The sequence below is a fragment of the Daldinia decipiens genome, assembly GCF_022478715.1.
Source record: "Daldinia decipiens strain CBS 113046 unplaced genomic scaffold F4813scaffold_5, whole genome shotgun sequence".
Classification (NCBI taxonomy): domain Eukaryota; kingdom Fungi; phylum Ascomycota; class Sordariomycetes; order Xylariales; family Hypoxylaceae; genus Daldinia; species Daldinia decipiens.
In genome coordinates this window covers 783851-885581 of record NW_026054548.1, presented here as the reverse complement: position 1 = coordinate 885581, position 101731 = coordinate 783851, and the positions used below count along the sequence as shown (strand labels likewise).

The window sequence follows — 101731 nt, the reverse complement described above, 5'->3', positions numbered from 1 at the left end:
CGCCGCTTACGCCAGCGTTGGGTCGATAACGAACTAGCTTAATATGTTTCTACTCCCGACTTATATCACTTCCTAGGTTAAAGAGCCTTGGTTGCCTCAAACATATCGCCATGAGGCTTAGCGGTGACATACAAGGTTAACTCTAGGGATTACTATGGAATAATGGCTTATACAGGATAACTTCTCTATTCTCACAGTGACAAATCATCCAAATAAATCTTCAAAATATTCTGTCTGATATTCTTATTGTAATCGTATTACATGACTTCGAAATAAAAGACTGTACCTATATAACTCAGCCTGGAAGATAAGGAAGATATATGTGACATCGATTGAAGCTCACATAATATTAGTGTAAATCATTGCACAGAGGTTCCCAATATGTGTCAATAAGGTTATTAATAGGCTACCATTAAAGTGAGCCTCAAGGATGACATAATTGCTGACTTCATCATGATATTCTGGCCCTTTTGGCTACGTGAGATATTGCAGCTCCTAGGTAAGATCCAATCCGAGTCTGGCAAGGCGGAATAAGTAAAAGCTAGGAATGATAGATCATATGGCCAAGTCTTGCTGAGCTAATCCGCGATATTGGTTACAATATCCAAAAACATGCTGACCTAAGTGAAGATGAAGAACAGCCAGTAAGCTACCAAAGGACACATCGGGGAAGAAACAAGCCCTGTAGCGATTATTTGTGCGGCTATGATTGCCGGTCAGAGTTACGGACAGAACACGGGGAATAGAGGAGCCCATACGATATGTGGCAATCCCAACCCACCTGGCCACGAGATGCAGTCATGCAGATTCACACCACAGCACTGCCGGCAATAAGCTCTCTTTGGGGTGGTAGACGAAGATAGAGTGGAGGACTACTGAACCACGACTGGGGATGGTTGTACACCTAGGTGGCAAGACATAGGACTCGAAGAAATATAAAAAGGGGCAGGTTGGCAACCACAGAATGAAGAGAATCACCACTCACAACATCCACAATCAACAACAAGTCTCAATCAACACTCTACTACACACTTTCCACCACTCCTCAAAGTTTTAAAAATCAGTCACAATGGGTTTCACTCACTACTCCGGCCCCGCCTCCAGCTTCCCCGGCAAGGACCAGTGGAAGTCGTTTGAGGAGATCTTCAACGCCAACAAGTCCGCCATGGCAGCCACTGGCGACACTGGCGAGGACATTGGCCGTATCTGGAACGCCGTTACCGAATGCGCCAAGATCGGTGTTGAGGAGCGGTTAGTTTATATTTCTCCGCTTTCCCTACCTTTACCTTGAGAATATATCACTGACTAGCCTGATATCAGTGTCATCTTTGCCATCATCATGCAAGAGAGCACCGGCAACGTCGGTGTCCGCACCACCGTAAACATGGACGGCCACTCCACCGCCGGCCTCATGCAATGTGACGGCAGCCCCGGCTTCCCCGGCCAGCACGGTCTCAGCCAGGTACGTAACTCAACCATAGCAAAAGGGGACAGGCACCTAAAAAGGGGATCCCTCTACATGAGATACCCCCATATCCACCTATCTCTTATTACTATCTCGCTCGCTCCGGGGGTTCAAAATTACAACTACTAACAATACCCCAGGACCAAATCACCTCCATGGTTCGCGCCGGTACCAACCACTTCAAGCAGAACCTCAAGGACTTCGGCGACGCCGACACCGCCGAGTGCATCTACAAGGCCCTGCGCGAGTACAACTCGGGCTCCGTCAACCCCAACGACCTCAGCGATGGCCGCGGAGCTACTCCCAGCTACGTCTCCGACATCGCCAACCGCCTCCTCGCCCGCACCAACTAAACTGTTGTTCTGCCAATGCTAAAAGGGGGTGAAAGGAGGATGCGAAGTATACAGGGGGGTTTTGAATATATGTTGGAGGTAGAGCAATAGTTTCAATCATATACACTTAGAGCACATTCATTTTTGTATATAGCAGTCTAAAACAATCTCTTCTACCGCTTTAAAATATTTTCAACTAAGTAGTATTGATTCTAAATCGTCCTTTGAACGTATATTTTTAATATTAGAACTAGGTGCCCATTTAGTTAAATGGGAGATAAAGGATATCTGAAGATCAGGAATATTGGATACTCACCTAGGTATCTCTGGGCTATTGACATAGAAAGACACTATAAGGTCTCTATAAAAATACTACAAGTCTTATAGTTATATACTGCTATTATTAGTCCGTTACCAGCACGTCTTGATAAAAGGAATATATAATACAAAATCTTTATTTCGCATTTTAATCAGTTCTATAGTAGGCTAATTGGCTCCATAAAAGTAATGGAGGAATTAGGAGATCTACTAGTATATAGCCGGAGTAGAGGCAGTAGCAACAACTTGCAAACCTCGGAATAACTCCATACTATCTATATTAGACCATACCATAGCGTTGGCCCATCTATAAATATTTTCTTACGCTGCAGATGTAAGTGCAGTAAGACCCAACTCCGCATAAAAAGCGTCACTGCTAGGTTTTCTACCAAGGAATTGTTCAAGAGTCGTCATTTCGTCCTGGCTACCTCCGCGCTCTAGCACGGTATGGCGGTATCTACGGCCCTCTTTTCCATTCATTGGATCTTTCTTGAAGACGGAATAGAACATATCGGTGCTGTAGACCTCCGAGGATAGGTAGCCGTAGTAACCTGCGTCGTAACCCCCTATGAGATGACCGAAGGTTGCCTGTCCATTACCCCAGGTGCTATTATCCAACTGCAGTTAGTTACATGGTAACCACGATCCAATACACATTATAAGGGGAAACGTACCTTGGCTCTCCAAGAGCTTCAGGGCCCTTAAGGCCAGCGATCTGGGTCCGTAGGTCGTTGAATAGGGCACTGAAATCAGTCTTTTCTAGTTCCTCGTGGGTAGCAGGGGAGTGCACTGTCATGTCGAAGATACCAAAATGCAATTGCCTAAGGTTGAATAGCGCGTCATTGACGTGCTTGGTTGAGATCTGCTTCTCGATCAATTCGTCGGGGATCTTCTCGCCAGTTTCATAGTGATTCGAGAGGGCCTTGAGCTGACTAGGTGTCCAGCACCAATTCTCAAGCATCTGACTCGGAGCTTCAACGAAGTCTCTAACTGTCGCCGTGCCATGGAATCTACTGTACGTAGTTCGGCCAGACAAATCATGGATACCATGTCCAAGCTCGTGGAAAAGGGTTACCACTTCGTCGTGCTTCAGGAGAGAGGGCTTCTTCTCCGTCGGCTTAGAGAAGTTACATACGAGGGCAGTAGCAGGATACCTACGCGTTCCGTCCTTCTTCCGGAAACCGGGTTGCAAATTGAAGTTGGCAGCGTGGCCATACTTGCCTTGCCGTGGGTGTAGATCGAGATAGAGATAGCCAACAAAGCCATCACCCTCGGAGCTGTCATCCCAGACGGAGAAGAGAATGACATCTTCATGCCAAGCAATATCTTCGGCCTTACTGGTCGGAGATAACCTCTTACGCTCGCTGGGGTCTAGTTCCACGAAAACTAGACCAAATAACTCTTCAAAGATGTGTAACATGGCTCGAACTGTGCTTTGCAACGGGAAATATTCCGCAATCTTGACCTCGTCAATGTTATATTCCTGCTCCACCATCATGCGGTCGTAGAAGCGATGGTCCCAGAGGTAATAGTTTCCATCCGGCTTAAGACCTCTCGACTCCTCATCTTTTTTCTTCAGTTCAAGCAAATGATTCGTTTCCTTCTCACCGCCCGGCGCGAGGCGTTTTCGAAGATCTGATAAGAAGACGTTGACCGTAGCTGGCTCCTTAGCCATCTTATCTTCTATGCGGAAAGCGGCATGATTGGGGTAGCCTAGGAGTCGGGCACCTTCATCACGCAATAGAACAGCCTCTTTGAAGAGGGCGACGTTCTGGTTAGTCTGTTGTAGTTTATTAGCCAATATCGTCCGAATAAAGCTTTTTTACTAGTACGGGTAGCAAATATCGGGGGATAACTGTATAAGTACCTTGTTCTCGTTTGCAATGAAGACCTTCTTCCTCGTTTCCGGGTTTTTAGCGAACTTTAAGGTAGGGAAAAGGTCAGGATACTTAAAGCTAAGCTTCAGTTTTCCCTCGTTCTCCCCTGTTCCCTTTTCTAAACCATCGGTCACGTCAGACGGAACGCCGTCTAATTCTTCCTTGGTGAACCATAGCCCGCCGTCCTCTTCATTGAGATTCTTTTGGAACTCGATACCTATCTGGCTTAAACGTTTTTTAATCTCCTTAAAGCGATCTCGCTGGGGACCCTGGGGTAGTCCTAATCCATTCCTGATATAACCCTTCCGTTCTTTTTCGAGTAGTCGCAAGCTTTCGGCATCGAGATCGGGCTCTTTACTCTTCTGAGCCTGGAAGGCAGCATCGACAAGTTTGAAAACATCCTCGCGCATGTTGCACTCAATAGAGAATTCATCCATGATCTTCTCCGCCTCGGTGGAAGCATTTCTTAGGTCAGCGTCGCTCGAAACATACTGGTAGAAGCCGAGGATTCGAGTGTTCAACTGAGACTCGTCCTCATCTCCTGCTATGGGTGCTAGGACCGAAGCAAAAGTTGCGGTTGAGGCAGACACATCAGCAACAAGCTTGTCTAGCAAAGACCTCGTAGTGTCGCAAATGGTCTGGGCGTCTTTGACAATAGACTCCTTGGTACCCGTGAAAGTCGGCGGTGCCTGGGGAGGGTTCTTGTACTTATCCGGAGCCATAGTGGCGGTCACAATTGATCGATCTGGAGAAGTTGAGCGTGTGAAGGGGAAGAGAGTTGTTGAGGGAATAGTCTTTGGTCGTATCTGGTTAAGATACGAGGTAAGACGGGAAAGAGCTCGTGGGGCAGCCAGATTGTAGGCTATGGCGAGTAGGAGGATGAGAAAGGAAGCTACAAGGAAGAAAGAAGGACGGTGGTAATTTCTAGTGGAAGTAGCTCTGCTTGAGTTCGCCAGTATGTATCACGAGGGGGTTTGAGGGGTCCAATGGGGGGTCAAATACAGCAGGACCGACGCGGGGCTTTTATGTACTTAAGGTATTACCTGGGAAGGTACCTAGGTATTAGGCAAACAGGCACATAGAAGCCTAATTGCGGGTGCGTGTATCGGAATCTTCCAAGATTGAATCTTATAGGTATTATCAGATGCAGGTGTCCACATTGGATAGGTACGTGACAATGTAAAGTTGAGCGTTCAAACGGTCTGATTGATGCGTCTAAAAAGTTGTATGGAGCTAAAACGTATGCTGATCGTGACCAAGCCAAGACGCCTGCGAGTCCCACCAATCTTTTCTAGATTGCGGGGGATCACACTGTAACCTAGGGCTATGGTAACTACCTGGAATTAGGTACTGGCATTCCGGGCGTTACGGGCCAATTAAAACAGGTACCTAGCCTCTCATCTGCAAAGCCGAACGCAACCATTGAAATCCGTTGTTCTGGATTGAGAAGAATTTTTGCATTACGTACAGAATCGGTGAAAAGCAAAGGGGTTCCGAATTGCCCACACCACCATACGATCCTATTCACCTCTCCTCCGTATCTGACTTATGACTATCGTGAGAGACCAAATAGGTCAATCCAGTTTCACATAATCCCGTTAATGAGCAAACGCCATATCGTCCTCCCAGTCATGCCTATGATGTGATGTATTGATACTCTTCTTTTATGAAAAGTTTCGTCGGTGCATGTAATAATTTCTACGCCTCTAAACTCCAGCTTCCATCAATGCTCGTGAGGGTGAACTGATCTTAATTGGCTAGGATGGTTCGGACAAGCTCTGCGCCGTATTAGTTATTGCTTTTGCTCTTTTCCCAACTATTAGTTTATTTTAAAGATCCTGTACTTACCGGTATAGTTGACTTGTCCTGAGCTGGTGTCGACAGCCTTAAGTAACTCGTCCACTTCCTCATCCGTCATCTTTTCTCCTAGATTCGTCAAAATGTACTTGAGTTGACCAACACCAATAAAGCCAGTCATGTCCTTATCGAAAACTTGAAAGCCGCGGCAGTATTCGTCAGGTTCGCCGGGGTCACGGAAGCCACCTGGTCGGTTCAGGATTTTCGAGAAAGTCTCGAAGTCAACTACAACGTTGTGGTCGTATTAGCTAACTGTGTTCTAATTATTTACATAACGCACCTAGCGCTCAATTTCTAGATACTTGTACATTGCGCATGTACACAGATATTGACATAGAGGCGTATCAGGTAATAGGGGTTACTCACAGTCACCACCAACATTACGCTCCAAATCTCTGATCTCGGCTAAGGTAGGGTTCTGGCCACAGGCACGCAGGAGGTCACCGAGGCTGTCGAGGGAAACGCGGCCATTGCCTCGCTTGTCGAATAATGAGAAAGCCTCCTTGTAGTTGGTAGAAGCCTGAGCATCGTTAGCGGCCATATCGACAATTTCTTTAAAATCTCGGTTAAACGCAGATGATATAAAGGCGAAGTAATTGAGATCCACAAAAGGAGTAGATATGATGAGACCGTTGCTGTTGCTTTATTTTCTAAGAATCGAGTTGCTTCGGAGAAATGGTGAAAGGATCGCGAATAGCAAGTCTTGGGTGCGGCGTCGCCGCTGGCTACATGTTGCTAGCTGCTGAGAAAGGATTCTGCTGACTGGTCGTTTCCCATCGCGTAACACCAACACTAAGCCAGGACTTAGGGGGTTACGAGGGGCAGCAGCAAGGAAGCCCTTTGTTTATTTTCCCGTAGTACACATGTAGATAGTAAATCGAAGCAAACAAGAGCAACTCACCATTTTGAGGTATTAGACGTTGGAATCGTAAGTAGATTGGGTCAGGAACGGCGTAAAAACGGAGTCGGCGTTTGTGATGATATTTTCTGGAGTTGTGAGGACGATGGTTAAGGTAATAAGAAAGTTGAATAACAGAGATGAAACAATGTAATTGAATTACCCCCCCTACCTTAGCGTAGTCCATGCGTGCTGGCAATTAAGTGGATCAAGTTGGGCTTTCGGATTGACGGGGCAACGGCGTAACCTAACCTTGTCCATTTTAGTTACCTTAGGTACTCCCGTCATATGTACCTAGGTACACATTGGACTGAGCAAGGACGATTTGGTTGGTTCCAAATCCAGAGCGGCCAGAATTCACCGCTGAAGCATTGAACCAATGAGCGCTCTAGAACCACTTACATATATCGTTGCTATTAACATAAGCTTGTGAATGTTTACCATACTAATTCTGCCAATGCATAGATGCATATTCGCCTCAAATAATCCTTCTAAGTATCACTGCATGCAATATCTGGGTAGGTAGGTAGTTATACTTACCAAATATTTTAAAAAGACTTCTTTACTTTGTTAAGCATTTAGGCTATCCTCGACTTTATCCTTGACGAATAGTCCGTGGAAGAGAGCGGCGATAATGAAGCTGAGAAAACATCCTCAAAATGCTATAAGACCATCCCGATCCTTGTGATCATGACATTGAAGCACCAGTGGTCCTACCGTACATCACCGACGCCTAGCCATTAATATATAAGTACCCCAATCATTCTCAACTTCAGCCTCCCGCCACCGCTCTCCCATGGCCTTCCATTCTGGTACCGCATCGACCATGCGATCCCACATGATATCAAGTATATCTCCATCTCCGCCATCCGCTCTGCTCTTCGCCTCAGGATGAGCCTCTTTCCAGCCGTTGAAGCAGCTAAACGTCTTCACATAGCCTTCTACCTCACCTAGCTTCATCTTCTTCCTCAACCAGCAGGTCTCGTCTGTCCCCTCCTCGCCGGGCTCGTGTTCTAGCCTAGTAACGTCCACCCAGTCTGTTTCGGGTGGCTGCACGCTACGTAGGAGATTGCGCAGGATATTACGCCCAGGCTGTTCCCAATACGGACCCATTCCTTCTACGCCCGGCGCTACTTCGCCGAATCCGTAGACGAACCGCTCCATGATTTCGGTAGCCTCTTCGGCGCCGATAAGCACGTTATCCTTATACCCCCAGAAGGCGACTGTGCCGCCGGAACGCACCACACGGGCGAGGTTCGGCCAGACTTTACCGTAGTTGAACCAATGCGCGGCCTGACCCGCAACAGCCATGTCTACAGAACCATCAGATAAGAAGTCCAGATCCTCGGCACTACCTTGACGAAACGTAATGGTAGGATCTGTCGTTGTTTGCTTTGCTTGCGTTATCATCCCTGCTGACGGGTCGATCGCGATGACTGATTTGAAATGCGGTCTGAGATAACGCGCGATAAGGCCATGGCCGCACCCAAGATCCAGTAATGTGCCGCTGGATGCGGGTAGCTTGTGGTAGTTCAGCACGGTACGGAACAGTGATGGAGGGTAAGCCGGCCGAAAAGCTGCGTAGGCTTTTGCTGAAAATGTTGATCGGCTGTACTTCTGTTAGCGAGATGCCTTCTTAAAGGGAAGGTCGCAACTAACGCAAATGTCGCCATCTCTTGTGCAGCTCAAAGTCTCAACTAACGCGAATAAATTGGGGCTTTTAGATCTTAGTATATCTTAGTATGAGGCGCATTTGTTAGTATTATAGAATAGCCAGGAGTAAGAAAAGACAAGGGTTAAGGCTATGTAGAAGTACGCTCAGCTAGAAAAATGTCAGCTGCAGTTGCACTGATCTAATGAGATGACACCCGGTGAATTATACGCCATTGATCAGCTCCGATTGTGCCAAGACCTGGTATAAGTAAGCCTCGGGATGTCAACCTTGAAGGTTGATAAGAGAACCGGAACACTACCTAACCTACCTAACATCATTCATATACTTTGTGCTTCTCAACGATTTAACTCAACATTACTCAGCTAGAACTAGCAGGTCGTTCTCATTTAATAGTTCATTTAATAGTAACAAACAAACCTACCTCCTTCTTAATACTCTTTCACCAAACCTACCTTATAAGTTATTAGACTACATTTGGCTTATTGTCCATCTATTAATGCTCAAGATGACTACCGAAGCCACCGTCCGAACTTTCTTCAACTCCCCTCAATTCGCTGTGGTGGGCGCAAGCACAAACCCCGCCAAGTTCGGTCATAAGGGTAAGAAAAACCCCCCCTGGTTAACACTCCGCTACCCTATTCGTTCATCTCATCAATGGTCGCCCCGATCTCTCTCAGCTGCAAGCGCAAAGTAACAAGTGCGCGTCATCCGGAGGCTCAAGTGGCCTGTTGTATGCACATAAGATACGACATAAATACGACTTCATTCTACATAAAAGCATAGAAGTTGCTAACGTCCTCCCCCGCGTTTAAGTCTTCACCTGGTACCATGCACACTCACTCCCCGTGACGCCTATCAACCCGGCGAGCGCCAGCATAGAGACGCCTTTCGGCGTGCACCCGACCGTCAAGTCTCTCGCCGACCTGCCCGATCCGCAGCACACCTCGCTGTCGGTCATCACGCCAGCACCCGTGACCCTGACCGTGCTGAAGGAGGCCAAGAAGCTTGGTATCCCCGCCGTGTGGCTTCAGCCGGGCACTTGGGACGATGCGGTGCTCGAGTATGCGCGCGGCGGCGAGGAGGGAGCGGAAGAGGGTGGCTATGATGGCGCCTTGGTCGCTGGGGACGGCGGCAGCGGCCACGGCGGCTGGTGCGTCCTCGTCGACGGTGAGCGTGGCCTCAAATCGGTAGGAAAACTGTGAGTCGATTCGTGCTGTACCTCTACGAGTTGAGAGTCGACAAAGGCTTAAATTGCTAGGAAGAGGCGTGGGGTGGGAAAGCTTATGGGAGCGGTGTGCGCTCTAATGTAAGCGCGACGACTTGCGCCGATATCATATTTCGACAGATGAATCTTCGTTACTAATTGATAGAATCCAATTACATATTTTAAAGTCATAAATTTGCTCAGCCCCTATCTTAATATCTCCTTGCTGCTAGCATCCCGTCTCACCCAAGCACTGAAGCAGTGGTTTGCTTGCTGAAGTAGGTTTTCAGGGTATTTGATTGCTTCGGAGCAGCGGCCTTCTTAACCTTCTTCGGACTTCCTCCTCCGGGCTTCTTCCCGATTTCTAGGATGTCCATGAACTCTTCAAACTCTGCCTTCGGAACAATGCCTCCACTAGCTTCTTTGTGTCCCCTCGCAAACGACTCTCCAAGTCTTTCGCGTAAGGTCGGATTTGGCGCCCTCGCAGCGATCTCCTTCAGTACTTTGATAATGTTTACAGGCGGGTCCCTTGCCCTCGCGCTCCGAGGAACCCGGCACGAGAAGTTGACCATATCCGGGAGATAGCCTTCGTTAGCTACTAGGATCACCTCCAACTTTGGCGACTGTAGGCACCCCGCCCAGCGCGTTGCTATCACTGGATGAACTTGCGCGGCAGAGTTGATGCGGAAAACAGCAATCTTGGCATCACTCGAAAACTTCGGGGCCGTGTGGGTGCACCGTTTTACCTCGGCGTTCACTTCAGCTCTGGCGGCAAGGAGACTCTGGTTCTTAAGAAGTTTCGCGGGCGAGCTGGCAGCTGTTAGAGCATCCCAGGCGGCGGGAACGCCATAGGTTGCTGTTCGACGGGGAGCGTTGATAAGTGACACTGCATCGTTCAGTGCCTTTTTGGTATAGGCCTTGAAGGTAGCCTTCATATCTGGAAAAGGCGGCTCCCACTTCAGCGTATTGCCTAAGTCACCATGAGTACCCATTACGCATAACCAATCGCATTTTTTCTGCACTTGCTCATGCAACTCATTGCAAATGTAGTAGGTAAGGAGTGAGCTCGTAGCGACTGGCGGAGAGTTGCACGCTGTAACATGCTCTGAGCCCTCGGGGAAATCGTCCTCCAATGCCCAGTGATGGTCTATGATTAAAGCTTTATGAGGGGCGTCTATTACCGGAGGCGAATTCCTCGATCCTTGATCCAAAACAAATATGTATTCGGGACTATAAGCAGCCATAGAGGCACGCTCATTCTCGTTATGGATATTGTTGCCTTTTTGAAGCAGATGGACCGATATGAGATGAGGCTCTAGACCAAGTAAGACGAGAGTCTTCTGCAAAATAGCTCCTGATGTTAACCCATCTGCATCTTTATCGGGTATAACCAGGGTCTTCTTTTTTGCGGAAGCGCTATATTATAACTATTAGTTTAAGAGGTGGAAATGATATAGATCACAGAACATGCCACTCTAGAATAAAATCTCGAGCGCGCTCGATCTGCGCCCTAGGAGCCGGCCATACGATTTCGCCCGATTCTTCGTCTCGTACCGAAGGGGTTAGATGATACTCGGGCACTTCCGGTCGAAATTTCTTAGCTCTTGGTGTGGCTTTTGATACTGTTGACGCACTGCGCTTCATCTGAATTGTAATCGGTGCTTTGGACCCAGTAGGTCGATATGTTCTAAAGAGATAGTGACTAGTAAACCGGCCAGCTATCTGTTTAGCAGTACTTGCGCACCCTCGGGCAAGAAATGTCTCAAGTGCCCTTGATATATTGACGTAACTGACGTTTGCATTCATCAGATACACCAAATGATTATATACCAAATTTTACTGTTACGGTTATCATCAGTTGAAGCTTCAAATATTGAGACATAAAGGAGTCGAGTCAATGTATGTATTGATGACATCAGTGTCAGTGACGGTGCATTCCCGGTACGCGAATTAGAGGCTTAGACATCTGGCCCCCCCCTTTTTTGTAGTCCTTTGCTAACCTCTACTTCGAGCTTGGACGAGGCGGCTTCATGGCGGTTTGTATATTTTAGCCCCGTTACAAATTTTATTACCACAAATAGCTTATTTTACCTATGGGCAAAGTGGTTTCTCAATATAATAGCTGAAGTCTTCACATCTAGGTATGCTTGGTTTAAAGGGTACTCTAGTAATCTATTTCAGCTCGACACCATTATAAATTAATTGGAGACTTACTCTATGATATTATTAATTTAAATCGAGTACTTACTTACATGGGGTTCTAGTAAGTATATGAATACTGAGAGTATAGCTTTTCTTTGGCACTCCTAACCCTTACTTGATTCTCATTTCATCTCATGAGCGGTTATTACCGTAATGGAAAATGTTCGTTAAACTACCTAGGTTACATCCATTAAGATCTAAACCTAGTGAATTCATTATATATTACATTATCTTTATAACAAACAAATAATAAGATGCAATACAAATCACATTATAAGTCACCCATTATATTCACAATCCAACCTCTGTTCTCTGGGGAAATATATAAATTCGATCTCCCCAGTATGTTAGGCTTACTCCTCGACACCAAAACCCAATCCTACCTGGCACCTACCACAACAAATTAAACATCACAAGAACGATACGATAGTTCATTTCTGCCTCGACAAATAGCCCACATCCAAAGGCTTTATCATCATGTGCACCTTAGTAGATCATTACTGCAAAAGATGCAGAGTTCATGTTTGGGGGCCGGAGTATGTTATTACGTGCGCCGACTGGAAAACATGCATGTCAATGCCGTCTCGGAAATACGATGTGTATTGCACGACGCATGAGCCACAAAAATAGCATCAAGTTGCCTCTCAATCTTTGTTGCTATTGGTCTTTGGATCATACTAGACACCGCGCCGCATAGTCATAGGAGATTCTCGAAGTACCCAGTGAATCGAAGCGGGAGAGCGTTATGGACAGGACCAAATAGATAGTTTACCTGACTATATCTGAGAATATATTCACCTTTACATACCTATTGGTGTAACCTGTGGAGTCAGATTTATTGAAAATGTTCTGTAACCCCCCCCCCCCCCCCTTCTTTAACGTATTACTATGTTTCAACGTGAGAAAAGAGGCAGAGGGGTAAAGTGAGCGCCTATGATTGTTCATGTAACTGCTGGTTTGGCGGTTTCGATAATCAGGAGCTGGTTTTAAGATAAACTGGATAGAAATGCTACTGTGGTTATCAGTTAGGATATCGGATATCGTATATCACAGAGTGAGAGGCAGAGGTTTAGTTATTAGTATAATAGTGTATTAACCCATAAATTAACTCCTTGTAATGCTACTTGACATAATGATAGAATATTTCTAAACGACGAAGATAATGAAGTATATTATACCAGTCACATGCATTCTCAAATTTGGCGAGATACTGGCTTTACCTTGGTCCTCAAGTCATCGTACACACTATAGTCATACGCTAGATAAAAATAACTAAAAATTTAAGTAGATACCCGGGCATCTAGATAGTTTTCACACGTCCATTGAATGTTAACGAATTTGCTATCACCACTAGTCACATCCACGCATAGACTCGACACAACACCTTACAATATTAACATGAATCATGACAGCTGAAAGACGTTACAATAACCACGAAGGCCAATCCAAAATCATACACATCACTTGCTGAAAAATAGCCACTCAGAGATTCGACTTTGTACCATCCACTTGGCTACCTGTCCTTTACGATAGCCTTTACAAGTGGCCCCGGTGATTCACATCAAGGATCTTATTTAGACGAATCACTTATATATCATCTTGACCCTATGGCAAAAGATGTGACGCAGAACACATCAGAGAGTTTGACTTCCCAGTATATGAATGAGTACCTAACCTACCTAGACTGTATGCCCCAATACAATATATAAAATCAACCTCACCCTCACCTTGGCCTAACCCCTTCATTCCAAAACCTAACTCTATCACCTACCTCAATTTCGAGTTCGAGCACTCCCAGAACGACGAAACTTTTCGCATCCAAAACTGGACCGCTCTTCATCTTGAACAGCACCGGCATCATGACCAACACCGGTACCATGACTAATACCGACATCATGGGTAGATTCAGGGGCAATCGTAACGCTGAGCCTCGCATGCCCAATCCAAGGCCACCAAATCCAAACCCGAGGCCACATCCGAATCCCAAGCCAGCTCCCAAGCCGGTCCACTAAGGGGAATCACAATCAGGAGGATCAAGGTCAGAACAACAAGTCGTCTCTTAAGCTTTGAGGCTGTTAGTCTGTGAATCGCGAGGGGCACCAGAATATTCCTGGATTGCCAAGGGTATTGCAGTGGGAGGCCATAATGGGCGGGAACAGATAGGTAGGTAGTTTACCAGGCGACCCCTGGCAATATACTTACTCCTGCCTACCTATAACTATTGACGCAACCTGTAGAGTCAACTACATTAGAGTGATATCCTATGCTTTCCCCTGGTAATCCTATGCCATAAGGTTAGGTACCTACCTAGGTAGATATAGTAGGACACCTAAAGTTATCCTCCCATTAGGTTGAACGCTTGTAGCTTTAACGAAAACGAGAGCTGCTCCTTTGATAGCATAATGGCCGAGTGTTACAACATGCCAATCCGTTAGAGAGCCGATTTCAAGTCCAGATGGTGCCGCGGAGTATTGGCACATGGGTGAAACCACAACACGATCGCGAAGAATGACCCCGTGAATTTGGAGTGGTCTGAATAAGGTGAGTTTCTTTGAGCAGAGCTCTTTTAGAGTGACGGGCGAGTGTAGATGTTGTGGTGTAAAGTAAGGAATACCCGGAACGGGGGTAATGAGGTTAGATAGAGACATCGTGGTGATCAATTAAGTGGTTTTCATGCTTGATAAATGCGGTCTACTGTCTAGTAAAAGGAGAGGTACTGAGGGCTTATGTCTTCTCGAAGGAAGAGGGTACACGGCTATATTTATAGAAACGGGTACCTTACAGACAGTGTAAAATTCTACTAGGACATCAATACCACTAAAGAATAATATTACAAAAGCTATCCTACATTAGGCACCTTAGGTACATAACATTTATGGAACAGTCTTCATACCTTCGTTAACTTCTCGAAGGGGAACGAGGTGGTACACCGTACGGAACGGCACGGGGTGGGACCGCCTGGTGGGACTCGACTTCGTTTATTTCCTCAAAGGGAACGACCAAGAAGGTCTACTTTCTTCCTATTGGTCATGGTCTTTTGAGTACGTGCAGTTCCAGTGTTATAGCAACTCTTCCTCTTTACCCTCTCGATGGTGGCCCGTACACAAATAGCAAAATATATACCAAAGGTTAGGTACCTCCTAAACCCATATTCATATTATTTTCTATACCGCCAAACATTATGGAAGATAAGGCAAAAGCAACTCAGACGGCCCATAGCAGAGGTTTTATATTTATCACAAACGGTAGACCCCTAATAGAGACCAGCTCCCGTCAAATCAGAGGGGGAAAAAGCGACCGCATTACAAGAGCCGCCATGGATGTCTTGCTTGCAAACGTCGAAGAGTTAAGGTCAGTTAGGTAGTACACTGGTTAATATCCGTCTACTTAAATAAGACGATATGCATACCAAGATAGATCGATGCATTTGTTGGTTAACATGTGATTCTGCAGTGTGATGAGCAGTTCCCCGGTTCGAACTGTTTAAAGAGGAGTGAAAGATGCATCTACTCAACAGCCGATATACACAAAGGCAACAACAGGTTGAATTCATGCATTTCTCAACCTACTAGTCATCCTATTTTAGATGACGCCAAGGTCAATTTACTACATTTAGAGCTATTCTATCATTTTTGAAGAGACATCAATCTAACTATAGCGAGCACCTGCCATCCCAGAGGCTAATGCGCCTTCAGCCTGACATTGAACGTTGTTTCTTTACCTTCCCTGTTCTTTGTAGCGTAGTCTTCCGTGAGCTTGCTCTCCAGCACGACTCCAGGGCCCTGGTCATACACCACTACTTCTATCAAGCCGCACGTATTTTGCTTACCAGCTCGACATCTTGGTGGGCCCGCCAAAAGAGCCGCATCATTGAGTCCTTAGTTCTACAAGACTTGACATCGAGGGAGCTGCAAACGTGTATCTTGGGAGAAGCGAGGGACGGTGAGCTAAACTGATAACCACAACCAGGTTACCTGCTCTTGTGAGTCAAAATGCTTCTACCACAGCCTCGAAGATATATGGGTAAAGGATGTGGTGTTACCCGGAGTCCGTTATGAGGAGCCCCCAATGATAAATTGCATAACTAGATAGGTACCTACCCAACGCAATATCGTGTTGCCTTGACTTGTAGTCAAAGGAGTAGCCTGTTTTTCTTTTCTTTTTCGACCGTATGAGTGTCCCATCTTCCTCTATTTATAATTTAAACATAGCGGCTCCCGACTTTACTTCAATCATCTCTAATATGACTTCCAGCACACCGTATCTTTATTTCCCTCTTCCTCGCCAGACCACAAGCACAACATTGAGAGCCTTAGCTAAAAATAAGCTAGCGATATGGCATCATCCAGGTATTTCAATGTAAGCTAGTCTAGATCTTCCTCCACGGGGGCTTTCTACGTATGGTATATTTGCCGATCTTGAGCTTAGGCTAAATCATTTCGCGACCACGAGTTCACTTACTCACCCACCTCTTTCCGTACCCGACGCAGTAACACGGAAGCTATATTGCACATTAGACAAGCTAATCCACCGGAAGACTTGAATATATTCCTGATGAACCTAAGACGGGATAATCATTGCCAGAATAAATACTACCTACCTCCAGCACTTTGGTAATGTAACTTCACATCCTTGTCTTCTAGTTATCGCACCTCTTCCAACATCGTACCCGTATCTATTATCAAAAGTGCTTTCTAGCAAACGGTCATTCACAATATCTCAAAGGCAGCATTACGCATGATGCTGTTCCAACCTTTTGCAGTTGCACTCCTTACCACAGTCGCCTCGGCTAGTCCCGTAGCTCCGCGGCAGTCATCAGGACCTGGCACGACACTACAGTCAGGATGGTACTGGGTTCGCGCGGTGGCCTCGCCCAATTTCCATAAATACCTCCAGACAAAGCCAGCCAATGCGCCAGGCACGGCCGTACTAGAGAGCTACAAGACGGCAGGGCAGTACAATGTCAAGGATGGGCAGCTGGTGGCTAATACGGGCGAAGGAGGGGCGCCGCTGTATTTACATGTCGAGAAGCCAGCAGACCTAGCAAACCCGCCGCGAACGCTCGCCACCTCGTTCAACACGACCGAGAATACATTTGGCACCTTTGTCTTCCAAGGAGACGCTCTTACTTGGAGCGTGCCGGACATCAACCGTCAGAACCTGGCTGCCTGGCTTGTCTGTAAAGACCAGGCGCTATTTATCAACACCGGCGCCTACGGCTATCAAACCCCTAGTGGATGCTCAGATCAGACTGTAAGAGATTTCTTTGTTCTCTCGGCATCTTAATTCGTCCCCTCTGTAATACGGAAATTAGCGTACTAACAAAGCCATAGATCCATTACTACAATGACGCGCATGCAAACGAGTGATACACATAGCCTGTTCAATTGAGTAATAGCAGGAATCTGTATATAAGTATCGGGCTAAAGTTGAGTGATGCGCATCGTCTGTCGATATATGATATTCGGAATTGATGGTGGTGTGAGTTTATGGTATTTAATATTACCAAAGGTTCTTCATTAGCATTTATATAGCATATTGAACCTATCCAGTTATGGTAAACCTTGCTACTCAATAAGTAGAGCGTGGTTAACAATATTTCAATGTATACCTAATGTTACAAATATAGGGGTACTATTACACGCAAGCACAATCTTTCAACTAATGTCGCTTCAGAGCAGTGCATCATCAATTATCAGCAGCTGATTATGTGTGATACTTTGACAGACATAATCTCTATTTACTTTGTAAATCAAATAATAGAGGAGCCTCTTGTTCTATGCAAAGGCGACTCAGCTCATGACAAGGTGAAACCCAAAGGGAACAAGCGGCAATGCTATTATCACCTAGCCAAACAAAAGGTGTCAAAGGCTCCTTGTACAAGGAAAATAAGCACCAAGGAAGCAAACAATCGTGATACACGGGAGTTGGATCTTGACCTTGTAACCCCGACGGCGAAATAATGAATTAACATAAACAAAACGGACAAGTAACCAAAGGGATTTCGACGTCAGAGTCGAAACTCCTTAGAACTCAATTCTATTCAATACCAAGAGCTTCGAATAAATTTCTCGCAGCCATGTTTACTCTTCCATTGCTTTTCTGACACTTTAGCTGTGCTGTACTCTATCATCTCTAAGGTCTCTACTTCTGGCTTCTCAACAGGCATACGTCTTTCTCTATCACTAAGAAGCAATCTGTTTATTCCTTAGCTGGACTTCTAAGGAACAACCTCGACGAATCCCGCGATATCAGAGCCGACACGCTTCAGCGCACGTCCGAATCTACCATCATGCGTTTACGGATAAACATCCGAGGGCTCTTTATGGAGTGGCTCCCGCCAATATGGGAACGGAACTATTTGCCGTTCTACAGGCGCATTTATGCTGGCCTCCACCTCATCGTAACGACGTACCTCCAGCTCCTGCTAGAATTCGTAGATTATAAATCCGAACCGATCGTGATATTCTCACAGCGAATCGCGGATATCTTGCGAGTGGTCTTTTCTGTGCTAGCTAAGCTGGCACATCGCATCACGTACAATTACATCGTAGAGCTATCCGCGGCTATACGCCAGCATGCGCTCTCCGTTCTCCTCTTTTGTCTACGCACGGTGGACAGTGAACTATACCGAGTCATGCACGCCGTAGCAGACATACTGATGATCGCCCTGCAGGTAGGCTTTTGGTTGCTGTGTCTATATTCGTTAATGGAGACAACGGTCGATTCTGACGCGATACCACAACCAGACCCGCTGAACTGGGCCGCGGAGAATCGTATGAACCAATATTTCCATAACGCGGAACGACTGGGGGATAAGTTGCGATGGAGGCATATGGCGGATGGCAATATTGTAAGAATACCAAATTATATTTTTGATTGATTCGTTGGTCTAGCTTAATGTATGAAACGTTGGCATCTTGCTTGGGAAAAGGTAGGAATGGGGGTATATAGGCTAGGTATATGTAAATAGATTTCAAAATGTTTCTCGGTTTGATGAAGATATTAAACGCCGGTCCGATGCTATGCGATATGCCGTAATTTTGGAGCCGTATGCAATGCTGTACCATGTCTCATATGCGTCGTTTATTTCGTGTCTAGAAGCCCATCTCCTCGTCGCTGTCCTCGGCTCCTTCGCCGTTAGCCCTTTCTTCTTCCTCTTCCCTCCTACTCGCCTCGGCACTCGCGCCTAGCTTCCGCACACCCTCGACGACTCCTAACACAAAGCCCCTGCTTTCAGCTAGTTCCATTGCTCCGACACCTCGCAACTTAAGTACACCGCCGCCGCCTTCTAGATGTACCGTACTACTGCGCATTTTCGCCGCACGCACCTCTTGTAGATCCCGCAGTAACGTTCGAACCTCAGCGGCGCTGGGTATATCGTCAGCGGCGTGTGCGAGTAGAGTCTCCGAAAGCTCCAGCCAGTGGTAGGGCAGGTAGCCTGAAGGCGCCTCTTGTGTACACGAGGGGAGAAAGGGTGGTGACAGTAACATCTCCCCCGGCTTCAGCTCAAACGAAGATTGCGCGTATGGCTTCGCGCCACCCCTGCCGTCGGACCTCATAGGCGGTGGTGGAGGTGGGGAGAATGCTACAGGATCGATGTTGGTCTCGTGATTGATGATATCCTTGAGCGAATCTGGATATAGCCAAGGCGGTGCGACGATATTCGCGCGCCGTTGCTTCTTAAGTAAAATCGCAAGCCACAGGGGAAGCTGTGCGCGATGGGGTGGGCGTAAAGCTGGAGTTTTGCCCTATATAATGGAATCATGTTATTAGTAGAGCTACTTGATGATGGCGATAACGATGGAGATGGCGATGGCGATGGCGGGGTGGTGGGGTTAAATTATTTGAAATATTTGGATTATTTACACCAAGTAACGGAATTGACTCGAGTCTTTGGCGAGGAACAACCGTAACCATTTCCATCTCGCAGAGGAAAGCTACTTCGGTTGGCACAAGGCCAGGTGGTAGCGGGAGGGCCATATTATTTATTGCTTAATTAAAGGAATTGGTGAGACTTCACTGTGAAGCGAGGCCACAAAAGAGACGCGACAACGATATGAAAAGTGACGCGCATTCAGGCACTTGATTAATAGGTTCCATAATTGGACATGGTTGTGGCTGTACCGATCCGTATGGCGGTGCAGAGCTGTGGCGTTTTCTTTTTTTGTTCTCGCGTTGGCGCGTTGGTGGAAGGTTCTTTCAATTCATTAGGTACATACCTACAGAAGCTACATACCTTATGTATATTTTCGTCATGACGCACATGTATTATTTAACGTCCCCGCAAAGAACAAGGAATTAACCTAGGCAATCTATTATTTTAATGTTTCTAAACCATCTAATGAATAAATATCCCCTAGTATTATACCACCTTTAACCGAAGATTCTACTACTTCCTAGAGCAGCAGGGTTGATGAATCGCAGGTCAATGTTCAGAGAAGAGATTTGCTTAATCTCATCCTCACTTAGGTCGAAGGAGCAGCACTCGAGGTTCTGCTTCAGTCGCTCGACGCTATTCGACTTGGGGATGACGATGATGTTGCGCTGAGTACACCATCGAAGCAGAACCTGTCCGGGAGACTTGCCATGCTTCGCCGCGACGCTCTTCACCACATCCGTCTCGAATAGAGGCTTAATTTCCTTGGCCGTAGCATTGCCCAACTCGATGAAGCTCTGCGGGCCAAATGTCGAGTAACCAGTTACGGCAATGTTGTTTTCTTGCGCTAGGGCGATAAGGCCGGGCTGCGTTAGGTACGGGTGGTGCTCGATCTGCAAGACACTCGGGTGGATCTTCGCATACGACAGCAGGTCGTAGATTAGTTGGGGCTGGAAGTTTGATATACCGATACTCCTGACGAAGCCATTTGGGTTCTCCTTAGTCTGAACCATATCCTCTAGAGCCTTCCAGGTCTCTGAGATTGGTACCTTTGCCAGCGGAGTAACCTTAGTCTGCTCCTTATCAGACCAGAAGCAGGGAAAGCGGATCTTGTCGAAGGGGATAAACTCTAGCGCAATGGGGAAGTGGATCAAGAATAGGTCCAAGTATCCCAGACCCCACGCCTCGTTCTCCAGCTTAGCCATCTCGAACGCATGTTCGCGAGCGTGGTAATTGTTCCATAACTTGGAGGTAATGAATATGTCTTCTCGCTTCACGATGCCCTCTTCGATAGCCCTCCGTACACCCTTACCGGCCTCGGCGCTGTTCGTGTAGTCCCAAGCGCCATCAATGTGTCTATAGCCTAACTTGATAGCATTATAGACTATCGAGTAGCGAGTCAAGTGTCAGCGACCGATGAGCCTACCTACATATGGAATATTTGTTGAAAGGCTACAGGAGACATACCTTGATCAGCGCAGGTATCGTTCGGCACCTTCCAAATACCAAAGCCAACCAGGGGCATTTCCTATTCCTATTAGCCTCGGCCCACAGAAGCAGATGGGGGTCACGTACATAGCCAGAGGCTAGTTTTACGGTGGGTGTTTTCGTCGCCATAGTTAACAAGGAATTGGTAGGTTATTTCTAAATATTCAGGAGAGAAGAATCTGAGGGACACATCCAAAGAGGCGAAGGGGTTCAATTATATACCAGAGAAGGCGTTGAATTTTACTTTGAAGCTTCTCCACCGGCAGTTTTAGCAATTGAGTTCGCGATGAGGGGTTGGATGGCTGAGGGGTAATGAATCCATGTCTATTACACCATAACGTTGGATTTTCTCTATCCCCTTAACTGGCATAAAACTACACCTCCACTATTTTTAATACAATACTACGAGATAATCTAATTTTAAAGCTATCGACCAATGAAATCAAACTACTTAATTTTACACCTAATTTAGCTTATACCAATTGTACCAGCATTTTTTTGAGTTATAAATAGCTATTTAATTTATAAATAAAACTATTTAAAACCTTTTCATTTAAATCAATTAATTTTCAATAAAATCGTTCTTAACAAAGCGATGTTATTTTTAACGAAATCGTCCCTAAATAATATTGCTTTTATAGGCTTAATATGTTAACAATGTTATTACTTTTTAACGTTATTTTTAAGCTTTTTTAACAAGCTTTAATATCGAATTTGTATTTTTTTAATCTTATTTTTAATAATATATTTATTTAATCTTTTAATAATTAAATAAGTTTTTAAATAAAGTTATTAAATAACTTAACTATTTAAGGCTTAAAATGTATACGTACTTATATTAAAATTAATATAAACTTTTAATTATTTAATTATAAAGTTTATTTTATTACTTTATATAATAATTAAGTTAAATTAAACAGTAATATTATTAATATTAAGATATTATAAGGTTATTTAGCTATTAAAAAACATTAAAAACAATAATAATACGTTAAAAATAAGTTAAAAATAAAATTGTTAACATATAACAATTTAAGGCTATTTTAAAAAAAATAATATTGAAAAAAAGGTAAGATTTTAAGGAATTAACTTTATATCTTTTCGTATCATCGATTATAAAAGGCCTCTGGCCAATTAGAGGTTTTGGGTTTAAATAAAAATGGATCTATTACGCGTATGTTATAGGCTGACTTTGTACAATACCGATTATAGGGGGGGTTGTAGTCTTATGCCAGTTAAGGGGATAGTTTGACGGCTTCTGTGGGGCCCGACTCTTACACTTAACTATTTAGGATGGCGCGCCGGTCCTCAAAGTCTCTCCTCCGTAGGCCCGGCGCAGCTTCCCATTGCAGCGAATGTGCGAAAGCCCCCTGTGTATCATACACTGTGACTAAAGGAGGTTGTCAAGGTACAGTGCTGACTGACAAATAAGCTATACACTATGACTTATTATACTTTGGGTCATGTAGGCATATATGCAAGCATGCCAACGGGGGATATCTACGTAGTTAAATCTTAGACGGTATTATGACGCGGTCAAGCTAATTTGATTATATCTTCACGATTATATATCGTGATTATAAAGTACTATGATGTCTAGTACCAAGGATTGCCAAGTTGCGTGGTTGGATTATACATGTAAAGTTCCAATCCATTGCACTAACCCTAGGTAGGTAGTCAATATGATTGGTGATCAACTACAACTGCATCAACGAGGCTAGTAAATTGTTGACCTTGTTGGTCTAACAAGGCCAAATCGGGAAGTTTCCTTTAATATCATTGGCTATTCTTCATTATTAGTGTCATTTCGTAAGACGTGCACACGAAAACTGATCAGATAGATACCAAGGCAACTCTCCAAGAGTCGATTAAAACCGGGGTTCGCTTGTTAATAATATGCCAAAGAGATAGAGGAAGCCAAGACGTGTTAATAAAGCAGTTCGTTTATTTTAAGTATATATATGTTAGCTAAGGGCTTTCCTACGCTTTAAAAGAATATATCTTCGAACGGGCTCGGCATTAATGACTTGGAATGAAATTTAGGTACGTAGTGATTCTATATGTAACTTCTAATAACTTGTTACTAACTAGGTTAGAGGACTATTGCCAAGTAGCATAAATCAGGTGGTACCTAAAGAATAAGAGTCACGTAGGTTCGAGTCCCCTCTTTAAGGATGTTATCAAGGCCAATATATATTGAGACCTGGTCTAGTACAACTACATCTATGAACATAGCCTGAGGCACTGAGTAGTTGAACACATGTTAGAAACAATGTTGTAACATTAAATTGGCTGGACAAGAGCTCAAACAAGTAAATGGGGTTGAAGCTCTCATTACCTTGGTTCTCGGGAGGTAGATAAATACGAGCTACGCCAGACTTCGCTCTCTCGACGGGGAGTCATCTAGCTACCTGGTAAGACTAAATATACGCAATAGACCTACACGTAAACTTAATGACGAATATTTAAATAAGGAAAATACCAATCAGAAAGTACTTCTATATAAGACTGTATCAAGGATTTTGCTATGACGTTGAGGCGGATGAGGCTCAAAGAGAAAGGGTCTGATGCCATATGGATTACCTAGGTAGGTAGGTACCTAGATTGTCGACTCGCGACATGACGGACCCATAATCGAACTTCCTATTGTAAGGCCGAATGACTCTTGCGGAACTTGAACTGCATGCTTGTATGCAACGAATGCAACTTGAGTTGGGAAATGACATATGATTACCTACCTGTATGAGGCTTTTTCACCCCGGCCTTGCCAGTTCTGCAAATGCTAACAGCCGATATCTCCTTGATATTTTGGGGCCACATAAATTACCTATTAATATATAACGTGAGTAAAGACTCTACAACACCTTTCGGCTTTTACCCTGAACTCCTAAGTTAGGTTAGCGGCGATCCGATCTGACAGGCTATTATCCAGTTGTGACGGCCTTGCGTCTAATTGTTCGAGTATTATGTAGGCTTGCTAACTTTTGTTCGCTAAATATTAGACCGAGCATTTTGTATTTCTCCTTTCCCAAAGGGGTCTGATGATTGTAGGTTTAAAGACAACATCATTCTGGCTTGTTGTGCTTGATATGACGATCTCGTTAGACGTGGTTGAGCAGTGAAGAAAAAGCCGTTTGACCATTCACATTCGCGCTCTCCTACATAATTCAGGGACCCCCCTGTCTCTTCCCCCACAGACCAGGATTCCGGGTGGCTACCCTCCGCCTTTTGCACGTACAGGGCGCACTACTGTAATGCCCTGCTACTCGATCCACACTAGCTAGGAGACTTACAAGCAAGCACATGATGCCGACGTACTTATGCCACGGGTTTCGCTGGCATCGCCCAAGCATACGATATTTTGTCGTTATCCAGAACGTTGATGACGTCGCGTCGGAATGGATCATAGCGCGGCAGAGTCCCGTCGCCCTCCTTAACCAATTCTACGAGCTATTCGACTTCCTACCTCCTTGTCCCCGTCTGGCACGAAATCTGAGCCCCTCACCCCATCATCATCACATTCGCAATGACTCCCCAGCCATAAACGGGCATGCTTATTCACGCACGCGTTCATACAGCGGTCAAGGGTACAAGGAGGAGATTGTCCAATTTGAAAATAGCGAGAACAGAAATGGCAGCCGACAGAGCAAACTGTCTAGTCGCAGCAAAGCCTCGGAGCAGCTACCGACGACCAAGCAACGCGACAAGTTAACTTTATTCCCAGCGTCGGAACCACCAGATCTTAACGACGACGACATACCGTTCAATGATTGGTCTATAGTGAAATTTTTGGAAGAATTTGATCCGTCAGATTTGACCACCGTAAGCGGACAATGGGCATATGTGGCAGATTATGTGGTACGCATAGACACTTCAATTTCGGTTGCAGAAGAGATAAGTCGATATGAGACGCGGATGAAGACGGAACCTTACAAGCCCATGAGCGGTATGAGTGAGGAAAACTGCCATAAGGTAAATACGTACGGCAACAAGAAAGCAGGTTGGTTTGAGAAACTTCGCGATCAACTACAAAGAAAAGAGAGTATCCGGTGGTATGTCGTGGTCTGTGGTGATGAAGAGCGTATCGGTATCGGATTCACTGAGAACCAAGAAGCGAAAGATGAAAGGGTTAAAGCTAATAGTAGCGAGAGCCAATCATCTCAAGGATTTATCGAGGATGGATTTGAATTCCGTTTCCCGGAATTGTTAGTATCACGCCGGGTCACAGAACGGGGGCCGAGACGTCGAAGAGTTGAGAAAAGCGTGACCAAACAGAGTCAGACGCCTTTGCCGAACAATGAGCAGCCAGCTACCTCCATTCCTCCTACTTCTCTACAAGTAACTCGTAAAATGTCGGTGGACCATACTATCAAGCACACGGGTTCCAGGTTCAGCAGCGGACTTAGAAGGCTATTCCTATGGCGGAAAGCTGATAGTCTAACCTAAAATATGTGCTTGAGGGTGGCCTAACAATTAGTCCTTTCAATATCCCAGGCCGCTTTCTCTCTCATCGCAATTAACTGTCTCGATACTCAGGGAGACGCTACGAGAGATCAGTATGACTATCCACCATACATCAGTATTTCTCTACGAGACCGCGGTATTCCATAACGGCATCATTATATCGCTCTCCCTACCGCTTTGACCAGGTTTCCGCTTCGTCAACTGCAGTATAGCGAAATCAGCATTGAGATTAGCGATATTTATTTTAATATGGGCTTTCCATATACAAGTTCGCATTGTCAGTTCATGCACCTAGTTATGTCTTATCCATCTAGGTTCTTTACATAGGTACCTAGGTTCTTTTGAAGGAACAGCTTAGTGCTTGCCATCGTAATATCGACTAATAGCCCCTTCTTACCGGAAAAAATCGAGAGTAAAGTTAAGTATTAGGAAAGAGCCCTATGTGGCACCTCAAGAGCCGGTTTTAGACAGGAAGATCCAGCAGCCTTTTTATCTTCATTCGCCATCTTTTCCTAATTTCTTTAACTATGCCCTGAACCGGTCAAAGCAAGTCGCGAGACCATCCATCCTATCTCTATTCGCAGAGTCAGGTATTATTTATTATATCATACGCTCCAATAGTAGTAGTGATGGGGGGGAATCCGACACAAACTCCCGTCGTTCAGTCCCCAAAGGAAAGAGATAACGATACTGTTGATGAACCATGCGGCCAATTTCAACAGCCTCGTCTTAGCCATTCACTACCTACCGAGCTTTTATTATGTATCGTTGAGTGTTTTCGACTTCCAGTCCAAGACGTAGCCTCCACACTACCCGCGCCTGAGTTCCTAGTAAACCGCAAAGTCCTCTATAATCTCTGTCTTACCTCCAGTGTCTTCAACGACCTTGCGAAGCCGCTCCTTTATCAGACGGTCATCTTTGTCCTCGACTCTCGGGACCATGAAGATCACCTTCGCGCCCTCGCCTATGGCGGCCTAAGGAATTTAATAATCCTAGTGCGAACTCTGCTTTGGAAGGACGAATACTGTAAATATATCAAAAATATACTTTGCCCGGGGAGTTTGAAGCCTCATGACTGGTTGATCGCAGAAAATTCACAAGACCATGTTACCAGGTGAGTAGCATTTAGACTTGTTTTCACTTTTCCTGTTTTGCCCTGAGGTTCTTTATATGTATCGGTCAAGTTGTCGGTTTTGAAGGGGTTATGATGCTTGTCTAATTACCCTGATAAGTTGTAGAAACAGATACTAATTTTAGGGACTGTAGCAATATACGTGCCCTCTTTTACAGCTTGCCATCCGAGGATGACCTCTCAGACCGCCAAGTATTTATATTACGTTCGGCTCGTTTAGATCGACATAGTCTACGGATTGCCTAGTTATCTACCTTGACCCTGAGGTTCTTAATGGCTCTTATCTGTCTATCTTACAACCTTAGACTACTCCTACGCTGGACCGAAAGTAGTCGTTATCAGACACTAGATTATTACCTACGCCAAGCAAAGATGCAAAGCAGATACAGCATCATTCCTCAGCTACGGACACTGTATATTCAACAGCTCGAGTTTTCTAGAACATTCTCTAGATCCAGCATGGAAATAGCAACAGAGCTTCTTGAAATAGGAACGGTCCATCGACTCCATATCTGGCGTCACTACGGATATCTTGCCTTCCCAGAAGGTCGTGACGACTCGTGGATTGGGAGATTAAGGGAGCTGAAGTTAATAGCCTGTGGTAAGTACCAGCCCAAGCCCGTCGCTCGACCAATCTCTAGTATATATCGGAAGAATCACCACTCACTGCAGGTCTTGTAGTCGATGCCGAAACACTATTTCGTATCTTCGAGTCTGCTTTCAATCTGGAGAGTTTCTCGTTGATCGTGGTGAAGTCTCGTGATTTACACCGTCCTCCGCCGCCGACAGGCAGAGATCTCAACCACGCACTGGTAATTCTAGCCGGTACTTTAAAGGTGTTGGAGTTAAGGATCTGCCAAAATACTTGGTTTCTAGCCCAGCTTGGATCCGCTCAGGTTCTTGACTGTTTGCCTCAACTCGAGAAGCTTGAAACACTAATGACTGAAATACCGCTTATAACTGGAACCCAAGCCAATACACGTGATATCTGGATACTTGAAAAACTTCCACCGAACCTCATCTCGCTTGACGTGGTCGAGATGTGGCGGAGTCTAGAAAGTGGCCTCACCTGGAAAGAGGATCTCATGATGGCTTTTACTACTACGTTCGCTTCCGAGCTTCGCAGCGGGTTGTTGCCTAGCCTGAAGTACGTTCGGTATATTCCTTGCGTTGTAGAATCCTGTCTCGGCCCGCAACAGCTCGACGCAATTAAGATTTTATTCGATACGACTCGTGTGTCATTCTCTTACGAGGCGGATAGCTTGCCAATGCGGTTCTTTTATATAGCTGGGTGATAAATATGGTATATCCCCTCGCGGATTACGTTCACTGGAGATGTCTGGGCAAGAATGCTTAATGTAGCGATGTTAGTTCTCGCTCGTTTACGGGGTAGTTGTTTTAGCTGTGTCTATTGGACATAAGTCTAGCGTGTTTAGATGATAATAATAACTTATACCATATCGTTATTTCTACGTGGGAGCCAAAACGTAAATTTCGAGGACACGAATGGGAAATGTCTAACTTTCAATTTTAGCACTTCTATACTAACTATTAAATGATGTCTCTCTTTCAAACGCTCGTATCAAAATATATAGATGATAAAATTCGAGTGATATTTTGACTACCAATACCTGTTACCCGTCGCCTCATCAGCTATAAAACTAATGTATAGTTTGTCTCCGCACCCCTACTTCCTTTTCCTTCCTAGCTCATCACGAGCATATCCGTGCTAGACATTTTATGGACACCTACGAGTTTACTAATGTAATATGTAGGTTAGAAACTTACATTCGTGTATGTATGTGGCCAACTGCCAAGCTGAATGCCGGCAAAGCCAGGGGCCCCATTCGAGGACGGGCGACGGACGGGGGTGGGTTCCTGGCAGGGCCTGCCGCTAACCCGCGATCCCGCGTACCTATGAAAGAGGAAAGAAATCTCCGAAGGAGCTGCTGTCTCACACCGCGATTTTTTTTTCTTGTCTGAATCCTTCGTCCCCGTTCCCTGCTGGCGGCGACATACCGCAGCTAGGCAGGTGGGCAGGTGGGCAGGGCTGTCTACCTTGTGATAGCTTCGGTATAGCAATACGATTCCTCGGGGAGGGGAAACGGGGGAGGGTCTGTGGTTGAGAGCCTATAGGTTAGGGGGACTACGTAGGTATGTAGGTGTGCATGAAAGGCACATGCAAGTAGGCAAATGCGGAGCCCCGCAAAGGACCTCGACATCACGAGATCCCAGGGGGTGGAGGGTTATTTGTTTATTTTATGGCTTTTTTTTTCTTTTTTCTTTTTTATAATTATTCTATTTTATATATTTCTTGAAAAATGCTTCCCTTTTATAGAGCCCCCTCATCTACCTAGCGGAACGAAAGCCTCCTGGAAAGTGCTTGTAAGTAAGCCTGGCAGATGGCAGTGACTGACATGCCGGCATAGCATTTATATGTTGGACATCTGGACTACGCACTTAATGAAGCCGCTCAATTGCATCTCGCTTATGTCTTCCCACGTGCTAAATGGGGAGGCTTCTCTATCCAAAAAGGTGTGCTGGATCTCTCAAAATAGCACGCGATATTTATAAAGGCGAGTAAGTGGGTAAGTGTATAAATAGAAGTAAGTAGGTACTCATATTAAATATATCTGAAAATCGATTGGGTAGAGATGACGACGTAGTTATCTCGACTCATTAATTTTTGTCATTGCCTCGTAACCTCCCACCATCAAATATGAGCTACTCTACGAGATATACATAATCTCCCGTTACATCTTCTTTCCTTTGAATTAACCATAATGATGACGCAGCCTCCGTAGACCAAGACGCTTGGGAATAATGCCGGTAGCGCCGAACAACACTCTCGAGACTGCATCCGCTGGGGAGCTGAATAGTACACATTGGTTATACCCAACCAAGAAACATACATGCAACCAAGTGTAGACAGTTAAAGGATAGGTAGGTATACAACAATGTAAGGATGTGAGATGCTAGGGGGATTGGGGGCTGGAAGGGCCAGCCAGCTGGCTATGTCTTCTTCGACTCAAGATCTTCCTCCTTGCCGATGACTTCATCGGCACTCATGATGCCGTTCTGGATGGTAATAGGGTGCTGAGTAAGGTAAGGTAAGGTAGTATAGGAAGATGAGAAATGCCGCGCATGTCCTCAGATCGAGATACAACGTATAGGAGAACGTCCGTAGACATTTCTCCAACTCTAGAAACACGAAACACGAAACACGAAAGATTTGGCGACGGCTGTAGAATCCGACCCTTCACCATCGCATATTCGGTGATGGGGAAATTATGTGAACAGGTATGTGAGCAGGGTTGTCGGGAATCCGGACCGCAAAGCCTAGCCATCCAGCCAACCCCCAGACCCAAGAGTTTTCCCCGCCAACCATGCTGGACCAGTTCACCCCCAGGATGCAACCCCAGGGCACAGCAGTGCTGCCAAAGCGGTGCAGCCTACTACTTTGGCCGCCCTAGGCCCTTTTTCAACGGCCTTGTTCCTAGGGGTTCGTCAATCATCTAAGAAATCAGCCACGGAGGGACTTGATCCCTAGGGACCCGACAAGGCTGAAAAGGAATACGGTGGCTAGTCGCACCAAGTTGGTTGTCATAACCTCACCAATTTGGCGTCGTATCGCAGCTTGCATGCCGCGGGAGAAGTCCTCGTGCAATAGAGACAGGACGTTTCGAGCATAGCCGAGAATGCTGGACGGGAATCTCTGCAAGTGCCTGCACTCGTTCCTAGATACGCGAACCGGCCGGCCCAGACAGCGGGTAGATATGACATCGTAAAAGCTAACACTTCCATGCAGGCTGCAGTTATAGAGGTGGTGAATTTTCGGGGTCAAGAGTACAGCATCCGATCGTCGTGGCCTCTAAAGCATTCGGACCGGCCAATAACCATCATAACATACCCATCAGGACTGGCGCACTGCGTCATGCTCGACCGTGTATCATCCATTCAGGTATGTTCGCCTGCGGACCTCGGCCTCCTTGATGATCTCGGCAGCTAAACTCAAGCTGGGTGCCAGTATTGCCATCCTCTCGATGTCCATAATTACGTCATTGATGATTTGATCGATGACTTCGCGGTGAGGTACGAGCGTCAATAGTATGTTAGATAGAGACGGTGACATGGTAGCCCCCATAACCAGCAACGTCTGTGAAACAATAGAGAGAGCGCCCTGCCAGAGGTAGGGCATATGGCCGGCGTGACTACGGTCAAATCGTTAGATTGGGTCAAGAATTTGAAGAGCCGGGAACAAGAGCATGAGGCTAGGGAGATTGTCCAATCATAAAAGGGGGATTCTACTTACTGTGCAGATATGTGCTCCAATTGCCTGATTGAGGCTTCGAGGCACTTGTGACAGCTATCCCGCACTGAGGGGTCTAATACGGCCTGTTCGTTATCCAGCACCGCCAAGATATACGGACGGTAGATGATGGTTCGGCAAGCAAAGAAACGTAATCGTAGCACCGTTTGCACCGGGTCCGGTAGAGTCGTACGGGTGAACGGGAACTGAAGGGCCAAAGGGAGACTTTCATACCATTGCGTAAGCTGAAAGTCCAGCTCCGCGACGACAGGCTCTAGACTCGTAGTTGATGCCATAGAATCCTTGGAATAAATGAGTTGGCTAACTCGATTGAGAAGCCTTCTTAAGGCGATTTCAGCTAGGAAATACCAGAGATCATCTCGACCGACTGCTTCAGATTCTTCTCCTTGAAATCCGCCAGGAAGTCCCACGTTTTCCTCAAATTGAACTACTCCGGAATGAGGCAAATCCAACTCCGCGAGAAGGTCGCTTTCGAAAAGGAGAGCATTCCAGTAAATTCGTTCTAAGAGTTCTCTCTGGTCTTCCGGTACGCGAATCGGAGTCATAAGTAATAGTTGTAGTTTGCTGCTCACCGTGCACAGCAAATTCCACGCTTCCAGCGGCCGTACCAAGTAGAAAAGATACGCAGCGGCTAATAAATGGCACTGCGCAGCTAGAACGCTATTCGCAGTCATCATGCCGGGTAAGAGTGACCATGCAGCCGTAAAATATTGCAGGCCCGGGGGGTCTTCCTGAGGCACAATCCTAGATATACTACCGCGCAAGCTCGCCTGGCCGAGTGAAAGCACTAGTAACACGATGCAGCTCTCTGGACCTTCGCGAAAACCAGTCGATAATGCCGTACGATAATGACTCCTCCAAGTAAAAGGATTGACGCAAGCGTACCATACGTTCACCCTCTCGAAGTAGGCTTCAATGTAAGCATTAGTATTCGATAGATCGACACAGGGCGTCTTAGCCAAAGAATGTAGTGGCTCTCGGGCCATCTCGAGCTGTAGGATGATCTGTGGGTCGTACGGACGTCCGATCAGATCCCGAATCAATGGCCATTGAAGCAGGTGAAGCGCGGCGTTGGTGTGAACTTTAGGCATCGTAGAGATGTTAGTACCTTGGGGATGACTTGTCCAAGTACCTAAGCCACCGCTCGGTATAATAGAGACAAAGTTACCGGATGAGTTTTGAATCATAACATTATCGCCGCTAAGAGCCGTCCCGTTACTTATGGGCGGGGAATCGTGGGTAATCTGCATTGCGTTTGGGTGGCCGTTCGTCAAGTTGATTTGAAGAAGGCTCTCGATTCGATTCAGTCGCTCAAGAATGAGCTTGTCGCCGGCGTCGAGCTTGATCCCGGGCTCTCGATATATACACTCAGCCCCAAGTTCCGTACACAGCTTACATTTTGGTTTCGTGCCGTCACATCTTGATTTCCGAGAGCGGCAAACTTCGCACTATTATTACTTTGGTTAGAATCTCACCTAAATAGCCTTTGCTACCATCTGACCTACCGCGATGGTGGCTCGTCTCCGAGGGTAGTCAACAGTCGCATCCGTATTTCGCCTCTTTAGCGGGTTCCCCCCTTCGTCGCTAGATGCTTTCGACATGCCATTGGTGATTTGCTCAGTACGGATCTCAGACGTCTGAGAAAGATTCCGGGCTTTTTGTGCCGAACCTAATATTCCTTCCCGGCTGAAACTTGCAGTGCGCTGAGCCTTGTTGACGGCCGTCGGAGACTTTAGCACTGAGCCGTTGGTGGCCGGGTTAAGTTGCGGCGAGGCAACCTCAATAGAGAATGTCTCTCTCGAGGGCAAGGGGAAAGGCCGTCCCGAATTGCTCGCTGCGCCGGCGGAAAGAGGCGAATCACCCGTCGACGACGGCGACATCTTTCGAGCCAACAAACAGGTCACCGGCACCTCTCCGGTGTAGTCGACGACAAGCACTCTCGCTTAAGTATTAGACGATGTTGTTAGCTTTTCCTATAAAGTCGTGTAACCGGGGACCAAGAGAAGCATACGACTTCGGTGAGGAAGTATTTATCCAGGGCGCCGTGCAGAGGAACGAGATTCGGACAAAAATGACGGGAGAGGGTATACGGGTCTGCAAGGCACGGGGCAGCGAGCTTATCATATTTTATGAAGGGAAACCGTAGGAAAGATGGAGGATTCGACAATGGTGTCTCCTCCACATGGTAACACTCCTGCAGAAGCGGCGCAGAACCGTTGAGCCCCTAGTAAGAATCCCAGTCTGTCTAGAGGGTCTAGCATACATGGTATGTAGAGTAGGCCAGCCAAAAAATAAACCCCAGAAAATTGCTTCCCATCGTGGTTTAGATCTACCGTCGTCAAAGGGTACTTACTTACTAAGGGTACAGCATAGCATTGGTACTTACCAACAGGGCAAAGGTAGCATTCGTGCCCTGTCACCTCACCCCTGATTGGAGCCCATCTTCTGGAAGCTCGCGGTACGATACTGTACACAAAGTTGACCGTTCAAATCCATCTTCCGTGCAAACGGGCTGTCTGTGGTGTTGTGTACAGCTGACATACTACACGTATAGTGTGCCAACCCCATACGGACTAAATAGGATGGAGCCTCTTTATACGGGCAATAGCTGACATAGCCGAAGCGTTGATATCAACGGAATTTGGGACTGCAAATACTTCTGTGGTATGTAGGTATGTAGACTCTTAAATCCCCGCTTCTTCTAGGATACCATAGCATAACTTCGCGCCTAAGCCAGGGTCGCAAAAAGTCCACCAGAATACAAACACCCGTAAGTATTCTGAAGGGTCCTTCGGCTTGGACTTAACATACCACACCATTACACTAGAGGGGGTGCAGTGGCCTCGATGATGAGAAAATAACTGAAATGGGCATATATTTCTCGTAGCATGGGGAAAATGACTTGTAGGAATAGTTACAAAATACCTACCTAAGGGTGCGGGTTTTGGGGGAGATCTGGGGTGGCAGGGGTCGGATGAAAGGGAAGATGAAAATTTCCGCGGGAACGATTTAGAGAATATGAATTAATAAGAGCATACAGCCATAGCACTATGTATCCGACATAGGAAATTAAGAGTGTTTACATTATACTAACCTAGGTCACTACCCAGATGCCTCCACAACATATAATCCAGAGGGGGGATAATTACATACCTTACTTAGATACTACATAGCAATTCGGCTAGCACTATAAGTATAAGTATTCCAATACGTGTGGGTATAATATATCCCTACGTAGCCTAAGGTACTTAAGTATAAGCGCCTGTTCTCAGTTTGAAGACATAAAGGAGCAACATGAAGCCGGCATCTTTAAGAATCGCATATACGCCGTATTCGCAAGGTCCTATGCAATTTCCTATGGTCACCTGAATGCAGATAAAATTATGCCTTTTAGTTACCTATATAGGTATATATACATAACCTAGCTTGGACCCTTAACTTCTTCCAACCGTTAGGTACTCCGTAGATATTAAAGAATTGTAACCTGTTACCATTATTAGAGGTAGCTAGGTAATCCTTGTCAACCCCATCTTCAGTCTGCCCGGTTGTACATAACACATGGTCCATGCAGGATACGTACAATACCTAGGTATGTTAACTGACAGCCGAAAACTGACAGCCGAAAACTCACCCCCTCATCATGATTATATGATAACCGTCCCGATCTACAGCGTCACTTCAGATATGACGATTATATCTCTGTTCGAAATGCCCTCTATTTACTGCTGGTGGCGTACAGTAACCCTATCATCAGGCATTGAGATGTGTGCATAACAATACAGAATGGCTACATTTACTCAACCTAACTAGTCGAAGAAAGCATTATAGCTTCAAACACTTAGATACAGATATCCCCGAAATATAACTCTTACATATGCATTATCGCCTACTTAGGTACACTACATTATATTATGCTATACCAGCTTGTGATACACTCAATTATGGGTTTCAAACTCGTACAAGAACAGGCTGACCACCGAAATGACCCTACATACCTCTTCATGCCATATGTGACCCGTCATTGGATACTATCGCTGTAGTCAAACCATCCCGTTAGCTCCTCGGTGCGCTAGCTTAATAACTTGCCTGCGCACACGTGAAGAATACTCCAAATCTTATATATCAAAGTTGACCAAGGGTCTTGGTTGTCATTTAGCGGCCAGAACCGATTTGCTTACGGCGTCTCGCTTGAGTCACGAGGGCCAGTTGTTCTACTACATCAATATAAAAGCGGATGACTATCTCTATTTACGAAGGTGGCTGACCTTCCTTTCTGGAATTCAGTTATGTTCTTTTACGACAGACCTAGGTTAGGTACTGTACTTCCTCGTCGTCGCTCCGCTAGCGTAGAAGGAACAAGACGATCAATTCTCGCTACCGGGCAATGCTTCACCCTCTACTATAGTATATACACGGATAACTAAGAGGCTGACTGAGAAATCATTCAGGGTTTGCCTCTTTGGGTTTATAACAGGACGAGTTCATCTAAACTGTGGACCGGTCCCTTCAGGCAGACTGCGGATTACTACAGCGGACGTGAAGATCTAGCAATATTCTGGAAGACTCGTGAAATGAGCCCGGTTTTTTCCCAGGTTAACCAAATTGATCAAACTGAAACCTATCATCTCTGGTGTTTGGATACCCCGTATGCGGTATGCCTGCCTACCTACCCCACAACATATCTGCTAGGTATCCCTCCTAAGACTTATTAAGCCTTACCGCGTGGGAGAACTCATAACTGCTGCCTCGTCGGCTGTTGGCGTTGACAGCAGCATGCATGATCATATCCGTTCAACGGGCCGAATACTAAGTGATAGTGCTGGATGTGCTGAGAACGCGGGCGGCCTTGCGCCAACCGCACGCCATATTGGCATATAGAAAGATATCCTTACACTTAATCTTTACTTATAAGCTCGGACCGGGCTTAGCATTGTCCTAAATCGTCTGTAGATCATTTCTGCGGGGGAAGGATTTCTCAAACCCAAACGGCTTCACCCGCAGGCTGAGAAGACGGACAGTGGGGAGGAATGTAGCTTGAAATTTAAAAATTGCTAGCTCTATTATGCGGCTTCATCATACCGGCACTTATCCTTTTTATTCCAAGCCTTCATGACTTTCAGAAAGGCCAACGTCCCTAACGCCGATATCATGTAAATAATAATTAATGAGTATTAACTAATACGGGACGTCACCAGAGTGACGTCTGGGCATCTCGTAGTCAGTGTAAAGTCGTATTAAAACTAACGGCTTACCTCGCTCATACGATAACTGAGAAATTTAGAGGCCGTTTCTTCGAAGCTCCGCTACTGCTCCCACAGCCCTGGCCCGTGGATAGCCAGAGTTACTATGCTTGTATGTATAGAGAGGTAGGTGGTTATACTACTTTTACTTTCTCATATCTTCTTGTATTTAATGTATTAAGTGCCAAGATATGCCCTAATCTAGCGGAGTGGGAATTTGGTTGCACTCATATCGTCGCCGACCTATAGCGAGATTTCGTTTACGAACTACCCCAAATGCTCACCAAAACTTCAGCACTCTTCATCATCGTGAGTTTACTAAACAAGCCCAACCGCTCGGAGTTGTTCCGTACCAGGTAATTCTAGTATAGATAAGCATTTCCTCTCCAACGCAAAGAGATGACCACATTATTCATCTACGATGCCGCCGTGGCACTAGAAGTCTAGGACGACCTTCGAGGATCGAGTGACATGATCTTCTGTGCATCTGCCAGGCGTGCTCGGACTCTCGCTAGCCCATGCCTGCCATGCTGCTCCCCAGATCCCGCAGGGTAAAGTAACTTAAAAGCGGTATTCTTCAAACATGGAGTACCTACAGATGGACCCCCTCTCCAGGGCCAGCTTACCTGTGAGGCTACGTACCATGAGTACGGTTGCCCCGGCTCGGCCAACCAGCTTCGCGAACGAATTCCTACGTCGTTGGCGCGAAGAAAAAAGAGGAATTGATCGTGACAGTTACCGCCCCCGACATCCATCTGCGAAGAAGGGCGCACAAGAAATTTACGAAAAGGCCGTGCGCTTTTGGGGAAGACTACTAAACGAGTGCAACGTCGGTATTACGCTTGACGTTCGACACAATTCTCCTCCGTCGGAAAATATACGATCGAAGTCTAGACGGAAGAAGTCTAGCTAGGTGAACCCATCGAGACCTTACTCACCGGGCCCGAAATGGTATTCCGCGCACAAACCGTATCTAGGTTAGTAATCTCATCTGTGATATACTACTATCTGTGATGTCTTCTGTCGAACTCAACTGCGTAGCAGCGGTTGCCGCTATGGACCTACATATCTCGCTTCTTGGTACTATGTAGTACCTGTCAAGCGCCGCAGTCTGCCATCCTGATGTGTGACCAGGTCACTACCTACCTACCTTAGTCGGAGCTGTCAGTCATCGAGGATGCACGTACGCCATGTTAATCTAATAAGCGGTTCCAAGTTTTCTTGGTTCTGTCATCAAGAGAATAATATACTCCATGTTGGCGTATGCTACGTAATCGTAGCCCTAATTTGTACACTACAGTATTCGAACAAGTCTGCCATACCTTTTCCATTCCCGTCGATCTCCCGTATCTTACTCCAAACGGTCTACCCCAAGCATCCCCGTCTTCGTCGTCTTTCCGCCCTAAAGAGGCTACGACAAGGACGACGATACGACTTATGAGTCCACGTCAACAACTTCGCCCCTGACCAAGAATCTTCCATATATGATGCATATTAATCTTTCTACCAAATAGAATGCCCGCCCTGTTGTTAGCTCCGCGGTGATCCCTTTCCGCAGCATCTACCCCATTCCCAGCTGGACCAACCACGTATCCCGGAAGACATGTTCACGAGGTTGCTGCTATTTTTGTCATCCGAGGCAATCTCACCGGTGGCAACCTCATATATTGACCTACGCACACCTAGGCTCTCCCCATCCTAGCTTACCAAACTTCAGAGAGCTTACCTACGTGTTTATATTAAAATCCACCTACCCCCGCACTCTACCACTGACTCCTCTCAATTTATATTGTATAAGCCCATTGAGAACCCCGCATGTGCCCGCACCACATGCTCAGAGTCCCCTGGATTTGCGAATGAGGCTCTAGAAGATCTAAAGATACCTATCCAGCTGAAAAATCATTCGGTGCCGTGGCCACATGACCTAGGAACTATAATCAACCCGCTTCCCCTCGGATATTGCTATTATTCGTATCACCGTATATTAGCCCCTGAGTCTTGCCACGCGAGATCGGTATGCGAAAAGAGTCACTTGTTCTATAAGTCGTACGAGATCTATACGTCTACTCTATTCGACCATGGGGCCTAGGCTTTTCCCACAACACTCCTAGGTTAGATTGTATGGTAATCCTCGCGGAAGATGGCCGCAGTCACTTCGCCTTCAATATCCACATGCGCGACGTAATCCTTGAATAACCCGGTCTCGACATCGCGATCGATCACAACGACGCGGCCATCCCCCTGTAGTGACACAGCCGCCAAGTTGCCGTCTGCGTTGATCGAGAAGTGCCGGGGTACCCTACCGCCAGCTGCGAATTCCTGCACTTTTGTCAAGTTTCCAGTTGCGCAGTCAATCGAATACTATAGTATTAAGGGTTAACACCATTCAACGTAAGGACGTAGCTATCAGCCTTGAGCACTAGGAGAACCTAGGTGAACTCCTAGGAATTATTCCCCTTGAAGGAGGGGAGGGACAATAGGCAACTTTGAAATACTCACAGTTATGAGTGGATCCGAAGGAATCTCAGTGCTGTTACTAGGATCGAAGTTCGTGATATTAAACGAATCCTCCCAACGAGATGACACGATCAAGAACTTCCCATCAGGCTTTATGTCGTGTTAGTATTGTCTTAAATCACGGCCGTAGCATTCAACGCCAAGAACTTCGTTGTTACACTTACCGACACGAGAATCTCAGCTGCGCCCGTCTTTTCTGGCAATACCCTCTCTTCGCCGTGCGTAGGGATGAAGAATAACTCGTTAAAGCTGAGAGTCTTATTTTCGTTGTATGTGACCTCATACCCCGTGATCGTGTTGCCGAGTTCAGAGACCAGGTAGAAGTAAGTCTTGTCTGACGTTACCCTGAATGCGCCGTGCCTTGGCCCAGATCCGGGCCGTACGGCAAGAGGGGCGAGAGGTGTCAAACCGAGGGTACTAGCGTCGGCTTGGTAGATACGGACAAGGTCGGCACCTAGATCTGGTACCAGAACGTACGACGCGGTAGGGTCCAAGATGGCTTCGTGTGGATGAGGCGCCTCCTGTCGTTCGGGGTTGGGACCAGGTCCCTCAAGCGTATAAGTTTCGTTGTGTACCAGAGTAAGATTGCCCTCGGCATTGAAGCCAACGACGCTGACGCTAGAACCAGAACTAGATAGAATTGGTCAGAGATGATGCTCGTGATTTGATATTGCAAAGACAGCCAAGAAAAGGGCATGGACTGCGAACCACCGAGCAAGTTCGCCGCATGCGGAGAAGCTGGGTGAAGGTTGGCTTACTAGTGTGCTATGGCAAGTCCGCTCCCGCCAACACCGAACTCAGCGATGCTAACTGGCCCTTGTATCACATCAAGCTTGTCCAGCGTGGTCAGCGTTCCGTCATCATTAGTGAAGAAGGTGGTCACTCCTCCGTAGGGGCCGTTGAAACCCTCATCCAGACAGAAGAGGAAGTCTTTGGAATAGTCGAGTGAGAGCCATGACGGATTCGGGCCACAGCCCGTCGAGTTGGAGATACTCTCAAGGGTAGCAGCAGCAGCGGTGGCGGAGCTGTCGTCAGGTAGGGTTAGACGTAAAGTCGTGACGGTACCAGCATAGGAGGACACATAAAGGAGGGTAGCGGATGCCTGGCCAGCTAATCCTAGGGACAGCAGCCCTGCGGGGGAGATGTCTTTCCACATGGTTGGACGCTTCAACTCGTCGATCGACTGACTGGTCCGAATCAACTGATGGGCGAGGATGAAGAAGGCAAACAGAAAAGTCACGCCAGCGGTGACTATTAAGCCAACGCCACGGGCTCTCGCAACCCGCCCACAGTCTGTCATCATAGCTTGTATCCTTTTCTCCCTCGGAGGCATACAAGATCTATTGACCTCAAGCGGTAACGCCCATCGCCAGTATCCCTGCCTCCCTAGCTAAGTTGGGTTTATCCGGAGGGACCCTGCGGTCTATCCTGGTCCGGTACTGCATGAGATCCGGAAAAAATAGCTAGACGGCCGAGACTATTATGTACGTATTATTTATGTATAATACACAGGCGCAATGGCCAAGCTACTGGTGTAAAAGAGCATAACAGCATATATGGGACCTTTTGTTATGGAATTATGGTCCTCTGGTTTGTATGATGACAAGTTTTTCAGTCTGCTGCAGGGGCATGGGGAGAGGAATTGGAGGAGGCCTGTGAAAACAGCATAGCAAGCCCTTCCTTTCATGCCCAAGTCCAATGAACGAACTCGAAGAAGTTGGAGTAAAGAATCTAGGCTGGTGACACACGGGAGATGGCGTTGCAATGCGGAGGGAAAAGGGTGGAGAAAAGACGGGACGGTTTATTACATAGTGAGATGAACTGGACTTTGAAGCTTTCCGGTAGGGGCAGACAGGGGTAAGGCTTTTTCATACCGGGGTCGATCCAGGGCTTCCCCATCGATGTCTATCATGCTCCGTCGTCTCAGCTTTAATCTTTCCGGGGCAATGTGGAGGACCAACACGATGGTTTAAGACTGTATACTTTAACTGATATAACTATATCTACCTAAGGTATGTATACGCACCTAATTACAATAGGCATCATCGTTAGCGAACAAGAATCTACTCTCCCTCTTGCAACATGTATATTATTTTATGCGAAATGATATATTATTACGCTCGGAGTAGAGAGGGGAACTGATAGCTTAGGGGGGTGTTAGGGTGTCATCTCCCTGAAAGTCAATTAATCGTGTCGCATCGCTAAGTCCCGAACGCGGAGATCACTTGAGCTGTTCTGATGCGACCTTAGGCTTCAAATCAAGGTTCTGCCCTGCTTGCTAGGCTCAACCAACGCTTGTACCATGTTAGGTATCGGTATCCCGCAATTGGATATTCAATGTCATCGTGGTAGGTAGCTTGCTATGCCGTGTCAAGCGTGTCTAAGTCGAATGGACTACTACTCTGCACGCTACCCCTGCGTTGCTCTCGAAGACACTCATAGGAAGAGGCTACTGCAAGAAAGTCGACATAGTCACAACTGTAACCTCGAGCGTAGCACTAAGAGACGGGAATAGGGCTTGCTATTTTTCAATACCCCGACCTGGAAATCTAAGGACAAGAAAGGCTACTCTCACGACATAATAGGATAGGAGTTAGGATAGGAGTCATTTATCACTTACAGATATGGGTACCAGAAGACCAATCAACCGAAGCATGCCCACTCACCCTACCTCTGCCAGATATGTATATGTTATTCTCCGTAATGCTTTAGTGCCTTACGCCGTATCTACTGCTATGTAGCTGGTCTGTCTGGCTGAATCGACCCGGTCTCCGAAATTCCTATCACCTAAGTACTACTCTCGTTCACTCAGACCGCCAGCTTTGGAAACTCGGCCGACAACATGGATAACGATGCTAGCAGGAGGAGAGAAAAAAAAAAAAAAGCCTTGGCATTCATCTGATCAACTACTATGGAGACGACTAGTCCACCGGTGTGCTTATGTATATCCAATCTGAGTTAAATAAATCCACCAAACAGCAGCAACAGAAAAGCTGGAACGCTTATTTGGACCAAAAGAACTCTCCTAGCTACATACGCCCATGAAACCGAATACGGCAGCATTAAAAGTCCATGCAAAGGGACCTTGCCAAGAAATAACCCACATGGCTGGCAGGCTTCTACCCTCGGCGTAAATCTCTCTACCGTCACATAACCCAATCTCACTGCGTAACATTTACGTTTCAGGAGCACTATATGCAGCCGTAAGAACCGACTCCCACGCCGAGTTCTTATCATGAACGATTGTTATTAGGTATGCCCAGCCTACAGCATGTCATTTAGGCCGACGTACGAACGGATACCACCGACGTGGAACCCGAAATATACTACTTCCCAAACGAGAGAGATCGACAGTGTTACCTCGCCTCGTGGCCAAAAGCAGAAAGATAGAAGGGAAAGGGGGCTAACCGCGGTTAAAAGAGCCTCACCCGGAAATGCTTTGCTTCCAGCGCTAGCAGCTTAATATGCACTGCGTCGTCTCGCTGCTGTGAATTAAAGTATAAAAGTTATTCAAGTGATGATCATTGATAATTCGGATGTTGATCCGACACCGAACCTAGGCTGTGTAGCCGATTCAAACACGTACTTTTTCAGGAGTTAAAAGTGCTAATGGCATACTACAGCTGTTGATGGTTGGAAATAACAGTGAACATAAGATATTTCGTAATCATTGTATCAAAAGGACTATATACACCATCGGTTCCTAAAGTAATCATCTAACCTAGCTAAACAGTGTTATTCATTCTGTTAAATATTCATCCATGAATTTATCAACTGTAGTGTAAAATATATAACTACCATCTAGGTAGAGTTAACGGTAATGGATAAATCTCTATACCTAGGTACCTAGGTAGTATGATAACAAGACAAGACAAGACAACCGTGGATGCCCCCAGATGTCCCCCAATGCATCCCTTAGTGATATGATATTTAATATCAAACACTTGCCCCTAAACGAGAAAAGCGCCAGTCGGAATGAAATAGTATCGACACAGGCTCGAAGGCACATATGGGTTCCCATTGGACCAGAACTTTTTCCTTTCCAAACCATCTCCGAATCTAGAAACTAAATTGATGCAATTTTAGCCCGTAGTGGAAAATCCGTAGTCATCTTGATAGTGCCAGAATGGAGCCCAGCAGATTGACAACAGTATAGACATTCACTTTCGTCCTAGTACTGTCCTCGTTCTTGTAGATCATCTCGTTGGGATCCTTGTTGGCCTTTATTTGTTGACACACCTCCTGGAGCATTCTGTTGCTCTGCGTTTCGGTGCTCTTTAGCATCATGCGGAGGCGCGCATATATTCTTCAATCGTCGAGTATGTCTTCATCCCATTATATCTTTGATCTCCCGCCAGCTGGGCTGTAGACTTGTGTGCTTTATCACGATCTGCTCTCTTATTATCATGTTGTCTTTCTATCCTGTGATCTCCACGAAAAGAGAAGTTATAGCCTTAACTCTAACCTAGTAAGCTGACCATTGGTTCAGGCCAGCTTCCCCAGAGAAGGGGCCTGTCCCCTAAGCGAGCGCTGACAGGAGCTAGAATCTTGAGCTTCCGTCGCTTTTCATCGACCTCGGCCACATATACGTAGCCCATAACGTTGGAATCGCGGATTGTGTCTGCTGAGTCGTGGACCGATGCGTAGATAACTGATAGGACGCAATTTTGTATCATAAGCGACGGCTCGATCTTCTCAAGCATCGTGTCGCTATATATGTCGTCTTCTAATGTCGCCGAGGCAGATGCTATTTCTCCATTAGTATAATTACTCTTAGGGTAAACCATGTGGAGTGAATATATACCTTGGTTAACTTTCCAGATCGACAAAGCTGAAAAGTCAACTTGCTGCGTAAAAGGACTCAGTGTAGTGTTCGTATCACCGAAGAAATACTCCTTAATAGCTGCTTCATGAACATGTTGTAGGAACCCGGTATCTCTTTCCACAACGCCACCAGATTTATCTAGACTAACAACGGTGATCGGTTCATCTAGACTGGTCTTCTGCCCAGCAAATTTCTTCTGTATCTCGCTGCTGATACGTTCTGAACCTATCACGAGCACAATATTGACAGAGAACTCAGCGACTATATGTGCTATATGATCATAGCCTCCCTTAGAAACATTGACCCCGCCGGTGTCAATCAACAGTCCTGCTGTTTTTACATCGGGATCCTCAGTAAGTCGCGAGGTCGCTGTTACAGCTAGTCTACTCAATAACCTCTTATAAAGCCGCATATTTTCTTCAGGTTGTCCTAATCCGTAATTGTATACCAGCGGCAGTTTTACCGGCACAGCACTTGGCCCGCTACTCGGTGTGTTTCCCCAGTCCGTTGTGATATCAATAATGGTCGCGAATACAGCCGCGCTCAGCGATCCCGGTAGAGCAAGCATGCCCTCGCGACAATCTGTATTCACCACGAGGGGCTGGCGGCCCATTCGCGTTGCCCATCCTGTAAGCATCTTCACTAAACTTGTCTTGCCCGCGTTTGGCGGTCCCATGACAAGTATTCGCGGCCCCATTTGTTTTGTCTTATCCGCAGCTGTGCGAAGCGCCTCAAGTTTGAAGTGCAGGTTTAGGTAGCTAACCATGGGGGTCTCCTCTGCTGTCGGCTCTGAGGTGTAGGCATCGTAGTTACCGGTGGGAGAAGAGATTTCGAGTGTACATCCATGCCAGGTATTTATCTTGGACTTCGTCGCGGTGAAAGTATAGGGTGTATTTGGAGCAAGTTCGGTGCCGTCCTTCTCTGCGGTGCCAGATGTTAATTTTATGTCTAGAGTCGAACCATGAGGGACCTCGAAGCGATACTCCCAGAAAGGTGCGAGAATCTCTGTTGTAGTTGGTGCCGCGGCGGAGGAAGATGTTATAACCGGGGCTGCCTGTTGAATATTAGCTAATTGTTCAAAATGACCCAGATTGGAGCGGCTTACGGCCGACGGTATCTCTCCTAGTCCTGGTATTGACATATTTGCGTTGACTTGTTGGTAGACTGAGATCACTTAAGGGAGAGAAACTGGTATTAATTAGATGGGAGGCAGAGGGTTGGAAGCACAACATCAAAAGCTTAAAGCTAAAAGCTAACGTTATGTACCGAGCTACTTAACTGTACCTAAGGTACCTACTTCGTATTGTACCGTGCCGAACTTTAAATATAGTGGGCCCTCTGGCTTCTTTCTTCTTTGCAGTTTCCATAAGAGGGGCATCTGCACGTTACCTACCTCCTATGCAGGTACTTAACAGATAGGTCGACGTGGGGTAAACCACTTAGAACCAATGAATTAACACCACCTATTTTACATACCTAGGTACCCAAGGTACATGTATCTAATTCAAACCTCCAGCATGCCCAATTCCTTAGGTACCTACCTATTCAACTGCTCCCTTTTAATTCGATACCTACGGTAGGTAGCCTACGTGAATATGGAATGAAGATAATAGATGGAATTCACAATATAACATGCAATTACTCGAGTACTAAGATTATGTATATAAGAATAAGATACCTATAGTTAGTGGTATAAATATGCAGTTCTGTTTTCTCACCTCTTTCAGTATATAAAAGGCATCATCTGGCTACTATCAATAAGAAAGACTTAATTTCATTGCAAATCGTGAGTGAGTCCCGAATAGTGGTACTCTATCTACGTATAACTGGAGTATTGTAATGGGTATATTGAGACAAAACTCCAGATATCCCCCCCTCGAGACGCCAGATGGACCCTTTCTATTTCATTCATTCGTCCATACAATGACTGAATGAAAGATGCTGATGCTGAATAATGCTTCCGAGTCATCCATGCGATCCTCTCTATTCCTCTTTCAAAGTCACAACTCATCCAAGCGTCACTCCGACATCTCCTCGAAGATATCCGCGAGACTCCTGACTCCAAGTAGCACATTTTCGTCCGGCCCTTGACCAGGCTTCCATGTTGCATGCGCAAAGTCGATCAACTTTAAGGTGTATATATGCGGAAAGCTTGACTCCTCGTCCGAATCGTCCTCTAGCTCGTCAAAGTCTTCCGCCATATCGGGCTCGTATAAGTCCTCCTCGGTTATACCGATACCGCTATCCACCCTAAGGTTAGCAACTGGAGCTCGCGAGGTGCCTCTTTTGTGTTCTGGTATAGCGGCAGTAGATTTTGCCTCTTCGATGGCCTCTCGTAGAGCTACACCGTCGCCTTCAAATACGAAAAGCAGACTGGAGGAGTACATCCGGGTCTCCTCTTTCTCAAGTACTTCTTGCACTTTCCGAAGGTCCTGGGCGAATAGCCCAGCAATAGTCTTGCCGAGATCTTGGTCAATGCCAGCAGCCTCGTTGAATATGTACTTTTTGAACGAGTCTACTATGTTGCCATCGTTCACCGCAAGTCTCCCCCAGTCTTTGTCATAAATCTTGAATCCTTCCTGATCCCACTCTGATTCGTTCGTGGATCCCTTATAAACTCTCATTCCCGCAACGCGAAAGCCGAATTTCTTGTGAGTGGTCTCCTCGGCGATTTTATTGAATCTCTCCTTCTTTTCTAAAGGCGCATCATCAGCCCATAACCGAATTCCTAACTTCGCGTCCATGATATTTGGCTTTTTATACCCGAAGGAAGCATTTTCTAATACCACTGCCCGATCTGTCGTAATCTTTCTCGTCTTGTTAGGAACCCATTTAACATTCTCCGCGATAATTTGCTTTTGGACAGGCGCTTCGAGTATAGGTGTCCGATCGTCAAGATGTAAATGTGACTGGATTTCTTCCTTGACAGATAAAGGGATGTCGGCATGTTCAACAAGGTCTGGTATTTGCGCATGTATCGCAGCCGGGTCAGTTCCTTCATTGAGTGATAGAGTTCCTATGTACATGGGCATAAACTCTGCGAAATCTGGATGGAGGGCGTGTGCCGATTCGTAGAATTCGACCTCGGACTTTGTACATGGCTTGATGAATAGCTCGCCGTCTGCATCGCACATGGTTCCAGCACTACCAGCACAACTAGATTAGCATAAAAGAATAGTCGGACGGGAAAGTAGCGCAATACTGACTGTCCAGCGACAGCATAATTATAATCTTTCAAGTCGTCTCTCTTTGGAATTTCCCGCTCTCTACTCCCGGCATTCTTGCCGTTGTCCCGCATAACTTGCATCTTCCTGAGATATAACGGTAGTAGCGTTGAATATGGTCAGTGGTCGGTCTATTCGTCCCGCATACTCTAAATTGCGATAGGATGCGATGCTTGGTAGGGCTGGAGGTTAGGTAAGTGAAAGGACCAGCAATGAAGGCGGAAAGTGGGTTTGATTGGTTGGCAGGCTGCAGTTGAATATATCAGGTTCAACGAACACCTGGCTGATAAATTCTAGTGGAAAAAAAGGGGGGGAGGGAGCGTTCTTGAATGAGGGTAGTAATTGGGCTTATGTTACATTATCTCGAGAGTTTCAAAAGTAGGTATGTTGCTAGAAATCTAGTGATCCACGGGGTTGCTAAAAGTAAGAGATTCAGGAAGGTTAATATCAATGTGGGACAAGGCGACACAAAGGAGCCAGAAGGATGATCTGAGCGCGAAAGTGCCATAATTGGAAAAGTTTAAGGGTCCCGCCGAGGTCGAAAGCCGACACGGGTCTGCTGAAATATCAAGTCTACGCCCGCATACGTCAGCTACACAGCTACATACCTAACCTAGGTATCTACCGCGCACCTAACCAGAATTACCTACATGTAGGTTAGGTACCTACCTAATGGAATAAGTCTCGATTAGTTACCTAGGTAGGTACCGCCTAACAATATCAGGTATGTACAGGTGTGCAGGTACAGGTGTGCAGGTACCTACATCATCCACCCCAGCAATTATTAATGTACGTACGTGCATTAGGTACACGCACCTGTACGCGCACCTAATGTATGCAGTGCTCAACTTTAAAGCTGGACCACTGCAAAAAGAGGGAAATGTCAATAGGGCATGCATCCATAGATGGGAATTGCGTTGCACCATTGCGCAACAAGCCTTGCCTTAACCCCCCTTAGCATAACACCCCCTTAACCGCAGCATGCAGATGTAGGATGGCAAACAAGGTATATGCGAGCTTTACAGGTTTAGGTGAAGGCGATGCGCTAAACCCCAACCAGGTCCAGCCAGTAAAAGCGCTAATGCTCAGCTTTGCCCTACTATGAGATATGTACCTAGGAGACGGATGGCACGGCATTCCTGCTTTTTGCTGTGGCGGATTTCAGCAGGGTATGCGAATTCACTACGTTTACTGGCTGTAAATTGATAGAATCATACCAGCTCAGCCACATTATCGCATAAAATATATGGACAAATCTGCCTTGAAAGTTTATTTGCCGCATCATTTGACTCATTCAAGGCGGCAGGACAATTTTGACCAACCTCCATCCAAGTAACTGCAGGTCGAAGGCATCATAGAGTAGGGCTGGGCAGTGTAGATTAAATTCAATAGGGATAGCTTACTTCAAAATTGCCGAATAAATCTGTTAACTTCTAATATTCCCCCTTTGCATCCTAGGGAAGGGTAAGACGGCCTCCTGTAGGAAATCTGCATGATGGAGATCATCCATTCATATCATTCAGCTATAAATGGGGGATGCTACTGAAGTATTTCGGGACGGTGCATCTTTTTTGTGTAAGTGTCTTAACGTCGATTTAATATATATCTGTTAGACAGACAGTACTTAGGTATCCTAAGGTAGTTATCACATCTCCCGAAACTATGTACCTAGATTAGGTTACCTATTGTTAAATTATTACAGGCAACCAATATAATATAACAAACAACATGCGTTTGCTCAAGCTGTCAATATACCTTCATAAGTCGTTTGTTGTTGTAAGACGCTGAAGCCGGTGTAGGTGTTACTTCAAGCATGATGGATAGCGTCTCCTTTAGCAACCACCTGCCTGACATTGTGATCAATGTGTCATTCTTTTTATCTACCTATTCTAATATTTACCTAAGTCCAGATAATAAGATACCTGCTGAAGTCATCGTTTCTTCTTATTATTCCCACTTACCAAGATACTCTTACCCTAAGTCAGCTTAGACCTCAGCACTGGGCTGAAATACTTCTCCCATTAAGGTTCTTGCCTAAGGCCCCAGCAACTAAATTATTTCATGCTTAGAAGTACCATTTCTCGTAACCTTAGGTAGGAAAGAGCGATTCACATAATTCAGCTTCGTTGGCAGGCACGCTACTCCCTTTACTCCTGCCTTACGTGCGCTAGCCCTGCATTTTTATGCATCTCAGCCTCATCTCAGTGCATCGTCACTGCCCTGTTTCTCGTACTTTTCCAGAACATCGAATTCTTTGAGGACTAACACGAATTCGGCTACGGCTCATCACTGTTGACGACATAATATGACAGATCTGCCTCGTCATCCGCCTATCGAATAAGCTGAAGGAGAAGTAGCAATGTGCGACTTACCCCGGCATACTAACGATACTAACATGGCCACGTCCCTGAGCAAACCGACTAGCGGTCAGTCTGACGCGCACAGTAACGGGGAGACAACCTCTGGAGCGGATATCGCAAAGCTATCGCCTAACTCTAAGGTCAGTGAGCAGGGCGGTGACCAAAAAGCTACCAATGGCACTCCTACTACCGAAGGTGATGCAGACTCCGCCAACGTAGAAGAGGCTTCCGATACCATTGATGGAGGGGTTCAGCTTGGTATTGAACCCGAGGAAAAGAAGAAGAAGAGAAAGAAGTCTAAGAAGAAAGGTGCTGCTGCTCGAAAAAATGTTACAGGCTTCGAAGGTTGGTTCTATGCGTGGTCCTGCAGGGCGAAGTCTCGTCTAACATCCAGTCTAGAATTCTATGCCGATGCTCCCATTACCCCCGCCGAAGCTGCCAAGGAGAAGAAAGAAATCTATAATGCGTAAGTGTCAATATCCTGCCTTGAAACGGACTATGCTAACGTTACCGCAGGTCACGCTCCTTCTCCGAGTATGATTCGCAAATGTTATTTAGCCACATGGAACGTTAAGGACTAACTAATAACAGCCGTATCGAAGAATGTATCCAGAGATACCGAGCTAGCCGCCGAATGGATAGCGAACGTCTTATGCTCTTCAACAAATATTTGTGGCTCGGGGGCATTGACTCATCTCCACGCCAGTTCACTGGCTTCGCTGAGGACCGCGATGCTCTTGCCGAGGCAGAAGCTGATGAGATTCGCCAGATGACGGCAACTGACTTCGTTGGCGGTAGTGGTATCCGTTTCTATGATCCTCTAAAGCCTGAGCATTGGTTCGTTGATTTCGAGGGCATCGTGAAATGTTTCCTGTGAGTTCTATGGATGAAATTAGATTCGGAACAACGCGGTAACTAACAGCAATATTAGATCCAGAATCATTCCAACCATTTACATGTACGATGAGGCAGCTAATCTCCAAGCTGCAAGCCTCATTAAGAATTTCCTCAACTATGTTCTGATGCACGACGTCTGCCCCGAGTACACCTTTGATATCATGGCTGCTAGACGAATCTGCGACGCTGCCCCTTATGAATTACGCATGATGCACGAGCTTATTCTTTCACTTCCGGGTGCCTTCAACACTGCTGCACACTCGCTTTTCTACGACCGACAGGTAGATAAGCATCATGTGCCTGATCACTATGATCAGTTGATTTCATTCCGGGTTACAGTCTTCTCGTCAGCACTTGACCAGAAAATCAAGAAACGTCTTATCGACTCCGATCCTACAACTATTCGTGTTGTGAACACAAAGGAGGAGACTTACGAAGTAGTGGATGTAATCCTACCGCGCCAGCGAGACATCGTGATGGTAAAGGAACAGCTAGAGAAAGCTGGCCATTCTGGCAAAGGAAAGCCGGCGGGCATTCTTGTTCTAAAGCCTTCTGTCATCGACTTCGGCTTCAATAACTTACCTCGTCCGGATCAAGTTGACTTCACCAGCGCAGAGTCAGAAGACTATTTGCTTGAAGACGATTTACTTTATAAGTTTGACAAGGGAATGAAGATCAAGGCCATTGTATGCGAGCTCAACATTGGCGTTCGCTTCATCAAGGCGGTCAAGGACGTTCGCGTCTCTTTTGACCTATTCTTACCTCAGATCCTGATGGAGAACTGGAAGGACCCTGCTCCTAGCACGCGCCCACCTCCATCAGCCTCTAACCCAAATTCTGATGAGAAAGTCATAGCTGATGATGACTAGACGATACGAGATCATGATACCGGGCTCAATGAAATAGTCAAAGGAGCCAAGTGCGCATAAAAAACCGGATAAAGGCTTGGCCAGAGTTTTATGTGGGCTCGGATTAAAGAGCTACTTGGAGATGTTTTTCATCATGGCACAGGGCAGAGTGAAAGCCTAGACTATGGAGTCTCTAGTGTACTATTTGCTATACCCCGTAGACTGATAGCCGCAAGGCGAACGAATTGCAATGAATTCCTGAACTGAGATCTCAGCCTTAACCTGAAATTGTTAACCCGCATATTGGTTTGATAGAATTTTGCCTCGTGAAAGTTAAGCACTAGGGGGTTGCTCCCTAATAGGTACATACTACCTAGAGGCAAGCCTATAGGTATTCAAAAGTCTTAGATATCGATGGTGCGCGAGCGCTTGGCGCCATTACCAACGGTGTATCGTGGCATTGGAAAATTTAGGCCGTCGTGTCTCTTGGCGCGAGTCCGCGCCGCACAGCTTGCCTGAAAAGACCGGGATGGTTGGCTAATATTTCTTGGCCCTTTCTTCGCCATCTGGGCATGTTATACTCCGCGTCGCCTCAATATACGCGCGCTGCGGTGTGGTAGCCCCTTTCCTACTCTACCGTAAGGTCTCTGTAGCTTGCCTATATTAATAATAAGCGTTCAACAGGTCTACCGACTTATTTAATAGCAAGTAGCCTATCTTATAAGCAGGCTTAGTAGGGCTACGAGTCAGTGTAGAATATCGACCCCGGATGGAGCAATTTAGGGGACGAGATCTAAAGTCAGCATCCCACCCAAGACCTTGGCAGATTTGGCAAACGCCATTTCGAAAAGTATATCTGCCCAGTATTGGTCTGGCGAGTTTCTCGGCATGGACCGAAAAGATAGAACGAGCCGTTTTGTTTCAGAGGCCGAGAAGCATCTTGTCTCCACGAGTTCTTCCCGTCGATCTTTTCTCTCTTTATCCCTTTACGATCCCTCGTTTATCGAGACGTTCTCTTTTCCCTATCCGATTGTTTTTTAATTATTAATAACCGGCAGCTGCTTTGCTGGCACTGATTTGAGTTCCGCAGTTCTCGAAGCGCGCTTATATTGCGAAGGTCCTGCTCAGAGGGGCTTACCCGGTAATCGCGATGGAGACCCGACGACGGATTGTCCAGCCAGTGAGCAGTCGACAGTGGCAGATTGTCAAAATCGTGCTGCAGTCTACGTCGCTCGTGTTTTGCATTATAGTCATTGGGCTCAGCGTTGGAAAGACTTGGGAAAGCGATTATGGCATAGGAATACTGACGGCACCTGTCACCGCTGCGACGGCGGGCTGGACGATCGCCGAGTTTGTGACTCTTTTTATCCGGAAGCGGAGAGGCTCTCCAGGTCGTGGAATTCACCCCGGCGCCCACGTCGGCGTGCAGCTTATCATATTCCTGGCCATGATATATGTGCTATTCTATTCGTGTATGCTGTGGAGGAGTGTCCAGAACGGCATTGTACGGTGCAACGAATGGGAACGTGATCCTAATGATCCGGACTGGGTCATCGAGGATTCCTCTGAAATCGACTGGCGTGGGAATTCTATCTACACCACGTCGTTTTACTGTCCGGAGAGTGACCGCATTCTCGTCAACAGCAAGTCGTTCCAGTCAGCCGTGCAGGCTCTTATCGCGTTCTGCGGTCTATTATGGTAAGTTTTCCTGTCGCTCAGCGTTTTTAGTGTTAGGTTCCTGACGAATGAGCAGGGCTATACACTTCAGCCTTTTTGTCCGGGCATGCGTCGAAACCCAACGACGAAATAGGATCCATCCTGTTGCAGTGGTATACCCGCCACCGGTATGGCCAGCGCAGTACGGTGTCAACTACCCCCCTGAGAGCTACCCTCAGCGAGGACCGGGACCGGCGCCGATGAAGTCTTCATACTAGGTACGGATAAGCTCGCTTATATAATTGGATGCTTCGAGCATTAAATTGTCTTCTTGTTGAGACCATAGTAATGCGGATTAGTAAAGCTATTACTAAATTCCAAGCTCAGAGTGAAGCTTGCAATTTTTACTGTAATTGAGCACGAAGCCGTGAGCAGGCGGCTATGGTTTTTGATACCCCAGGGATTTATGCTGTTACGATTCAAGTAACTACTCGATATCTGTATTCGGAGTTTGGGGGAGAGACAGGATGACTATGATTGAGCGAGGATGTAGTATATTTGATACTGACGGTATCATAAATTTAATATATTTTAACTGCAGGAGGTGAATTCCTCCAATTGATTGCTGACTTCACTAATGTCAATACACAGTATATTGAATGCTATATACAGTATATTTTAGTAACCAGCTAAACTGACTTGTTCTGTCTTACATAATGCAACTCGTAGATATTAGCTTAGGTAAGCTAAGAAAGACGTCCGATAGGGAATCAGCTGCTTTTCGTCATGGCGGGGGCGGGGCTGAGACTGACTTGCGCCAGCCGCATCGCTGCCACAGGCTTGTAACACCTACCTACCTACCTACCTAACATATGCTTTTACTTTACACAGCATACGGCATCTGCTAATAATGTACTAGTCTACCTAGGTTAACTAGTTCCTCAATATTTTGACATATTACATATTTCGACTCCGTAGAATCGATTACACCTTTAGGACTACGGACCCCCGCCAAGATGGTAATACCCCGCGATCCGAATTGCTCCGGGGTTTGACATACTAAAGACTAAACAGAGCTCCGAGGCAAGACTCTACACCTTCTCTCAGGAGACCAAAGACCACCTACGCAAGTTTCGCTTAACTACATCAAGAGCCAGTGGGCCACAAGCTGTGATCTGTATGTATGTCTATCTCTATCCCTATCTTGCTCTAGAGTAATTTGAGTGTAACTGGTCTAATGCGCATCTAAACAGATTATATCGACAAGAAAACGTATGAGATTAAGCAAGATGAAGATAAGGTAGTATACAAGTCTCTCGACGAAATTGCCGACGACCTGCCTGATAATTCGCCGCGCTATATTATTCTAAGCTACCCTTTGACTCTGGTATACCCGCCTATGCCTTGCCGCCGAACAATTACATGGCTCGAAATTTGCTAATTACTGCTGCAGCCATCCGGCCGCCTGTCTGTGCCCTACGTCCTCCTATATTACCTACCGAATACGTGTAATTCGGAGAGTCGCATGATGTATGCCGGAGCGAAGGAGCTCTTGAGGAATACGGCCGAGGTCGGCAAGGTTATTGATATGGAGAGCCCGGAGGATTTAGAAGATATCCCCAATAAGTTGAGCACCGAATAGGCTGCCTCCTACCAGGCCAGCCCCCGCTTTCCAGATATTTAGAGATTTTCTCTATACCAATTATAGCGAGATGCTATCTTGGCCTGATACTTGAATTTTGTTCAGTCATCGGGTAATATATGTTGTGCGTCGAGGCCTATCTCGCGAGCCACGCCTTTAACGACACACTTGAGTGCTTTACATGCCGGACTATCGGGATAATGGTCGAAGAAGCTCTCCCCGTAGTCACATGCCATCCCTATCCTTGGATCAAGTGGTACCTCGCCTAAGAACGGGATATCCATTTCCTTTGCCAAAGCCGCGCCACCCCCGGTTGTAGCCTTAAAAATTTGGCTCTCGTGTGTGCATTTCGGGCACACAAATCCGCTCATGTTCTCTACTAGACCTAGCACTCTTATTCCTGCTTTTCTGCAGAAATCGATTTCTTTTCTTACATCCAGCAATGCTACTTCTTGCGGCGTTGTAACCATGACGGCACCGTCAATCCCGCTCTCTTTCAAAAAGCTGTTCACGCTGAGATGCTCATCGCTTGTCCCCGGAGGTGTATCGACTAGTAAGAAGTCCATGTTTCCCCATTCTACTTCTTTTAAGAATTGCTTGATTAAACCATTCTTCTTTGGACCACGCCAGATTATTGCGTCGTCGCGATTTGGTAACATAAACTGTATGCTCATGACACCCAGATTGTCGGCAACCCAGACAGGCGACCAGCCTGTGTTACTAATATGTATCGTCTCAGACTCCACGCCCATCATTTTGGGTATGCTAGGTCCGCATATATCAGTGTCCATGATACCAACAGTCATGTCTTCATTTGTTGCAAAAGCATGTGCGAGGAGGCTCGTGAATGTGCTTTTGCCTACGCCACCCTTGCCGGACAGGACGAGGATCTTGTGCTTGACTCCCGACAACCGTTCTGAAATTAACGGTATGTCCGGGTCTGGACCCTTGGGCGCCGATGCGCATATCGCCTGGTTCGGGCAGCCAGCACATGAGTCGGCCTTGCCGGCTTGTTCGGATTCAGGGCCTGGACAGTGCTCGGGTTCGGGGGCGACAAGTTGGGGACGTGTCTTAAGCGGGTTGTCGAGGACGTCCTGGACGGCTTCGGGCTCTTCTAACGAGGGCGCCATTGTTACGGTGAAAGACAATGTAAATGGGTTGAAACAGAGCCAACCATATATCCGGAGGAGATCAATAGTATGTCTATATAATTCAGAAAGAAGTTTGGTGTGTTAAATTAAGTCAATTGCCAATTATTAGTATGAAGCTTTGCTTAGAAATCTGGGAGAAATAATAGGCACATGCAAATACGGAGAATGTAAGATCGAAGGTGTTATCGATAAATGTATGGCTCTTTCTTTTGTTACTTGGTGGGGTAAATACGTAGGATAGTACAAGTGAACCTCCGGAATCGCTATGTAACATGCAGATATGCAGCTGGATTCAAACGTAATGGCCCACATTAAACCGAGACTGCATAAAAGTAGGACACGGTCTAAACCCGATATGGTCTGCGCGGGTCTGCGCGACGTGAAGATAGAAAACATTATCGACAGGGTCCGTTTTAAATCAAACAATTTAACATCAACATCGTCGAACACCCCCTCCTTTCCATGTAGGTATCCATCAGTCATTGCCCAAACATCGTCGTCCACATCTATAGTATCCGCATTTAATCGGCCTGGCTGCCTGGTTACCACAATTCCTCCAATGAACATAAGATTGAAACCATGGCTTTCCCTGAGCGTGGTCGAGCTCAGCCGAAGCTCGAAGAAACAGCAAACTCCTTTGACGATCGTGAACTTTTACGCTCGTTAAATAAGCTGTCCCTTTCCACTTCCTCTGCGAATTCTACGATGAGACCTTCGGCCTTGCGCATATCTCCCTCCCCTACCTCGAATGCGCAATCAAATCATACAGATTCAAGATTGACTTCTATTTCCCCTAGCGCTAGGGCGCCCTCTCGAAGTCCTGTAAACCGGGTTAACTCGAACGGACTCACCTCCCTGTCCCGATCATCAACGCCGACCTTGTTACGGAAGACTTCAATGAATTCTCTTCACTCCTCCAACGGGATTACCCCGAGTCGCGCACCCTCACGTCGAGGTAGCTCCAATCACCTCTCTCCGATTGGCCCCAGGTCGCCATTGAACATAGCGGAATTCAGGGAGAAACCGGCACTTACTGCCTCCTCCGTGGCAGGCTCGTACATGAAGAAAGAATTGGAATTGCTTCACAGCGAATCGGCAGGCTACCATCCAGAAACTATAGTCATTCTGAATGATGCATGCTATGGACATCGATATTCGAGACCTCGCGCCACCAAGGGCGACTTGAATAGCATTGTCGAACGACCTGAGAGAATCCAAGCGAGTGTACTTGGTGTATCAATGGCATATGTTCGACTCGGAGAACGACATTGCGATGGAAGATACCCTATCTACCCCGAACTTGATCCCACCTCGATTCCCACTGTCCCTTTTCATATTCGTAAGACCAACCGCACTCTTGCACTAGATTCAGCAGCAGTGACCAATGTTCATGGAACGAAGTGGATGGAAGAACTGATGATGATGTGCGAATCCGCCGAAACGAAACTCGCCCAACACACGAACGAGTTGCGCAGGCCCGAGATGAATAGAGGATCACATGCAAGTCCTCCCCAGGAGCTCCACAAGGGAGACCTTTACCTATGTTCGGAGTCCTTAAATGCATTCGAAGGCGCTCTCGGGGCCGTTTGCGACGCCGTAGATGGAGTTTTCAACGACTCACCGTACAAGCGTGCCTTTGTCGCCGTACGTCCTCCCGGTCATCATTGCTCCGCGTCTCACCCGTCAGGTTTCTGCTGGGTCAACAACGCACATGTGGGTATTATGCACGGGTTCTTGAATCATGGATTAACACATGCGGCAATAATCGACTTTGATTTACACCACGGAGACGGTTCCCAGGCGATTGCTTGGGACCACAACAAGCGTAGCTTTACAGCAACAAAGAATATGTCTGCATGGAAAAGAACATCTATTGGATATTTCAGCCTTCACGATATTAACTCGTATCCTTGTGAGTACGGCGATGATGAGAAGGTTAGGAATGCCAGTGTCTGCGTGGAAAACGCGCATGGACAGTCTATATGGAACGTTCATTTACAGGAATGGAAGTCAGACGTAGAGTTCTGGAAGCTGTATCAGTCTAAATATTCGATTCTCTTGGAAAAAGCTCGAAGTTATCTCCGAACGCAGACCGAACGATATCGCGCTTCTGGTCAGGTGCCTAAAGCCGTCATCTTTTTGTCTGCTGGCTTCGATGCGAGTGAATGGGAGAGCGCGGGGATGCAACGACATAAAGTCAATGTTCCAACCGAATTCTACGCCCGTCTTACTCGAGATGTGGTTAAGCTTGCGTCTGAAGAAGGGCTCAGTGTTGATGGCCGGGTTATTAGCGTTCTCGAAGGCGGTTATAGCGACAGGGCCCTATATTCAGGTGTTCTCAGTCATCTGAGTGGTTTGGCTGGTGATGACTCTACTTCGGTAAAGGATGAGATTCCCAATGGACTCGGTTATGAGATGAGTAATAGGGTTGGCTCGCTCAGCAGACGAAATACCTTGACTGGGCAGGGCATCGCAGGATTCCCATATGACCCAAACTGGTGGTCTGGTTCTGAACTGGACCAATTTGATGCCTTCGTGAATGCACCACATATAATAGAACAGCCTAAAAAGCTGCGAGCTTTTGTACCTGGGAACTATTCCTCCCCGACACAGGCATCAAGCGCGAAGGCAGTTGATCCCACTAAAGTCCGACGGAGCGTGTCGGGATTTTCTCAGTTATCCGTTTCTCGGCCCCCAACTCCGCCTCTACCTGATGTACCTTGGACTGCTGCTGCTCATGCGTTAAGCAAGCTGCTCATTCCGAAAGACCGTCAGGTCAACAGCTTTAAGTTTGAGGAGCTGAATACCGGTGCAACCAAAGCCAAACATGAACGTCAGTCTCTTCCTCAGAGCGGCTCAACTAGTGATGATGCAGCTTCAACTGTAGCCCCGACTGCCGCCCCTGTAAGGAAGTCTCAGCGGGAGAGAAAGCCGGTTAAGTATGCTGAAAGCGAAGACCCAAAAACACGTAGGAAAACAGTTTCGGGCTCGTCGTCTATCCTTGCCACGGAGAAGGTAAGCTCCCGCTTGAAACACATCTCGAGTAGGCATCTAACGATTATTTATAGGCTCTCGCTCGAGGGATCCCTACACAAAATGGCTCAGGACAACCTCGGAATTTTGGTGCGGTAGTCGCAATTAATGATGGACCCGGTGCACTACCAAGGCCTAGTACCTCACAAACCATTCGCCCCGAATCATCCATGAGTGTACGAACCCAGGCATCTACCACGTTGAATGTGAGGAAGACTAGACCAGTAGTGCCCACTAAAAAGGAGAGTATTCGGGCACCAAAAAAGACTAAAGCCCCAGTTGTCAAAACTGAGAGCGATTCACAACCTGCGAGAAAAGAGCTTCCAGTCGGTTCATCAGGGGATTCGACCGCAATCGCGAAGGATTCTGCAGCCGACATAGAGAAGATTACTGGTGGTATGAAGAAGATTAAGATCAACGTGCTCACCAAAGAGAAGAAAGAAGCTAGGCAAAAAGCCGAAGCCGAGGAAAAAGCAAGAAGGGATAATCAAGTCAGCCAGGAATCAAAGCCGACTGAGAGCCCTACTTTTTCCGATTCCGCAATTGGAATATATCCTTCGCTGTCAGTCGCAGGCGAAGATGAGCATACGACCGTACTGCCATCACAACCTAATGCTGTGCATGGCGATGAAAGGGCTTCAAAATTGGGCACCGGATTACCCAATATCTTGCCGCTCCAACCAGAGATTGAGCGATTCAGTCCAGAAAATGTACCGACTATCTTAACACCAGCCGAGCCTGACCAATCACAGTCCCCCCCGAGTCCTCCAGAACAACTCACTCCAGAGGCGGGCGAAAGCAAGGCGACTTCTATGCAGCGTCAACACAATGGACAGCTTCCAGCTACCGTTCCGTTTTCCAGCCCGATCCGTATGCCGGAACCGATTACTAGTTCACCAGCTCGACAAAACGGAACTCGAATTCCTACGTTCAGCGCATCATCAGTCCCTTCGAGCCCGGCCCAAAATGGTGGACACGGGTTTACTTCTACGTCAAACATCCCCTTTGCTCCTCGATCAATCCAAGAGTCTTGGTCAAAGCCGAGAAACCATGTTCCGGTTCGAGCACGGGCTCAGAGTAAAGGTGAAACAAAAGATGGAGGTATTTGGGAGATACCCGAGACACCGCAACGCTACTAATTCTCGTTATGGGAGTTATAAATAATCGAACCAATATAGGTATTGTATGCGCTCGTTAGTTTGGCAGGAAACAAAGTATAGAGGTACTTAGAGGAGATTCTCACGTGCGGTGAGATGATGGCGTTTGCAGGAATTGGCTTATAGGTTCTGCTGTCGAGCTATTGATTCCGGGAGGTTTCGTTGTTTTGCCATTATTTTACGATACCCTTTTTTCAAACCGGCCGGCTTGGCTCGTTGCAAATACTATGCTTATAATACGCTCTACAAATTTTGTTGTAGGAATGGTAAATATAATTTCAAGTGCTGTAATAAAAATTCTCGTGTACGAAGTAGTTGGCCTGGTTTTAGGTAGTTAATCTCAGTGGTAACAACGTTTCTCTTGGACATTAAAATAATGAAATATAACTATAATACGATAATTCCTGGGTTTACTATTTTTTTATTAGATGCTATAGACGCTATGAGCAGAGGTGAATCCAAAATGCCAACTCCAGCCATATATGCCTACAGGAAAGAAAGAAAAATGCTACTCTTCCCAAATGGTATCTAATATGCTAAGGAAAGAGGTCGAAGAAAAACGACGGCGTTTTGTTTTCGTAACATCATTTTTAGATTATAGGTTGAAACCCGAACCAACGACGCCGCTGTTAATGTCATCCAAGGGGCTCTGGTTGAGCGGTGCCCCTCCCTCGAAATCGGGACTCACGTCCTGCAGTATGTCGTTCATCTCCTGCTCCGTGAACTGGAAATCCATATCCATGTCCTCCGGCAGCATCGCGAGCGCCGCATCGCCGGCGGCGACGGTTGCGATATCAGCGGCTACACCGGGGGTAAGCGGCCCGGCGTCCGAGAGGCCGGCGCTTTGCACGGCGGCCTTGAAGCGCTCGAGAAGCACGGGGTCGTCGCAGCTGGTCTTCTGCATGGCCATGATCTGGCGCGCGCGCTCGCGCAGGTGGTCGTCGGAGGGGAAGACGCCCGTGCGGCCGACCTCGCGCCGCACGTACTCGGTCAGCCCGCTCTCCAGCTCGCGGCTGCAGAACACCTTGGCCGGCGCGGGGAAGCGCCGCGTGAAGGACTGGAGGAAGCGGTTCGCGGTGCTGGCGGCGGGCTCGAAGGGCCGCGCGTCGCGGACTAGGATCGTCGGGTTCGAGGCTAGCGGCTCGATCGTGGCGGCGGGGTTGGGCGCGACGTACGGCGGCGCAAACCCGGTGCCCCCTGAGCTGGGGGCCCATGCTGAGTCCTTGGGGTTGCCGAGACCCGGGCCGCTGTCTGCGGCTAGGATCCCGGCGTCTCGCTTGAAGCGCTGGAGCCACTCGAAGTTGTCGGCTGCGGTCTGGTTCCATGGGTCGTCGCTGGTGGTGAATGGGGTTAGTTGACAAGACGAGGTCTTAGGAAGGGCAGCTAGAGAGGGGCGGGGACTTACTCGTCGTATATTAACCACCGGGCTTGGTACCGGATTTCTTCGTCGGTTGGCACGTGTCGGTTGGGGTTATTGGGAGACATGGTCGACGCTACGAAGCGACTGAGACCCCGAGCTAAGCGGCGGTAGCAGTTTGTATCGTTAAGGAAGTATGGGCCAGTCTTGATAGAGCTGTTGAGGGCCCTATTGGTTGCTTGTTGGTCGTGACAGGAAGGTAGCTCGTCAAGTAGAGGCCCAAGGTACTGTGAGTCTCTTGTAACAGTTTGGTTCTGAGACGGCGATGGCCTCTGATTTATAGGGGACACGCTCGATATAGATGTAGATGTAGTAGCAGCACGATCTCGTGGGTGTCGCTTTCGGAAGCGGTGGAGCCATTCTTTATCATCGGCTGCCGTCTGGTTCCATTCATCGTCGCTGTCATAGATAATGACGCGAGCCTCTCGTTGGAGGTCGGCATCTTGAGGTTCGACACCTGCTGACCTCTGTCCCTCGAGGTATTCGCCAAGCTCCCGTTCCAATCTACTGTAACTGTGAATAGTAGAGTCTATAGTCTTGAGATCTTTCGACCTTAGATTGACGTCCCCGACGTCCTCACTGCGCGGAAGATGCGCCCGCTGCCTAAAACTCTGAAGCCAGGTCGGAGAACCATATATGATGCGCAACAGCCAGTTTGCTATGTCTTCCATGGGGTTACTAGACTTCTCTTCCATCCTACCGATGATACGACAAGCTTCGACTTGAAGTTCATGATCCATAGCCGTTAGGCCCAGTAGCTGCTTAGCCTTGACGAAGTCTTGCATCTGCCTCTCGAACTCGCAGTTTTCAAAGATATTGTCCTTGCCATTGATACGTAACGAGGTTAACCGGTTATCTGATTGTTCCCGAATCGGTCGCAAGGCAGCGCTTCGAGATATCTCTTCCGAAGACAGTACAAGGTCGCGTAACCAAGACGATGCTTCCCAACGGGGACGCTGGAAATTCTTGGTTTGGATCTCCGATCCATAGAGAATGGAACAGGCTTCTAGTTGCATCTCGGCATCGTTTGGCGCCCTTCCATTATCTGCAGTGAACATAGTAGCCCAGTGCTGAAGCTCCCATTTCAGTAGTTCATAAGCGTTGATCGGTGTCGCCGGGGGGCTGCTACTAGCCCTATAAGGCAGAGGAGTATTCCTCTCGTCGTGAATTAAATCTGTTCTCGTCAATTAGATATTTGCACAGGAGAGAAGGATGATTGTCTCTCACAAGGTGGGATGGAGTTTTCCACCATCTCAAGCACGGGGGCTTCGAAACCCCAGTCACCCTTCCAGTCAGCCATAGTGTTACCGGTCTTAAAGTGCTCGGCCAGATGGTCCACTCGGATTGTCCAGCTATCTAACACGATACCGCAGAAACCACATCGTGACCTAATCTCGGGAGAGGCCACTCGCCACTTGTCCATTGCCCACGGAAGAAACTTCACATTATGCACGAGTTTAAGATGCTGTCGAAGATGATCCTTCCTGTAGAACGTCCTCTCTCCCAACGTCCGCTCCGTACAGCCGGAGAAATTATGAGATTCCATGTGACCATCGTCCGGATTTGCCTCGCCGCAAAAGACACAACTCATCATGCCATTATCCGGGTTTAAAGTCCTCGGGCCTTCGGGAGAACATATCCACCGCTCGAGAGATAAATGCAAGGATTTCTCGTGCCGTTGCCAGTCGTGCTTAGTCCTAAAAGTCTCGGTACAGAACGTGCACTGGAAAGTTTTGAGCGGTTGGTTGAGACTTTCGTCGGCTCGTACGGGTGGAGCTCGACGACGGCGACGACGGCCTCGAGTTCGGACGAATGACGATAGCGAGCCGAAGGAGCCACGCGATTTACTGGAATATGCGGAGGCGAAGGAATTTCCACTGGAGTGAGAGGTGCCCAAACTGCTAGCAGACGATTGATTGCACAGCGACCTACTCGATCCATCATCTGAATAGTTAGAAACGTAGGGACTGTTCCGACCCGATCCTGAGGTTTGCGAATATGAATTGGAAGAGTCTGACACGGCCTTGGCAATGGCCGCCACGGACGCAGGTTCATTTTCCGGCGGAGAATTCGCCCATCGCTGCAAGGGGTTCATGTTCTCGAACAGCGCCGGCGTGCCTCTCCGCTGTGGAATATCGATGGCTTGGACATATCCTCGGCCAATATGAGGGGACGTCGCTCGGGTCGGCTGGATCTTCCCACGACGGCGGGCATTTGCTAACCAGTTCGTAATCTGTGTCTTGCTAAGGCCAGTTATCTTCTGAAGGCCCTCTTTCTCCTCTTCCGTTGGATACGGGTGTCTACTATGCGTCGATACCCAGTTTTTCAGGATTTTCACTGACTCGCGAGAAAATCGGGTAACGCTCTTGGTCGTAGTCTGAGGCTTTGACAATGATTTTCTGTCCTCGGCGATTGCAACCAGGCCTGGTGCAGGCGGCGCTGAAGTAATCATAGCAGCTATTTCATCCTCATGCAGGATGGACGTCTCTGGTCTATCGCCCATTATAGGCCAGGGGTTCGCAGGAAAAGTCGCGCCCGCCCCGGCAGTCAAGTTATGTTCTACAGGCCCGAAGCTGCATTCACAACGTAGAGCAACACAACTCGTACAATAACCATTATATTTACCTTCCCTGATTTGCTTGCATTGGTAACCACCCATTGCGCAGTGCGTACAAGGCACGGCGGGTATCTCCCAATAAAGCTGTGAGTTGGCTGCGGATTCGGGCTCCGGCAGCGCCACCGAGTCGACTCCCTGAGGCATCTGAGTGGACTCGAAGTGTTCAAGAGCCCAGTACGACCAGTCATCCCCTTCGACGTCCCCGAAGACAAGGTCCATATTGGGTTGGTCTACTGATGCAGCAGGAGCGTCGATAGGACCAGCTACGCCCTCCGAGGTGACTACGGGTTCGGAGCCGGTGCCGACTACGGCAGCATCCCAATTAACAAATTCCATCTCTCCTAGCTCGTCGATTGTCGTCATTTAGGGCGCGGCCACCGGCCAGGAGATTCACACCTAGGGCGTAAGAATTGGGAAAGCGAGAAGGGCGCCAGTGTAATGGCAGTTGTGGTTACAAGAGAAGCCAAGCAGGTAACTCAAAAAGAGGACACGTCCCTGTTAAGAGGTGATAGGAATCTGGGGAAGAATACAGACAACCTGGACTAGGTTTTGAAGAGGGGATGGGGAAAAGAAGTTTAAGGCACGCGACAGATGTTTCTCCTTGCGAATTGGATCCTTAGAAACTACGGCAATGCATAGGTAACCATTCCAATATGATTTGCATACGCTGCTCCGTTTGTCGCTAAAGCCAGCCGCGGGAAAGATGAAGATCCCAAGTTGAACAAGAGTCATCGTCCCATCTTGCTGGGCCGCCATATCGCAACCACCGCAAAAGCCACTTCCGAACTCTGCTGACAGCGCCGAACTAATCCATGCAGCCCATGTAATTCAGTGTGGAGTACGCGCCCTTGGGTTGACGAGCAGGGCGTCCGTCGAAATCCGGTCCAAAAAGGCGGGGGGCAAGGGGGGCTACTATTATTACTATTGGCTATTAACACTAACCCATTCGCATATTGCTGCGACTGTATATATCCCAGTCCCTTTACTGTGCAGTTGTGACCGAATAGCGCAGTCTACACCGCCAAGACATGTCTAAGCTGATAAAGGATCTAAATAGATGGAGTGTATTACCACATATCAGAGCCACCTCAGAGATTTTTCTAGAAGCCATGAGGGAAAAGAAGCAGTCGAATCACGAAAGGCAAAAGTGGCTGAGGCTTAAATATGCCGTAGAACGCGGGAATTTAAGACTAGAGGCAAATTCATAAATATGTAGGCTCTAATGTTGTTGGCCAGTTATTACGGATCCGGTACACTACATCCAATTGCAATTGGCCAATAGAAAGCAAGCTACAGAATGTTAAGAAAGACATCGCGTAATACAATAAGTCATTAGACTTAACCAGCTCTTATCGTCTTCATTGGTTTGAGAAAACTGACAACTAATAAACACAATGGCATTGTTCAGCCTTCAGACATCCCTGGCTAATTAGTATGCCAGCCAGCAATCAAGCAATGTTCGACTAGGTAGCTCCTATGAAAAAGTATCACTAAAGTTCAAAGCAGTTAGACGCCCCAAGAGTATGCGTGTTGATTCATGAACGCATAAAGTATTATCACTGTCTAGGTAGTTATTAAGTTTACCAACTTAAGTATGAACATCTACTCACTCACTACGTAACTTAGTTCTCCTTCAAGGCTCCATGGCTAAAGTCTCAATTATTCGGTTTATGAGTGGAGCCAGTCTTTGTCGTCCATGGCCGTCGAATGATATCATGATATCAAGACCCGTGATAAGAATCCGGATGATAGCTTAAGAGGTACCTAAGGTTAGGTACCGAGGAATATAATAATGGGGCCGGTATCCGAATTGATATCCGGAGGTCAACCGGGTAACTAGATACAATTCAAAACTCCATCCGTATACTTAGTTTTTAAAGCGGTTATCTTATTTATAAATTTTATAGTATTTATACGTAGACTATACGAGTACTTGGGATTTAATGAAGTCGGAGTTTGTAAGTGCTGAATCAGGAGATATCGGAGTCACATAATTATAGGTCAGCCGGAAATAAGGAGGGTCCGGCCGGAGCTACACATTTACGGCCCGTGAAACTCGGCATAGATTCGCATGTTAGGTAGTTATTCCAGATCGAAAGACTCTTTGTACCACCACCGTCCTTCAGCAATCCTGACGGTCACTGCCATATCCCGTCGGGCAGTCTCTTCTGCCGGTTCAGAGTATGGTGGATGGGGGGTTTGCTTATTTAGCAGTGGTCACCTTATATCTATTAGGGCATCTGTACCGAGACTAGGATCTTTCCATATCTTCATGTTCCCAGAATATCTAGTGATGCCAATTTTAAAGAAGGAGGTTTTCTCGTTAGGAAGATTCTCACCGAGACATACTAATTAAAAACGATGTCTCGACGTAAGCATCTCTACAGGGGTTCTCAGGTATGTAGGTTGGAAGACTAAGCAGACCCAATAAAATATCTCCTTTAGTATAAGAGCAACCGGAACAGGGTGACGATTTTACTCCCGTACCCGGCGGCCGGGGTACACTTTTTATCTCCTTACCCACGCAGTCAGCCGTAGTTTGAAGACAACACTTTAGATTCTTCCCGGATCCGTTCATACACGGCATCTTTCACATATGGGTTGTCCTGCGCATATACTAATTTTCAGATATCGAAGTCTAAGAATATGGAGACGGCAGTGCCCACGAATATTCCCGAGTCTCAGCCTACGTCAGCTTCTATATCGAGTATAAGAGCATGTTCTAACTGCTCTCGAGTTAAATGCAAGTGTATATATCGGAGTGACAACACCGTTTGTGAACGGTAGGTTTAGACATCTTATTGCCGTTCCTCTCAGGACTCGAAATTAAATTGGGTATTGACACTCTCTAGATGCTACCGCCTAAAGAAAAGTTGCACGCCAACAGTATCGGCTGGGCGGCGTGTGGGTAAACGTCGTGGCGCTTCCAGAACTGCCCGGCTTGAAGAAAAACTTGATGAGCTTATGTCGAGTCTTAAATCACAGAAAGAGACCAGAGAACCCCATATAGAAGACGAAGTAGATAATCACGATGAGCAGCAAGGAGCTCTTGAATCCAATACAGAAGTACCATCAGCCACCATCGCGTCTTCAGTGCCGGCTACTCAATGTCTTGGAGGGGTAACCGCATTTGACATTACAAAAACTTCGAGTTCAAGTATTTATTATTCCGACGAAACGCCCCCGTTAGAGGCAGAAGATTTACTAAGAAAATTCCGAGATGAAACTGCAGTAAGTTAAGCTCCTAGCTTCCAAACCACTAAACCACTATATATATATATATCACTAACTGCTGAATATAGGGTTTTCTGCCGTTGGTCTATATTCCTCCACATGCGAGAGCCCAACAGCTTCGGGAAACGTACCCATTCCTGTGGTTAACTATAATGTGCACGGTATCAGCGTCGCCGAGAAGACGAACCGCCATAAGCGAGCAGGCAAAGAATATTATAGTCCTAAAGGTGGTTATGTCCAGGGAGAAGAGCATAGATCTTCTTCTAGGGCTCCTCATATTAGTAGGATGGTCAATACCCCGATTCAACACTCTGAAATCTCGAACCTCTTCTCTGACCCGTTACTGCTAGGTCACATCTGCATAAACGAGATAAACCTTTCTGGACATTATTCTCTCAATTAATTGTTACTCTAGTTTGTGACTTGGGCCTTCATAGGCCACCATCCGACCCAGCTATGTTTTGTGCCGCCGGTAGTATTAGCGAGTCGCAAGTATCAACTCTCCTTAAGGGGCGCACCCACGAGGAGCAACGCGCAGTGTTAGGTGCTTTTGTTGTTACGTCCATGTTAGTTTATCAGCCAGAAACCTTTTTTCCCACCCTCGCTCTAACACATTCAATATCTGACAAGTTACTTAACCTAGGATATCGAACATCTTCAAACACGCACCTGGGCTCCGTTGGTCCCCTTACCTTGACGTTTACCTTTCAAACCTTGCCCACAGCAGCAAAGCATCTCTGGACGAAAGCCTCACGGCAATGGTAAAGATGCAGCTGATTGCAAACCAAATATATGATGACTCTCTGTATGCCAATGGTGGCCGGCCTCCGGCACTTTATTTATCTGCTCTCCGATCACAGCTACATGAGATAACCAGACAGGAAAGTCTTGGCGCGGAGGTCAGAAATGATCGTACGGTAAACCTATAGTCACTAATTTCAATCCATTTTCTCACTAATACGCTCTATTTAGATATGATCTTAGAGCTCTATCACTTTACAGAGCTTCTGATAAATGAAACCGAAATAAGCAAGCCGGCCACACCATGGAATGGGCCGGACTTGCGGCGGTTTGAGATCTATCAGCGCTGCCTCGTGTCAATTAAAGCGTACCTTGATGCGTTCTTCTCCACTCCCATAGTTCTTCTCGGTAACATGTCATTCGCCAGTTATCCTCGACTTGTCACGGTTATGAAAGGCTTACATACAATAACCACTTTACAAGATCCAAGCTGGGATCGCGCAGCGGTCCGGAGAACCGTTGATCTCATTCCGACTTGTGATAAAATCATCGGGCTGTTCGAGTATTTAAAGGCCGCCTCGGCCTTGGTTTCACTCGACGGCGGCGAGGATGAATCGTATAACTGGGTCCTTGGGGTTTTCCGGAAGCTGAGAGAGGTTTGGCGGCATGACCTGGAAAGTATAGACACAGTGAGCATTTCAAATCACGAAGCTAATATGTTTGATGGAGTTCGGGGTGGGCTTACAACGCCCGTAGACGTTGCCAATGATTCTTGGTTCTTTAATGTGTTCGATGATTTTTAGAAATGGAATTGTTAGATTATACACATAGATTGACCTGATTAGGTATATTATATCAATCAGGTACCCTCATAATCGGTAATATAATGGTTCTAAAAACATGACAATAGATCGTGATTGAGTGTTGGGGTTTCCAGATAAGACATCTCGAACGATGGCAACTTTTTATGTAAAGTCACTGGCCTCTAGCTTACCTGATATAGAGTTCCTTGCAGAATGACGAAGTGGTTTCCCATGTCTGCTCGGCTTACTGGGTAACAGTTTTGTGGATTTTAGCTGGGAGGACAATTAAAGAAGATATGTAGTCATGTTTTGAATTCATAGCTAGGAGGATACATATAACGGGTACTCAGGTAGTTAAGTGCTTCGTCTTATGCTAAACATCATAAATATATGTACCTTACGTAGGTAACTAATTGAGACTGCCTACGCATCAGAGTTATTTATCAGTTTCGTCTCTTTGATTCAAAGAGCTTCGCTTCAGATGATATGATATTGATGTTTCTGGGTACCTGAATTAACTGGTGGGGTCATCGCATACACTTTCTCGTACCTAATGTTACTGTTCATGGCTGGGCTAGGGTATCTCGCTTTCCTATGATGTCTATATTTACAAATTCGGGACCCTAGATAGGTGGGTGGGTATGTGGCCATATACGCATGATAATACGAACTGGCTCTTGAGCAATACACCTATGAGGTAAGCAGGATATTCTTGAAATCGAAAGATGTTATATGTGTAAGAAGACCGAATGATTGGTATGGAATCAACCGTTGGATTTCCGGCGGTCTGTCCCGGGGCTCATCCTTGAGATATCCGCATGGCAGCGCCCTAGCAATCCCGAAGACAAATCACTATTTTTACTAGATGGATGGTGGCGCGGTTCGTGGCCCTGGCAGCATCTTCTATCTTAAAAGTATTACCAGATAGAATATGTGATATCCCACTACCTCCCGCTACTCATTTTTAGATACATGTTGCCTATGGAATGTCATTGGCAGTCTTCGGCTAACATTTTTCGGGACCGTATGTAACAAATCCGCATTTCTAGACAGTGTTCTGAGACAGTAGCTAGTCTATCTATGTACGTAGCCGCCTGAGCTGTCGCTCAGCGGCACAGCACAAGCTTACTAGCTGAATCAGCTTATAGCTCGATGTCAGTCAGCATCACCCCAGACGGTTACAGTGATAGAGGATACCCTACGGAAGAAGTCCAGGAATATTTCATGATTTTGGGGGCCTTTTTTCTTCTATATCCTAGTCGAAAGGTATTATATGCCTTAGATCTTTTTACTATCAAATCTCGAGTACCTATTGTAATTCAAAACCCCCAATAACTCCTGGGCTCAAGAACTGTAGAACTCCACCCCCAAAGCCACGTAGGGCAGTGCACTAAATATATTTTCTCGTGTCAGAAGGCCTCCAATGTGAACACCCAACTCCTGCGCCATGGTATCATGTTAAGGACATGCCTTATTGCCTCATGTTAAACCTAATGCATAACAGTAAATGGTAAATCGATAGGTCAATATGTCGTTATTAGGATTGCGTATCTAGAATCGCTGCATGAACAGCAGAGCCCCCTATGTTAGGGTTATTCAACGCTGTTTGATTTTGCGGCCCAGGTTTAAGGTAGCAATTGCCCGGCGCGCCTCCGTCGAATGCGAATGTGCGATTAGTCCAAGCAGGAATAAAGCTGACCCCGGCACAGGTCGCATTTCCAGACGTGGAATTACTGGGGAAGTGCGAAGGTATGTAGAAAGAATAAGAAGCGCAGGCGTCAATGCAGTCGTCAAAATTGCCCACGAAGAGAGAAGAGAGTGGGTTGTTTGGAGCGTCACTGTTGCAGTATATCTTGAAACTAGGATTATTATAAACTTGAGTTCATATAGTCAGTAGCTGTTCTAAATTGGCGTCCTCGCGTCAACCCTATACACTCACATTGAGATTCGTAGTCGGTTCCCGTCACTCCCGCTGAATTTGTAGAGCATCCTTTATCAATCGCGCTGAAGTCGGATGATGTTGGCCCTGGTGCTGTCACAGTAACAGTCGTCGGTGAGGCACTAAGTGCAGCCAAACGCGCCTCCGCGTCGTTCGCTCGGCTTGCTTCGACTCCAGTTCCAGCCGCTAAGCCGATGACGGCTGTCGATAAAAGGGCAATGATAATGGATAGAATAAACACTAGCACTGAGCATCCTAGTATTCGTTGTCGTGCTCTGCCGTGCTCAGATGGTAGTGTAGGACCATACCCGGTTTGATAGTCATACGTAAACGACGAAGGTGGCGGATGCTCAACTGGCGCAAAACCTGTATATCCTGCCGACTCTTCAGGCTTTACAGGAGTTGCCGACGTATGTTGTCCATATGTATTGGCCACTTCTGGTGCTGCAGATGGCTGATGAACCTCTGGAAAATTCTGAGGTATCAGTTCGGGCGCCTCGTCGTACTGCGATGCCGTTGAAATATTAGTTAAGCGGGTCAAGAAGAGTTAGAGCGCTATTATAGTGAGATAGGGAACTCACTCTCGGAGACATATTTAACGAGGGAAGTTCAAACAATGATGCGTATTGCTTAACTTCAAGATTTACTAAAGCTCTCTGAGCGCCACAGTCTCTGTTAAGTATCACGATCAGGGAAGAAGATCGTGGCCGGTGTCGATAGAAGAGCAATATCAGGAACAACGGGACATACCTAGGTTAGATATGAATAAGTTCCAGGATCACAAGCAGATCGAGGATAGGACTATTAATCCTTGCTCGTTTCCAGGTAACAAGAATCTTTGGTTCATGCAGCATAGCCAATCGTAAAACGGGATCGGGCAAGGTCCCCTTAAAAACTTGGGCTGTATTGGAACACGGACCCGACAAATCGACAGGGTTGCATGAAAATAGACCGGGGTACGCGGGGTCTCCGTGACCGAATACAACTTAGCAGAAGGAAAGCCGCAACATATTAGATTCTAGAATATGGAATACAGCTTTGGAAGATGACACTTTAAAACTATATAAGGTCACTGGTCACTTTATTATTATTATTTTTTTTTAAATCATACTTAGCTACCTGTCATATGCTAGTCCAACTTTATATTATACAACAACGGGTAAGACAAGTTAGATTGGATCATTTAACTACATCGGTTACAATCCAATACTTCCTCTTCATACATCTTACCCTGTCAAAATTCACTATACGCTACTACTAGTTCTTACCCACTAGTCAGTTAAAGTAAAAAGTAAAAACTACGATTCCATCCCGGTCATAGACTCAATTTTAAGACTTAATGACATATGGGTATTACACTACGTAATATATAAAGAAGGGCAAACTAGCTGAAAAGCACTGGAGTGGCTATATCCGTTGGTTACATATCTCCTTAGGCAAAATAGCCACCGCATAAGGAACGCTGACGCCAGCCATCAGAAGAAATGGGCTGAGTGGTAAAAAGGTCCCATAAGGCTGAGCATTAAAACCACCTTCCTGGTTTGCGATGTCAGGGACTTATTAGTCTTTATAAACAATAAAGGACTTAACAACTTAATCCGAGGTTACACTAATAGCACGAATGTGATTTTATTAACCTAGTATAACATCCAAGGTTACATTAAAAGTTAGCCCACCTAATCCCTATTATCATACAGGTAACCAAGTTCATTCAATGTTGCCTACCCCACATGTAAACTACTTAACTCAACTCTCTACCAACTTCAAGTGACGTAAACTAGGTCCAATCAAGTCAAGTCCAAGCCTATTCAAACCTTCATTAGTATTGATTATAGGTAACCATTAATCAGAAACTAGCTGCTCTCTTTACTCTGTTAAGAGGGTACGGTCTTATTTCCATGCTGTGCACTTGTTATAAAAAGCCGACAACAACCTTACCAAGCCACTAGTAGCGGCTTTTTTAAATATAATGGACAACTAGCCGAGCTTTCTGTCATCTGTTAGATCTTAATAAATAGCTTGATTCTTATCAATCTACTACTATATCGTGTTTCTACTTAAATTGGTTTATATTTAAACGAACTTGATATTAGTACTACGAGTGTAGCAAGTCCTCCGGGCTGAAAGCCAACGACTAAGCTTCAAGCAAAACGCTATAGCAATCATTTTAATATGTACATCCCTCAATGCTTGCTCGGTTTAAGCTATCCAAGATAATTTATATTGGAGCAGCTATCCATACAAATATAGTAAGCCACATGGTCTTAAAAACTAGTGCCTTCGCGGTCAAATGTTTATATCAAGCCTAGAAGATATATTATACTTCTATCTGCTTAGTACCTTCAGCATAGTCAGGGCTGGTTCAACTTTTCAACCTTTTTTAAAATAACTTATGACTTGAAATTATAATGTCGGCGTCTCATCTTTCCACGGTTCGTAATACTTAGGGCTAGAGCGTGTATACAGTAAAAGGTAGGTACTTACCCAATTGAACTTATCTAAACGAATTGACTGTTTGCAGTTTCTTTACTTGAGGCCATCCGACGTTGCCGGTTCTAATGCGTTGCTACCTGAACCATACAGCTTCTTGTCTCGGATGCTTGAGTTTGGTATTAGGCATTGGGTCGTTATGCTTCCCGTCGTCTTTGGCTTGCATGTTGAAGAATGTGAAAAATTTAACTAAGAAAGATTTCCGTTGTATAACTAGATGAAATATGTGATACCATCTAAAAGGCATACTACGGATTGACTTATTGTAGGAATAGTTTCTTTCGCTGGCCACTCTTAGTACAAAGTGCATGGATTACCTGTATTAGTGCATGAGCCTCTGATAATGGCCGTCACCGTCAGCTGATGCTCCTACTAAGCCACTGGAAAGAACCTACCTAGGTAATTAGCTGATTGTCTGGCGGTGAAGCGGGGTTGTACCTTGCCGATCGGAGGGGAGTTAGTTGGACCGTTAGGTTACAGTACAACAGGTACTCCAACGTGGAGGGGCAGCTATGAGGGGTAATTAATTATGCGGACTGGGTCTACTCAGCTACTGTACCTACTTCAGCCATCAGGGTCCAACGATAAATAAATCAATCCTTTATTACCTCATAGGTAGGTAGTTAGTACATGCGTGTAACTATACCTCTTTGCTAGGCTACTTAGGGTAAGGCATAGTACCTTATTCTAGGTTACTACAATCCCACGTTAATGCCATTCCCATAACCACGGGTGGTGTCTACGCTGCTACATCACAGTTAATAGGTACATGTAAGTACGTCCGGTACGTCTAGTACGTCTACATAGTACGCGCAGGAGTTATTCCTACCCGTAAGCCGCATATGCATGGTGAGCATTTAGGAGCATTTAGGTGCAATACAGTACATCGGACGGAGTAATAGTTTACCGCTAGAAGCATTTAAATGTGGCTGGAATACACTAGACTCTAGTAGATGGACCAATCATTCCGCCCCTGACTCGGAATTGCGGGAGAGAGCGTGGGTGGGACTTTCCAATTGGACTACGTCGTAGTTCAAGGGAGTCGATCCGTTAATTCTTGTAGAATTTCCGGGCTCTTCCTTCTTCCTCTCTTACTCTTATACAAGTACACAAGTACAAACATTGAACTTGTTATGTTTAAGTTGGTTGAAGGGAGTTGTCTCTTTTTTTAAAATAAAATAAAATCCGGGAATACCTGGCTTCTCAATTCTCAATTAGAGGGCCATTCCTATGTGTTTCCTAACGCAAGATTGCTAGGTGAGCAAGCTATATTTTCTCTCAGGCCTACTGCAAGTCCTTAGCCATACCTAAACCCTTCCTCTTCAAGCCATTTGCTTCCCTTCCTCTCTAGAATGTCCTTTTCTGACTTTGTTGCGTAGATTTCATTTGTGACATTCCTACTTCTATTTCTACGCGCCCTCAGTAATAGTATTCGTCCTGTACCGTACCGCCCAAAATGCATATCAACGAGATGCTCGCAGATGCCGAGAGGACCGGCCAGCCGTCCTTCTCTTTCGAATACTTCCCCCCGAAGACAGCCCAAGGTGTGCAGAACTTGTATGACCGTATGGAACGCATGTACGACTTTGGACCCAAGTTCATCGATATTACATGGGGAGCAGGAGGGCGGATTGCTGAGCTGACCTGCGACATGGTCGTTCAGGCGCAGGCCTACTTTGGTCTCGAAACCTGCATGCATCTGACCTGCACAGATATGGGCGAGGACAAGATAAACGACGCGTTGAGGAAGGCGTACAAGGCGGGCTGTACTAACATACTGGCACTACGAGGTGATCCTCCTCGCGAAAAGGAGCAGTGGGTAGCTACTGATAACAAGTTCAAATATGCAAGGGATCTTGTCGCTCATATACGAAAGACATACGGGAATCACTTCGACATTGGTGTTGCTGGCTATCCTGAGGGCTGTGACGATAATAAAGATGAAGATCAACTACTAGACCACCTCAAAGAGAAGGTTGATATGGGTGCTACCTTTATTGTCACGCAGATGTTCTACGACGCCGATAATTTCGTACGATGGGTAAAGAAAGTACGAGAAAGGGGTATTAATATTCCGATCATCCCCGGTATTATGCCTATTGCAACTTACGCCAGTTTCTTTCGACGAGCAAACCATATGAATTGCAAGATACCCGAAGAATGGATGACAGCTCTCGAGCCGATCAAGAATGATGATTCTGCCGTGAGGGAGGTTGGAAAGACGCTAGTTGCTGAGCTTTGCCGAAAGATTATGTCTGCTGGCATTGTTCACCTTCACTTCTATACTATGAACCTGGCCCAGGCAACCCGTATGGTCTTAGAAGAGCTGGATTGGATGCCGACCACAACACGCCCCCGAAAGCAGGCTCTGCCATGGAAACAGTCCCTTGCACTTGGGCGGCGCGAAGAAGACGTCCGTCCTATCTTCTGGCGTAACCGCAACAAGTCATACATATCAAGAACTCAGGACTGGGACGAATTTCCGAACGGCAGATGGGGAGACTCGCGTTCTCCTGCTTTCGGTGAATTGGATGCGTATGGAATTGGTCTAACCGGTACGAACGAGTCTAATCGCAAGAGATGGGGTGAACCCAAGTCGGTCCAAGATATTGCTTCCCTCTTCGTGCGGTACATGGAAAGAGATCTCCCTTCTTTGCCTTGGAGCGAAGCACCTCTAACCGGCGAGTCGGATTCTATCAAAGATGATCTCATCAAGCTCAATCACCGTGGCCTATTGACTATCAACTCCCAGCCAGCAGTAGACGGCGTCAAGTCTACTCATCCGGTGTACGGATGGGGGCCCCCGAATGGATATGTCTACCAAAAGGCGTATCTAGAGTTGCTAGTCTCTCCTGATTTATATCCCGAGGTTATCCGAAGGATTGACGCCAACCCAGATTTGTCATACTATGCTGTCACTCAGTTTGGGAAGCTCACGACCAACACCCCCTCTGAAGGCCCCAATGCGGTCACATGGGGAGTGTTCCCGGGAAAAGAGATCGTACAACCTACAATTGTCGAGAGTACTAGTTTCTTAGCTTGGAAAGACGAAGCATTTAGACTTGGCATGGATTGGGCCCATTGTCACGATGCCAACTCACCTAGTCGCATCTTGATCGAAAGGATCATGAACGAGTGGTATTTGATTAACATCGGTAAGCTACCCCGTGACCCTTAGAAGAGAGCAATACTAATACAGATTATGTAGTCAACAACGACTTTCATCAACCACGAACTATATTTGAGCTTTTCGATGGGTTAACCGTCAAAGACATCAATGTGCCCGTGGCACCTGTCAACGGAGAGCATAACGGGGTTCATAAGGAGACGAACGGCATTTAAGCTGTCAGGGAAAACGGAGCAATTGCTGTGGTATAAGCATGGCATTGATACAGGGAACGGCGTCATTGCACTTTTCAACAAGCATTCGGCAGGCGGACAAAGGGAGTTACCATTTCAACAAGCATATATCCAGGCGTTTGGAAACGGGGTCCAGATTTTTCAACAAAAAATCGGAGCACAGGTTTAGGGCTTAACGGCAACCTGGGAAAAGGGATAGGCCGAACGCGGGTTGTGCTGCATCATATCTCAACGATACCCCAGCAACGAAGGTGATAGTTTCGAGCGCGATTGTTTATTACTATTATTTTTCTTGATTTTTTGTAAGCCAAGAAATTAGTTGGACGGCATCTAGCGGGTTAAGATAGTAAGTTCGGCTAAACAAGAGGCATGTCATCGAAGACAATATAAGGCGCGTTGCCACCGAAGATGACGGGATAAGGCCGATAAATGAAATAACTTTCAAACGCGCTATCAAGCTCGATAATTAAAATGCAGGGAATTCGTAGATAAGTTGTTTTTAACTATATAAAGACGTTCATCTCTGATAACTATTACCGATATCTCCGATTTATTCCGCTCATACACAGAACCGATCTGGTTATAAAAAAACAAGGTGTGCGGCTCAACAAGTCAACGTCGTATCAGATAATATGTACATGCCGAATCTAGATCCTCAATTCTTGTCCCCTGCGCTACTCCCATATAAGTTTAGGCTCATTTATAAGCGAACCAAATGCCGACTTATCATCGAACAACATGCCTTTGTACGCTCAAAGCGTCCTAGGACCTGCAGTTTTGTGGGATGCCAATTCCGCTGCGAATTTCGCACTAGTTCGAATTGAATGAAATACTTTGCAAACTCCTTTTTAGAATGTACTTGTCTCTCTTGAATAAAACAAATAGAATGGCTCAATTCAAACAATGTATGCCATATATGTCACTAATGGAACCAAGTTTTGAATTATAGAAGGAAGTGAGTAAACATAGCGCGAAAGCTGGTATTGTTTCTAACCTATCAACCTACCTTATCAATCCTTGCCTACAATGTATTAACTGTCCAAGTGTCGGTGTCTGCACTTCTTTTTTTTTTTTTTTTTTTTTTTTTCCTTCCCCCTATACATACCCCTTGACCGCAAACATACGAGGTACATTTGTGATGCACCCCCTGTCCTACGCTGTTCCCTACTAGTTTTTGTTTTCTTTCCCTCTTCAGAACTACATTTCCTCATTACTTTTCACGACATGAAAAGGATTTCCTCCTAACAATCCGTTTTATTGGGCAGGTTTATCATGGATACGATTATTATCAGCCCGGAGTTACCTCCGAACGATGTTTTACTCTTGCGGAACCTTGCCGAGGACATTAAGCAATACCAAGAAAAGCGGACCGGCCCGTCTGACAAAGACGCCGTTACGACACCCGGCCAAGAGGCCGTTGATGGAGGTAGGTCCATCCCGTTAATCAAAACAAGGGAGTCGGGGCAGAACCCAAGGGACTACTCCGGATCCGGGTTCCGTGTTGACTAGGATTTCATTATAGCCCTTGGACATGGAGCCCCGTCATCTAGGGACGAGCAGGACCTGGCTCGCATGAGAGCGCTTAACGATCCGGAACACCAAGAGTTCGAGCCATCTATATTCTGTTCCGTGGACTTTCGAGATTTATCATCACGACTGCACCCCGTGGTATACCAGTATATATTGATGCCATATATCAAATGGGCTCAGAGCATTGCTAGACATCCCAGGGTATGTATAGTAACATCGCATCTTATGGTTTATCATACCATTGTTCACAACGCATACTAACATTTTTGCAGTGCGTGGTCATAGTTTTGTTCCCAATCTAAAGCCTTCTCGTGAGGACTCTACTGATGAGAATATAGCGATGTGATTATGGTTACTCACCTGATCATCTACTTCACCACTTCAGTTCCCAGCGCAATATGGCTCTTCTACCATTTTACCTATGTGCATGGGGTTATCCACGCTGCCATGCAGTTTTACTACGTAGGCACATATACGTTAATGATGCACCAACATATTCACGCAGGAGGCGTGCTACGTAAACAGTCCTGGGTCCACCTGTTCGACGTAATATTCCCGTATATTACCGACCCTTTGATGGGCCACACGTTTAATAGCTATTATTACCATCATGTTAAACACCGGTTAGTTTTCTAAGTCGTCTTCGAGGTTCCTCCGTGTATAGTGGCTAACACTTTGATAGTAAGCAAATATCAACTCTACTATTTTCTCATATCCTCGGCACTTGCTAGGTGGATAGGACGTACATCGGACCTTTGATAAAGATAGAGGGTCAAATGCTAATTCTGTCTATCTCGGCTGTTAGATCACGTTGAGGGCAACGGGCCTGATGACCTCTCCTCGACTGTCCGCTACCAACGCGACAACATCTGGCATTTTCTCCACTACGTTGGCCGTTTCTATTTCTTCGTCTGGTTGGACTTACCCTTGTACTTCTTCCGGAAAGATCGTCTTACGTTCGCATTAAAGACGGCGTTCTGGGAGCTATCCAGCTATGCTATGCTCCTGACTCTGTTTCGGCTGAATAGTCGTCCGGCGTTCTTCGTATTCTTGCTCCCGTTCATGTTGCTTCGTTTAGGACTCATGATAGGTAACTGGGGCCAACACGCCCTTGTGGACGCCGACGAGCCCGACTCCGACTACCGATCCAGCATTACCTTGATAGACGTCCCTGTAAGTTCCCATCTTCCCTTCGGCCTAGTCATTCGTCTAACCTAGAGTTCTACTCCTTTTCGCTGGGCTATAACACGCCGTATATGTTTTGCTTATCACTAACGATATCAAACTCGTAGAGCAATAGATTTTGCTTCAATGACGGGTATCACACGTCGCATCATCTAAACCCTCTACGGCACTGGCGCGAACACCCCGTGCACTTCCTGGCCAACAAACAGACCTACAGCGCGGAACACGCGCTCGTCTTCCATAATATAGACTACTTAGAAATTACATTTCGATTGTTGATACACGATTACGAGCACTTGGCACGGTGCATGGTACCGATTGGGGAGAAGCAGATCGCCATGACTATCGAGCAGCGCGCCGCCTTGCTCAAGCGCTGCACGCGACGCTTCACCGAGGAGGAGATTAAAGAGAAGTTTGGAGCGCCTGTTAAGTTGGCATCTAAGACGAAGTAAAGCGATAGCGCTGGGGTAGGAGTTGAATTCAATCGGCAGCTTGTCCGGTGCCGGAATGCGTTAAGACTAGATATTTATCACCGGGCATCTCCATCTCTTTGATGAGGAGCATTTTCAAATTTTCTATACCCAAGGCTTCCGAATAGACCAAGGTTAGGTACTTAGGCACTTTGTACAACGTGTAATAAATTTAATATGTTAGGTACCTAAGGTACTATCGTCATCATGCATTTTAGTGAGTAAAACGTCTACTACCGAGCGAATGTCGGCCAAGGATATTCCGTGTTTAGATACCTAGTAAAAGTGCACGCTTACCTAAGGTGCTTTAGCTGCTTATTAGTTCCATTATGTTACTCTTGCCTTACTGTATGTTGCTTTGCTTAGGGGAGGGACCAAACGGTCCCCGACTATCCCGCTTATTCCCCGAGTCTCACTTCAACTTCGCCAACTAGGTATTTACACTTTATTCTACTAGATCCCACTGTGTTCTTAGAGAGGAGTCGGATTGCATTTAATTTCTTATTTATTGTCCACGGTCACGGACGAGAAGTAGGAAGTACATTACACAATACCTCGAGAACCGTTTCTTTTATGATCTCACGATTGTCGCAGCTCGCTCGTCATCTTTCGAGACCTCACCCCGGATTCAGTCATCTATCCGCATTCAGGACCAGCGGTCTGGCATCGAGAATCATGGCTTCGGCAGATGAGCGGAATTCGAGAACCATACATACAGCGGCTTGTTTAATCATTGGCGATGAAGTTCTCGGGGGAAAGGTACGAGTCTTGTCCCATCCGGCTAGATATCTTATATGATGTGCTTCTAGCTAACTCTCTTAGACAACTGATGTGAAATTCTATACAGACCATGATTGGATATGCCGAAGACTAACCCCTTATATCAGACAAACTCCGCCTATATGGCGAAGTGGTGTTTTTCTCTAGGCATAGTAAGAGCCCCGGCTGTTAACTCTTATTATAAACGTACGCTAAAGTGAATGTGCTGTTATAGAACTTAAAGAGAGTCGAGGTCATTGAAGACGACGAGGATGAGATCGTAGAAGCGGTACGGAGAATGAGTGGCCGCTATGATTTTGTCGTGACAAGGTATTACTTATACTGGAAAGATCTTGCCCCTTGCCATGTAAACAGCGAAACTGACTCCTCTCTAGTGGTGGCATAGGACCGACGTAAGCTTAGAAAGCTTATCGTCATCTTATACAAAAAGCTTACCTGAAATAGACATGACGATATTACCTACCAATCCATCGCCAAGGCATTCGACTTGAAACTCATATTGCACGAAGAGGCGTATGAACGGATGAAGAAACTCACCAAGCCGAGCAAATCTCATCCGAACTTCAGTTGGGATGTAGAATCCCCAGCCAAAACCGCCCGGCTTAGGATGGTCCATCTACCCACTGACGAGTCACGCGACCTGGCAAACCAGGCCTTATTTCCACGTGACGATCTTTGGGTTCCTATTTCCGTAGTAAACGGGAATATTCATATTCTCCCAGGTGTACCAAAGTTGTGTAAGTTGCTAAATTGGGTTGAACTTCTGCGCCGCAATACTAATGACTACTAGTCGAAAGCCTTTTGCAAGGTCTCAAGCCGTTTATAGTCGACCGGCTAGTAGATCCCGAGGGCAAAGGCATTTTTAGAGCTATCATCTCTACGCCGATGGGTGAGAGCGCTATTGCCGATTACCTCACCGATTTGGCAGCCAGAGTCGCGCATAAGGATGTAAAAGTCGGAAGCTATCCTCGATGGGGCAGGAAGAACAACACAGTTACTCTTGTCGGAAGGGACAAGGAGTATATCGAGAGTTTAGTACCGGAGGTTGTGCAGAAAGTCCAAGGAAAGCGGGTTCAAAATGAGGGAGAGGATGATGAGCCCGAGGTCGCAGCCTCGACGCTTACCTAGGCATACATATTGTTAGTCCGACTTCTTGATAGAGACCTACCGACAGCTCGGCGCTATTCTTCTATGCTCCTTCATAGATGGAGAAGGTGTTAGGAGATCTTCGATGATTGTACAGCTAAATTCGGCCGATCTGTAAATGTTATTATCTTCTGTCGTTCGATTCCTCTTCTATTGCATGAACAAGATGGTTCCTTCCGGAATTGGCCTACGCAAAGCGTCGCTCAGCTTTTATGAAATATTCTTTTCGGACTCCTTCTCGGCGTGGCCGGACAGTTGCCCGTCTTCGCGGGGTTGATTTTGCCAACCCTTGCGTAGAAGGCGACTATTCTGGTTAGAACATCTCACCCATGACAGTACATGCATGAGAGATACATGATTAGTGAGCTTCTAGAAAAGTTAAAAATGGACCATGGTTCTGGTTTCTGGAATAGAAAAATGATCATGAAAATCCAGCGTCTGAGGGTAGATACAATATTGGATATATTGATGGGGTTAATGCTGGGTAACCTTGTCACGATCGCATCGTGTCGCGTTGATGGATCGATTCGGGTATTATTAAGACCAAGGCTAAGTGTAATTGTTCATTACCTACCTAGGTATATAAGAGAAAGGAAATGAAACTCATTTCCAATTCTAGACCCGTGTCACATTGTCCTTGTGGATTAAAAATTTGGATTAAAAATTAGAGCGCCTTTGTTTTCATGGGCAACGGAAATGCCTTTATTTCGCTCTATTTTTGAGTCCCTGGAACAAGAGTTTATTTGTTCATGGTTATGAATATGTTTTAAAATAATCAATCAAATTTACAGAAACCGAGCTGAGACGAGACGGAAAATATGACTGTAATAATCGGCGCTGTTGAATATCGTAATAATGTTGAGCGAGTCGGGACGATTGTCCACGTAAGGACCCATGATGCCTGCCCATAGGATGTATGTAGGATGCTGATCGATGGGGAAGCTGGTTTGGCGCTGGCGCTCGCCTTGCTTCGCGTCGTTGAAGAAAATATGATGGGATGAAAGGATGATGGGCTAGCGGTCGACGTTCTAAGCCAGTTCACCGCTCAGGGTTACATTTACCAGCATTACCAGTGGGGTTCAACAGAGGTGGGCTGGTTGATATTTTTTGGAGGCTGTCAATATGTACGTCCTTTCACGCGAAGCTGTCATTGAGCGACAAGAACGGTGTGTGGTCGCCTTGGAAGAAGCAATTAGGGCGGCTGCTTTACATGCCTACCTACCTACATAGGACGGCAGTGGTTCGCGTATGTGTATGTGTATGTATGTGTGTGTATATGTATATATGTGCCGATGGTGATGTGGTCGATGACATCGACCCAAAGAATGGATATTCCGGCCGTGCAAACGCACAAAGTGGGAGTTGTATGTATGTATGTAAGTTACACATCACCTACATATATAGGAAGCCATCCAGTTGGCGCTCGTTGACAATCCTAATCGAGAACTCGAATGATCTTAGTTGGCGGGTTTATTGGTTGATATGGGCCATGATAGGCGCGCGAAGAAAAGGACCAACATGTGGGATGGAGGATAGAAAGTTTATAGCGAGTCGGAATGGAGTGAGCGGGTTGAATTTTAGGTGCACGTTGTAGTTGTTAGTATGATATAGCCTCTGATAAGATGTGACCTGGAATTTTAAGGTTGGTGGACTATCGAATCCAGATGCTCGTAAAGACGTGTAAGTGGTCGCCGAGGCGCTGAAGAGGTCTAGGGGGGGGGGGGGAGGAGGAAAGAAGGAAGGGGGGGAAGGTCAAGTTCTCCTTTCTTTAGTACATCGATATACCGAATATACTATAGCTTAGGTAGGTGCAGGTATGTATCAAGTCCGTACCTACCTAATATATTTGCTAGAGCGAGAGATTTGTGTTTTATCGTTTACATCTAGGTACATAGCATCATCTGAACTGAGGCAACGTATATATGTATCAAAGCTGACGCAAGACACACGGAAGATAGCATTGACTACCTACCTAACCGATGATTAGATAGGTTCCTTTTAATCATCTTACATTAAGTACTTTTACATAAGGTAGTTATACATATATTCAAGTCATACATGTAGTTTAGCTCTGCGATAAGTACAGATAGATATAGGTACCTAAATACTAATCTACACGTCCATATAATAAACCTCTCCAATACCTAGGTAATATTATGGTTTAGCTACCATTAACAGCAATTGTAGAGAAATAGATATCGTAACTTGTGTATTGTACTCAGGTACCTTATCTCATCTTATTAGCTCGTACGTGTAGCGCTTAACCATAGCTATCTCACATAGTCCGGCAGGGTACATGCGCTAGCTAAGTGCCTGGGGTATCGGCTCTTTTATATCCAACCAAATCTACACTATGTACTGTAATGTTTCCCTTTCTACCTATCTCATCTCTGATAGAAAATATCAGGGCGGACGGACAGGTGCATTAAACTCAAGCATTTCCACATCAGGTAATATATTGTGCTTACGTAAAGAGATATTATGTAGGCACATTTGCAAATACACGTGTACAGGTAGTAAATTACTAACGGTCATTCCCTGCTTTAGTTTAGCGTAGTCCACTCTTGGAATTAAAAGAGGTTACCCACCTGCCAATTGACTAACCTGGTGATCCGTGCCTGTTAATCAAAGCGCTGGGAACCATATGAGAAACTTTAACAGCCAATGTCCAATCAATTTCGTTTGGTCCGTGATCCTCGCCTGCCCCACTGATATCGTATGTGCGTCGGAGTACCTACGTGCACATTTATGTACATTAAACATATGCAAGTATACACATATTTGCAAGTACATCCAAGTACCTCTCTCCTTGTCTTTTATATCTTCCATGTCTGCTTATGCCTGGTAGGTACCTAGCTTAGATACCCACCCCCTTTGCAAGTGCTATGGCCAAGCAACCAAAGCAATCAAGCGCCCCCCATGAGTTCCTTCTCTTTACCTCCAAAAAGTAACCGCGTAGTGAAATCACTCCCCCCTTCTTCCAGTCGCCGTCACTGCTTTCTAAAGTGATCCCTAAAGTGATCCACGGACGCATACACATGCACACGACGAGATATCTTCTCTTTTTTCTACCTGTATCACCAAGATCCGTCCCGATCCTTTTTTTACTTTTGTAATCCCTTTCTTTCGTTTCCCCTCCTTCCCGCGAGATACTGCCGTAATCCGGCAACGCCTCTCGCCTCTATTTTTCTTACTTCTTAACCACAATTTACTTCATCGCCGACGGCCATCATCTTACAATCTTCAATCTTACAATCTTACAACACCTCTCCATAAATATCTCTGTTCATCTGATCCCGTCGCTTAAACTCCCGCCGAATCCGTGACGACAAAATCCTTTGTCCGGCCATTTGAGACAATCTTAGCTGTACCGGTGCTGCATCAAAACCGCAGTCCCTTGACTCAAATTTCTATCGGTTCCTTCTACTTCTCGACTCAGTTCGAATATTTATCAGTAGAACGAAGCGTTGTTGCCAATTGGCGAATTCACAATGGCATCCAAGGTTTGTCCTCCCTTTTCGCGCGCCTCTTTCTAATCGGGGTATTGATTGCTAACTTGATCCTTTTTGTATAGTTTTTAAGAGAGTACAAGCTGGTTGTAGTCGGCGGAGGAGGCGTAGGCAAATCCTGCCTGACCATTCAATTGATACAGAGCCATTTCGTTGACGAATATGATCCTACCATTGAAGGTTCGTCGGAGTCTAAATCCTATCATTTTCGGCTCTTTGTGAAATGTCCTGGACTAACATGTTTTACTATCGATAGATTCCTATCGTAAGCAGTGCGTTATCGATGACGAAGTCGCTCTACTCGATGTGCTTGATACAGCCGGTCAGGAGGAATACTCGGCTATGAGGGAGCAGTACATGCGCACCGGCGAAGGTTTCCTTCTAGTCTACTCCATCACATCCGATCAAAGTTTTGAGGAGATCCGCACTTTTCAACAACAGATTCTAAGAGTCAAAGACAAGGATCCTACAGACTATTTCCCGATGGTCGTGGTGGGCAACAAGTGCGATCTAGAGAGCGAACGCGAGGTCCCCCGACAAGGTATTTAAATCTGTTGCATTTTCTATTGTCTATCCTCTTGCTAACATATGTCATAGATGGTGAGGCTCTTGCGAAGCAATTCGGATGTCCTTTCGTTGAGACCTCCGCCAAGTCCCGAACAAATGTCGACAAGGCATTTTTCGATCTCGTTCGAGAAATCCGCAACTACAACCGTAACATGCAAGGTCTGTCGACAAACAGTGGCGGTAACGGTGGTATGAATGGCCCGGGTACTAAGATGGAAGTGAGCGAGGGCGAAGCCGAAGCTGGTTGCTGCTCTAAGTGCATAGTCCTATGAGGTGGTTCAAGATGGTGCGAAAATAATCGGTTCATTGATTGAGCAACGCATATGAGAAGATGTGGGTGCTTACCTACCTGGACATGTGTAGGGTGCGTATGCGATTGTGTCTATGCGCATCCGACATGAGCGCTATGAACGACCTTAGCGGGTTCGGGACGTATATGTCGGTTCGATCGATGCAAAATTGTTGCATGGTAATGGGAGTCGGGGTCTTGCAGCTTATTATGGGACCAAGCAAAATCATCAGCATCTGAAAAGGGGAATAAAGGGACAAATCGAGTGGTTAATCTACTATTACCCGAGAAGACAACGCTGTCTATGCGGATTTGTGGACGACGCGTTTAGGAGTACAGAATACTTCGCGTGGACCTTCTCAGGTCCAGATCATCGCAGATGATGTGGAAGATGATCTCTCCTGCTGGTCATTTCACTACTTGTAATGTTCTTCACTTATTTTCATCTTCGTTTTTTTTTAGTGGTTTCATCATAGATTCCCCCATTTCAAGTTCAGGCGTCAGTTCAAATAACCTGGTCTCAGAAAACCTGTCTCTGTGCATGTCCACTCCTAGGTCCAGCCCAAAGCCGCATACTTGTGATATATTGCCCCTCAGAAATCTGGTAATATAAGGAATTATACAGCACATCAAGTCACTTACCTCCCCCTTGCATATCGTCATGTTTAATGAATCTTAGGGCATATAGTATTGAGCACAAGAGGGCTGCATAATAGTAAGTAAAATCGAAGCATAACTATTAACTACCTAACCTAGTTACATGTCTGTATTGCTTAGGCAACTTCATCTTGGCTGACTGAATAGGTCGGTACCCAGGTAGGAATAGAGTCGTGTGGTGATAAGTTATATTGCTAGAGAAACACAATCAACTCGCTCTTGGATGTTGCTAAACAAAGAGCGGAAGACCATCTCCTCTCCTCCCAGCGATGTTGTTTGGCAATAGTAAAGTTGTCCGGCGTCAACGCATGAGAACGATCAATTGCGTTGTTTCCGACGATCGATCGTCGATATAATAGCATGCTCCGCTCTCTATCGTGAGAAAAGAACCTCGGCATGATCATTCGACAAAACGAATAGACATACATAGTTTCGAAAAACCTCACAACTTAACATATCGTATATCTTATTGCCTTTACCCTTAAGCTTGAATTTCATCCAAAATGAATCGTGGAAGAGTCCGTCGAAGAGAAGACGATGGCGTCGACCCCTTGTCGCTGGATGCGTTCAACCCTCGGATAACTGGCTTCAGGCCAGATACAGTTTGGAATTATTATTTTATCGAAAACCGCCTTCCAGAGCTTGCCCAGTGGCGTAGGAGATACTATCCTACCAGCCCGAGCTGCGATTGGTGTATGGTCTACAACCAGTACTGCAATTTCCCCCAGGGGTGTGCGCAATGCCAGGCCGCCAATCGACCGTGTACCGGCGCTCCCGCCCCTATGTCGATGGGGTACCCCCAGCCTGCGCCGTACGCCCAACCTACACCGTTCGGCCAGCCCGTGCCGGCCGCTCAGCCTCAGCGATACTCGCTGCCGTATGCGCAACCGCAACCGCAACCGCAACCGGCCGCTCAGCCTGAGCTGTTCGACGATAGGTTCATCGACCCGCGTCTGCTCGAGCATGATCGGCAGCAGCAGCAGGGAGGAGCTCAAGCTCAAGCTCAAGCTCAACCGCAGCCGCAGCCGCTATCATACTCGGAGGGATACGCTCAGGCGTTCAATAATTCCGCTGTTCCCGCAGGGACGGGAGGAATAGATCTGGGGCAATCGTCGTATACTGCTGGTCTTGTGGGTACCGTGTATGACCCTAACAGACCGGATGCAAGCAGTTCTACTCTGCCGCCTCCAGGAGGCTTCGGCCTAAGTCTTAATCCCGTGCCGGATCCTTCGTATGGCTATGGTTCTGGTTTTGAATCTGGCTATACTTCTGGATCTAGATTTGGATTTGGATTTGGGTTTGGATTTAGGTTTGATTCCAATTATGCTTTTGGATATGCTTCTAGTTTTAGTTTTAAATTTAACTATACTTCTAGCTCTGGCTTAGGTTCTAGTTTTAGATTTGGGTTTGGATTTGGGTTTAAATTTGGTTATATTTCTAGTTCCGATTCCGGTTTTAGTTATATTTCTAGATTTGGATTTGGATTTAATTTTAGTTATATTTCCGGTTTTGGTTTTAGGTATATTTTTAATTTTAATTTTAATTTTAATTTTAAATTTAGGTTTAAATCTAAATTTAAATTTAATTATATTTTTAATTTTAATTTTGGTTTTAGCTATATTTTTAAATTTGGATTTAGGTTTAATTTTAATTATACTTCCGATTCTAGTTTTAAATATATTTTTAATTTTAGTTTTAGTTTTGGTTTTAAATTTAGGTTTAAATTTAGGTTTAGATTTGGTTATATTTTTAGTTTTAATTTTAGTTTTAGTTATATTTTTAAATTTAGATCTAGGTTTAATTCTAATTATACTTCCGGTTTTAGTTTTAGGTATACTTTTAATTCTGGTTTTAATTTTGGTTTTAGATTTAGGTTTAGATTTAGATTTAGATTTGGTTATGTTTTTAGTTTCGGTTTTGATTTTAGCTATATTTTTAGATTTGGATTTGGATTTGATTTTAATTATATTTCCGGTTTTGGCTTTAAGTATACTTTTAACTCTGGCTTTAACTTTAGTTTTAAATCTGGATTTAAATTTAAATTTGGATTTAATTATGCTTTTAATTTCAGTTTTGGTTCTAATTATATTTTTAGATCTGGATTTGGGTTTAATTTTAATTATACTTCCAATTTTAGCTTTAGATATGCTTTTAACTTTAGTTTTAATTTTAGTTTTAAATTTAGGTTTAGATTTAGGTTTAAATTTGGTTATATTTCTAATTTTGGTTTCGGTTTTAACTATATTTCTAAATCTAAATTTAAGTTTAATTTTAATTATATTTCCGGTTTTAATTTTAGGTATATTTCTAATTTTAACTTTAATTTTAATTTTAAATTTAAATTTAAATTTAAATTTAGATTTAATTATATTTCTAATTTCGGTTCCAATTTTAACTATATTTTTAAATTTAGATTTAGGTTTAATTTTAATTATACTTCCGGTTTTAATTTTAGGTATATTTTTAGTTTTAACTTTAGTTTTGGTTTTAAATTTAAATTTAAATTTAAATTTAAATTTAATTATATTTCTAATTCCGATTCCAGTTTTAGCTATATTTTTAAATCTAAATTTAGGTTTGATTTTAGTTATACTTCCAGTTCTAGCTTTGGGTATGCTTTTGGCTCTGGTTTTGGCTTTGGTTTTACTTCTGGTTTTACTTCTAATTTTACTTTTAGTTTTTTCCCTGAGAGTATCCCCAGTTATGACCCATCCACGGCCCCTAGCTATTTCCCTGATCCAGCTCCGGCCCCAGCTCCTCTTTATCCCGATCTGGCTGTTGCTCCTACTCCCGCAGATTTCACTCAGAACCCTGCCCCTGCTGCTGGCCCATCAACCCGTAATAGGGACGACGATTTTATTACCCCCCAGCGGCGAGCTGGTTTGCCAGCTAATTGGGTAAACTGCTGGCCGTCGGGCACTCGTCCACCTTCAACGGACCTTGCTGGGAATCCGATCAACGAATGCGACGCCTGTCGCGCAGATCGCCCCGGCTACCCTTGCGACGCTTGGATAGGAGTGTCTCCAGGGGTTGGTTGCACTCACTGCAAGAAGGGTGACAGGACTTGTCGTTGGGGCGACGTACGTCTGGCTCCGCGACCTGACGGCCTGACGGAGCCGATAAGTTGTGATCGATGTACGAGATTAGACATATTGGGTTGTTCCTGGCGGAATAGACCGAGTGGTGTTCCCTATGAGGAGTGTACAAGCTGTGTGCGTGCTAACCAGCCGTGCTCCCACGGGTTTCTAGGAGGCTCGCCGGGTTTGTATCCCAGGTATCTTCTTGGCAGCAACAATACTCACTTCGACGCCACTTGTCATCTGCCTGCGCGTTCTACAGGACGCCAGCAGGGAAGCAGGGAGAGGCAGAGTAATCCGGTGAGAACGTTTATTCCTGCGGGGCCGAGAAGTCGTAGCCCTGCGCAGTTCCGTACCAGGGGCGGGGACGTCATTCAGCCGTCCACGTTTGACCCTACTGTCACTAGGCGGCTTAACATCTCCGGACGACGAACCGACGGAGGCCAGCAATGTCTACTGTGTGCTAGTAGAGTTTCGCAGGGCCACACGCGTACAAATAGCCGGAGATGTAACGCTAATCCCTCAATTCCTAGGGGGTGTGACCAATGCAGCAGTTGGGGAGTGCAGTGTATAGTTGATGGAGCAGCTCGTAAGTAATATTCCAAATTCTCTTTTCCACCTTTCTCCCCCCCCCTTTTCTAGTTTTAATCTCTTTGAAGTCATCACATGCTGACTCTTATTTTTATAGTTCCACCTACGGTATCCAACTCCGCCGGCACTACACGGGACCAGGCCCATTATTCTCATTGCGATGTGTGTGTTCGATATGGCAGACCCTGCGACCGGAAACGGCCGTGCGACTCCTGTGTCATCTTTGGAGTGGCATGTCACGGCGGAGCTGTTAAGGGGACATTTCATCGAGGAGTTCCCGGTGACGACCAGCCCCTATACTACTTGAGAACCGGGTTCGGAGACGGTGGTGTCTTTACCTATCCCGCTTCAAGATCAGCTCGTCGTCCTGCGTTACCTCTAGACTATCATCTCCAATACCAGCCCTCGAACGGATATTCAGGGGTTGGTCTCGGTTATGTGGATGTGCATAGGCAGCCGCTCCGGATACCACCACCTCCTCAAGGACAGCAAGTGAACTACCCGGTACCACCAGCTCCTCAGCCATTGCCGCCGAACGTTCCAGATGTTCCAGAACAGGAACCAGGCGATCCTGCTATTCAACTAGGCACACCGATTTATTCTCCATTGAATATTGCACAGCCGATACCAGAAACTCCTGGCAACCAGATCCCTTCACCGTCGAATTTCCCATCATCAGCTTCGGCACCCCCTCTTCAGCCGACGGAGCAGGTCCCGCAGTTTGACAATTCGGTATTTGATTTACCATTCGAGCATCCTGATTTTTCGGGACCGGTAGCAGAACCCTCTGTTGTTCCGCAAGACTCGCAGGGATATGTATCACCATCTGACATATTGAAATCGCCCTCTAGTTTTGCAGGACCGTCACTAGGATCGCCTTTACACCAGGGTGGATCGTCTGCTTTCCCACAAGGCCATACGGGATCTGGTGAACAAGGACTGACCGAGCAGGAGTTGAACGAATTGCTTTCTTCCTGGACAAATGATAATGCGATACCAAACGAGTCCCCGCATCAAACGCAACCTGATAACTCTCAACAGCAGGCCGGACATGGCTCACCAGCGAATCACGGCGCTCAACCGATCAACTTTGATTCGCCCCCGGGACCTAACCCCCCATCCCCATTCTTTATCGATGAGCCTCCACCAGTTGACTGGCCCGCTGTAGAAGACCAGTCTCCCCCGTCATACGTGCCGCCCGAATGGAATACTACCGAGTATTTTGATATGTTTGGTGGTTCGTCCGAGGCGGGACCTAGCGGAACCCAGGGGTAAGTCGTAGATATGCCGCTTTCTCCCTCGTAGCTTTCTCCGGCACGCCGGTAAGTGCGGTACGGCGGAACCAAGGTATGTATTCTCCCGTGCTTCTAAGAGTAAGTCGTAGAGATTACATGGCGTGCAAATTCTTGAGTATACGACCGCCGGGGCGAGGATAAGAGTTAACGTACGTAAGGGTAGGGCATCGCGATGACTACCTGATTAGTTTAGTCGTAGACATTTAGTATCGTAAGTATTATTTAGGGAGAGTATGTATTCATCTGGAGATGTAAGTGGCCCTGAATTCGTACCTTGAACTGTGACATGCTTTATTGAATCTTTTCTGGGGGGCATGTCTACCTCGCAATGAAGTTTCTTTTAAGGGGCTTCTCGCTAATCTTCACATCTCACCAGGATACATAATGTAATATGAACAACTTATAAAAACCTAGATACTGTATATGGCAAGGTAACAACTGGTTTGTCAACAGTATACCACATAATTCGATACATGGACGTCTTATCGACTATGCATTGAGACCCCTACCTCCCAAAGAAACCCTCCACACTCCTCTCTGGCTATCTCTTCGTCACTTCCATTATTAGTAAACAACACCTTGATAGACAGATTAAGCGTCCACGCCTCTGTGGTCCGCATGACGATCGAGGCGATTTCTGTAGAGGCCCGACACTATTCTGCGCCCTACCACCAAGAACAAACAACTCGAGCAATGTAAAAGAGAAAGTTCGCTTACAACCACGTGGTCATCACAAGTATAGCAACAAAGCCGTCTCTAGGAGACACATCCATAAATACCTACATACCATGTGCTCATAGACAATGGAAGCCTTATGTATAAGCACGCTTCATCAAAGACAACCAAGAAGCAAGACAATATGAATAAGGTACATACGCCTTCTGCCTTTGACACCTCGCTTCTTTCTCGCATAAATCTTAAAAGACGAACCTTTATAATTGATAAACTATAATTACGGCCTCGGTTTAGTTCGGGCCTCGGACCGAATAGGGGTAGCTACCTACCTATACGGAATACGCAATGATGAAATAGTGACTGCTGACTATTTGCTTCCAAGTATGATACAAGTATGATATTACAATCGTGCGCATTCGTTAACCTCGAGCCCTTTGCACGATATCTAATCCTACACCTAAAACTCGTTCGTAAACCCTCGAGCCATTAGTGCCATTGCTTGGATATTAAAAGCAATATCTCAATAAACACATATCCCGCATAGGGGGGCAGAATAGAAAAAAAAAAAAAAAAAGCATAGCTCACCAAGTCGCACAAAACAAAATGGGAACTCCTCGGTGATAAACAAATCATACGCCATGAATTAGAAAGGTTTCATCATTGTACGTTTCCTATTATACATCATCTATTTATGGTCCTCAAAACCCCGGGCACCGAATATCGAACGGTTTCTTTTGATTATGTGGTGTGCATATCATCTCGTTGGCAAAACTTCGCCATCGATCCAGCAGATCGGTAGTTTTTACTCCGTTGTGCTGCGGGTAAAAACTCAGGTGCCCGACTACGGCGCGCGTATCGATGATAAATGGCCGGCGCGTTCGCTTCGGGATCGTGACCGTGATGTCTTGCTCGTCGTCCCCGGCGATCGGAAGCGACTTCTTGATGTCGTGGCCCCATAAGGCGACGAAGTTGAGGTTGTAACGCTTGTACTGGGTATTGTATAGCTGTTCTGCTCCAGGGCCTCCCTTGTTTTGTGCCTGGTACTTTAGTACCGGTGCGGATGAGTTCGTAATGTTAGGGAACTCCATTGGCGACCCGAAGAAGTAACGTGAGATGGCATTATCTTCCAAGTTCTTCAATAACGAGTATTGCTGCTGGCTCGCAATAGCCCAGGACTTCCACGCCGCCTCGTACATGGTCTCGACGCCCTTATCGCCTCCACGTAGATAATTGAGCCCCATCGGAGTCTTCATTAGATCAAAGGGGGCGTCCGGTAATAAAAGGAACGAGTGACCGTTATACGGGGGCTTGGGGTAGATCTCGTCATCCATCGCTATGCTCTTGGGCTTGCTGATCTTTAGCTCTGGCAGGCTTGAAGCTGGAAAACGGCTCTTTTCGGACGGTCGCCACGACTCGGCGGCAGCATATGACGGCTTCTCACTCGGGTCAGGCCGGAAGGCGTGGATAGCACCAACATGGAAGTGCTCATAGCCCGTAAGAGGGCTGTTGACCAAATTCGCAGAAATGGCAAAGGGGTGAGGGATTGCGATCCGGGTATGAACCAACTGGGGAATAGCATCCGGGTGGATGAAAATCTGGAATAAAGCGGGTTAGAAAACCACACTTCATGGTTATTGGTAGCCATAGGAACAACCTACAATATCATCGTCGATCTTCACGTAAATAGTATCGTCCTCCACAACCGAGTCCCATATACATCCATAACTTGATCCTTCGCAAGTACCGGCTTCTACGATGTGATAGTGCTCCTTCCTTTGAGAAACAAGGCCGTTTAAGTATTTAAGATCGTCTTCGTTGTTCGTATGTACCATGAACCGGATTTCGTCAAGGTATCCTCCATTCGCGGCGAGGTTTTGCTGTAGGTAACAGTCTAAGAAGTCGACGGTTCTCTTGCGGCCGTAGAAGACCAGCGCGACGATTTTGATACCCTCAGGCTTCTTCCACCCATCTTTGGGGGCATGACTCTTCAGTCCTGCTGTGCTATTTTGCGGAATGGGCGTGTATCGACCCTTCGCATCCACAGGCCAAGTGGTACATTTTCCTGCCAGGTCGTCGGGCTTGTCAGACGCTAGAAGGCCGCCTATACGTTGAAAGGGTGCTGATCGATATAATTCGTGATGGGTCACCTCGAAGATGACCATGAAGAGCCCGATAACAATTATGCCTATAACGATTAATCGCCTTACTAGGCGATGGTGTAGGTAGTGCAACAGCCAGTCGCGGTCCACCACCATCATCGCGGCGAGCTTAGATCGAGCGCGACGGAAATCCATACGTCCTTCGTCCCATGCCGAATCGGGACGCGTTAACGGCCTTGCAACCGGTGATCCTCTCATAGATGATATATCAAAAGCCCTACTGAGGGCGGGAAGTATGCGACAATGGCATTGCCAAGGGAGATACGGCGGAGACTGCGAGAGACTGCGAGAGACGATGCTTATTTTATTTTTATTTTACTTTTTATGAGAGTCGGATGGCGCCAAGCGGGTAATATATGCAAATTAGAGTGACCAGGCCTAGAAGTACCAGTTGGATGGCACGGTGCAGCAAGCCGAAAGACAAAGATCCGCCATGACCCGATGACCAACAGGGCGAGATGGGGTCTAGGCATCTAGGTTAGGCAACTGTATTATTCATTTATTTAGGAGTGGCTCATCTGAAGAGATGAGGGTTGTGATGGGCCCGAATTGGTCAAGCATTAAGTAGCCCCTGAAATGCCAAGCACACGAAAGGACCCGTAACAAATCCTACAAGGACTGAATAATGAAGTGGAGGGGTCCATTCTAGTGTATGCGCTGTTGAAGAGAAATAACAGAAAATGTTGAGGTGCGTGATACTATTATTTACTTCCTAGGAAGATTATTCGCAAGTTTACGTTACGGGAAGAAACCTATAAAACGGGTTAAGCTTTCTATGTAGAACCTGGATAGAAATTGTTCGCATTGATTGCGCTTAGTATATAGAATCGAATTGATTGATGTGGGGTTGTTATGTAATCACAAACTATGGATACCTATCTACATATCAGACATATGCACCTGCTCTACTTGATTTAGCGCTTATTAGTGCGGAAGTAAAAAGGGCTCGTTAATGCTAAGTTACCTACCTAGGTAGGTATCTTTATCTACTTAAATACCTTAGGTACCTTGTATCTCAGTAACTTGTGCCACAGCGATAATGGCACCATTCCGATCTTTATGTTTAATTTTAGAATTTTCATATCATCAACGCTATAGTCAACTAGGTTAGGCAGGTAGTTCTTTATTCTATATTAAGATAGATATCAATAGCCTTTCGCAATTCTACATCACAGTATCGACACTACTAGGCTATAATAGAAATGCACATTTCAGCTTTTAGTCAGGGGCTGAGCATTGTTACAAAATAAAACAAAGAGCAAAAAAAGGATCATTGAATCAAGTAGTAACATGGAATTTTGTTTGCTTTTCAGTACCTGTTATCAGCTTGCCATAAAAGCCGCTCGCACGTGTAGACATGTACACATCTCCGATAATTTTCCTACCAGCTAATACCATCCATACCTATGTAACTATAATACAACCGTTTTCTTACATATATCCAACCCCTGCTATTGATGCAAACACATTTCTATCTCCAACCGTAATCCCGTGCAACGTGCTGTTCCGCGTCTTATTAGTGTTTCTTCACTAATAAGTGCAGTTCTAAACATGATGATTCAAGCATTATCTATCCAGCCAGACCGCCAATAAAGTATGCAAGTGTAACCACCTAGTAAACAAAATGAACAGATGCAGCATCACTCATATCTCATGATCTTTTATCATGGCCTCAGATAAAGGCGCCATCTCTACCCCGAGGTGGATTATGCCCTGGGGGATTATGCCCTGGTGGTCGTGGTGGTGAACTGCGGTATGCCGTCTCTTCGCTATCGCTGCGAGCCCTATTCCACCTTCTCGACTCGTAGTCTTCGTACTCGGTTTCTTTATCGTCGCTTCCTCTCCTCGGCGGACTGCTGGTAATGCCCCTACCATACCGTTCCGCTCTCTTATCGTCTGAATATGAATCGTCTTCACTTTCTTCCTCGTCGTAATCATCCTCGTCATATCGAGGTATCGTGGGCATCGAGTGTGAATCACCCTTAACGAGGCCTAATCTTTCTTCCTCACTTGCGTTCTTCACCTTTACCTGTCGGTCCGAGTAACCCCGCGATCCCATCCCTTGGCGCGACGACGAATTCCTCGGCGACGGCAGCGCTTGCTCCTGTATACTGTCAGCTTGATGCCGACGGAATACATTTTGGAACGAGAATTGGCGACGTGCTACAGGGACCTCCCCGTGAGGCGGCGGTGTCGGCGGTGCCAGAGAAGATACGCTGGCATTTGGCTTCGGCGTCTCCGTAAACTGGATATGACGCGCAGTGCTGCCAGAAGCTATACTAGTTGCACCTTCGTATTCGGTCCTCCGTAGGCTATTCGGGAGACCGTAAATATTGCCGTGGCTAGTGCCATATGGACTAGCTTCGTTTGCGTATTTCTGACCCGGAACAGCAATATCGGTCAACTGTACCGGGTGCATCGGACTTTGAATCCTAGGATCGTGAGCGTCCTGGGGAAAATCGGGGTGTCCTGGTAGCAAAACGCTCCTCGCCCGACTTCGAATAGTACCGGCTATGCTTGATAGCATACCCGGTGACACCTGACGACTACGCTCTTCGGCTAACTCTTCCTCAGTAAAAAATCTTGATCTGCCCAAAGGCGGATGGGCTGGCGTGTTGACGATACTTGGTGATGTTGTCGCACGGCTCCTATAACTTCCAAGTCCAGTCTTCCGCCGTCTTAACCCATCCCACTCGTATTGTTGACCATCTTCACTGACTGGCGCGAGACGCTCTAATTCTTTTTCTTCGCGAAGTCGCCGGAATTCCTCTTCCTCCATCTTCTGTCGAGCAAGAGAAATGCGCCGCACAATGGCGGCGGCTCCACGAATGGCGTCGGCTTTAGGTTCGGTTTCGGGCTGTTCCTGCTCGGCAATCGTGTGGATTTGGTCCAAGTCCCCAGCGAAAACTGCAGCATCTGGCACATCTTTGGCAGACTTTGACAATTGCAGCAGAACAACACCAGCGCAAATAGTAAGAAATCCCATGACCACCGTAACAATTTGCATCGCGGTACCTTTGAAACCTTGGAAGAGGACCGTTGAAGTAATGATAGTCGTACTTGTGAAATAGACATAATAAGTCGGGGTAACCATAGCCGCATTAAATAGGTTGAGTGCTTTCTATTAAAAAAAAAAAGTTAGAATACCTTTACCATAAAATTGCAGCGAACTCACATTTAAATAAATAATCTCCGTCACCAGTGTCGCTATTACGAAGACCAGGACAACGTATGTAAACCACTGGTTAAACTGAGCAGTGCCGCCGGCCTGCGCAACGATAGCAGCACCAAGACCCTGGGTAGCGACGACACTCAACCCTCCGATCCAACTACAGATTGAGATATACGGAAACATATTTTTCTTGCCGTATCGTGGCGCAACCCAGAACGCAACAAAGGCAGAACCAACTATAATAACACCGATGTAACTTAGAAACCCCGGCGTAATGACAAATTTCTGTAACTCCTGGATGTTCGCCACAGAAGATTCCTCAGGGGCATTCAAGACAATAATCACGGATCCAACTATGCAGAGAAAGCATGCAACCTTGCCGACCATGCTCAGTCTCTCTTTTAGGAATATGGCCGAGAGAACGGCTGTGATAACGACCGATAAAGCTCCCAGTGACGTTACCAAGATGGCGTCTGTGAAGGCGTAGGCAGCGAAGTTGCAAAGCTCGCCGATAATCATTAAAGTCATTCCACCCCACCAGAAGGCGTTCTTAAGATAGCCATAACCCTCGCCAGCGACCTCATTGTATTTTTCGTTTGCTTTGAGCAATCCAACCTTCTTTAACACAAATGATACTCCGATGAAGCAACCAGACGCAACTGCCAATGATATACCGATGGCCTTGTAGGCGGGTGGTCGGGTTTGTGTCGCGGGGTCATTGCTTGTCTCGTTCGCTCTGGCGTATATGTGGTTGGCCGCGACGAGGAGCTGCCCCGTCTGGTCCATATCAGAACCGTGAGAACGGCGAAAGATGGCCGCCTGCAGATAGATGTGGATTTCACGTATTATTGAATCGTTCGTTTATTGTAGGGGAAACTCTAGCTTTCGCAAAGCGTAGGACAATCGTATATAGATGGGTTGTGCAGATCGCGTAGATCGAATCCTCTAAACATGGGAAGGTAGATAGACAGCGCAGGAATTCCGTTCTCATGAAAACAATTCGAACTTTCTAAGGTCGCCGTAACGTTGCCAACGCAAAACTTGAGTTACAAACACAGTGGAAGACCGACGGGATGGTCCAACTCTAAATAGGTGAACCTTGAGCTAGGGCTTAGGCGGCAGCGGAAGGTTAATCGTGTTAGGATATGGAGTGCAGGAAAGGTTAAAAAATCAGTTCATCGGAAGGAAACTGGTATTAGTTGTGTAACGAAGCGGATACGTTGCGAGTAGTGGAAGTGACTAGGACGTAGGCGGTCGTAGGCGGTCGTAGGCGATATTGAAACGGCCTGGTTGATGAAACGACGGTTAACAAGGAACAAGGAAGTTTGAAGTTTGGTACTCTCGGGTCGTAATCGCTAAGTAAGATCGAAAAGCGGCTTTGAAGCATTCTATGCTGGATAGCTAACATGGAAAAGGGAGAGGTTGGAAGCGCAATGCAAAAACAATATAAAAACAAGAGCAAAACAATATAGACTGGATGGAAGCCAGCAAGAAGGTACGTAACTTCGATGTTAGTTAACTTCGATGTTAGTCGAATAGCGAATAGGTACATACCTGCATAGGCTGTTGGGAAGGACTTTCTGCCGTCCGATCGCAACCTAGCGTTGATCGCCTGGACGACAGCCCGTAGGTAGTGACGTTAAAGTACCTATGTAGGTATTGTATGTACATACATGCTGTGTGGTCAGTGCTTGTTAGTGCTTTTTAGGTAGTGAGAAATACCCAGACGAAGCAGTGGAAATTAGATGAATTTCCAAGGTCTGGAACACCTATTGCGTACTACCTGCCTTACCAAGAGCGCCTAAGGTGCACGCAGGTGGTAAGGTGCATGGCACTCAATTAAGCATCTTGACCTAAATACGCATCACTTCGGGGCTCAGCTAAGCCTGCATCCAGAGGGACAACAAAAGCTGAGTATCGGGTCGGAGCATGGCTACTGCCGAGACCTATGTACCAGCGTGTGCAGGTGGCATTGACTTTCACAGGTTACCAAGAACTCCGTGTTGGATTTGAGGTCAGATTCCGTACTTCGTATCCAGCTGCAGGATTCCGTTCTTACACTACTTTTTGCATGCTATGCAGTACAACCATCTACGATGTCGCGTCAAATACATATCTAGATACGGTAGGTACCTAGGTAAATATAATTATATGCACTCACTTACAATATATATAGGTATATAATATACATCAGGCTGTGTATATAAAAAGATAAATGCAAAAAAGGAAGAAAAAGGAACCAACACATATTCATGATACTTACAACATGTTTGATAGAGATGACAACATGTTTGATAGAGATGTTAGATGTTAGCTTGGTTTCCAAGGCAGCCGGAGAGGTCTTGCCTACCTCTAATGAGATCTCGACCGAGGCCGATCTTGAACACTTTCAGGTTTCCCGCTTCAAATAACCTTGCATAACGTAGGTACCTAGGTACCTACGGAGAGTTGCATCGCGTCTCCGCGCTAAGAGAATGCGACTAAAGTGATGTCAACGAGCAACGAGGCAAGCTAAAGCAGATACCTAACCGCTGACCTACATAGTACCTACATTAGGTACCTAACATACGGCCCATTAGCATTTAGCAATGAGAAATGCATTCGGCTCATGAGACTCGCGGCGCTTCGCCCCCAAGGCGGCAATTGTCGCATCACATCTATGTACAACAATCTTTACAACTTGTATCGTCACCATGCAGCATACAATTGATTGGCCTAGTCGCTACCATCCATCGTACTTGAAACCGATTTAAGAACCATCCCACCTATTATGGCTAAAAACAAGGTCGCTTTTAGTACCGATGAGGTCATCCAAAACCAGCCAGGGACTAGCGCCTTCGGAAAGCTGCTGGTTTCAATGTTTGATCCACGTGATCACTCGGTAACTGTATTATATCCTTCCGGGATTGTTATATTTCCTGGTAGTTATTTCTTCTCAATAAAGTGCCAATTAATATGATCAAGTTGCAAGAAATATATATTCCAACCCGCTCCTTTCAACATACCACGACACCTTTCGTAGGAGTTAGTAGAGTGATACACGACCGCCATATTAAAGCTATAAGCTAGCACGTTCTAAATTGTATAGGCAATAGTCTATACGGAGTAGTTTATGAAGCTAATTTTATTGTTGAGCGGCCATCTAGGTCTCAGGGGTTAAACATCAGCACATTGCTGCTGTTCCCGATTCACTACTTTGCGCAGGCTTGAACGTTTCCGTGCCGTATTTTGGGTGGGAACAGTATCTATCCATAGTTAGCTATTGGAAAATGACAAGTTGTCCCTGCGCAGGATGTAAGACTCACCACTCTCGTTTCCATACCAAAAGTATATCAGGAGGACCAGCAGCCCGAGGGGAAGCAGAGAGGAAACCTCACCGACGACTAAGACGTGGTTAGAATGAGGGGATATCGTATCAGTACTTGATGGCGACGTACCCATTCTCCAAGAAAACCACGAGGCCGGCAATCGTAGTTCGCCGTCGTCATTGTGCGGGAAACCCAAAGTATTCACTGCGAAGAGGCTCGTGAGGAAAGAGAGCGGGGTCTGTTTGCCCAACAGACATATTAGCAACGTCGTTATGTGGTCACGACAGAAGATTCAAGCTCACAAATATGACTGTTATAATTGTGAAGGGTAGAATCATGAGATTCAAGAACCGTGATTGTTCAGCTTCCTTGAGGGATGCCTGGGCCTGCATTGCTTGGATGATGGTACTCAACTAGGTAAACATCATGGTTAGAACAACCATGAAGAGTACTGTTTAGATGCAAGGAAAAGAAAAAATGCAGGGAGAACTTGGGTTTCCCGCTCGTACACCTACCCCCTCAAGTGTGGTTGACGCATCACTTTCCATTCGCCTGACTCGGTGGATGAGCGACTGGAGACCACAATCGCGAATAAAGCTTTCCCGCAAGTCCCTTGAAGCAATATTTCCCTGTTTTTGATTTCCAGAGGTACTGCTAGGCCAAAATATCGCTGCAAAGTCTGCAACTACCTTGGCTTGTGTCTCGAAGACTTGCCGTAGCAGGTGAAGCTCGTCTCGGATGTCCCTGACGCTATAGGTGCAGTGGGCAGCTTCTTGTATAAACCCATTGACGTTATTTGGACTCCAATTGCCACTGCTAAAGTTCTTGAAGAACCCGGCCTCTCGGTCCGTCTACAAAAGTTGGTTAATGTAGGTAGGTACGTACGTAGCTCTGTCTGCTGGGGGATCAGGTTAAAGGCTTACCTCAGTCGCAATCTCTCCTTCGAAGATATCTAGGATATGGTTACCAAGTCCCGCCCACCTGAATTCGTCAAGGAACGTCACTGTCTCATATAGTATACGCTTAATGAGGTCGTTCGGCGTCGTGAG

General features: G+C 46.2%; 33 protein-coding genes across 33 annotated transcripts in view; 17 read left to right on the top strand and 16 right to left on the bottom strand.

Moving 5' to 3' along the window:
• Positions 1-499: 499 nt before the first annotated feature.
• F4813DRAFT_348834 (uncharacterized protein) lies at positions 500-1984 on the top strand. The gene is made up of 3 exons (XM_049242125.1): positions 500-1251; positions 1321-1462; positions 1606-1984. Exons 1-3 carry the CDS (start codon positions 1070-1072, stop codon positions 1816-1818), a joined length of 537 nt encoding a protein of 178 aa, XP_049102904.1. The 5' UTR covers positions 500-1069; the 3' UTR covers positions 1819-1984.
• Positions 1985-2236: 252 nt separating this feature from the next.
• F4813DRAFT_348830 (Metalloprotease) lies at positions 2237-5169 on the bottom strand. The gene is made up of 3 exons (XM_049242124.1): positions 3983-5169; positions 2790-3895; positions 2237-2722 (listed from the first exon to the last, which is right to left on the bottom strand). Exons 1-3 carry the CDS (start codon positions 4712-4714, stop codon positions 2437-2439), a joined length of 2124 nt encoding a protein of 707 aa, XP_049102903.1. The 5' UTR covers positions 4715-5169; the 3' UTR covers positions 2237-2436.
• F4813DRAFT_348828 (myosin regulatory light chain cdc4) lies at positions 5170-6936 on the bottom strand. The gene is made up of 3 exons (XM_049242123.1): positions 6216-6936; positions 5841-6074; positions 5170-5770 (listed from the first exon to the last, which is right to left on the bottom strand). Exons 1-3 carry the CDS (start codon positions 6388-6390, stop codon positions 5742-5744), a joined length of 438 nt encoding a protein of 145 aa, XP_049102902.1. The 5' UTR covers positions 6391-6936; the 3' UTR covers positions 5170-5741.
• Positions 6937-7201: 265 nt separating this feature from the next.
• F4813DRAFT_268497 (S-adenosyl-L-methionine-dependent methyltransferase) lies at positions 7202-8699 on the bottom strand. The gene is made up of 2 exons (XM_049240349.1): positions 8407-8699; positions 7202-8356 (listed from the first exon to the last, which is right to left on the bottom strand). Exons 1-2 carry the CDS (start codon positions 8418-8420, stop codon positions 7471-7473), a joined length of 900 nt encoding a protein of 299 aa, XP_049102901.1. The 5' UTR covers positions 8421-8699; the 3' UTR covers positions 7202-7470.
• A 10-nt stretch (positions 8700-8709) lies between these two features.
• F4813DRAFT_268506 (NAD(P)-binding protein) lies at positions 8710-9746 on the top strand. Its single transcript, XM_049240350.1, has 2 exons — positions 8710-9021; positions 9236-9746. The coding sequence occupies exons 1-2, from the start codon at positions 8919-8921 to the stop codon at positions 9622-9624; spliced, it is 492 nt and encodes a 163-aa protein (XP_049102900.1). The 5' UTR covers positions 8710-8918; the 3' UTR covers positions 9625-9746.
• Positions 9747-9840: 94 nt separating this feature from the next.
• Positions 9841-11659, bottom strand: F4813DRAFT_348823 (DHH phosphoesterase). The gene is made up of 2 exons (XM_049242122.1): positions 11098-11659; positions 9841-11042 (listed from the first exon to the last, which is right to left on the bottom strand). Exons 1-2 carry the CDS (start codon positions 11430-11432, stop codon positions 9869-9871), a joined length of 1509 nt encoding a protein of 502 aa, XP_049102899.1. The 5' UTR covers positions 11433-11659; the 3' UTR covers positions 9841-9868.
• Positions 11660-15343: 3684 nt separating this feature from the next.
• F4813DRAFT_348822 (uncharacterized protein) lies at positions 15344-15800 on the top strand (the record flags this gene model as incomplete). Its single annotated transcript, XM_049242121.1, has 1 exon — positions 15344-15800. A coding segment is annotated over exon 1 (268 nt), but the record flags the coding sequence as incomplete, so codon positions are not given.
• Positions 15801-16273: 473 nt separating this feature from the next.
• Positions 16274-17475, top strand: F4813DRAFT_348821 (uncharacterized protein). The gene is made up of 2 exons (XM_049242120.1): positions 16274-17081; positions 17162-17475. Exons 1-2 carry the CDS (start codon positions 16566-16568, stop codon positions 17195-17197), a joined length of 552 nt encoding a protein of 183 aa, XP_049102897.1. The 5' UTR covers positions 16274-16565; the 3' UTR covers positions 17198-17475.
• A 480-nt stretch (positions 17476-17955) lies between these two features.
• On the top strand, positions 17956-18818 carry F4813DRAFT_268457 (uncharacterized protein). The gene has a single exon (XM_049240348.1). The coding sequence runs from the start codon at positions 18121-18123 to the stop codon at positions 18709-18711; it is 591 nt and encodes a 196-aa protein (XP_049102896.1). The 5' UTR covers positions 17956-18120; the 3' UTR covers positions 18712-18818.
• Positions 18819-19874, bottom strand: F4813DRAFT_268456 (GINS complex, PSF2 component). The gene is made up of 2 exons (XM_049240347.1): positions 19698-19874; positions 18819-19579 (listed from the first exon to the last, which is right to left on the bottom strand). The coding sequence occupies exons 1-2, from the start codon at positions 19809-19811 to the stop codon at positions 18926-18928; spliced, it is 768 nt and encodes a 255-aa protein (XP_049102895.1). The 5' UTR covers positions 19812-19874; the 3' UTR covers positions 18819-18925.
• A 20-nt stretch (positions 19875-19894) lies between these two features.
• Positions 19895-21661, bottom strand: F4813DRAFT_348817 (Aldo/keto reductase). The gene is made up of 3 exons (XM_049242119.1): positions 21283-21661; positions 21175-21235; positions 19895-21091 (listed from the first exon to the last, which is right to left on the bottom strand). The coding sequence occupies exons 1-3, from the start codon at positions 21322-21324 to the stop codon at positions 20205-20207; spliced, it is 990 nt and encodes a 329-aa protein (XP_049102894.1). The 5' UTR covers positions 21325-21661; the 3' UTR covers positions 19895-20204.
• A 2602-nt stretch (positions 21662-24263) lies between these two features.
• Positions 24264-26277, top strand: F4813DRAFT_268430 (uncharacterized protein). Its single transcript, XM_049240346.1, has one exon. The coding sequence runs from the start codon at positions 24499-24501 to the stop codon at positions 25639-25641; it is 1143 nt and encodes a 380-aa protein (XP_049102893.1). The 5' UTR covers positions 24264-24498; the 3' UTR covers positions 25642-26277.
• A 973-nt stretch (positions 26278-27250) lies between these two features.
• On the top strand, positions 27251-28086 carry F4813DRAFT_386337 (uncharacterized protein; the record flags this gene model as incomplete). The annotated part of the gene is made up of 2 exons (XM_049246401.1): positions 27251-27392; positions 27473-28086. The coding sequence occupies 2 exons, from the start codon at positions 27251-27253 to the stop codon at positions 28084-28086; spliced, it is 756 nt and encodes a 251-aa protein (XP_049102892.1).
• A 2654-nt stretch (positions 28087-30740) lies between these two features.
• F4813DRAFT_386336 (uncharacterized protein) lies at positions 30741-33001 on the bottom strand (the record flags this gene model as incomplete). Its single annotated transcript, XM_049246400.1, has 3 exons — positions 30741-31002; positions 31104-32569; positions 32627-33001. 3 exons carry the CDS (start codon positions 32999-33001, stop codon positions 30741-30743), a joined length of 2103 nt encoding a protein of 700 aa, XP_049102891.1.
• Positions 33002-38473: 5472 nt separating this feature from the next.
• F4813DRAFT_379087 (putative isomerase YbhE) lies at positions 38474-40181 on the bottom strand (the record flags this gene model as incomplete). Its single annotated transcript, XM_049245408.1, has 4 exons — positions 38474-38722; positions 38861-38968; positions 39043-39508; positions 39637-40181. The coding sequence occupies 4 exons, from the start codon at positions 40179-40181 to the stop codon at positions 38474-38476; spliced, it is 1368 nt and encodes a 455-aa protein (XP_049102890.1).
• A 2952-nt stretch (positions 40182-43133) lies between these two features.
• Positions 43134-44933, bottom strand: F4813DRAFT_268283 (Clp1-domain-containing protein). Its single transcript, XM_049240345.1, has 3 exons — positions 44809-44933; positions 43683-44757; positions 43134-43625 (listed from the first exon to the last, which is right to left on the bottom strand). The coding sequence occupies exons 1-3, from the start codon at positions 44842-44844 to the stop codon at positions 43339-43341; spliced, it is 1398 nt and encodes a 465-aa protein (XP_049102889.1). The 5' UTR covers positions 44845-44933; the 3' UTR covers positions 43134-43338.
• Positions 44934-45365: 432 nt separating this feature from the next.
• On the bottom strand, positions 45366-47459 carry F4813DRAFT_348799 (inositol polyphosphate multikinase). Its single transcript, XM_049242118.1, has 2 exons — positions 46910-47459; positions 45366-46847 (listed from the first exon to the last, which is right to left on the bottom strand). Exons 1-2 carry the CDS (start codon positions 47008-47010, stop codon positions 45722-45724), a joined length of 1227 nt encoding a protein of 408 aa, XP_049102888.1. The 5' UTR covers positions 47011-47459; the 3' UTR covers positions 45366-45721.
• Positions 47460-49102: 1643 nt separating this feature from the next.
• On the top strand, positions 49103-51134 carry F4813DRAFT_268161 (Argonaute siRNA chaperone complex subunit Arb1-domain-containing protein). Its single transcript, XM_049240343.1, has 5 exons — positions 49103-49632; positions 49687-49753; positions 49804-49821; positions 49879-50160; positions 50219-51134. The coding sequence occupies exons 1-5, from the start codon at positions 49287-49289 to the stop codon at positions 51051-51053; spliced, it is 1548 nt and encodes a 515-aa protein (XP_049102887.1). The 5' UTR covers positions 49103-49286; the 3' UTR covers positions 51054-51134.
• A 311-nt stretch (positions 51135-51445) lies between these two features.
• On the top strand, positions 51446-53318 carry F4813DRAFT_348792 (uncharacterized protein). The gene is made up of 2 exons (XM_049242117.1): positions 51446-52730; positions 52786-53318. Exons 1-2 carry the CDS (start codon positions 52183-52185, stop codon positions 52964-52966), a joined length of 729 nt encoding a protein of 242 aa, XP_049102886.1. The 5' UTR covers positions 51446-52182; the 3' UTR covers positions 52967-53318.
• Positions 53319-53704: 386 nt separating this feature from the next.
• On the top strand, positions 53705-54330 carry F4813DRAFT_386329 (glia maturation factor beta; the record flags this gene model as incomplete). The annotated part of the gene is made up of 4 exons (XM_049246399.1): positions 53705-53737; positions 53796-53865; positions 53942-54075; positions 54142-54330. The coding sequence occupies 4 exons, from the start codon at positions 53705-53707 to the stop codon at positions 54328-54330; spliced, it is 426 nt and encodes a 141-aa protein (XP_049102885.1).
• F4813DRAFT_268232 (nucleotide-binding protein) lies at positions 53713-55695 on the bottom strand. Its single transcript, XM_049240344.1, has 2 exons — positions 53940-55695; positions 53713-53863 (listed from the first exon to the last, which is right to left on the bottom strand). The coding sequence occupies exon 1, from the start codon at positions 55458-55460 to the stop codon at positions 54432-54434; it is 1029 nt and encodes a 342-aa protein (XP_049102884.1). The 5' UTR covers positions 55461-55695; the 3' UTR covers positions 53713-53863; positions 53940-54431.
• A 219-nt stretch (positions 55696-55914) lies between these two features.
• Positions 55915-60073, top strand: F4813DRAFT_348784 (Arginase/deacetylase). Its single transcript, XM_049242116.1, has 2 exons — positions 55915-58496; positions 58550-60073. Exons 1-2 carry the CDS (start codon positions 56061-56063, stop codon positions 59651-59653), a joined length of 3540 nt encoding a protein of 1179 aa, XP_049102883.1. The 5' UTR covers positions 55915-56060; the 3' UTR covers positions 59654-60073.
• A 193-nt stretch (positions 60074-60266) lies between these two features.
• Positions 60267-64068, bottom strand: F4813DRAFT_379082 (uncharacterized protein; the record flags this gene model as incomplete). The annotated part of the gene is made up of 3 exons (XM_049245407.1): positions 60267-61005; positions 61077-62262; positions 62316-64068. 3 exons carry the CDS (start codon positions 64066-64068, stop codon positions 60267-60269), a joined length of 3678 nt encoding a protein of 1225 aa, XP_049102882.1.
• A 2170-nt stretch (positions 64069-66238) lies between these two features.
• Positions 66239-68483, top strand: F4813DRAFT_400089 (uncharacterized protein; the record flags this gene model as incomplete). Its single annotated transcript, XM_049248235.1, has 6 exons — positions 66239-66488; positions 66558-66940; positions 67008-67289; positions 67355-67505; positions 67583-67851; positions 67912-68483. The coding sequence occupies exons 1-6, from the start codon at positions 66352-66354 to the stop codon at positions 68481-68483; spliced, it is 1794 nt and encodes a 597-aa protein (XP_049102881.1). The 5' UTR covers positions 66239-66351.
• Positions 68484-69350: 867 nt separating this feature from the next.
• F4813DRAFT_348777 (uncharacterized protein) lies at positions 69351-71451 on the bottom strand. The gene is made up of 3 exons (XM_049242115.1): positions 71004-71451; positions 70423-70927; positions 69351-70358 (listed from the first exon to the last, which is right to left on the bottom strand). The coding sequence occupies exons 1-3, from the start codon at positions 71013-71015 to the stop codon at positions 70021-70023; spliced, it is 855 nt and encodes a 284-aa protein (XP_049102880.1). The 5' UTR covers positions 71016-71451; the 3' UTR covers positions 69351-70020.
• Positions 71452-74368: 2917 nt separating this feature from the next.
• Positions 74369-76254, top strand: F4813DRAFT_379081 (methylenetetrahydrofolate reduct; the record flags this gene model as incomplete). The annotated part of the gene is made up of 2 exons (XM_049245406.1): positions 74369-76067; positions 76121-76254. 2 exons carry the CDS (start codon positions 74369-74371, stop codon positions 76252-76254), a joined length of 1833 nt encoding a protein of 610 aa, XP_049102879.1.
• A 1064-nt stretch (positions 76255-77318) lies between these two features.
• On the top strand, positions 77319-79647 carry F4813DRAFT_348772 (uncharacterized protein). Its single transcript, XM_049242114.1, has 5 exons — positions 77319-77698; positions 77795-78000; positions 78139-78424; positions 78608-78975; positions 79095-79647. Exons 1-5 carry the CDS (start codon positions 77545-77547, stop codon positions 79437-79439), a joined length of 1359 nt encoding a protein of 452 aa, XP_049102878.1. The 5' UTR covers positions 77319-77544; the 3' UTR covers positions 79440-79647.
• A 337-nt stretch (positions 79648-79984) lies between these two features.
• On the top strand, positions 79985-81544 carry F4813DRAFT_267851 (Molybdopterin binding protein). Its single transcript, XM_049240342.1, has 8 exons — positions 79985-79995; positions 80052-80216; positions 80280-80288; positions 80345-80389; positions 80452-80546; positions 80612-80629; positions 80682-80974; positions 81028-81544. Exons 2-8 carry the CDS (start codon positions 80133-80135, stop codon positions 81363-81365), a joined length of 882 nt encoding a protein of 293 aa, XP_049102877.1. The 5' UTR covers positions 79985-79995; positions 80052-80132; the 3' UTR covers positions 81366-81544.
• Positions 81545-84553: 3009 nt separating this feature from the next.
• F4813DRAFT_267810 (ras-domain-containing protein) lies at positions 84554-85929 on the top strand. Its single transcript, XM_049240341.1, has 4 exons — positions 84554-84886; positions 84958-85072; positions 85149-85433; positions 85490-85929. The coding sequence occupies exons 1-4, from the start codon at positions 84875-84877 to the stop codon at positions 85729-85731; spliced, it is 654 nt and encodes a 217-aa protein (XP_049102876.1). The 5' UTR covers positions 84554-84874; the 3' UTR covers positions 85732-85929.
• Positions 85930-86908: 979 nt separating this feature from the next.
• Positions 86909-91348, top strand: F4813DRAFT_386319 (uncharacterized protein; the record flags this gene model as incomplete). The annotated part of the gene is made up of 3 exons (XM_049246398.1): positions 86909-87714; positions 89083-90071; positions 90171-91348. 3 exons carry the CDS (start codon positions 86909-86911, stop codon positions 91346-91348), a joined length of 2973 nt encoding a protein of 990 aa, XP_049102875.1.
• A 973-nt stretch (positions 91349-92321) lies between these two features.
• Positions 92322-94982, bottom strand: F4813DRAFT_267767 (uncharacterized protein). The gene is made up of 2 exons (XM_049240340.1): positions 93702-94982; positions 92322-93638 (listed from the first exon to the last, which is right to left on the bottom strand). Exons 1-2 carry the CDS (start codon positions 94398-94400, stop codon positions 92742-92744), a joined length of 1596 nt encoding a protein of 531 aa, XP_049102874.1. The 5' UTR covers positions 94401-94982; the 3' UTR covers positions 92322-92741.
• Positions 94983-95805: 823 nt separating this feature from the next.
• On the bottom strand, positions 95806-98467 carry F4813DRAFT_267710 (DUF803-domain-containing protein). Its single transcript, XM_049240339.1, has 2 exons — positions 97378-98467; positions 95806-97323 (listed from the first exon to the last, which is right to left on the bottom strand). Exons 1-2 carry the CDS (start codon positions 98158-98160, stop codon positions 95875-95877), a joined length of 2232 nt encoding a protein of 743 aa, XP_049102873.1. The 5' UTR covers positions 98161-98467; the 3' UTR covers positions 95806-95874.
• Positions 98468-100530: 2063 nt separating this feature from the next.
• The window catches only part of F4813DRAFT_386316 (uncharacterized protein), a gene marked incomplete at both ends in the record, with an annotated part of 4042 nt that continues 2841 nt past the window's right edge, over positions 100531-101731 (bottom strand). The window contains 6 exons of the mRNA XM_049246397.1: positions 100531-100619; positions 100680-100757; positions 100812-100920; positions 100985-101095; positions 101198-101533; positions 101606-101731. The exon at positions 101606-101731 is cut by the window's right edge and continues 89 nt beyond it. Of these exons, the coding sequence (XP_049102872.1) occupies positions 100531-100619; positions 100680-100757; positions 100812-100920; positions 100985-101095; positions 101198-101533; positions 101606-101731 (849 nt within the window). The remainder of the gene's footprint in view (positions 100620-100679; positions 100758-100811; positions 100921-100984; positions 101096-101197; positions 101534-101605) is intronic.

Bases quoted from the DNA above. Each gene is read 5' to 3' on its own strand.
- F4813DRAFT_348817 (XM_049242119.1), bottom strand. From the start codon at position 21,324: ATGGCGACGAAAACACCCACCGTAAAACTAGCCTCTGGCTAT. The intron at 21,236-21,282 runs GTACGTGACCCC...TAATAGGAATAG, and splicing joins TAAAACTAGCCTCTGGCTAT to GAAATGCCCCTGGTTGGCTT. The intron at 21,092-21,174 runs GTATGTCTCCTG...GCTACTCGATAG, and splicing joins CGATACCTGCGCTGATCAAG to TCTATAATGCTATCAAGTTA.
- F4813DRAFT_268457 (XM_049240348.1), top strand. From the start codon at position 18,121: ATGCGTTTACGGATAAACATCCGAGGGCTCTTTATGGAGTGGCTCCCG.
- F4813DRAFT_348784 (XM_049242116.1), top strand. From the start codon at position 56,061: ATGGCTTTCCCTGAGCGTGGTCGAGCTCAGCCGAAGCTCGAAGAAACA. The intron at 58,497-58,549 runs GTAAGCTCCCGC...GATTATTTATAG, and splicing joins CTATCCTTGCCACGGAGAAG to GCTCTCGCTCGAGGGATCCC.
- F4813DRAFT_267810 (XM_049240341.1), top strand. The intron at 85,073-85,148 runs GTTCGTCGGAGT...TACTATCGATAG, and splicing joins ATATGATCCTACCATTGAAG to ATTCCTATCGTAAGCAGTGC. The intron at 85,434-85,489 runs GTATTTAAATCT...CATATGTCATAG, and splicing joins ACGCGAGGTCCCCCGACAAG to ATGGTGAGGCTCTTGCGAAG.
- F4813DRAFT_268161 (XM_049240343.1), top strand. From the start codon at position 49,287: ATGTGCGACTTACCCCGGCATACTAACGATACTAACATGGCCACGTCC. The intron at 49,633-49,686 runs GTTGGTTCTATG...CATCCAGTCTAG, and splicing joins AAATGTTACAGGCTTCGAAG to AATTCTATGCCGATGCTCCC. The intron at 50,161-50,218 runs GTGAGTTCTATG...CAGCAATATTAG, and splicing joins GGCATCGTGAAATGTTTCCT to ATCCAGAATCATTCCAACCA.
- F4813DRAFT_348830 (XM_049242124.1), bottom strand. From the start codon at position 4,714: ATGGCTCCGGATAAGTACAAGAACCCTCCCCAGGCACCGCCGACTTTC. The intron at 3,896-3,982 runs GTACTTATACAG...AAACTACAACAG, and splicing joins TCATTGCAAACGAGAACAAG to ACTAACCAGAACGTCGCCCT. The intron at 2,723-2,789 runs GTACGTTTCCCC...GTTGGATAATAG, and splicing joins GAAGCTCTTGGAGAGCCAAG to CACCTGGGGTAATGGACAGG.
- F4813DRAFT_268232 (XM_049240344.1), bottom strand. From the start codon at position 55,460: ATGGCGCCCTCGTTAGAAGAGCCCGAAGCCGTCCAGGACGTCCTCGAC.
- F4813DRAFT_348772 (XM_049242114.1), top strand. From the start codon at position 77,545: ATGGATACGATTATTATCAGCCCGGAGTTACCTCCGAACGATGTTTTA. The intron at 78,001-78,138 runs AGGGTATGTATA...TGATGAGAATAT, and splicing joins AGAGCATTGCTAGACATCCC to AGCGATGTGATTATGGTTAC. The intron at 78,425-78,607 runs GGTTAGTTTTCT...CTCGGCTGTTAG, and splicing joins TTACCATCATGTTAAACACC to ATCACGTTGAGGGCAACGGG.
- F4813DRAFT_348777 (XM_049242115.1), bottom strand. The intron at 70,359-70,422 runs GTGAGTGTATAG...TATGAACTCAAG, and splicing joins AACCGACTACGAATCTCAAT to TTTATAATAATCCTAGTTTC.
- F4813DRAFT_268456 (XM_049240347.1), bottom strand. From the start codon at position 19,811: ATGGCCCTCCCGCTACCACCTGGCCTTGTGCCAACCGAAGTAGCTTTC. The intron at 19,580-19,697 runs GTAAATAATCCA...TCCATTATATAG, and splicing joins AGTCAATTCCGTTACTTGGT to GGCAAAACTCCAGCTTTACG.
- F4813DRAFT_267767 (XM_049240340.1), bottom strand. From the start codon at position 94,400: ATGAGAGGATCACCGGTTGCAAGGCCGTTAACGCGTCCCGATTCGGCA. The intron at 93,639-93,701 runs GTAGGTTGTTCC...GCTTTATTCCAG, and splicing joins TGAAGATCGACGATGATATT to ATTTTCATCCACCCGGATGC.
- F4813DRAFT_348821 (XM_049242120.1), top strand. From the start codon at position 16,566: ATGATGCTGTTCCAACCTTTTGCAGTTGCACTCCTTACCACAGTCGCC. The intron at 17,082-17,161 runs GTAAGAGATTTC...ACAAAGCCATAG, and splicing joins GTGGATGCTCAGATCAGACT to ATCCATTACTACAATGACGC.
- F4813DRAFT_268506 (XM_049240350.1), top strand. From the start codon at position 8,919: ATGCTCAAGATGACTACCGAAGCCACCGTCCGAACTTTCTTCAACTCC. The intron at 9,022-9,235 runs GTAAGAAAAACC...CCCGCGTTTAAG, and splicing joins CGCCAAGTTCGGTCATAAGG to TCTTCACCTGGTACCATGCA.
- F4813DRAFT_268283 (XM_049240345.1), bottom strand. From the start codon at position 44,844: ATGTCAATACCAGGACTAGGAGAGATACCGTCGGCC. The intron at 44,758-44,808 runs GTAAGCCGCTCC...AATATTCAACAG, and splicing joins TAGGAGAGATACCGTCGGCC to GCAGCCCCGGTTATAACATC. The intron at 43,626-43,682 runs GTATATATTCAC...ATGGAGAAATAG, and splicing joins GATCTGGAAAGTTAACCAAG to CATCTGCCTCGGCGACATTA.
- F4813DRAFT_267851 (XM_049240342.1), top strand. From the start codon at position 80,133: ATGGCTTCGGCAGATGAGCGGAATTCGAGAACCATACATACAGCGGCT. The intron at 80,390-80,451 runs GTAAGAGCCCCG...GTGCTGTTATAG, and splicing joins GGTGTTTTTCTCTAGGCATA to AACTTAAAGAGAGTCGAGGT. The intron at 80,975-81,027 runs GTAAGTTGCTAA...AATGACTACTAG, and splicing joins CCCAGGTGTACCAAAGTTGT to TCGAAAGCCTTTTGCAAGGT.
- F4813DRAFT_348792 (XM_049242117.1), top strand. From the start codon at position 52,183: ATGGAGACCCGACGACGGATTGTCCAGCCAGTGAGCAGTCGACAGTGG. The intron at 52,731-52,785 runs GTAAGTTTTCCT...ACGAATGAGCAG, and splicing joins GCGTTCTGCGGTCTATTATG to GGCTATACACTTCAGCCTTT.
- F4813DRAFT_348799 (XM_049242118.1), bottom strand. From the start codon at position 47,010: ATGCAAGTTATGCGGGACAACGGCAAGAATGCCGGGAGTAGAGAGCGG. The intron at 46,848-46,909 runs GTCAGTATTGCG...TTGTGCTGGTAG, and splicing joins AATTATGCTGTCGCTGGACA to TGCTGGAACCATGTGCGATG.
- F4813DRAFT_348823 (XM_049242122.1), bottom strand. From the start codon at position 11,432: ATGAATGCAAACGTCAGTTACGTCAATATATCAAGGGCACTTGAGACA. The intron at 11,043-11,097 runs GCATGTTCTGTG...GTTATAATATAG, and splicing joins CGAGATTTTATTCTAGAGTG to CGCTTCCGCAAAAAAGAAGA.
- F4813DRAFT_348828 (XM_049242123.1), bottom strand. From the start codon at position 6,390: ATGGCCGCTAACGATGCTCAGGCTTCTACCAACTACAAGGAGGCTTTC. The intron at 6,075-6,215 runs GTGAGTAACCCC...ACAACGTTGTAG, and splicing joins GCGTAATGTTGGTGGTGACT to TTGACTTCGAGACTTTCTCG. The intron at 5,771-5,840 runs GTAAGTACAGGA...AATACGGCGCAG, and splicing joins AGGACAAGTCAACTATACCG to AGCTTGTCCGAACCATCCTA.
- F4813DRAFT_267710 (XM_049240339.1), bottom strand. From the start codon at position 98,160: ATGGACCAGACGGGGCAGCTCCTCGTCGCGGCCAACCACATATACGCC. The intron at 97,324-97,377 runs GTGAGTTCGCTG...TTTTTTTAATAG, and splicing joins CGGAGATTATTTATTTAAAT to AAAGCACTCAACCTATTTAA.
- F4813DRAFT_268430 (XM_049240346.1), top strand. From the start codon at position 24,499: ATGATGCCGACGTACTTATGCCACGGGTTTCGCTGGCATCGCCCAAGC.
- F4813DRAFT_348834 (XM_049242125.1), top strand. From the start codon at position 1,070: ATGGGTTTCACTCACTACTCCGGCCCCGCCTCCAGCTTCCCCGGCAAG. The intron at 1,252-1,320 runs GTTAGTTTATAT...GCCTGATATCAG, and splicing joins AAGATCGGTGTTGAGGAGCG to TGTCATCTTTGCCATCATCA. The intron at 1,463-1,605 runs GTACGTAACTCA...ACAATACCCCAG, and splicing joins GCCAGCACGGTCTCAGCCAG to GACCAAATCACCTCCATGGT.